Source organism: Crotalus tigris, unplaced genomic scaffold (assembly GCF_016545835.1).
Source record: "Crotalus tigris isolate CLP2741 ecotype Arizona unplaced genomic scaffold, ASM1654583v1 scf7180000017573.2180621, whole genome shotgun sequence".
Lineage (NCBI taxonomy): Eukaryota > Metazoa > Chordata > Lepidosauria > Squamata > Viperidae > Crotalus > Crotalus tigris.
Window position 1 is genome coordinate 606,078 of NW_024096483.1, and position 130,423 is coordinate 736,500.

At 37.0% G+C, this 130,423-nt stretch overlaps 3 protein-coding genes and 3 long non-coding RNA genes across 7 annotated transcripts; 3 read left to right on the top strand and 3 right to left on the bottom strand.

The window, feature by feature from the left end:
• Positions 1 to 9,150: 9,150 nt before the first annotated feature.
• Positions 9,151 to 13,298, bottom strand: AMER2 (APC membrane recruitment protein 2). 2 transcript variants are annotated; one of them, XM_039356356.1, is made up of 3 exons: positions 12,191 to 13,298; positions 11,174 to 12,016; positions 9,151 to 9,889 (listed from the first exon to the last, which is right to left on the bottom strand). In XM_039356356.1, the coding sequence occupies exons 1-3, from the start codon at positions 13,050 to 13,052 to the stop codon at positions 9,843 to 9,845; spliced, it is 1,752 nt and encodes a 583-aa protein (XP_039212290.1). In that variant the 5' UTR covers positions 13,053 to 13,298; the 3' UTR covers positions 9,151 to 9,842. The 2 variants fall into 2 exon arrangements, with proteins under 2 accessions (XP_039212290.1, XP_039212281.1); XM_039356347.1 differs by having other exon boundaries at positions 11,174 to 13,298.
• Positions 13,299 to 13,373: 75 nt separating this feature from the next.
• LOC120313917 lies at positions 13,374 to 56,513 on the top strand. Its single transcript, XR_005558293.1, has 3 exons — positions 13,374 to 13,565; positions 35,574 to 35,626; positions 56,479 to 56,513. It is a non-coding gene; the product is annotated as an uncharacterized LOC120313917 (long non-coding RNA).
• On the bottom strand, positions 15,428 to 25,582 carry LOC120313918. The gene is made up of 2 exons (XR_005558294.1): positions 20,629 to 25,582; positions 15,428 to 17,425 (listed from the first exon to the last, which is right to left on the bottom strand). It is a non-coding gene; the product is annotated as an uncharacterized LOC120313918 (long non-coding RNA).
• MTMR6 (myotubularin related protein 6) lies at positions 52,992 to 72,348 on the bottom strand. Its single transcript, XM_039356368.1, has 14 exons — positions 72,209 to 72,348; positions 70,038 to 70,154; positions 69,274 to 69,436; positions 68,993 to 69,150; positions 66,495 to 66,623; positions 65,345 to 65,479; positions 63,675 to 63,807; positions 62,300 to 62,409; positions 61,330 to 61,455; positions 60,210 to 60,259; positions 58,782 to 58,982; positions 57,703 to 57,837; positions 57,499 to 57,625; positions 52,992 to 56,418 (listed from the first exon to the last, which is right to left on the bottom strand). Exons 1-14 carry the CDS (start codon positions 72,230 to 72,232, stop codon positions 56,173 to 56,175), a joined length of 1,854 nt encoding a protein of 617 aa, XP_039212302.1. The 5' UTR covers positions 72,233 to 72,348; the 3' UTR covers positions 52,992 to 56,172.
• LOC120313916 lies at positions 69,330 to 74,458 on the top strand. The gene is made up of 3 exons (XR_005558292.1): positions 69,330 to 69,464; positions 73,518 to 73,622; positions 74,393 to 74,458. It is a non-coding gene; the product is annotated as an uncharacterized LOC120313916 (long non-coding RNA).
• An 8,061-nt stretch (positions 74,459 to 82,519) lies between these two features.
• Positions 82,520 to 110,602, top strand: NUP58 (nucleoporin 58). Its single transcript, XM_039356412.1, has 16 exons — positions 82,520 to 82,873; positions 85,194 to 85,330; positions 86,917 to 86,952; positions 87,527 to 87,676; positions 88,751 to 88,885; positions 89,398 to 89,508; positions 91,081 to 91,105; positions 91,719 to 91,784; positions 92,050 to 92,224; positions 93,631 to 93,710; positions 94,144 to 94,262; positions 96,124 to 96,206; positions 97,596 to 97,797; positions 102,909 to 103,007; positions 107,128 to 107,223; positions 108,470 to 110,602. The coding sequence occupies exons 1-16, from the start codon at positions 82,761 to 82,763 to the stop codon at positions 108,637 to 108,639; spliced, it is 1,797 nt and encodes a 598-aa protein (XP_039212346.1). The 5' UTR covers positions 82,520 to 82,760; the 3' UTR covers positions 108,640 to 110,602.
• Positions 110,603 to 130,423: the final 19,821 nt, after the last annotated feature.

Here is a 130,423-nt window from a genome sequence, read left to right on the forward strand (position 1 = left end):
GTGCAATAACCAAACTTCATTCATCACTTGGGTAGTCTCTGGAGAAATTAAGGATTTGGTAGAAACCCAGTTTTGTTTTCCAACTTTTATTAAACAAAAGTTTCCAGTGCTGCCTGGTGCCTAGAAAATTAGAAAAAAAGAAGCTGGAGGGAGAGAAAATGGAGGTGGAACACCTAAGAATGTATGAATAAGATTCTAAAGGACATCTTCTCCAGAAAGATACTCAATCCTAGGAACACTATTACTGGGTCCACATATCATTTTCCTCATTGTACAACATGTTTATTCTCCTCTATCAAGATGTTACAACTCCTATCTTCTCCTCAATGTTCCTGTATATTAGTTTATATGTTCACCGCGGTGCTCCGTTTATAGGTTGACGTGTGAAAGGGCTCTATTTTAAGCAATGAAGCATCTCTGTGTATATAATGCACACTTAAGTTCTACATAAATATCTATATCACTAAAATGTAAGTTACATTTACATTTTTAAATGAAACTTTCAAAGAAAGCATAACTGCAGATAGAATCTTCCAGAAACTTCTGTATCCCATTCAAATAGATGCACACTTCCTTCTATTGCTGTTTTACTCTTGCAAGTAAATTGTGCTCACAGTTTTACTTTTAACATGCATATATACATAGATGTCTTGGGACAAATGATAGAACGGACATGACACAAACCGTGATTCTGTAATTATATGCAAGATCAAAGATTGCACTGCACATTTTGTTATTTTTTTCATCAAAGTTTGTACAGGACACATACATATGTACCCAAAATAGCACGTATTGTATTAAATATTCCACATTAAATAAAAACCCTCATTAAAACAAAACTATGTCCAATTTTTAATGGCATCAAACAATTATACAAATAACCATGTGAAGCAACATAGTTTGTACAGCTGGTGTCTTATAGTTTTTATTATTCACATCACATAGCATATTTGATTTCTGAGCAAGGTGAAGTGAAAAAAGAATTTCTGGATTTACTTTTAATGCTACTGTACTGGTAACAAGCTGAACAGAAATAGCACAATAGGGAAAACTGTAGTTAAAAATGAACGTCAGTTGCAATATGCTGAGTGCAATTTACCAAATCAATATTTTATAACAATACAAATCTATCTCAGTCAGCTTGTATCAAGTCTGTTCTGGATTCTTCAAACATAAGTGTTGTATTTTCCTTCATGGTTGTTTAAAGAATTTGGAAAGAAACATCAGAAGCTCTTTTAAAATCCATTTAAATCCATGTTGTTCTCACAGACTAGCAAATTATCGCCTAGCTGTTCTTAGATTCACCTGAAGATACACAAGATTGAACTTGGAAATGGCTCTATCATTTTTATTGTCAATCAACTGAAATTATTGACAGGCATTTTGCATTGCACGTTATAAAAATCTCAGCAGCTGTAGAGGGTTGAAGTAACTCTTTGGACATATACTTACTGATATGCTGGAAGGTCCCAGAAACAATATATGGATCTTCTAGCTCACTGAGACTTACATGATGAATGCTACATCAGTATTCAGATTAACGGTTTCTATTTTATTATGGAAGCTAGAAACCATGGCCCCGATGCAGCAGTCATTGAAGACAAGTACATATACTGAATAATTACAATTTTATTCTTCAGTGCAAGTGCCCACAAACAAAAGGCTAATTCCAGACATGGATTTGCTTTGAATCAGGCAAAATATTTATGATACCAGACACACATTTGCATCCTAAATCTTCCTTTGTATTCCATGGCAACTACCTTCAGAATTCATGACTGCTCAGTCAACATCAATTCATATTAAATATCATAACTTTGGCTAGACTGCAATTGCAAATAGCATCAATATGTAATAAATCAAAAATTAAATAATTACCGAAAATTCTGTACTTACTTTACTTCTGTATGAAAAAAAATAGACTGAACTGTTTTAGATACTTCAATGACTTCTTTAATGAAGCACGGAAAATCATTATCATCATCCTTACAATCCCAAACCAGTTTTATCAACTTGCTAAAACAATTTTTTCTTTAAAAATTTAAATTAAAATAATAAAAGAAAAAAAGCATACATTAATTAACCACAAAATGAGGACAGGCAGATAGCACAGTAGACAGCACATTCAATTCACTGTACTTGAAAGGATTGATCTTTTTTCTACCATCACAAACTAAATTAAGTTTGGTATTAATTGTGTTAACTTTAAATTGCACAGGTCAAACACCAAGTGCTAATCCTGGACTGAACTGCTGGTAGCATATAGAATAAAACAGCAATATATGTAATTTGTATGTAGATGTCATGAGGAAGATCAGCAAAATATGGAAAACAATTAGATTTCCATCTGATAGTAAAATAAACCTTTAAAAAAATGAGGGCGCCTATTCAGGTATTTCATTGATCCAGCTTTTACCGACACATTATATAGACCTTTTTTTTTTTTACTTCAGTTGACTGATATTCAAAACCAAAGCTTTTCATTTTGCATGAAATGCTCTGGAATAAATATTCAGCTGTTGAGAAAGGTAGGAATTATCACAAAGTCTTTTAAATGATTTCTGCACAAAAATAAGGTGGTGACATATATTTTATTATTTCTCAACTATATTGATTCCATGCATAAAATGATTGAAACTTAAGGTGTAGTATCTGTATTAGATGGAAACATACACTTTTCTTTAAAACACTGACTGCATTAATTTTAGTCAGAATGATAGCTCATTGAAGGACAAATTATTTCTCTATACCTTGTACACTTTTAATTGTTGCATGCTGAGAGAAATGAAATAAACAACAACTCTCTATGATGAATGGTAATAATTTTTACAAAGCACACTGACACCTAATACAAAGCAAAATAGATTCTTTGAAATGATATTGTTGATCAGCAAACCCCACATTTATTCTTTTAAATGAGCTATATCATTTGTCAATTAAATTTTGTCTGCTTTGGAGAATGCAGTAACACAGTTCTGACAAGGTAGCAGAATGGAGTGGGCTGCTCATAAAAAATGCGCCAATGAAGATGTTCACAGAAATGTATGACTGATGCTATGTGACATGCTTATAAACAATGCATATGCACCCCGCAGTGTGCTTAGACTGCAGAAGGAAAACAGATATTTGGCAGGAAAAAGGAGAATTTGCCTGGAAAATGCACTTCTGGTTGAGTGAAAGAGGATGGGCATGGAGAAAGTATTGCTGGCAAAATTGAAACTGAATGGAAGATAACTAGGATATCATTATTGCTGGCATTAGGGAAAAATAAATAAGCATAGAATACCACAGCGTAAGCAGAAAGAAAATGCAGAATAGTAATGTAAAGAAGTCATGCTAGAAGTGATCTGATCAGGCTATGAAAAATGAGTAGAATAAAACTACACAAAGAGATATGCAGTATCAAAGCAGAGAGCACAACATCTAGAATACATTCCTAGTAGGAAGCAGGTTTGTGCCTATATATGAATGGAAGTGGAAAATAGATTTGCAATACATAATACAAATCTACTTTAAACAAGTGATACAAGCAATAACACTCACAGCCTATAATTGAGCAACACATCAGATGTGAAGGGATTTTCTATAAATGTACAGAATACATAGCTGCAGGGCCACTGGAATTTTGACAAGCTCTTGCGTAATGTTAGATTTTGTGTGCTTCATACAAATAGGTGATATTAATCAGGTCACTCCAAAATATGGGATATAAAAAAAGTAGTTTGATGCAAACTTTGGGATCATCTTAACTCATGGCTTTAAGAGAACTTAAATAGTATCAATGATGGAAGTGGGTTGCATTTTAATTAAGATTCCCAGATTTGTTTTAATTCTCTAAACTCAATAACAAATATGAATGAATGTTAATATATTATGGAATTCCGTATTTTCCCACCAATCTGCAGCTTTTCATTTTAACTGCTACATAGACATGGTTCCTAATAATATGCAGCCCCTGAGTTCAATATTTAAGAAATAACTTGCATTGTTTTATTTTATTCCTCTCAGTTTAGCTATACTAATTACTGATTCTATATCCATTAAAAAAATAATTATTACTGCTATTTTGCCTAAAGATTCAGCAGAGAATGTCATAGATGTCAAACAAAATCAGGAAATACAGCAAATAAAAGGATTAAAACATTTTAAAAGCACAAGGAAAAGATGTCTGCACATTCTGTTAAGTGCACTATTGCTTATGGGCAAAGAACTCAATTCTGTTGTGCCTGTAGCTTCACATTCATCTCATAGGTGAAATGTATGTTTTCATGTTTTATGTTATAATAAAATCAGATTTGTCACCAAATTCCTGTTAGACAAGGAGTCCCAGCCTTTGGTAATCTCTGGGTTTTTGAAACATGTAATAAATACATCAGACACATGTTGAACATGTCTGAAGTGACCAAATTGGATTTTCTGAAAGACTGGAAGCTCTGGCATCAGAGAAATGATGGGATTGGGCAGGGTGGAGTGGTGGTACCTTCCTCACATCTATTTGAGAATGCAAGTACCAGAACCAAACTTTATATGTCAGAGTTATGGTATCCCACATTTGTGAACTATTACTGTATATTTGTAAAATTTTGGGAATTTCAACTACAATATTTGATTCCCCCCCCCCTACAATTCAAATAGAGATGAACTGCAAAACGGCATACCAGATGAAAGTTAAATCCCCCATGTCCACATTCAGAATCATGATGTCCATAAATAGGTATTTTTTGCGACAAAATTGAAACTCCACACAATTTGCTCTCAACTTTTAGTGTCAAGTTTCATTGCATCCGCCATCTGGTTTCAAATCATATTTTTCCATTGTAACAGAATATATCCCTTAAATATTTTAAAGACCTTATGATTATGATCTTCCACTCAAAATGGGAACAGTGTGAATAAAATTACACATGAACACATCTGAGATGTCTGTTTACAAAAGGAGAAATGTGGAACATACTGTTGCTCTGTTTAGTGTATAAATATATCAATTTCTATTCTTCCATAGCCTTGATAAAGTATGTATTTTCTCTCCTAAAGACAAAAGCAATGTAACTTCCTATTAGTAATAATGCAGTTCCTCATACATCCCATTTTCTTACAAAACTTGGCTTCTGTACTATATTGTGGAATCTAACTTTTATTCATAAGCATTATCCAAAACACAACAAAAATTGTTTTTGAGACCCTGCTGTTTAACAGCATGAAAAGCTTCAGAGTGAGATCAGGTTCAGAATCAGACAGCTCCCTTGTATCTTGGCAATCCCATAAATTTCCAAACTAACTAGTAGTTTTGTTTCACCAGGCAAAACCATGGCAATTTGCTCCGATACAGAAGCATGCTGGAATTACCCTCAGAATCAGATATTTCAAAGACTTCGATGCAATATCATTTAAGTGTTAATAAATAATTCAGCAGAGGGCATGAAAAATTAACCAGAAATGGATTCTCCAAAGGGTAAATTTATAAATAAAAATACTACCATTTTGTGTGCTTTTTTTCATTGCTAAACTAGTCAGGATGTTTACAGGGTAATCAGTTTGCTTCTTCAGTAACACCAATCATGCATTTGCTCTGTAATGGCAGGGCCTGTTTTAAATCTATTCCATGTGCTTTATTCCCATGACTGCAGATGGCTACAATCCACATTCCATTTATCCTAGACTAAAGTCAATTGAATTGCTTTAGAATAAGTGGGTTGTGGATTTCTGCCAATAAGAGCAATGCATGTACACTGAAATGAGAATGAACTCTTTCTGTCAAATGGAGACCACATTTTCAGCACAAATTTTATATCTATGAGAGTAAACTAGGGGTGCACAAGGCAGTTCATGCTACTAAAAGAAAAGAGTACCTCCTTCTGAAAATAGTTTCCTAAAATATGTGATATAAAATATTAGAACTATACTATAGTATGCATTTTCTAAAAACATATAAAATGTACTAGGTGAACAGGAAGTGCAAAGAGATTACAATGCCTGCTCTAATATAGTCTTAAGTACAGGATAACAGCACAAGCATCATCCCAAATAGAAATTTAATAAAGTCTTCTTTAACAAATAAAAATAGTAACAATTATTAAAGGATACAGCATCTTTGGGACCTGAAAAATCAGTTAGCCAATTAAGGCTGCAGAAATACAGGAATCTCTGATTCACCTGCACAACTCTAAAGAATGGCTCCAAGATGATAATCTTTTGTTTCTTTCCTAAATTTCTAAGTTAACTTTGCCCCCCTCAAACATTAATCTATTAAGAGGAGTATATAGAGTACCAACAGAAGTTTGTTTAGCATGCTTTTCAGTGCACTGTCTTAGGTATTGTTTATTTTTCTAAAATACAAATATATATATATTTAAAAATAAAAGAAGCCTGGCAAAAATTAGTCGCATTTGCAAGTTTCAAAATTAAAAATTTGAAAATAATTAACTACTTAATATTATGCCTGGGAATAAGGCCACTGAGCAGCAGGAATTATTTTAGAGTAAATAGGAATAAACTGAATTGCATGAAATGATGGTTTGTCAATAATTAGGGACCACTTTTAAAGACACTGGTTGTAGCAGCATGTGGGTTGAGTGTAATTGCAGATAAGAGTCAAGATTTGATTACTTCTAATTCAAAGGCAGCACAAAAAAAATTAATTTTCATGTCACCAGAATAATATATTTCCCCATGCAATGTTCTGCAATAACTGAAGTTTTCCATTGCTTTTTTCCACACAAGTTTCACATTTTCTTGGTTCGATAAAGTGCCCTCGTCTTCAAATTCTGGCAATAGCTTGGCAAATTCACAAGTCTTATGTAATGACAGATATTTTTTAATTATAGTCTTCTAAGATCTGCAGGCACCTTATTACTATGGAAATAAGTAATAATCTGGCTATAATGTGGAATTCAAATATGGACTGCAAAAATTCAGATGACCACTAAACAGTTATAAGAGGCTGGTTATCTATATCTCCTTGCTATTAACCAGTGCTCTGGATTTGAACCAGTCAAGATCTGAACAGTACTTTATAGGGTCTTTTAAATAAATATTACTTTTAAGGTAACTATTCTTTGTCTTCAAAAGATAGAATCACTTTATGGCTTTTACATAATTTATAAAGATCTGTGTTATTATGGTAAGGAATACAAATACTTCAATTAATCTTTTTCAAGATATGATTGTCATCAACTTATAAATACTGCTAGCAGATAAATGACTTGCTACTGTACTGGGTCATATCAACTGATACAAGAAATGATTCCTTCTTAAATCCCTTATGGATTTTTTTTGCTAGATGCCAGTCATATGTTCACAGCCATATGTTAAGACAACAACCACCTTAATATTTTCCTTATTATCATCATGCATTTCCAACAGAATAAACAGAAAAATAATTACCTCATCTTGACACTTCAAAATGACTATCACTGATAGATTACCACTATGTTTATCAGAACCATGTGGTCCTCAACTTACAACTGTAACTGAGCCCACAATTTCAGTCATAAGTCATGATGTTCTTAAACAGGTCAGCACATGGCTGTGCCCAGTTTTACAACCTTTTTGTCAGCAGTCGTGAATGCCACAACCATTAAGTGATTGTTCGCTATGGAGCAATTTTTGCAGGAAATCAGAAGTAAATGTCAGTTTCAGGCAAAAATGTCATAAATCACAATCACCTGACCATGGGACACTGCAAAAGGCTGTAAAAGTGGGCTGGTTGCTGAGCATCCAAAATGTAGTCACATGACTGTGGAGGGTGATAAACAATAGAGCAGGGGTCCCCAACCCCCAATCCGTGGACCGGGACCAGTCCGCAGATGTCAGCAATACTTTAAACGGTGCACCATTGTTTTGTTCTGTAATTAACTCATCCCACAAATTACAACATTCTCTTTCCATTGCAACTTTCAGCTCCCTGAGCATTTATGTATGCATTATTTTTATAATAAAACAAGGAGCATGTTGATAGACTTGCTTAAACAGCATGCAAAAGGAAAGCATGCCCTTCACTGATATAAAACAGACTAAACATTTCTTATATATTACTACCATTAAAGTTCTGTGTCCTTTACATGTTTCCTTCCAAAATATTACAGTTATAGTACAAATAAAAATGGTTTCATCTGATGTAGTTGCAGAATTCCCAGTGAAAGGGCCTACATTAAAGTGAGCCACTCACTATCTTCACCCTATTTTTAAAGCAAAATCAGATTAAATACCAATCCCTTTCTCATGAAAAGGTGATTAACTGTCAAAATGATCTGAACAGAATTGTATATCCTTGATCTTATCCTTTGGAAAGTAATATACATGCCATTTAGCACTTTGCAGAAATGTGTGCATGTATGGTATGTGTATCCATAGGAATATACATGCATATATACATTAGGTTTGCATAAAGGAGTGCACCTGCAACAACCCACAAATATATTTTGAGACAATACCATATATAAAGTATTCCACCAGATAGTGCCTTCACATTCTATAAGCATGCATTTTACATGGGAGATCTCATTTATTATGACAAAACCTATTGCCAATATTTAAGCATGTTTAGAATGGATATTTCAGGCTTGAATATACAGCTACATAACAAATATAGAAAGGCTTTGATTTTTGCTTCTTTCACAAGATAATGGATGACACGACCCACCTCAAGTTTCTGACACATTATCTACAAACCATTAGAAACAGTTTTTTTTACTTTCTAGAACTTAATGGTTAAGGATCAGAACCTATATATGCAACATTACAATCAAGAAGCATTATTAGCTGAATCCAAAGATCATCCTTGCTTTAATCTCATATTTGTTTTGCTTAATTAGACATATTAGAAATTCCCTTTGAAAATTTCAATGGGAGCTGCTATTTGGGATAATAAGTCCACTTACAGCACAGAACATCCATACTTCAGAGCATGACCCATGAGTAGAAAAAACTGGCTAGGATCTCAAAAACATCCTTAAGTAGTTCCACATGCCTCATGCAGAAAGGAATAGACTGGGTTTGTTCCTCTATTTCTATTCTGCATAGCAAACTATTTATGAAAGTGAGCCCAAAAATGCTTTTTCAACTTTCTTGTTTTTCTCTGAAGATGTTTCACTTCTCATCCAAGAAGCTTCTTCAGCTCTGACTGGATGGTGGGGAATGGAAGTCAGAGCTGAAGAAACTTCTTGAATGAGAAGCGAAACGTCTTCAAAGTAAAACAAGATAGTCCAGTTGCCTTGTGAAAAGCATCTTTGGGACAACTATGACCCGGATAACTGAGAATCTCCACAGACATTTATGAAAGTGAAGTTACTTGAAAAAGTAGCTCGTAGCACCACTTTGACACACTATGGATTCAGTTGTTCACAGTAAGGGGGGGGGGAAAAAAAGGGGAAATCCCAAATGGCCCATTCTCAAGTATCTAAATTCACTTTCTGGAGCTGATCTTTACAAATAAACATACTGAATCTTGTTTCTTGCACTGCTATATATAGAGTACTTCAATATAATTTAATTAATATAAGCAATTAAACAATTGTTACTACATTCCAAACTTGTATTTTTAGCTTTCCTTTATTAGTATACAGCCTCTATGCTTTTGATGTGTATTTTGTATACCTAGCTTTATTTACTGTAAAAGCTAAAAAGGTTAAACAAATGCTTAATGAATAAAATGTTAGTCATGTGTAATTTGTTATTTTTAGTTAATACTCTATGTCATAGTTTTAAAAGCAAATTTTAATTATAAATGCATCAATTTCCAAATGGATTGACATACCACCCTATTGTTCCTATCTGTTTTGAAAATACGTCTTTAGGCACATGATACCTTACTGAAAAGATGTCAACACTGTGTAGTAGCTACTTCAGTAGTACTCATATATTCTGTGGTCCTCAACATGTCTATTGTTGCCTGAGATTAAAAGGAAAAAAAAAAGAACATTTGATGGACTAAGAGTTTGCCAGTTGTTTTATTTAATAACTATTTAGGGAAGCAACTATTTTAAATATACCCCAAATTAAATATGTCATCTTTGAAAATATTAACAAGTTGGCAGTGACAGCCTTAATAAGCTAAACATATTCTATCTTAGAAATTCCTAGGAATTAGCTTTGTAAAAAGAAAACACACTGGAATTTTGGCTCTGATGCATGCATCATGTTGCAGGATCATCACAATAGAGTTTTTATTCTGGGGTGCTACAGCCTATATAAAATTTTGTTCTAGTTTACAGTATTATAGGAAGGCTCACACATTTAGAACCATAAAACTACAGAGCTATAAAAACTAATTTTGCTTCAATTCTAGTAAATACAGAAAGACATTTTAATTATTAAAAATTGTATCACTAGGAGTAACATATGCACCTATTTATACACGAAGTACAATTTATTGTATAAATGTTGTATTTGCCTCTATCTTGACATATAGGGAAGTTCCCGGAACCTGATTATTTTACGCATTGGAAAAATATTGATGTAAACATCTGAAAGTTCACTAGATGTCTTCAACATCCATTTATATTAGTTCAGATCCAAAGCAGACAGAAAAGCAAGCAAAAATATATCTTCCCATTATAGAAACCCACCTAACTTGTTAATCAGCTACCTTTAATTAACTAAATCTGCTAACAGTAGACAGCGCTCTCTATATCTCAAATTAAATATCTGAACTTTTACTGTTACTACTATTTAATTATTTTTGACGCTTTCTCACAGCATTGGAGCAAGCATTTTCAATATGAGCCAAAAACATTTTTTAAAAAGCTTGTATATACTGAATAATTTCATTTGGTCCTCTTTCTCCCACAGCTCTTGTCTTCTTAATACAAGTTTGCATTATTAATTCTATCTGGAAAAGTGGCCTCCTAAGTATTTTAGTGAATTGGGAAAAACAGGTACAAGTGTTAAAAAAGTGCTCAAAAAGAAATTTATATATATATGTGTGTGTGCGCGTGTGTATACACACACACACATACACACATACATACACACACACACACAAACATACATTGTATTTGAAGATGGAATTGAGAAGCATTTGTCCCTTGCATTCATCATTCATAAAAAGTGGAAGTGTCTTCCTTTAGATGAGGTCAAGGCCAAACTGCTTATCACAAGGTTCCTGAAAAGACTGGGATGCCCATTATTATTTCCTTTTATTTTTTGGCACTTTCATGATATGCGGCTGTTTTACCTGTTGTCCCTGCTAAGCTTCTGTAACTGGCTCGGTGTACAAGCACTTTTGAAACAGGGATTTTTGTTCTAGGAATCTCACTTTTGGTAGCCTGGTGGTGTACAATGTGATGGCTATTACTGGAATCCTGGCCATGGCTACCATGTGGTGATGTAAAATGCTTGATACTGATGGGTATCTTTGAATCCTTGAGTGAAGTTGTATGGGTTTTGACTGGACAAGTAGTTGTTATTGGAGATAATGGCTTGCAACAAGTCACCGTGGTGATATTTTCTGCAGAAGTCACAGTTGCTGTGTTTTCATCTGGATCAGTATACAGATCATAGAGAGCATCCCCACTGCAGCTGTCCCTGGGAATGACCTCTTTCTGAATACTATTAGTATTGTCTTCTTCAGGTCCAGGTGTAGTAGAATCCCAATAGCCCTCATCACTGCTGGGGATGGCTTCCTGCTGCTCTTTTTCTCTATTTTTCTGGTCTTCTTTCTGGTGGTGAACTGGAATCTGGCTAAGACCAATCTGTTTTCCATTTGCTGACCCATCCTGAACTCTCCTGACAATCTTATCACCTTTGGAGGTCTCAGGGGATTCCATCCTTCCTGCTGTCCCCTGTGGTTTCTCTTCAGTGTGTGACAATAAATCCCAGAACTCCTGAGTACAAGTGTCTCCCACCTGTTCAGGGCTGGCCATCTCCTCTCCTCCTCCCTGGTAAGTCACCACGCTGGCAGGCTTCTTGGAGGGCCCAGCTTTGCCAATTCTAGGGGCACTCCTCTCATTTCCACCTCCACCACTGCCACCGCCGCTGCCCACGTCATCTTCCTGGTCAGCAATAATGTCCCCACAGCCTGTAAGAGAGTCAAAGCTTTTCAGTGAAGTCACGTCAGCAAACATCAAACAAATACGGTCAATAGATGGCTCAGAGGGTGGATCAAGAGAGGAAGGGTCAGGGGCTGCTGCTGCCTCTTGGCTGCGTTCATACTTGGGTTCAACAGGGGGGAAAGACTTGATGGGGAGGTCACCTGTTTTAGCCGAGTCCTCGATCTCTTGGCCATCACTACTGGTTGATTCAGGATGGACCTCTTTCTCCTGGGACAAAATCCTGGGAAGCTCCTCTCCTCCGGAGCCACATGGTGCCGGCTGCGGTGCCAGGTCTGTGGTGAGCATGACTTCAGTGGCAAGGGGACTCATTGGCTGTTCTCCATCCTTAGTGACCAGGGGTGTCCGGATGGGGTCAGTAGACGCTCCTGGTGGTACCTCCTCTTTGATGCACTCCAGGCTGGCCGTGAGGGAGCCTGTATTGAGGATGCTGGGACTGGCCTGGCCCTCGGAGCCCTCACCAGCGTCGTCGTCCTTCACCCCGCCGCCCGGCTTCTCCCGGCGGGGCCACCGCATGCTGCTGAAGAGCCCTTTAAGGCCCCCGCGCACTTTGGGTCTCTCACCTTTGCCGCCTTCGTCGGAGCGGCCGTTTTTGCGCAACAGCGAGAAGAAGCTGTGCGACTTGCCCACCGCCGCCGCCGCCGCCGAGGACGAGCAGGAAGAGGCGGCTTCCTTGGCGGCCACAGCGGCGGCCCCGCTACCCGCCACACGATCGCTCCTGCCAGTCTCTGGCCCCTCGTTCCTGCCGCTCTCCACCTCCAGCACCTCGGCCAGGCCATCGTGGGTCTTGCTCCTCACCATGCCCGTTCCCTGCCCGCCGCCGCCGCCGCCGCCTTCTCCGCTTTTGCTTTTGCCGCCGCTCCTTACACCGAAGATGCTTGGCATGGCGCCCCCGGATTTCCTTCGCTTAAACAATTTGAAGGCGGTTTTGTTCAGCTTGCCCGAGGGCGGCGGCGGCTGCTCGCCCAGCGCGGTGGGTTCGCCACCATCGCAGTGCGCGTCCATGGCGGCCGCGGCGGCGCTGCCTTCCCCTCCTGCAGCCCCCACGGACGCCTGCGCTTGATTTCCGCCGCTCGCTCGCTCGGCTGGCTCTCACTGACAGCCTCGACGCCGCCGCTCCTGCTCTGCCTGCCGCCCGTCACCATGGCAACCCAGGCAGGGCTGAGCAGCTTGCCTCCGCGTCGGGCCTGGGCCCGCGCCAGGCTCCGCCGTCCATGGCGGCCAACCTGAGCCACAGCAGCCCCCGTCCGAGCCACGAGAGGGGCGGGGGGGGAGGGAAGGGGGCGGCTCCTTTCTTCTCCGTCGCCCGAATGAGGAGGGGGAAGGCTGGTTTAACCTAATCCACTTGCGGCGGCTGGGACTGCGGCTGCTCATTCGCTCAGCCTCAGGGTCTGCGTGGCTAGGGGCGGGTGATTTGGAGTATATGAAGCTCTTGCTTACACTCTACCGAACCGGGAAAGATGGCCCCGGCTTCTCAGGCCCCTAGGAGCTCCTCTCTCCAGGACTTGATCGCCGAGGGTACGGTTTTCTACCGGCGGGGGTGATGGTGGGAAACGGACATAAACGAATCCCCTTCAATCTCTGCTTCGAAAGTCCCCCTAAGGGCAGCGACATTTGGAAAGAAGCTGAATCTCTTGTTCCCTATTCTAACCTTGAAGCTTGAATATCCATTCAAACCAAACAAAGCAGAGGTTGCAAGAGCCAGTTTGGTCTAGACATTAAGGCACCAAGCTACAAATCAGGAGGTAGTGAGTTCTAGTTCTGATTTAGGAATGAAAGCCAGTTAAGTTAATTAAGTTAATTCTCTCTCAGCCCAACTCACTTCATAAGGTGGTTGTTCTGAGGAAAATAGGAGGATTAGATATGTTTGCCACCTTAAACTATTTATAAAAGGAATAAAGGTGGGATAAAAAAAGAATGCACATGTTTTAAACTCACCATGGAATAAGCTGGATGGCAATAAACTTGGATAGAGTATGATGCTGTTCTTTGAAAGAAAAACATTTTACAGGTAATCCTCCATTTATGACCACAACTAAGACTAGAATTTCCTTTGCTAAGCAAGTAGTCATTGTGAGTCACACTGGATTTTATGACCTTTTTGCCACAATTGTTATGTAAATCACGGCAGATATTAAGTGAATTACATAGTCATTAAATGAATCCGGCTTCCCCCATTAACTTTGCTTTCTGGAAGCTGGCTGGGAAAGTTGCAAAATGGCAATGAGTCTGGGACGCTGCAACTGTGTAAATACATGACAGTTGCCAAGCTCCCAGATTTTGATCACTTGACTAGGGAAGCTGCAACGATCATAAAGCAGTCACTTTTTTCAGTGCCATTGTAACTTGGAACAGTTGCTAAATAAATATTGATAAGTCAAGACTACCTTATACTTCAAAATACAGCTGTAAACCCCCAGATGCATTTCATAACTGTTTAAGCAATTAATTAGAGGTTCTGAATTAGTTACAATAGGTTTTATAGCAAAAATGGCAAATTGATTGCATCAAGCTGATGCAAAATGCAAAAAAAATGGTTTTGACTCAGTCTAGTTCTTTTATTTCAAGAACAGCAGCTGGGTCATGTTTTTGTATCGGAACTATGTAAAAGAAAACAGAACTATGCTCACCCTGAGAATCCTTTGCTGCATTAAATTGAGATAGCTTTCCTCTGTCCTGGTGCTTTTAAGATAGAACAAAAGTCTCTGGAGATCCAATTAACATCTCCCATGTGTCAGACAAGACTTCTCATTGCCCCCAAATCCTTTTAAGAACAAGGTATGTTTTGCATTCATTTGCTGTAGTCATGGGTGATTCTGCTTTCCTGCAAATATTTTATCCATGTTACTTTTCATAAATTATTTTGAGATCTGCGATTAGACTTGTCACTATGATGCTATTTATATAACTCCAAAAATGCAAGTTCAGATAAATTATTATATGTACTTATATGTCAATCATAAACATGTTTAATACATGAGTTTTGTTTATGCCGGGCTATGGACAATTATGAATGTATTTTACATGTGCCGATGATATAAAAAGACTGCTTTCTAGTTGAATATTTTATTGATAAATGTTAAAATAACATCATAATAACCCCTAAGCATGTTATATTAAAGCTGGTAATTATTTATTTTTGATTTTAAAAAAAGCCTTTGGATGCTTACTTAATAGGCTCATCACTTTTAACAGGTTACATGCACTTACACTAATTCATCTTGGGCATAGGATAGTGAATTTGCCTTTTGGTTAAAGGCAAAATCTATTTAACTGGTCTGAACAATAGTTAGCAAATGTTTGAGGAATATAACAATAATAAAGGATAAGGCAATATACAACAATGGCTACCTGTAACATTTCCATTTTTTTTTTATACATTTTATGCTCCTTCCTGCTTCTTTGCTTATCCAGGTAAAGCAAACATGTTACGTAAGCAAATCAAACAGAACATACTGTACACAGCAAAATTATATTTGTTTTAGAAGCTGAATGCTGATAGACATTTAATACAATTACAGTATGCAATACACTGTAAGAGGAAAAAAGAGAAAGAAAATTGAATGAATTTTAATCCAATAAACCTCTATACCCAAGACTTAACTTGATTTGGTTTCTACAGTCCACCCAATGTTTTGATCAGCACAGCACTCTGGCTGTATATCAGTTTAAATCCACGCTTTTCAAATTTGGCAACTTTAAGATATGTGGAGTTCAACTCCCAAAATTCCCAACCAGTATGATGGTTTAAAAGGAGATTACTACAGGCAATTAATGCTAGTTTTCAAACTAGCTTCTTGAAAATTGCAAGCAATACATCTAAAAAACAGCTAGGGGTATCTAATATAGTTTTTCATGTGTGAGAGCTTGTTCACTCAGTTCACTCACAGAGCTATTTATGCTCATTTGTTCCAATTAAACTATTTAGAAAATGGAATAGTGGTAGGCTTGAAGCAGAAAATCTGACAGGTTTTGATCCCTATGACATGCTAGAAGTTTTGCTGACTGTTTTGCATCAAACATGCTTTGCCGGAAACAAAGCTTGGAACATTTTGCTTGTTTGGGTTTGGGCCAAAACAAAATTTCCAGATATGTCAGAGTCATTTTATGGGGCAGTTAGGGAAAAGCTGGTGCACATCTCTCCCTCTTTCCTCCGCCCCTGCATGCTCAGTGTGCTGGCACCCTTCCCCTTCTTTCTATTTTTTTTTCTTTTTCTCCCCTGCTTCCTCTCAGCAGCCATTCTTATATCAAACAGCCACATTTCATTTTGCATCCAGATCACGCCCTGTGCACATGTTTTGGTTTGGACCTGGACCCCTCAAAGCCAGCTTTGGCATAGAACCATTTATGCATGGAATATATTATATAATAAATGTTTGGTAAGGTTTTTTTTTTAATATGAGAAAGAAGGTAGCTATCTAATTTCTACAATGTGTTTCAGAGAGTGGATGCCACAACCGAAGGTATGCTACCATGGCAATTAGGATTTTTTTTAAAAAAACTTTTCATGTAAAGAAAAATTTATGATTGGAAAAAGGACCATATCTTGGTAGTAGAACAATATGTACAAAGTGCCAGATTGGAGCCCTAATATTTCCTGTAAAAAGGGTCAGATAGCAGGAAATGGAAAGAAAAACCTCTGCCTGATATGCTGAATTTGCTGTTTTGATCAGGCTGGAGAGAATACTGATTCAATTGGACAAATATTTGCAGTAAGTGTACATAAAGGAGTTATTAATAGAATATATCCTGTGCATGTGAACAGTCATAAGATCTTTTAACATAGATTGCTTTTGTTGACATAAAGTATTTTGAGAATGGAAGTCCTACTCCATGCTATTAGCTAAGGAGCACTACAGATGCAGTATTTAAAATCTGGGTCAGAGAGAAGGCTTTGTGAATATGTTAAAGGGGCTTGTTTTGTGTTTTTTCACTTTGGGGAAGAAAAGGCTTCTAATGTTTGGTCTAGAATCTAATATGTGATACTCTGTACCAACAACCTATCCACAGCTGCCACATTACATAAGGCAGATATTCAGACAAACTATTATTTCACAGTCGAGTAAACAGAAGCTTATGTTGAAGAAGCAAACAAAGAAAAACCCAATTAGGAATCTAGCTGGAAACCACTACAGTTTCCAAACAACAAAATGCTATGATACAGCTGGTAGAATTAAATGCCTTTGTAAAGGGATCATCTCCTTGAACTGTGTATCTCTTCATTTTGTTGAGCCATCCAGCAAGGTGTCCTTCAAAGCCTCCATTCTTTGTGTCTGTGCAGGTGAGCTTCTTTGTGGTAGTGGTGGCAATAGCAGCTCTGTTATGCAAAATATTTAACTTTCCACAGCATCTTCTCCATAATATTCCAACAAGATAGGCTAAGCAATTAAAATGAGAAGCAGATGAGAGGCAGCTTTATGGATGAGTCCTATCAGGCAAACAGGCTCTGACTAGTGCTATGGATGCCAGGGGTCAGCCTTTATAACATGGATCTAATTATTCTGTGTTATCCATAATGACACAAAACTGTACTGAACAATTTAGTTGCCAAGTGTTATTCTACTCTGCCAGAAGACGTTTGCAGTTGGCTGTGGTCCAGCTCTAGCAATAATTTAAAGGAACACAAATGTCAATATATCACAGAGAGAGAAAGAGAGTATACATACATATACATTACACAAAGCTTTTCTTTATTACCTTTTATCTCCTGTTTTGAATAGTTTAGTACAGAATGTTTTAAGACACAATTTGCACATCCTTGGATTAAAAAGAAAAACAAAGAAGGGATTGTTTTCAAGCTGACTGAGAAGACTTGATCTTGTCCCACTTCTGCCATAAGTGCTGAATGGTTCTATGGGTAAATTATCTCTTAGCCCTTCTTCATAAAATGCTATTGATGTATCATGACAAAAGGAGGGCTTAGAGTTGCATAATATTTATATTATGTGGGAATACAAATTTAGAAATGCATTGCTATGCTGTGAGTGGAAATAACACACCATATTACAAGAAGACTAATTGCAACCAGGAGAACCATATGCCTGTTCAGCTTTTGTGGATGGACAACTCCAGGATCCTCCTTTCCATTTTTAGGATTCTTTACATTAGAATTGGCTTATACAGCCCTGTAAATACAATAGTTTTAGGCTTGCAGCTATCAGTTTCCTATCAATATTGGCCAGAGAAGTAGGAATTCTGGGAACCGCAGACTCAATATATCTGGATGACACTATATTAGGAAGGCTTAGGAATATAAGGTGCCTTTCTCTATAATATAGGACACCTAATTGTTAAAAGATGGCAGTCAACCAGAAATCAAGTAGATTTTCCTGGAAACCAAGTTCATGAACTTATGTCACTATCTAAAAAGAAATAGTTCCAGATCCATAGCAGATTGTCTGTTTATTGCATGTATTTGTGTGTGTGTGCACATGCACCCATATGCTAGTCTTTTAAGTCTTAATTTTCAGATATAGAGTATAAATGGTATATGTGTAGAAGTAATTGGCAAAGTATCCTGGGCTCTTGGGGAAATGATGAAATATAACAAATAAATACTCCAGATAGAATAGAATAGGGTAGGGTAGGGTAGAGTAGAGTAGAGTAGGAGCTGGAAGGGACCTTGGAGGTTTTCTAGTCCAACCCCCTGCTCAAACAGGAGAACCTATACCATTTCAGACAAATGACTGCCCAGTCTCTTCTTAAAAATCTCCAGTGATGGAGCACCCACGATTTCTGAAGGCAAGTTGTTCCACTGGTTAATTGTTCTCACTGTTAGAAAGTTTCTCCTTAATTCCAGGTTGCTTCTCTCTTTGATCAATTTCCAACCATTGTTTCTTGTCCTGCCTTCTAGTTCTTTGGAGAATAGTTTGACCTCCAGTAGTGTCTTTACTTTTTGTCCTGACTTAAATTATTGCTACGTCAATAGGACAAAGTAGGAAGGTCTGTGGAATTCACAACTTAGCAGTGGTGACATAGATGGTCTTAAAATGGAATCTAGATTTAAAACATCATACAGTTTATCTCCACTGATGTATTATCAGATATATTAGTTTTTAATAAGATGATGGCAAAGTGACCTACATATTATCATTCTGAGAACTGAGCTCTGAAAGAACTAAAATGCCCAACCCCTTCACCTTTCTCAGCACAAAAGAATGAGAGCCATGGGATGAGATCAATGGGAATTCAACTTCAGCAGCCTTAAAGGTGCTTCTCCGCTGCAGGACAGCATCCAATCATCAATTCCCTCCTTCTTGCTGCATCAGCCTCTCCAATGGGATCATCTGGCTTTTGGCCTCACTCCAGCTGCAGGGGCTGCACTCTCTGCCAGCAGCCAACATCGCACCGAGGCCAGTGGCCAACTTTCCCTTCTTCTCCATCTCAATCTCTTCCCTGAGTCATTGTCGTCCTCCTAAAAGAGTTAGGTAGGCAACTGGGGCTCAGGACCCCAAGTTTTAAAATTTTAAGGAAACTTGGTTTAATGTCATGGTTCTGATAGATGAGACCAGTAAAAGCAGGACTCCAAGCCAAGAGGTTTCCTTAAAGAACATGTTTATTGGCTACAAAGTATCGGCATAGTTAAAAGTGTAACCAAGTCAGGAGTTCCCTCCCAAGTGTTACAATGTTATAAAGTTGAACTTCTCACCCCAGCATTATGTAATTATCCATGTTCCCCAATAAAATACTTTGGCGAGCTTTCTAACGTAAGGCTCAGTCCACCAAAAGCAGTGGTTCTCAACCTTTTTAATGCTGCGACCCCCAACCGGTCATTAAGTCGAGGACTACTCCACCGGTCGTAAGTCGAGGACTACTCAACTGGTGCAGCACCGTTTGCAGAATGGGACTTTGGGCGGGCTCAGCAGGGCAGAGACAGCCTGGACAGTTCCTATTGGCTTTTGAAAGCCAATAGAATTAGACTCTATTCAAGAGAGTCTATTCTATTGGCTTTCAAAAGCCAATAGAATAAAAGGGAGTGGCATAGCTAAGGAAAAGAGGGAAAAAATGGCGGACTGTGTTGTTTGGCGACACCCGTGAAATGGTCGTTCGACCCCAAATGGGGTCCCAACCCACAGGTTGAGAACCACTGACCAAAAGTCTGGCAGCTATGACCTTGGTTCCCATGGGACAAATTATTGTTTAGTCTAACCTTAAAACCACTCACCCCCCCCCTCCCAGTACTGTGGCAACCGAAAACGAAGAAAAAATGGCTTCAGCCAGGATTGTTGCAGTGTTGACAATGTGGCAAACAGTTATGACTGCAGGAATTCCTGAACATGTCAATGCCTGATAGTAAGATCTCAATAGAGAAACAGAAAAACCAAATGCAGTATTCACAAGGCATAATATTTCTCTTGATGTTGGTGCAATAACCAAAATCTGCCCTCGCTGTCATTGTAAAGCAATAGTAATACAATTCATGGAAATTTGATATTCATTCTGCTCACATCAGACTGTACTACCTTTCTCACAAAGAATGAACCAGTGGGACTGGTAATAGATAACATTATAATGATTACTTTTACTGCAAGTGGCCTTTATGTTTTATTTTATGCCATCTTTATGTAGAAATGTCACCTACTGTCCAGCCTTTCAATGCTTGCAACTTTTTCCTCTCATTCTTCACATCATCTCTGCTTCACGTATCTATGGAAATAGGTTCTAGATAAAGAAATATGTATTACATATTCTGTACTACTAGAGGTCATCACATTGAAACTGTTTGCCTTCAAAGGGAAGGAAAACAATTATTGTAAACAGAAAATAGGACAGTGGTGCCTTGTATTTCAGGAGGATGCAGTTGAGTTCCACAAGAAGAATTATACAGTTGTGGTAGTTGCTGATTCACTGCAGGGAGGAATAGAAATAAATGTCTAATGATCATACCCGTAAAGTCTGAAATATGCAGCCTGCCGGGAGTGAGATGGTTTAGAACAGTTTCATAGATATATTGAATCCATCAACAGTTTTCCCTTCTGGAAAATCTGGGGTGAACATCACTGCAAAGAAGAGCTATCACTAGACTGTTATGGATTTTAAAAATTTTAGACAAGAAACTCAAAATTTGCTCTCATATATTCTTCCAGTCTATGGAAAAGCACTGGAAAGAAAGTAAAATACAGCCAGATAATGATTTCACTGTGCAGATGGGAAGATTTATTTTTTTTGTTCATGGTCTGGGGTATCTGAATGATGGAAATGAGATGTGTTCTATGTCACAAGAACTAGTATCTTTTTGGACAAGGAATGATCAGCTAGCCCAGCAGGGTTTTAAAATGAATCCTAGGGTGATTAGAAAACATGCAAGCACACATCAGAAATAAGAGTCTTATTTAATGATTTCTTCATTATAAATGGATGTGGGAACTTTCCTACAATATATCAGCCCTTCGGAAGCAGACTTTGTAAGGATTACAGGAATATAATATATTGTTGAGTATACTAGCACAATTTGAAAATCTGCCAGAATATTCCTCTGTCCACTCTTATACCAAACAGAATTGAGACAGGATTATTTTGAGTGTTCTTCTCTTACCCTCTCCTTTTCCAGGACTGAGTTGTCATTTACTTTCTCATAACAATTCTAACAGTCCTTGCATGTTTTTTTCAGTCCTACAATTTATACTTTTCTCCATAAAAAGGCTTATTACACCACTTGGTGGAAAAAGACAGAGAAAAGGCTGGCTTTGCTGTCTATACCTAACTTCAGTGTATGGAAAATGGATAAATTTGATTTATTTATTTATTTATTTATTTATGAAACTTATATACCGCTTTAAGTGCAAGCACTCTCTAAGCGGTGTACACCAGTAAGCAATGTATATATATATATTACATTGCCCCCAACAATCTGAGTCCTCATTTTACCTACCCCGGAAGGATGGAAGGCTGAGTCAACCTTGAGCCGGTGAGATTTGAACCGCTGACCTGCTGAAAACAGTCAGCTAAATGAGATTTTGATAAATATGATTTAATTAGTGTAAAAGAAATCTAGTTGGGGTAATTTTTGTTATTGGGATATAAAAACTGAAGGCTACAGTTGAAAAGGAACAAAGGCACTAGAAGGGGAAAACAAGTTTTTAAAAGAATTCAGAAATCCAAATGAATGAATCTATTCAGTGTTCAAAGAATATATCAGCCAACATGAGTGAAAAAGCAAATAAATGCTCAGTGTCCACTATTGTCTTTTTGACCAAGAAGAAAATGTGGATGCTGCTGTTCAAAGAGACGGGAAGGGAATGGAAGATTTTCATTTCCCAATTTAGTTTGGAGACAAACTCTGTCAAGTGCAGACCTTCCAGAATATTCCTGACATGCCTTCCTTCTGGACAACTTTTTCCTTCAGAAGATACAAGAAGGAGTGCATGAAAGGATACAAATCAACAGAGAAGACTTGGTTGATAAAATGGAAGTAGCAGGAACATTTGTGGGGAAATTATCATGCAATTTTACAATTCTTGAGATCTTAAAGGAAGCAACACTAAGTATAGCCAAACACATATCTAGGACTTCAGAGGAAATGCATTTTCATATTTACAGAGCAATGATAGGTGGAATTCCAGAGCAGAAGAAGCTAATAAGAACAGGATCTCAGTATGGGTTAGAATTCCTATATATGTGAATATGTATTATATATTAATACAGTTTTTAAAAAATAGACTACAGAATAAGCCAAAGAAGATAATGCAAAAAATGTAAGAAAGTACTGAAAAAACTAAGACATAGGAAATCAAAAGATAGAGAATGCTAACAAAATTCAAAGCAGGATTTCTTCAAATATATTGAGACTAAAAGGAAAATAAATATGCTTGTTATGCTCAGTAAAGATGGCAATATATGAAATATATGCTTGTTATGCTCAGTAAAGATGGCAATATATGAAAAATAAAAATATATTTTTAACAAATAAAAAAAGAGTTACTTACCTTGCTAGAAACATGAGCTGAAAATATCTGTTACGGGGAATACATTTAAATATCTAGGTCCTAATGAATTGCAACCTAGGGTACTGAAAAATAATAACCTAATGCAGAGGTCCCCAACCTTTTGAGCACCAGGGACCGGTTCTGTGGAGAGAGGTTTTTCCACAGATCGGAGGGGGCGTGGTTTTGTGTGCCTGAATCCTGTGGTTGGGACTTGGCTTGTTTGTGCGGACCAGTTGCTGGCATGCTGCAGCCAAGTACTGGTCCAAGGACCAGGGGTTGGGGATCTCTGACCTAATGTATTATTTCTGAGAAATCCTGGGGGAAGTTTCAGATGATGACAAGAGGGAGAATGTCTCTTGAAAAAAGAAAAATCTGGGTAATTAGAGATTACTCATTCTGACATCAGTTTCTGGAAAGATTCTAGAGTAGGTCATTAAGGGACTGATGTACAAGCAATAATTACCAAAGATCAACATATGTCAAAGGAAAGTATTATTAGACCAAATGTAATGGTTTTTATTGTTTTTTTCCTGGTAAATTTCTCAGTGTAGATTAGGGGAATGCTGTAAATATAATGCACTATGATTTAACAAAGCATTTGATAAAATATTCTTCAACATTTTGATCAATGAACTAGTACCATATCAGCTATGTGACATAAAAATAAATGAATATATTAAGTTATTTGAAAATCATATTCAGAGATTGTTCATTAATAATTCCTTATACTAGAGTGAGAAACTGAGTGGAGTGCCATAAGATATGGGTGTTTAATATTTTTATGAATGACTTGGAAGAAAAAAGAGAAGAAATAATAATTTTGTAGATGATATAACAGTATGATAGGTAATAGATAAGAGCAGGAAATAACAAATAAAATTCAAAATGATATTGATAAATTGGAAAAATGAGTTGAAATAACAGTAAAGATTAATAGAGACGAATGCCAAGTTCTTCACTTGGAAATAGAAATAAAATGTAGATATATAGAAAGATAGATTATCTTGGAATAATAGTTAATTGCAGACTATATATGAATTATTAGTGCAATGCAAAATAGGCAAATGTATTTTCAGGTTGTATTAATTGAAATATAAATTTCCTATTGTGGAAAGTAGCAGCTCATTTTGTTATGGTCAGACCCCAACATGAATTTTGTGTTCAGATCTTGACAAGAATATCACTTGACAAGAATATCATCTCCATAATGAAAAATGAAAAAAAGTGGTTTGCCTAAGACAAAGTGTTTAGGGAAATATCTGTATTAAAGATGTCATGCTACTTCACTTTAATATACTTTAAATTAGAAAAAAATACAAGTAACTGAAGCATAGAAATTTGGCCTGAGGATCTAAACAGCGCAGCACATAACATAATTATTATTCCAACGCGACCTTAGATAAATTTGCTTTTGGTTGGTATACAAGTCCTTTTTAAAACCATTTCCTCTTGTATCATTCTTCCTTGCTTTCCCTTGTATCTTGAATCATTTAGTCATTGTTACTGAAGAGCTAAAATTTTATGTACATAGGAACCAGGACTAATGCAAGTAGAACTTCTGCAATATAAACACTGCTGTTATTGCAATAAAATAGCAGACAGCATCAACAAATTAATTGTAAAATTGTTTCTTCAAGCCAAAGCACTTCTGCTATAGGAAGCCATTACTAAAGAGTCTTTCCCCCAGGAATACTTAATGTAACCCAGACCTCAATATGTTAACTTGCTGGCATAATGATATGCCATCCTGACTCTTCTTGTGGCCCTAGCTGACTAATGAAATATATTGTCTGCATTTTCTCTCCTCTCTCTCTCTTTTGAAGGCATGTATAACAGGTATTTAAGCACCAGGCCAGAAACTAGGGGACTGTGAGTTCTAACCCCCATTTGTCATGAAAGCAAATGGGGTTTCCTTGGGCCAGTCACTCTCTCTCAGCCCAACCTTGTTGTTCTGGGGAAAATAGGATGAGGAAGTAGTATTAGGTATGTTCACCACCTTGTATTATTTATTTAAAAAAAAAAATAACAAAGGTGGATAAAAAAAATCTGTTAATAAAGTTACTTTTCTCCAGGCCAGCATAATCTGGACAAGGGTAGCTACCAATGTTGATTGGAGGTGGTCCAATACCTTGAAAACAAGGGGTATGTTATGTAGTTAAGTTTGTAGACCACGGCTTTGTTGCAATTTAAGAACACAAAAGAATGTGGTAAGATCATTTTAAATTTTAAATCGTGTTCTGAGACAGGTCAAATTTAGCATCATACACGTAGGGAGTAAAACTAGATTTGATAGCTCATTCAGATATTTCTGAACTTCAAATAAAAAAGAGCTTAAATGAATAAAAGTTATAACTTTGCAAGGGATAACATGTTCTAGGATGAAAAGTTGACCTCAGGAAAAGCCGCCTCTTACCTCTTCTTATTCAGCACAGGTAAGTAGGAGATGCAATTGGCTCCCAATGTCTGCCTCTCTCTTTGACAGTGAAGAGGGACAGAACTAAAACTGTTAATACTAGTGATGAGGCTATCAATTGTACTCAAATTAGTTTTTTCTTTGCTTAATTTTTGCAATTTTTAAGAAGGAGTAAAGTTTTTTTTTAAGATGGCTCCAAAGCGTCCAGTAATCTCTACAGCTTCTAAGGTGGCTTCTTCTTCGGTGTTATCATCAGGGCAACAACCTAAATTAATAGTTTCACCTTCTCCCCTGGTACAGTCAACAATGGTGAAGGACTTGCAAGATATGATGGGAGATGTTATACTTCAAATTAGGGGAGAAATGAAAGAGATTTTAGAGGAAAACAATAAGACTTTGAGGCAAGAGATAGTTTTGACTTTAAAAGGAGTTGCCTCTGTTCTTGAAAAGTTGAATTCTCGCATAGAAGAGGTAGTAGAAAAACTGGAATTGATGGAGGGAAAATTTGAAAGTATGGAAAAAGAGATGAAAAACTTTCAAGATGAGATTCTTATGCTTCAATATAAACAAATGGAATATGCCTTAAGAATCAGAGGTTTGCGTGAGTTTGTGCAAGGAGATTTGAAAGAAATGGTGGCAAAGGACTTTTCTGTGATTTTGAATAGAGAAGAAGAGGAAATACTTAGTGGAATTGATCAGGCATTTAGAGTTAACTTGGTGGTGGCAGAACAAAAGAATTTGCCAAGAGATGTGGTAATTTACTTTGGGAAAAGATCCCTGCGCAATGAAATTATACAAGCTTTTTATAAGAAGAGGTTTCAAATTGCTTCACAAGATGTTATAATTTTAAAGGAGATCCCACCAAAAATTTTAAGAAGAAGAAAGGAGTTTGCTTTTTTAGCAGACGAACTTAAAAAGAGACAAATTTTGTTTAGATGGGATGTTCCGACTGGAATGGTGGTGAGCTACCTGGGGATACGTTATAGTCTTAATACTGTTTCTAAAGCAAAAGATTTTTATACTTCGGTCCTGGGGGTGTGCTCATCGTCACTTACCACGTTTAAAGCTTTGGAAGAAAAAAAGGCAGAATTGCAGTCTGAAGTGCTTAGAATTATGAAAATTGGGAAACTTCAGTTTGAGGGGCCTCAACAAGTAGAGATGGAGGAGCAGAAGACAACCTGTGCAACATATAATTGTAAAGAAAAGGATCAACAGAAGAATCTCAAGGAAGTTCCACAAGTATTGGTTTCTGAATTTGCGGGAGAAGTAGGATTTATAAACTCTTTGGAGCAACCTTTAAGGGCAGAATTGCAGTCTGAAGAGCCTATATTAATTAAAAATGGGAAATTCCAGTTTGAGGGGTCTCAACAAGTCGAGATGAAAGACCAGAGGACAACTTGTGCAACACATAAACGTAAAGAAAAAGCAACATATAAACGTAAAGAGAAAGACCAACAGAAGAAGGAGGTTGAGGAAGCCTCACAGGTATTGGTTCCTGAGTTTGTGGGAGAATCAGGACTCACAAATTTTTTGGAGCGATCTTCAAGGGCAGATTTTAATGCATTTTTTTCGAAGTTTATGGACAAGAGGGGTTGATAAGGATTGCGTTTATAGTGGATGCAATTGGCTATTTGACAGAAGATTATGGAGACTGAATGAAAATTTTAGATAAGAAGTTTAAGTTTAAGTACTTTGTTTAAGTATTCAGAAGACTATTGAGACTGCGGGGGAAGTAAGACTTACAAAGTTTTGGGAAATATCTTTAAGAGGTGTATGGATAAGAGAAGGAATGTGTTTACTGTGGAGGAATTTGTTATTGGTAAAGATTTAAACAGGTATAAGGGAATTTTAATGTTTTAAGTATTGTTTAAATATGTGTTTTGGGATAATAATATAAGTATGATATGAAAAGGTTTAGAGTATATTATAAAACGATGGATAATAATATAAGTATGATATGAAAAGGTTCTAGAGTATACTATAGTTTGTTTAAAGATTGGTTTCTTTTTTCTCTCTATTATTATATGCTTATTTTTGTGTTCTAGAGTAAAGAAAGAGGGAGATTAGATTTTATATTGTAGGTATAGATATTTAAAGAAAGTAATGTTTAAATTTGTGTTTTGGCGATTCTTTATAGAATGATGGATAATAATATAAGTATAATATTAGAAAAGGTTTAGAGTATATTATAATGTGTGTTTAATGTTTGCAATTATTATCTTTTAGAGAAGATATTTGTTTAATTTAAGGTATTTAGATCTGTTTAGGATTTATATGTGTTTTTTTTACTTTTTATCTTTTTTGAAAAATTTTAATTAAGCCTGTACTCAGCTCTGGGAAGGTTGAGGGAGGGTATGGGAGGTTTGGGGATATGGGGGAGGGTATGGGAGGGTGGGGGGTTTGGGAAAGGGATTTGTTTTGTAAAATTCAAAAACTTTCAATAAAAAAAATTGTACTCAAATTAGGACCCTGGGAAAAATTATTCTCTCTCTCCAGCCAAATTTGCACAAGAAGTGGAATATCCTCTCCTCCACCTTGTCCATCCAATGAGAAATAAAACAATTGAGGTAGAAGTTGTAGGAAGTGTTTTTTTTTTTTTAAACTTGTTTTCAGGCCAAGATATTGGCCATTGAATGTGTCCTTTTAAGACCTCAGTTCACTTCCATTTCTTCACTGGAGGAAATGGATTTTGGTGCTGTCCATGGTGCTTCAACTGGGTGTGTATTTATCAGGAAATACTAGACAAATTCCTGAGGCAATGGCTGTGTTTGTATAACATGCTTACTTAGAAGAAGACATTTTTGTGGTCCTATTGCACTGGACAATAAAGATATAAGCTAGATTCTTACAGCATACAAGGCTAAAATGTGAGTTGGCTAGTTGGTAATTCAATGTGTCACAAGAACATAGCCAACAGTTCTGTTTTTTGTTTTTTTGTTTTTGTGCAAGCACATGTGCACATAAAACTCTTTTCTTCTTACTCCAGCTAGGGAGAGAATTCAAATGAATGCCTTTAAATAAGTTTAATTTTTTTCTTATCACTATAGATTTCACTGAGTGAATACACATTTATGGGCTTACTCTAGAGTAAATGTCTTATTCCTGGTTCCTTCTCTGTTCAGACTTCAATTTATTGCCCACTGTAGAGTTTTTTCAAAGCTCTGTGAGGAATTTCCCATTGTTTCAATATTACTATCCAGTGAAATCTTTATTTTAGTATTTTGATGGTTTGCAATAATAAATGTGGCGTTTATTTATTTACATTTACAGTAATTAAATTAAATGTTGGGTAATTTTTATAATATTTGAAAACAGTCTTAACAAAATTGACTATTGTTGTAAATGTTACTAAAAATGGTAAAAAGAATCATTTGGTTTGCAAAATCATATATTGCACCTAGAAATGTCCATGACAAATATATCGTGTATTTTTAGCTACATATAAATGACCTTTAGTGCCAACTATGGATTATCTTCATGGTTAATTCTAAATTAATTTCAAAAGAAAAATATTTAAATGAAATTGTATGACACAAAGAGTTACAATAAAATTCTCAAAGTGTTTATCACAGATCATCCCCCTAGACTTTCAAAAGAACCTTTCAAGTTTAATGGAAGAGATTTGTAAAACATTGAAGACATTATCTTGCTCTTATTAAGGAAATAGAATAAGAACATCCTTCAATTGTTGTTAATGGTCTTAATTGATGAAATCTGTACAGTTTTCAAAGAAATGATTGAATATGACTCAACTGAAACATAAGTGGAACTTGTGACTAATTTTTGGTAATATATATTCAGAGATAACAGTTTCTAATTCCACATTTCTTTTATTGCACAATTTTATCCTTATGCTTAAAAAATAATCATCAAGAAATGGGGAAAGAGGAAAAAAGTTGGGACCCAGTAATTCCTTGCTATTTTTTCAGCTTCTGATTAAGGTTAAAATATAGATTTGAAGTGTAAATATTAATTTCTTAATATCATGGAAAAATAGGTTGCCCTAATGGAGAGGGAACTCATTGCTAATTTAATAGGGACTCATTGAAAATTACTTGAGCTTTTTATAATATAATCAATTGAATGAAATGGAAGATATCAAACAAATATTTGAACATGCCTGCCTCATTCATGTATACATGAATTTACATGAAGAAGGGGGGAAACTATTTTAGAAGAAAATGTGCATAGCAGAAAAGAAGGATGGATATTCTCTTTCAGTTTCCTTCTGTATTGTCACCTTCTGCATTTTTCACCAGTTCAACATTGTTGTCAGAACTGAAATTGGGGCAACGAGCCTGAAGTCATGAGCATAGGGTAAGGGTGATATTCAGATCCTCTCACACATGTGTATATTTTGTTGTAGAAATCCAGCTCTTTCCATTCCCTTTTTAATGCAAAGAAATCCATTAACATCCTGTTAGCCTTTATAAATTGGTTGCACAGAAAATGCAGGAAAAGTCCAGGTGTACAGGTGCTCCTCAACTTACGACCATTATTGAGCCCAAAATGTCTGCTGCTAAGCAAGATAGTTAAGTGAGCTTTACCCCATTTTGCAACCTTTCTTGCCACCATTGTTAAGTGAATCACTGGAGTTGTTAAGTAAGTCACATGGTTTTAAGTGAATCTGGCTTTCCCATTGACTTTGCTTGTCAGAAAATCGCAACAGGTGATTGAATGACCCTGAGAAACAGCAACCGTCATAAATATGAGCCAGTTGCCAAGAGTTTGAATTTTGATTGTGTGACCACGGAGATGCAACGGTTATAAGTTTGTCATAAGTCATTTTTTTTCATTGCCATTATAACTTCAAATGGTCACTAAACAAATGGTTGTAAGTTGAAAACTAACTCTATTTCATGTGAAAAAAACAGGGTAGAAATATAAACAAAAGAAAAAAAACTAGAAAAAAGTGTGTTATGAAAAAAAACATTTTGTTGTGGGAAATCAATGTCTTTTTCAATTTCATTTAAATTTGACATTGATTTATCTGACTCTAGGAAGTGTCATATGTAATTTGATTTGATTTGATTTAAATTAATTTGATTTAATTTAATAATTTGTTTTAGGGGCTACCCAACACCAGAGAATTAAGATACTTTGAACTGGTTACTTGTTTAGTTTGAATTTTGTATTTAGTACAACTTTTGTCATCTTGATGTAATAACTAAGCATAGCATGAATTCATTATTCATTATCACTGGCATCCACCTCATCCCTAAAAAGACAAGTTCTTCTAGTTATTTCATTCTTACATTTTAAGGTTTATGCTTTTATAAAATAGATTTTTAAGTATTAAGTAGACATTCATCTACATTATGAATAAATATATTGTTAGGCTGTCACTTGAAAACAATACCATGGACTGACACACAGGCAACTACAGTCATGTTGTAGTGATTTGTTATAGAAGGATACAATAAAAAATGGGAAAAATAGACAAAAAAGTGGCCTATCTTTCCTTACTGCCTCTTAAAAGATCTTAAAAACATCCTAAATAAAAAGATGCATATTTCATTGAGAACAGATTACTACTAAGCACTCTTCTGAAGTCTTTATCTGTACAAATTCAATTTGGGATTTCCCTAAAGAGACTAATACAGCTGAGCAGTTTAATCCTTGTTCGCCTTATTTGTTTTTCAGAACCTCTGAATAATTTTACTGGTAACCCATATTTTAGCACATGCATATTACTGACCTATTAACCTAATTACTTGAAATAAGGATTTGTGGGGTGGTTTGCTTCAGCCATATATAATATTTTTTAATTTAGGCGTTTTTTCCCCAAGCTAATATGTTGGAAATCTTTTTTTTTCTTAGATATATTAGTATACAGTATTGTGTTCTAGACATATGTAATAATAATTGTAGAAAAATGGGATGCATTCATTTGTAGTACTATATATAAAAATATTGATGCTGATCCAGAGATAATTGTATACCTTGTGATAAATTATTAGTTATAAATAAAAAAATAGTGTGTAGTGGTGCCAGTTGCTGAAAAGTTGTGTACTCTAATTTATAGACGAATGCATGTAGATACAGGTTTCCAACTGTAACTGGATATTAGAAATGTCACTCAAAGCATAAACACAAGCTACTTCCTCCTAGTTTATATTCAGGATAGAGAATGGAATGAAGAAGAAGTGATTTGAGGAAGACAGATTTGAGGGAAATCTAGAATCCTAGACTACTTATTTATCTGAGGAATAGGTTTATGAGGATATGCAATATTTAATGTTGGGGAAGCCTGATACCCTATAAATAATTTGTAATAAAAGAGGCTGTTTCTAACCCATTTTAAGCTATTAAAGCAATGTTCATTTGATTCTTTTTTTTTTTAATTACAACAGTGTCTGTGCGGATCTGTGCTGGTCATATATCTTATCCATGTGCCACCTAGTTACATTACCTCAGATATATTGTATAAAGAAAGGGGGGAAAAATCCCGATCAGGAAAATATGTGGAATGACAGCCGAATCAATAGCCTTCAAAGATGTCTTGAGTTAATGAAGCTAGATTTTATTGAAAGGAGAAAGAAAAATGTTTTGATGTTTTTACTTGATTCATATGGCTGCCCATTTACTCTGGGTGGTGCACAGGGATAAAAGCAACAACTGCTACAAATAGTCTTTGACACCCAGGTGAACAATCCATTCCAGATATGAATAACCAATCGGCAGCAGAGCTAATGTGCTCAAATGCCTGGAGAAATAGCCAGGTCTTCAGAGTTTTGCAAAAGACTACTAGGGTCAAGACCATCCCGATCTCCAGAGGATATATAGCAGCAATTCATGTTCTAGGTGCTGTGAAAAGATCTTAAATCAGCATTCTTTCTAAGTTTGTTAACCTACAGCAGTGCTTTTCAACCGTTGGTATGCATACCACCTGTGGTACATTGGCAAGTGATAGGTGGTACGTGGCCTTGCCCAGCCCAGCCAAGTGTTAGTGGGGGGAGGGAATGAGCCAAAGCAGCACAGCACAGGCCTTGCCCTGAGAGAGTCTTCAGGAGCTGCAGGGCTGCTGGGGCAAGGCAAAGGCCCCAGGATTGGCATTTCCAGAAGACAAATGAGGAGGAGGGGGCAAAGACAGGAAGGGATATAAAAGGAGGTAGTTTAGGCGGGAGAGGGAGAGAAAAAAAAAGATGCAACCTTGGGAGGAGGAGGAAGAGTCATCTGGAGCTGCACCAAAGAGAAAAGGAGGAGGAGGGGCGAGAGAGGAGAGGACAAAAAACAGACTGGGTGCGCATGCAGGTGGCACGACAAACAGGTAAGAAACGCAGCTGGTGGCTGTGTGGCTGATGGCCATGGCTTGAAAGACCACTGTAAATTGCTGGACAAGAGCCGCATAGCGTTAAGAGCAGACTGGCAGGAAGATATTTGTAATGAGGGAGGGAGAAAACAGGCATCCCCTGAAGGAGATCAGCAAATGGCCCTCGCCCATTTCACACACCCGTGGACTCCGGGGGAGGGGACTCCGCGAGCAGCATGAGAGTCCACGTTACCTGCACTATGCCACCCAGACCCCAGCCTGGTTTCGGCAGGCAGCAGTGCACTCTCATCGCGCGGAGCAGCTAAGTCAGGTGAGGTGAACTAGTGACATGCCGAACCTGCCTGGGTGCGCGCAGAGGCGGTGACGAGCGCCTGGTGCCTGGTGTCCTGTTTTGCCATGCAGGCTGTGACTGTTTTGCCATGCAGGGAAAAAGCACTTCTGAGTGCTTCCCTTTCATCCATTGTACCACTTTTAGGATATGGCAATATCTGAGTACCACCAGTTGCCTAGCAAGGTGTCAAAAACTTGGTGACCAAAAAAAAAAAAAGGAAAAAAGTGATAAAGTACAGGTAGTCCTTGACTTACAACAATTTGCTTAGTGAAATTACAACAGCACTGAAAAAAGTGACTTCTGACCATTTTTCACACTTATGATTGTTGCAGTATCCCCAGGGTAATGTGATTTACATTTGGATGCTTGGCAACTGATTCATACTTATGACGGTCACAGTGTCCCAGGGTCATGTGATCATCTTTTGCAACTTTTCGACAAGCAAAGTCAATGGCCAGGGGGGGCATGGCCAGCTCAACATCACTCAGGTCGCAGGGTGCCTGTGGGGGGTGCGGGCGGGGCTGTGGGGGGATCTGTGGGTCTCTGGTGGAGAGGGATGAGACTGGGATGGGTGCCTTCCCTTCCTCCCTCCCTCCATCTCTTCCTTTCTTCCTTCCCTCCCTCTTTGTCCCTTCCTTCCTTCCTTCCTTCCCTCCCTCCCTCCATCCCATTGTCCCTTCCTTCCTTCCTTCCTTCCTTCCTTCCTTCCTTCCTTCCTTCCTTCCTTCCTTCCTTTCCTCTTTGTCCCTTCCTTCCCTCCCTCCCATTGTCCCTTCCTTCCTTCCTCCCTCCCTCCCTCCCTCCCTCCACACCCAGGAAGGGACAAGGGGAGGGGGACAGGCTGTGGCTGGTGGCTGTGCTGCCAATGGCCACGGCTTGAAAGGCCACTGTAAATTGCTGGAGCCGCACAGCGTTAAGAGCAGAGTGGGGTTGAAAAGCCCTGACCTATAGCTCCTGTAATCCCTTTCCACCCTATTTGTGCTTTGGGAACATGGGGCATGGGAGGCAAAATTCCACACATTAAATTATATCTCTCTCCCAGATATATAAAAGTGCATTTTGTTGACAAATGTTAAAAAGAACTATGTCAGTTTTTTAAAAAATATATATATTTGTCAGTAAAAGGCAATTTTATGTATATAGAAGAGTCTTTTCCAACCTGGTCAAGATACCTGTATGCTAATTTGTCACTCAATTCAAAATGAAACATATCCTTGTCAAGATTTTTTTTTTTTTTTTGCAATAGAAGCACTATATTACCACCTTTCAGCCAAGTTTTCAGAGAGAAAATACTCATAAAATCTTTTGGCTGGTTTAGGATTTGTGTCTTCAGAAGGATGTAGTATTTTCTGTTTGAGAGGTCCACAACCAATAAGAATCACAGTGACGGGCCTGTGTGTCAGAAAAACGTCCTTATTCAGATGCTATCTACGTTGTAATGCAAAGCTTTATGCCGCCCTCATCAATATTTCATCTTACAAGCTAAGGAATGTAGCAAATATAAATGAATAACTCAATATAATACAATGTGTGTATTTATTATAGTATTTCTATCATAATATCTACCTTTTGAGTTTATTAATTTTTATCTGCTGAACATTCTCTAATTATTGATGGTGTGAATTACCTAACTAGATGAATGCCTTTATTAAAAAGATCAACATCTTCTATATTCTTTTATGTAAGACTGTGTCTGGTCTTGTACTGTTCCATGATATCTCTAGGATCATAATTTCAAATACTCCACCTTGAGAAAAAAAACCCTCTTTTCTTTCATTCTTTTGCTCAAAAATAAAAAGAGTGACTAATGTATTTTTGTTCAAGGACTAAGTTTTGCTTTATGGTTTACACTTTATGGTTTACACACATACACAGACATACTGTCTTGAAACACATGAGAGATACATAAAAAATAATGACTCCAATGTTATTACTTGTCAACAGATGGCAGTATTGATGCACCCGAAACTCTTACGTGTTCCTTAGCATCTGTGTTTTGACTTCATTAGGTGGGACATTGCTGTGAATGTGTGCTATTGCTCATGAAATGGAAGCCTGCAGTAAATATTCATTGGGGCCATTTAAGCAGTGCATTGTTTTTGAATGTTGAATAAGTTCCTTCAATTGAAATTTACTGCTGAATGCAGGTGGTTTATAGTGATGACTAGGGAAAATCTCATAGCTATGGTTTCTTATTCCATCTCCCATATATAGTAAGTCAAATTTAGCATCATGCAATTTCCTCTTTTTCCCAAAATGAAGGAATATTTTTGTAGGCTTTTGTTTTACTCAAGTGAAGAGGTGGAAAAGTCTGTCCACCCATGGCTGAAGAGACACAGTGTGGAGTTCTTTCATGACCGTTTTAAGAAGATTGTCGAATGTGGGCACAAGTGAATAGCGATTATATCAGTAAATAAAGACAGGTAACAAAAGAGCTCATTTCAAGGATTATTTTTATGTTTGTTTATTTTAAAAAATCCTTATTTAAAGTAAAGATATGGATATTGAGACATTACATTCAACTATCATAATTCAAATTCCCAAAGCTAATTATACTTTTCTCTCCAAATGTTTTGAACAACAGCTGTCAGAATTGTTGGAGTTGACAGAATTGTCTGGGAATCAATAAAGTTTAAGGTACAGTAACTAAATATTGAACTAGTTTATTCATTACAAAATTCATTATTTTCTCACAACTGCTGCAGTCTTGTCACAAAATCTCTTATGCAAACTCTATGGGTAAAAATGAATAATAATGACTTAAGACAGGTATAGCAGAACCTACAAACATCTGAATGGTCCTTAAAGCATCAAGGGTTAGAATTCTTTGTAGCTCTTCACTAGGCTTTTGTATCTTTCTCCCTTCTGACTCTTGAACTGCTGTTACCATCAGTCTTGCTGATGAGATTTTATGCTGTAAGTGCCCTTGATTCTTCTTCATTTTCTGATGATTGGATTTCTCCAGAGTCTATAATGAAGACAGGAATTCTCTTTAAATATCTCTATTGTATTTTTCCTTCTCTGAAAGTCTTTTCTATTTGAAAAAAGAATGGCATAATATCTCTGGTACTTAGAAGAAGCACAGCACTGCCTGGACATGAACAAGAGTTGCTCTCTACTAGCTACATGAAAAACACTCTGAAACAGAGTTTAGTATCCATTGATCTATTTATACTTACAGCAGGCTTTACCTGCCTAAAACAGTTCTTGAAGAAATAGCTCCTCTTATACATACTTTATTTCTCCTTTTCAATTTCTTTCTCACTATTCTTCTATTGAAAAATGCTGGCCAGTGAGAGCTAACAAGAAAATAAATCATTCAAATACAGGTAGACTTTGACTTATGAGCCTAAAATTTCTGTTATTAAGTGAGATGTTTGTTAAATGAATTTTGGCTCATTTTACAACCTTTCTTGCCTCAGCTGTTAAGTGAATTGCTGCAGTTGTTAAATTAGTGACACAGTTGTTAAATGAATCTGGCTTTCCCATTGACTTTGCTTGTCAGAAGATTGCAAAAGGTGATCACATGACCTCAGGACACTGCAACCGTCATAAATATGAACCAGTTGTCAATGTCCAAATTTTGATCACATGACCTCAGGGACACTACAAAGTGTGCAAAACAATCATAAGTCACTTTTTTAATGCTGTTGTAACTTTGAACAGTCATTAAATGAACTGTTGTAAATCGAGGATTACCTGTAATACAACTGATAGATAAATTTCCCAACTATCCTTGTTCACCTTCCATCTGGATAGACTTCTTCAAACATATGCTTTTGTTTCAAACCCTTCATTTGTACAACAACATGTGCACGACTGCTCTGTTCCAGACTTCCAGCTTCCTGTTCCAGCTATTAATTTTAACATGCTTTATCTGGATGCTTTGATGTAGAATCTACCAGTTGTGAAACAAAGCTTGAACAGTATTTAAAGTCAAGGGTAAAAACAAACTGTGGGCACAGCAGTTCTGTGTGACAGTTCATGGAAGCTATGCTGAAGTCCTCCATCAAATGATTACCATGGGGGGTAGATATTCAAAGAAAAGAGGGAAAACATGTGCTCATCACTTTTGTAAGGGCAGAAACATTTTAGACTGTAAAAGGTGATCTAGGTCCCCAAAGTATCCAACTAGTTTTAGAGTCTGAATTTTGAATCATAGTCCCTCCTCCATACCATATGGCAAATCTCTTCTGAAACCAAAGGGAGTTCAATAAGCAGCTTTTTGTAGAATAGGAGAGACTGTTGTTCAAAGGAAAAATGTCAAAAATTCCCCTGGGCATGGCAAAGGCTGAGGATGAATCTAACATTGCCCACTGGATTCTGGCCAGTGAAACTAATTATATTAGTAAAGCAAATAGGATTAGGTCTTTGCAGTTATAATGGCTTTCAATGCATAATCCCTTGTATTTTTCTGGAGTACAATCCTTTTTGGAAATTGGACTTGATATGAAATATTTTAGGCTCATTTGAAATAAGATAAATGACTATTCCACCATAGAAGGACTGTTAGTTTTATATGGCCAGTTCTTTGAAATACTGGCTTATTTAGGGGGTTGCTAAAAGTAATTATTAGGAACATTTTCTTGTGACATTCTGATATACACATAGAATCAACTTGTCCCTAAGTCCAAATGTTAGATGCCTTTTTCAATAGCAAAATCAAAACTATCTCTGGTTTTTAAGATATAAATTTTAATAATGCTACAAAGAAGATGCCAAGTAACCCTATTACCCTGGAATGAACTACAATGAAAGCTATCTATTTATTTGACACTTCTCTTTCCATGTATGGCTTTACTTTGCAAAATCTGAAGCAAAATTTTGCTTGTGTAAGAAATTAGTGATCATTTCCATATTTTCCTCTGTATCCTTTCTCCAGCACAAAATATACACCAATCTTTTTTCAATGTGTAGGCATAGGTGTCCAATCCATTGCTAATCATAATAATGGAAAAAATGACCAAATATATGTTGTGATACAAGGAAGTAAATCATAGGGTTTCCACTATGACAGCATGACGCATGTATAATCACTTCATCCCTTCACCCTGAACACATGAACGCTTTGCTTGCAGGACCCTTAGTTTTGTTTCATATTTGCTGAAGTGAAGTTGTTAGCCTTTTGAACAGCCCAGTTGAACAGCTAGCTTTGAACAGTTCAGTAGGCATTTTGTCTGCACCTAGTGCTTTTTTATTTAATATTTGGTTTATTGCCTTTCTACTGGATTTTTTTTTCCCCTGAAACTTCAACTGATTCAAAATTTAGTATACTGGTGAGAAGTGACGTATCAGTGCAATACCAATACTGGATGTGCTGCATTTCTAGATACAAATTAGAGTTTTGGTTATTACCTATGTAAAACAAAATCCTTCATTTGAAATGTGGTTTGTCATGCGGCATAAAGACTAGGTTCAATTTTTCTGTAAGTATCCTACCGGGAAAGGATTTACAATTTAATCAAATTTAAATCAGCAAATTTAGATAAATGTTTGCGTTTAAGCTTATTTAGCATTACAGAATAAATCCCTATTCTTGATCTCTCAACAAAGAGATCAAAAAAAGAAAAGAAAATTTGATTCCAGATGTCTGCTATTTCATCCCTTTTCTCTACTTCAGTCTCGAAGTTACAGAAGTGTGGGAGACCTATGCCCCTTTACCAGATCCTTGAGAAAGTTTGGCTTCAGTTGCCAGCTTCTCCAGTCTTTCTTTCTCATTGCTTCTGAGGCATGAAAGAATTATACATTTGTGTAATAGTTACTTATTGTGTGTGTGTGTGTGTGTGTGTGTGTGTGTGTGTGTGTGTTCAAATCAGGTTTTCTTCTTAACTCCAGTGACTGCCTGGACAAGTCCCTGTAGTTTTTTTGGGAAGTGGTTTGCTGCTGCCTCCTTCGTAGGCTGAGAGAGCTCTGGTGGATAGCCCAAGCTCATCCAACTGGCTTTGTGACTAACGCTGGACTAGAATTCATAGTCTTGCAATTTCTAGCCTGATGCCTTAACCACAATACCAAATTGGTTCCAGCTGCTGGTTTAGAAGCTATAATTCCCAAATGTCTTTTTTTTTTTAACATAATGTTTATTGTAATCATTCAAGCTAGCTTCTGAGCATTTGAAAACAGCATTAAATCTGGTGGAATATTACTATTTATTGTACCTGTTATTGAAACCTGGGACAGATCTTCCTAGAGAAAATCAATCTATATGGTTGACTTGATACCATATTGTCTGTCTGTCTGTCTATCACTTATTTAAATACCCATAAATTTTCCAGTGGTGAGGTTAGTCAAAAAAACCTATCCCTATCCTTCTCACCTTGCTACTCTTAGAAAAGGAAGAGTTTGTGGGGTTGTACTGTTTTCCTATGCTAAATTAAAATTGTATCCCTTGCCACTGGCCATTTCTGAATTCAGTACAAGCTCATTTGAGATGATTGCAAGATTTCATCAACCGCTTCAAGTATTACTAGCAATTGTTATACTGATCTGCAGATGTTCACTCCAGCTTCCTTGAAGAATTTTCAGCCTCACTCAATATTTTAGTTGTCTCTGGTTAGCTGTGGATTTCAGTATCTGCCCTGATAATTATGTTTTTTCCCCAGCAGCTTTTAAATTTTTGGCAACTTTAGCTATCTGCAAACCCTCTGCAGAGAAGGAACACTTCACTTAATTATAGAATTTTAGATCAAATATTTTATTATGTATTTCATATTGATAGGTCTGCTCATTATCCAGTATACTTTTCATTGGTATTTCTTCTTCAGTTACTTAAACTAGAGACCATTCAGTCTATCTGAAACTAGTTTTTGCTAGCACATCCCCAGCAAGTCAGTAAATTTGCTGAAGTATATGTTGAAGCCACAGGATCTTGGCCCTATTAAAAATCTATGTTATTAAACCAAGTCTTCTTCATCCTTTGCATACTGTAACTCTTCATTCACAATACTCACTGGCCTGGTGCCTAGAGAGGTATTAGTGGAAAACCCAGAATTTCACACAGCTTAAAGAGTTTACAGCAGCCCTGGCTTCTTAGTAGCACCGAATTTACATAAGCAAAATTATTATCAACAAGTAATTTTGGCACAGGCTACTTGCCAGCTTTGCAGACATTTTAATCACTCCTAATGGGTAACCATGCTGCCTTCTCTGATGAAGCTCCAGCAGATGCCTCAGATAATTTCTTTATATCTAAGATTCATGTCCTTCCTTGAGATTGTTCCTCCTCCCCTCACAAGAGTTTACTTTTACCTCAGTTGTTTTGGTCAGCCATTTGAGGTAGACCAGACAGAAATTCAAAGCCATGACTACTAATACTTCCTTTATTGTAAGGTTACAATAATAGAAACTTCTCATTTTCAAAAATAAAAAATAATAAAAAAGCTAAAAAAGAAACAAAACACCATCTCTCCAACAACCAACACTCAGATTAAAAAAAAATCAGGCAGAAAACAATACCTTAATTAAGGAAGTACTGAGAACACCCTCCCCCATACACACACACACACAAATAATCCAGCAGCAAGACTGCTAAATATAAACAGACAGTAAATCCCATACTCACTCAGAGTGATGATGTTACCTAGTCAGATAATGAGAAACCTGCAAACAACCAAGCTCAGAGAAGAATCTATAGTTAGATCTATCTATGATTCAAGACAGTTTCCTCTGGGTATCTTGAATATGTATTGTTGCATTTGAACTCTCTTGCATGGATGAGGTTACATAGTTGGGTAATGAAAAGTCTGCTAGCAAGCAGCTAAACTTACAGTAGATACCACCAAGAACTCCACAGTTTAACACTGAGCAACAGATTTTCTCTTTTACTGGGATATCTGACACAGCATACAACACATAATTTGATTGGTAGATTTCCCATTAGAACCCTTATGTTTGAAAAGAAATTCTGAAAACATATGCCTATCAACATATTTTGGAACTGAGTTTCTGAACTTCCACATTAGATAGAACTATTTTTTGTTGGGTAATATTTTTTGCTATCAATTTAGACTACAAGTCTCAGTTTCTGAAAAAATGTGTATCAAATTATACAAGATGATGTTCTTTGCATTTTACAGATCAGTCCCTACTGAGTAATTTGTTAAACTGCCCTAGCCATCATTATTGTGGCTGCTGTTATAATTATTATAGCTTTATATGCCATGCAATCCTGCCAATAGATATATACATCACAAAAAAGAAAAATAGCATTAAAACAATACAAGCAACATAGAGGTTTACTTGACTTTTTCCAAACTGGGTCAAAGCAAGCCATGGAAGCAATTAACCTTGTGCTTGATTAACAAGTAAATTAAATTCTGTGCATATTGAAGAGTTGGTGAATGTAAAATTCTGTCCATAGAGCAGAGTTAGAGGGCATGAGTCAATTCTCCAATGCTTGCCAAAAGAGTTAATTTATTTTATGCACCAGTTAGTAAGTTAGTGAAGAAAAAAAATCAATATTTGTGGCACCTTTCATAAACTGAAAAATATTTCAGACTTGTCACGTTTGATAGATAAAGCAGTGGAAACTGCAAAGTGCATGTTGGAAGCACAATTGCTCTTTAAATCTTGATAGATGATGTCACTGGGGATTTATGGAATAGCAGCATTTGGAACATATTGTTCAGAATACAAAATGTGTTTGAAGAAAGAATTCTTTTCAGTGTGTTGACCTTACTCTGAAATTGGGCAATGAAACTCCATTTTTGTCACTTGTAGTATCCTAAATGGGTTGAAATTTTCACTGTGTTGCTTGTTGTTTATTGGCCTTTTTTTGTTCTGGAAACTATTGAAGTAAGGAGCACAATTTTGAGGAGAAATTGTGAGCTCTTTATACAACTACCATTGGGTGCTTGTTTTACAAGAAAGAGCAACACCAAACAATAGAAAAGGAAACATTTTTATAACATTTTTATAAAATTTGAGGGCTACAAGCAGTGAAATCCTAGAGAACTGATTGGGGAAGCTGGGCAAATCCTTGGTGGTGAATCTGAGTTTAATTGTTAGGCAAAAAGGGCCTTTTTGGAGAGCAGCAAAGCTATGGAAGTTCTTTATTAGGGACTATGGAATGTGGGAATATGGAATGTCATCAGGCTGACCTTGGAATGTTGGGGTTTCTCTAGGTTCAATTCCCTTGTAAAGGCTGCCATTGGACTGTACCAGTTACTGGTGAAGAAGCATCTATGCTTTGGTTTAGATGGGATTGTAAGGGACTTTGTTGTGGGGGAACAGAAAGGTCAATTTGAATCTACTAGAATCAGGCAAAGAGATGAACTGGGTTTGACCCTACTCTTGTTCAAATGCTTGGGGGGGGGGGATTTTGCAGCCTCCATTTGATTTATGAAATTTATTTTCTCCACCTGTTTTTCCCAGCAATTTATTTATTGATTTATTGCATGTATGTATGTAATAACTTTAAAAAACCTTACATCACTGAATAGCCTCCTTAGCAGAAAAACATCAATCCAATAGCCAAGGCTTTCCAGGCCAATGTAAACAAGTTTTCATTGACTCAGATCAACGTCTAGTAGAATTTTCTTCTCCTCAGCCATGCCAGCTGTAAAAACAGGCAAGTATTTAATAGAGCAAATAATTCCTCTAGCGAGTTGGAATGACCATACTATTGAATTGCTTACATAAGGCTTCTGTTGGCTTTCAACAGTTGCAGGGACATCTTTCTACACACACAGTGTGCCGTATATCCTGAATGTTATAGTCCTGGTCTGCATGAACAACTGCTAGCATGGGAGCTGTGAATTATTTTGTAACAGCACCGTGAAAGATATGAGTTTCCTATCCCTATTCAATTATTTTAAAAGGTGAGGACTTCTGCCAACAGGGCTCCTAGGGAGCTATCCAAGGTCCTATTTTTAATTGCTCTTTCCATCCAAAACTTCTGCCTGATTTGCTTCATCTTGCTTGTTCAGATTTTTCCTATCTTGTTTGATACCACCAACTCACTTCCAAATCTCAGGCATGCTTAGAAATGTGTATATTCAAGTTCAGTAGTATTGCAGCAGATTTAGTGTCATAATAAAATTTCAGCCATGATATACTTGGATGCTGGATGATCATTTAGCCAATGTGGGCAGTCTCTGGATCTGAAATCTGGAAAGGCAAATATAGACTCTAGCGTTAGTCAGTAAGTGAGGCTATAAGTCAGTCTTATACTTACCATCTTATACTTGACAGTAAGTGTCATTGAGGTCAAGATGACCTATTTCTGAATAGGCAGGAATATGATTGCAGATAATTCAAGATGATGGATGCAGCCAAATAACAGGCTCAAATATTATTCAGAACATGTAAAATTAAAACAATTTAGTATTTTTCTGTAAAAAATTATCCCATCAGACTAATTTGTTTTTGACTTTTACATCAAATAACTTGGAGAACCCTAGGCCTATATATTTATGATATTTGCATTGAAAGTAGTTTATATGCACCTATCATATATGCATGGGTAGTAAATTCATTTCATTTCTTCAGTTGGTTAAATCATTGTTTTCTTGTAATTCCAGATCATTTATTGACAAATTAAATAAACCCCACAACAATTAAAACAAGGGACCCTACTTTGAACATCATTCCATATTTCTACACACTAATTCCTTTTTTTTAAAAAAAACTTTATTGTTTTTTAAAATATAAATCACATAATAGGTGATTAACAGTGTGTTTGCCTGGCTTACATTTACAAAAGAAAATCGTCAACAATTAATATCTATAATCCATAATTCATTTATTCACACAAATGTTTCTTTTTTTCTTTTTTTCCATAGATATTCTCTCTTGATAGTTCCCGTCATCAATATTCTTAATTTTCACTTTAATATTTAAATATTTTCCCTTTAATCAGTATCATGCCTGATAATGTGTTTCGCTGAATCGGAGCGTTTTTCCCTCTATTTTCCCCCAATCAATCATACAATTTGTTCCAGATTTCGTAGTAATCTGTTTCACTCTTATCCTTAAGTTCTAACGTCAACCTATCCATTTCAGCACAGGATAAAATCTTATTTATTACCTCTTCTTCTGAGGGTGTCTCACTTCTTTCCATCTCTGTGCAAAGACTAATCTTGCTGCTGTTAGCATGTGTAATAATAGGTATAAAGATTCTTTATTGAATCTAACTTTAGTGATACCCAGCAAAAAGAGTTCTGGTTTTAGCTCAATGTTCTGCATTAGTATTTCTTCTAATTGTTTTATTAAATGCCAAAAATTTTGTGCTTTTGAACATTCCCGCCACATATGGTAATAGGTCCCTAGCGATTCTTTACATTTCCAACATTTTGGTGAAGTCTTTTTGTCCATTTTGGCTAATCTCACAGGAGGAAGGTACCACCTATAAAACATCTTGTATAAATTTTCTTTGTACGCAGTAGCTAGTGTGAGCTTCCTAATTCCTGTTGGAGTCATACTGAGTATGTTCCAGTCCTAAGGAAAAAGTGCCTTCTTAAAGAAAGCTACATACTTCTTATCAGAAACGCAGAAAATTTACTTTTTAGTTTTAAATAATTCTTGGTTGATACTAGGATTGTTTATAGGTCAGCCTTACAATTTCTTATCTTATTAGCACTGTTGGTGTCTGTCCATTCAATTCGCCTCTTAAAAAAGTCTGAGGATCCTTAGATCCTCATCAGTGAAAACAGATGCATATTCATTTAGTTTATTTATAATTAATGTATCCTCTTTTCACTAATTTTACATCCCTTCATCCAATCAGCCAATAGCCTTCTGGAATAATTTCCTATTTCAAACATATTTAAATAATATTTGTTGCTTGTCTTAAATGTTCTTTATTATATGTTCCTCAAAACTTTTCTGCAACTTTTATTGATTGCCTGCATATTTTTTATTTTTTGGTCAAATTTTATGTTCCTTTTTATTCTTGATTGAGCAAGAGTTCCATTTTTTAAAAAATATTTCTTGTGCCTTTAGATCAGTGGTTCTCAACCTGTGGGTTGGGACCCCATTTGGGGTCGAACGACCATTTCACGGGGGTCGTCAAACAACGCAGTCCGCCATTTTCCCCCCTTTTTCTTAGCTGTGCTACTCCCTTTTATTCTATTGGCTTTTGAAAGCCAATAGAATAGACTCTCTTGAATAGAGTCTAATTCTATTGGCTTTCAAAAGCCAATAGGAATTGTCCAGGCTGTCTCTGCCCTGCTGAGCCCGCCAAAAGTCCCATTCTGCAAACAGTGCTGCACCAGTTGAGTAGTCCTCAACTTACAACCAGTTGAGTAGTCCTCGACTTACGACCGGTTGGGGGTCGCGGCATTAAAAAGGTTGAGAACCACTGCTTTAGATTATCTAACCCTGTTCATTAGTAACAACAAGCTATGCATTCCTATTGAGCATCTTATTATTGTAGTTTTAAATAATCTTCAAGATTTCTAGAGAGACCCTTTTTCTTAATTAATACCCTTATTTTGACTATCATCCACTGTCTTACCAAGCATATGACAACATTAGGAACATGGTTGCAAGTTAGACTAGTAATTTTTATATGATGTATTAGATGCTGGGCACTTTTCAGGATGGATTTGGGGCTATATCCATCCTTCTGGGCACTAAATGAACTGTCCTGAAGCAAAATCATTTAGTATTATTAAAAAGATGATCTCTATGACTCATGCAGAACATACGTTTTCCCAGTCTATGTGAATAGAAAGGAAAATTACTTACAGTATACTGCTTTGTTTGCAGACATTTAGTTTTCTACCAACTTCTTTAACATTTAAGGAAACATTGTTCCTAATGTTCCTTTCATATAAAACTTCCCATGGGTATCTGTAGGACTAAACTGAGCCTGAAGGGAAGGTCAAAAGCATCATCAATCATAAGTCCCTGCACACCCACAAGAGATCTAAGTCCAACCCACCTTGAATTCCTTTCTTTTCTTAACTCCTGCTAATTTCCCTTGACCGTTAGTAGTTCAGATTCTTGTAGAGAGCTTAAGCTTGCAATTAATCTCTATACTCATTTGAACTGCATGAATCCCCTGATTTCCCCGTTGCTTGACATATCTGTATCGTGTTAATAATAATAATAATAAAGTTGGAAGGGACCTTGGAGGTCATCGAGTCCAACCTCCTGCTCAGGCAGGAACCCTACACCATTTCAGACAAATGGCTGCCCAGTCTCTTCTTAAAAACTTCCAGTGTTGGAGCATTCACCGCTTCTGGAGGCAGGTTGTTCCATTGGTTAATTGTTCTAACTGTCAGGAAGTTTCTCCTTAGTTCTAGGAGTGTTGGTAGAATATAGAGAATATAGGAAAGTGTGAGATGGGTTATACTATCATTAGATGGATATAGAGTTGGTTGAACAAGTGTGCCCCCAACTATATATCAAAGTTGCCACATCAAACTGAAAAAGTGAATAGGCAGGGCATTTGATCTACCTTGCCATTCAACATATTTATAAATTATCTGAATTAAAGGATGGAAAATATGATTATATTAGCAGGCAACAGAATATAGGGTGATAGCAACACCTTGGAGAACAGTATTAAGATTCAAACAGATCTTGATGAACTGGAACAATGAGCAGGAACCAACACAATTTATTTCAAAAAAAACATGTGCAAAATCCTTTATTTGGATAGAAAAAATTAAATGGATGTGTAGGATGGTGTGAAGGGAGAACAATACTAGATAGCAGTGCATGCAGAAAGAAGCTGTGTGTCTTGACAGAGCATAAACCAATAGTGTGATATAGCTGTCAAAAACAGCATATACAGTATTTCACTCATGCCTACAGTTTCACATAGATGAGAGTACAAATCACTGCACAATTATAATTAAGTTGCCCAAATCACTACACAATTATGATTCTTTTTTTTACAAACCATGATTCTAAAAAGCTGAATTTGTACATAATTGGCACCAAAGTACAGTTGCATGTGATAATAGGTTAATGTGTGACCCACTATTTTCCTACTGTTCTATCTAAATGTCAATTTCTTTTCATCCAAAGGATTGTTGATTTCTTGCTAACACACATTCCATGAGGGTCTCTGCCTATTTTGAGATGCAAAGCAATGAAAAGCACTGAGACAAGCAATGCTATTGAAGCTCACTAGCTCATGAAAATGCCTTGAGAAGTATAAAAGGGGCCCACCAAATCATGGTCTTAAAGGAAACAGGCTCCTAAGTGGAACTTACAATTAGGCTGAAACGCTTTGTAAAAACAACTGCCAACACAAAGCACCTTTCTGAATGCAAATGCTATTGAAGCATTCTCTCTCCTAAGTAATACACCTTGGATTATATTCTCTGGTGTGTGTCTATGTGCATGTGTCTTCATGCATGTGTATGTAAGGCAGGAGGAAAGATAAATGCACTCCAACCTATTTGGCAACTATTCCTGCAAATTCTGCATTACTTTAAGAGCTATGTGGTGAAACAAATGTCTCGCATCAATGATGACAAAGGCTTCCTTTTGGTTAGCAATCCAGAAAGCTGCTGTTTTGTGGATTGTTGTTTTAAATTACTATATCTCTAATAAGAAAAATATTTAAAAATAACTTTTAGAAAGTAACAAATATGTAAGATGGGAAAAAGATATACAGAATACTGTAAAGAAAACCTAGATTATTAAGAATAAAAGGCACAGCAAGTAATTGCAGATGCCCTTGAAATAACCTAGCTTGGTTTTTTGTGGAAAGGAAGGGCAAACCATTGTAAAGAGTAAAGCTGGAGCAGAAGACGAACAGGCCAACTCAGGCACTGAATAGATACCATCAGACAAGAACATGTAGTACATTTCTATCTGTTTGGGAACCTGATTTAACTACAACACAAAACATTTTATCATCAGATCTTCCTAACCTCTTTCCTTGCCTCTCAAGTCTTTTACAGCCATAAACCTGAGTGCAAGACACATTGGAAGGCATGAAAGATCGGATTAGGGACAAACTGTTGAGGAGAAAATCTATGCCATTGATAATAGTTGATACTGATTTGATGGCATAAAATCAATCGTGTCCTTGTTAAGGCGCAAGTAAAAAATATTGAAGGCCATTATCAATATGGCAGCTAAATTATTAAACTAGGATCAGAAAGATCCAGATTGAAGTCATTCTCAATCAACCTTAGTAACTCATAGTGTAATTATCTCTTAAGCCATCTTATCTCACAGAGTTGCCGAAACATTGGAGGCTGAAACACTATAAACATGACCTCGAATTCCTGAAGGAAAGATGGACATAATTTTAAAGAATGATGAATAAACTCTTGGGAAGGTTCATGAAAAGGAGAAATCATATGGTTTAAAAAACCATTTTAATATTTCTTTGGGGTTTTTAGTTCACTGCTTCTTTTATTCAAATTACGTTTGCCTTCTGCTATATGAACTTTGGTAATTCATGATATTCTATACCAGGGGTAGGCAACCTTGGCTCTTTTATGACTCGTGGACTTCAAATCCCAGAATTCCTGAACCAGCCATGCTGAGGGGAAAGGGAGAGTTTCCAAGCTGAGCCATGGTGGCTCAAGAATTCTGGGAGTTGAAGTCCACGAGTCATAAAAGAGCCAAGGTTGCCTACCCCTGGTCTATACCATTTATAGGTGGTATGGCCATTCAGAACACTAGGATGTGAACAACTAATTTTAATTTGTGCCCTAGATCACAGACATAAGACCCATGCTTAAATAATCTAAATACAGATATCGCTACCAAGCACTATTTGAACTGAGACCTTACAGTACCCAGAAGCATCTTGCTCAATGCTATTGGCTCTCTGTGGAGTCAGATAGAACTAGAGGTTTTAAAAGAGGAGACTAGACAGCCATTTGTTTGGAATGGTATCACCTGCTTGAGCAGAGGGTTGGACTAGAAGATCTCCAAGGTCCCTTCTAACCCTGTTATTCTATGTTCTGTGAGTCACTATTTGAATGTGGGGCTTTTAGCACAAAACAAATGCACTACTACTAACCTAACAGTCCTTCTTTTGGTAATAATATCTGAAATAGTTACTGTAGACCAGGGGTTCTCAACCTTGGCAACTTTAAGACTTGTGGACTTCAACTCCCAGAATTCCTCAGCCAGCAAAGCTGAGGAATTCTGGGAATTGAAGTCCACAAGTCTTAAAGTTGCCAAGGTTGAGAACCCCTGCTGTAGACAAATGCTACTGTTGCAGATTAAACCACAGAGCTTGTAGGGATGTAGATTCATGAAGGAGATTTTCCTATTGCCACAAATTCATCCTGACTTAAAACCATCCCCCAAGCTATATAGAATATTGGGAAGTGCTTTATGGGCATTCTTGAAAATTAGGCTGAGGTGTGTTCCATAGATATAGTATTTTTTTTCCTGTATGGATCAACATGTTGAAGGCATTATTTTTTCATTTCTTTTCTATTCTCTCTAGATCAGGGGTGTCAAACTGCCGGCCCATGAGCCAGTTTCATCATACCCAAGCCATGCCCACCCCATTGCCAGCTATGCAAAGAGTCACGATACATCATGACACGTCACGTGATGTGGCGAGTTTGTGATACCCATGCTGTAGATTGTAGCCTTTCCAGGTAGAACTAGTGTGAGCAATTGGGAAAAGCCTGGATTTATGCAGCAGAGAATTTTCTAACAAGATAGCAACATCTAAAAGACTGCATGTTATTTGATTATTATTGATTCTTTTAATTAGTTACTGAAACGTTTAAAATACAGGGCCTATGTGTTTATTGGATAAACTTTGTTCAAAGTCTGTACTCTTAAAAATACATTTTTGTCCTATGTGATCATTGGACTGATCTCAGGTATGTTTAGGGAAACCTAAGTGGGGGAGGAAACAGAGACAGAGAAAGGGAAGTGCACATAGTGGAAAGTTATCTCCTTTCTAAACAGAACTTCTAAAAAGATATAACACAGGAAGGAGTGAATTTTATTCAGTTATTTTACTGTCTTTTACATTTTTGTTTTTACATTTTATGTTTTTCAAATGTGAATTTCCAGGGCTCATTTTGGAGTTCCGTGCTATAAAACTACAACAAACAGAAATTTCCCAGAGCAACTACCATTAGTAGAAAAAAACACAAGGCTAATTGATTGATTTTCCTGATATAATAATAAATGCATTATTTTATAAACAAGTTTTCCTGACCACCACCCAACCTTAATTTCAAGGATCTGATTTGTTACCAGAAAAATAAAATCTTCATTTAACAATATGGTGGGAAACTAGGAGAAAAATAACTAAAGCAGGCATGTCAAACTGCTGGCCTGCGGGCCAGACACATCACGACAAAACCGCGCCTACCCCATTGCCAGCAATGGGAAAAAAGTCCCGATATGTCGCACAACGTCATGTGACATCGCGAATTTGACATGCCTGAACTAAAGGAAACACAGCCTATTCGCAAAGTGACGATGATTGTAGTGGAGAAGGAAAATAAATGACAACAATCATAATATCCTGTCACAGAGTATGTAAAAAAGGAAGCAGTTAGGTTTGGCCAGCTGGGCTTTGTGTTTGGTTTCTCTCTTGATAAAGCGACTGTGAGAGCTTTTGTAAGGAAAAAGAATGAATGGAAATGGGATTATTTTGTTTAATGCTATAGAGTGATGCTTTCCAGATGTGATACATTACTGTTATTTTATGTTATCTATTTTACCCTGGAATTAGATTGTGTATTTTACTTTTATTTTCTTTGATATAACCACCAGACTAATCAATACTACTTTACCGTGAAGAGTCTAATAAAAGGGACTTTGGGAAGAAAAATAAAAAATAATAATAATGGAGCAGTGGAAAATACAGAAGAGTATTTCCTGGGAGGACTTTCTGTCATGTTCAGGGAGAACTGAAATTTCTCTATGTCAGCCTACTTCTGAAGCTCATAAAGTGATAATGGCTTTTAATTTGAAACAGTAGAGGGGGAAGGGATGAGACAAAGCCCCTGTTGTAGAGATGATTCTATTCCCTTTTGTGAAAAAATGCTTTTAAATTGCCACACTCCTAGATTCAGGTCACTAGAAATTGGATATGGAGGGAAAATGCACAGACTCAGCAGAGCCCTGCTGTACTTCCTCATATGCCCATTTGGCAGCTGTTCTACAAAACTGAATGGTTGAGAATTTAAAGCTCCAATTAAACAAAAAAGGCTAGCACACAATTCTCAATTATAAGCATCTTTAATGACTATATGCAGCTGAGGGATCACATAAATTTTGCATGAGATTTTCATAGTGAGATGTTACTTTCGTGTTTTTTAAAATCAGGCATCTCAGTAAGACACAGTCTGATTCTGACATGAATCTGACCAGATTAAATTCCATCTGAAGATCAGCTCTGATGCTGCATTTCAGTTTGAAAGCACATCCTTCACCTAGTATTGGTGTACAACTTAAAACATATTTCCAACATAAAATTAAGAGTCTGTTGGAATAGTACTGTAAACAAAGAAAAAAAATCTCTGCTTAGATAAATGTAAAGGAAATACTCTAATTTGAACATAAATCTAAAATGTTTCAGAGCATATGAGATCCCAGACTCATTAACTAAGTTTTCTCATGATAGTAATGTGTTTGGAGAGCTGTAATTATGTCACCAAGAAACAGGGTTGGCAATCTAAAATCCTTGATACTTTTGTGAAGTTACATCTATACAGGAATACAGATTTAAGTATTTTTTTTTCTTACTGAAATGTAATACTTACAAGAAATACTGCTTTAAGAAACATTAAGTTTTTAAGGTCTGGATTTTTACAGCTGAAGGAAATTGCCACATGAAAGAAATCTTGGAAAAGTTACAGGTTCTTTGCAAACATAACTGGATACCTCACCAATGATTTAAAAATATTAAAATATAGTTATCATATTTTTTTAACTGAAAAGCCCTCAAGGTTATCTATCCATCCTGTGATTTGGGGTTCAGGCTTTGACTTTTACAGACAGGTGACATGGTCTTATATAGCTTTTGATCCTCTCAAGCATTTGGCCCAGTAGATCAGATTACTATACCTCATAGACTTTTGGCCTGATCCAACAGGTATCCTGAGATTTTAATGAGGAATATGGAGCCCAGTGGCTCATGTGGTTAGGATGCTGAGTTGGAGGTTAACAACCCGTGTTTGAGACCCAAGTGCTGCTGCATGGTGGGGTGAGCTCCCATCATTTGCTCCAGGTCCCTGATGGGCCCCTGCCCCAGCATCCCCTGGGCAACAGTGATGTCACTAATTCTTTCAACCAGAAGCACCTTAAATGGTGCCTCTGACAAGAATAGGATGGGAATATGAGCAATGTAAACTTGGAAATTATTAATTAAATATTAATTAAGGAGTAATTTAGTAAAAACAGCTTGTTAGAATACCCATCATGAAACAGTTAAAAGTAGATAAAATGGAATACTGAAGTTACCAAACCCGTATCAACCTAAGACATACATAAGCTAACCAAATATCTTATTACTTGAGCACATTTTAAAGACTAATTCACATAAAAAATGTTGCTACATGTAGCACCTGAGGTTGCGCTCTTTAAAAATTATGTTATGCCTTCTTAAATCTGGCATTTTTCAGATGTGTTGAAGCAGCAACTAGCTAAATTTTCTACTAGCAGAGCCTTTTATGACTGACCTTGAAATTGGATGGAAGGCAGCAGTTCATTAGCAACGATCAGGACCCACGAGCAGCTATGTGATGAAAGGGGTATTGTCCAACAAAATAGCACAGCAAGAATGAGTTAAAAATCTCCCTCCTTCTCATATGCCACATGCTGACAAATTGTCCTAATGATGGCTATTAATGTGCACGTGGGCAAATGCACATGCACCCAGCAGATTTGTTTAAGGGCTTTACAATGTTGGCAGTTTTATTTTCAACCCTTTTTTAATGATCCCCAGAATAGAATTGGTTTGTTTTTTTTCACAATTACCACCTTCAGGATTCTGAGATCTTCTTATATCATATCAATTCATATAGTGAAGTTAAGAATATTTTGCCCAAAGGGGCAAACTTTACACTCATTTAAACTGAACCACACTTGCAATTTGGTTGACCACTCATCCAATTTAAACAGATTTTTTATTCACCACCATCATAAACAAAGTTATCCATATTTGACATATTTACTACTTAGTATAAGTCAAGATCATTTATGAATAAGTTAAAAAGCATTTGTTTCAATACAGATCAGATTCTTACATCCATGAACAATATTTATTTCCACTCTCCATTTTCTCCTTTTTAGCCAATTAGCAGCCTGCCACTAACTCTTCTTTAGAGTTTTAGCTAGGGAACCTTGTTAGACTTGTGAAAATCCAAGCACACAATTGATGTAATTACTGCCATCTATACTGATTTTCTCTCAGTAAAGCTGTGGGATGAGTTAGTCATTGTTTAATAATCATTTCTATAATTTGTCAAGAACAAACATGCCGCTGAGCAGCCTATAATTTCCTGGTTCTCTTTTTAAAAACTGTCACATAGCTACGTTCCAGTCATCCAGCGCTGAACAAGATCAAATGTATAAGTTATACCTTTTGTTAGATCAGTCATTCCACATTTACATTCATTAAGAACCCTCAGGAGGACAAGCATTCTGTTATAATGTGTCTCTCAAGTATCCTAGCGTATGCTGTTTTGTGACCTACATTTGCTGTTCTGATTCCTTCCAAGATTTCTGTTGCATTCTATATCCTCAGCAGTAGTAGTGGTAGTAGTAGTAGTACTAACAGTGGTGTGTGTGTGTGTGTGTGTGTGTGTGTGTGTGTGTGTGTGTGTATGAGAGAGAGAGAGAGACAGAGACAGAGACAGAGACACAGAATGTAGATTTGGGTAATTCTAATCCTCATCTATCAAAGGTCACTGGGTGATTTTGGTTGTCACTCTTTCTCAACCCAACCTATTTTGTTGTTGTGGAGAAAATAGAGAGCACTAAGCTTACCATCTTCAGCTCCTGATAGAAAAGTGGAATATAAAATAAATACCTGTAGAGGCAGATAATCCAAAGACTTGCATTTCTACTATTGAAACTGATTCAAGAAGCTACTTTTATAACAGTTCAGCAAGATTAATGCAGCTATACATAGGTATTTTTTTAATCAGAAGACAATTGCAAGAAATAATTTGTAATACAATGGTCTTATACTTTCAATATATCTGGTAACAAGCAATTATTAATCTGTAGGAAAAAACTAGAGGTCCATATTTCTCTGCCCTAATATTTTTCAAAATTACTGTGCAAAATCTGCACAATGCCTAAACAGGCAAAATACATGACAATACACCATTTCTTGGGTAAATGATAGATCCCTTTTTTCTCTTTTAACCATTTTTTGTAGTTAAATAGGTCCATCATCAACAATATCAAAAAGCACAATTTTTGCCACATTCCTTCTTCATACATTATAATGTGACCCTTGAAGTGTTCCAGGTAAGATTTTTCTCACCTGTTATGTGACTGAATCCCAATTGTTGTGACTGAATCCCAATTAAGTAGCCTGATGGCGGTACTGTTCACACAGCCTTCAGTGATTACTGCAAAGCTAAACTAATTTTCACTGTCTGTGTAATAAGCATTTGGTCCCTCAGGTACAAATTACCTACTATACCACCTGGGATGTTTGATATCCCCAAGGCATGCATGTTTACCATCTCAGCTTTCAATACTCATTTCCTTTTCTTCATTTGAACAATAAAAACAAATTGGGAGAAAGCAAACAGAGACAGGGTCCCACTAAAGCAAATCCATTCTTTTTTCTGGTGAAGTAAAAACAAAGATATTGGGAAAAACACTGACTCACCTACACAAATACACAGCATACCTTTTACCTAAGTATTCTGCTTAAACTGGAGATCTGTTTCCTGTGACTTTGGATACTGTCCTGGATAGTAAATGTGAACATTAATATATTTTCAAAACATCAAAGATTCTGCGGTCATTTTGACTTGTAAACCTAAATGTTAGTTTGTTCTTAGCCTTTACCCAAGAGTGGCTACTTGATTAGTAATTCACGTTTATTCAACTAATACATTAATGTGGTAATACTACTGATTGAATAACAAGCTTTTTATTTCAAATTAAGCTGCACCTTTTAAAGCAGATTTACAAAACAGATTAAAATCCTGCAGGAAACCGCAAATATATCCAATCAAAAACAAGGTATGGTCCTATACTTTCTATTTCATTGGATGCTCAAGTTATTTCATACATAATTGCAAGAAGCCTAAAAATATGACCTCTCTGAAATACAGCCTATTCTTGGAATTGGGTACTCCAATCCTTGAAATACATGTGGTACTCCTAGTTTACCTAAACTGTACCTCCAATAGTTGGACAGAAGTATATGGAAGATACACAGTTTTAGGGATGCAATTTTAACTCATTAACCAGGTTAAGAAACCTTCTTTTCCCCTTTTCTTTATAACTAGAGCTTCATCATAAAGTAAAGAGAGTGAGAGAGAGAGAGAGAGATTTCTTACTTTTATAATGAGTTAAAACTGAATACAAGAAATTTATATTCCATAATTACTGATGTGAATCTCATGGTACTGTTTTGAAAGAGAATAATTTAAAGAAGTCATTAAGCATATTTTAGATATTCTAAATGAGCTGCTCTCAAAACATAAGCAGAACCAATATATATGAATATCGTTCTTAATACCTTGATACTAATTAATGATGTAGATTTCACTGAAAATACTGTAACAGTCAATAGATTAAACAGGAACACATACACACTTTACATTTATATACAGATGTTCACTGATCCCAGTAAATTGTCTGTATCCTAAAAGCAAACAGTCAAATATCATTTACTATTTGGCAATAATCACACTGGGTGAATTAGAAGTAGTCATATGTTAGTCGATTCACTGAAATCTTGGCTTGTTTAAATCTCACTAATTTCAATGGGTTTACTTTGACTATGACTCCATCGGGACCAAAACTGGTGAACATTTGGAATGAGCTAGTGTAGCTGCAATTTATTATGGCATTCAACTTCATTTCCCAATTCCCCACAAAAGATTTCTTAAGTTTTTCATATCCTTTTCAACATTGTTAAATTCAATTACCTCTTACAAGAGTGACATTTTCAAAACTAAATATGCACTCTAGTCTACATTAATGAAGCTTTCCATTGCACACATTAGTTTTTGGTTACATTCCAAGAGATCAGACTCACAAATGCCCTGTCTTGAACTTCAATCTTTTCAGAAAAGCAGAACTGCTTTGTGTGACATTTAACAGGTCATTTTTGCCACTCCGTATTCCAGGCTGACAACACTAGGCTCTGTTTTGGAGAACTCTTCCATGTACTCGCTGTATCGATTGTCTGCTGTGTTGGAGCCCTCTATTGTCCGAATACAGTCATTCTCATGTAAAAGAGGCTGCTCCTTCTTTAAGCAGAGCGATGAGGGACAGACAGACTGCAATGGTTCCTTCCCAAAGACTGCATCCAAATCCTTGTGTAAATGGTGGCCCAATTTCTAATATTAAAAAAAAAATGATTCAGAATTAATAGTTTTTATCTCTTTTCTTTCCTGAAGGCAGGACAAGAAGCAGTGGATGGAAACTAATCAAGGAGAGAAGCAACCTAGAACTAAGGAGAAACTTCCTGACAGTTAGAACAATTAACCAGTGGAACAACCTGCCTCCAGAAGCTGTGGATGCTCCAACACTGGAAGTTTTTAAGAAGAGACTGGATAGCCATTTGTCCGAAATGGTGTAGGGTTTCCTGCCTGAGCAGGGGGTTGGACTAGATGACCTCCAAGGTCCCTTCCAACTTTATTAGGGTTGGACTCGATGACCTCCAAGGTCCCTTCCAACATTATTATTATTATTATTATTAACAGTACTTATTCTAGTTTCCAATCTTCTGGGTAGGAAACTGCTTTGTACCTAAGTCTAGTCAATGGTTTATGTAGTCCCGTATTGTCTCCTCTGACAAGTAATGGCCTCCCTAACCTCAACTGGAGGCACTTCCCAGTTATGCTAACCTAACACCTTCTACTTGAAGATATAAGGGACTAAATATGGGTTTTTCTCCAGTTTCACCCATTGCTTCCCCATAATATTGATTGTTCATCCATCCGTCCTCCTGTTCCTGATAAGCGATAACTCTAGACCAGACATGTCAACTTCGTGATGTCATGTGACATCGCGCAACATATCAGGACAGTTTTGCCATTGCCAGCAATGGGGTGGGCGCGGCTTCTGGATGATGCGTCCGGCCCGCGGGCCGGCAGTTTGACACCCCTGCTCTAGACTGAAGTGATTTTACGGATTTACTATTACAATCCGCTACCCATTGTAAAGTACTAAAAATGCTGGTACTGGAGACTGTGGTACAAGAAATCAAAAGAGGCAACTGGATATCAAGTTAGTGGAATCTTAATTTCTATACCCAATTGCAGAAAACAAAAACAACCCTCCTCAAGCTACAGATACAATGCAAAACAATGAATGGAGATTAAAACCACTTCTAATTTTGGAATAAAGAAATGATTTTTGAGGGGAAAAGCGGTCCTATTTTAGAGTCAGGAGTGAAATTAGTTGCCAATACTCACATTTTCCAGTTCTTTAATATCTTTCTCCAGTTGTTTATTTTGCTCACTCATGCTCATCACATGGCTGAGTACAGATTGCCGTGGATGCATTGTGTGATCAAACTGATGATACATGTTTCTCCAAAACCTGTATGTATCAACACAATGCTATGTTAATGCACCCATTCAGGTCCTGGGACATAAAACGCATTAACTGAAACTTACTTAAGATTAAAGGCGGCTGTATCTGGCTCCAGAACTGTAAGTGACTGTGAAAAATGTTCATTGTAGATTGGATTTAGGTATTTCCTGTGGTCATCCAAAAGAAAAGGCCACAAGGAAAAAGTCTTCTGTTTCAATCTTAAGATAAGAAGAGCCTAGAGTTAAGCACTTGTCAGTGGTTGAGGAATATCAATACTGTATCAAGGTACACAAAATGTGGGATATTTATAAGCAGAAAGCAGGCGTAAAGAGCAGAGTTTAATTACAACTATGAACTACAAAGAAAGTGTTGGAACACTGCCTTCCTGCCCATCCCTACCCCATTAACATTCACTAATTTAAAGAGCACAAAAAAGAGAATACAACACAGATATCTAGTCCATTCCAAAGCTCCTACCCAATAAACTGACTAGAAGGAATTTCAGGATGTTAAATGGTCATCAAAGGGGAGGAAAAGAAAACATATTGAAGGAAGACTTATGTTCATGTGGTTTTCTTCTATATCAAAGGAATATATTACTCTCAAGAAGATTTTGCACATATTAAAATCCAAACAAGCAGATTCCCCCCCCCCAAACATATATATTGGGCGTTTCCTCCATTTGAAAACGGATTCTAAGCCTCAGCACTCAAAAGAGCTTCACCTCACTGTTCAGCCTAGCAAAGCTTGATTTCCATCACTGATTTTATCAGATAGTTTAATATTTAATAGCCCTAAGAGGAAACTCTTGGACTACTATTGGCAGTAAAGTGCAGCTGTTCCATTAGGCTGTAGCAGAAAGAAAGACTAAGTACAGGAACTCTTTTGCTACAACATTCCCCTCCCCTCTCCGCTCCTTTCTTTCCCTTTCCTTTTTTTTCTTTTGAAAATTTATTTTATTTTTAAACTCCCACAATTTAGACAGTGATTTTTCAGGCTATAAGTCTGAAGACAGGGACTTCCTTTCTATATTGATCTGTAAGTACAGTGGGAAGCTTTCTAATTGTAGCATAAAAATGGGGGAAGAAAAAACACAAGGGAGGAGGGAGGAATAAACTGAGAAGTTCAGTTTTGTGTTAATGTATCGTTCTAAGAGTCTTACTTGAGTTCTTCTCGTTCTTTTTGGCAGTTTCCAATGAAGTTTCCAAACTGGCATGAATGGATGTGCTCATGGATCTGAAGGAGAAAAGCTTCATTGTACTCAAAGGCCTGTGGAAACTGCTCTGTCAGGTGCCAGACGCATTCTAAAAATTGGGCAAACACTGGGGATATTTCCTTTGGGTCACCATCCAGTTGTCCACATCTATAAAATATAACATTCCGTGTCAATTAATGAGAGATAAAAATGATGCATTTCCCATAGTAGATGAGGAACTTTCACTAAGCAGTCTATGGATACACATAAAGACTGGTTAAAAAAATGGTTGAAACTTCCTTTTTTTTAAACCTTGTTTTGTGTTACACTTTATGTAACACAGTTGACAGGGCAATTATTATTCAGGCACAAAAGAACTTCTAGGCACGTTCACTGGGCTGCAGCAAAAGAATATAGCACTCCATATCAAACTGCTTTTTGAAGACCCTGACTTGTTTCATAAGCAGTCCATCATAGAGTTTGGGGTGGCTGATATCTTATGACTCCCAGGACCCTCCAGACTGGTCAAAGCTAAATATTTGCATTTGATTTGGGGGAGGAGGTGGACTGCATGGGTTTAAGGGACAAAATGATTGCCTTAAGCCTTCCAGAGACTTGGGTATCCACAACACTTAAAGTAAAACCCCAAATCCTCCTAAAGAATCAAAGTCACCCAATTCCAAAGAAATCTTTAAAAATGTCAGCAATACCCACTCTGGCAAAATTAGTGTGTCTGCTCTATTTCCTATCCTATTCAAGACTGCTAGCAGGGCATACAGAAGTGGTTTGCTCCTTATCCATGGCATGGAATAGAAAGCTGTCTGAAATACACCACAATATTGACATCAGAGGGAGGAAACTGTGTGCCGCATTTAGACCTTAGTGATTCAAATATAAAATGTTAATCTTAACTTCAGTTAGAAACACAACACAAAATAGAATGGGAAAAAAACTAAGCTTGTGCAGCATCTATGCAAGTAATAATGGGAAAGGTACTTATTGTTAATGATCTATATCGTTTCGCCAAATACTCTTTGCAATAAGGACAGCTCTTCCAGCAAGAGAAAAATAGTGTGAGAGTGTGCAGCCATTTGAACATAACTTGCAACCTGCTAAAAACTAGGAAGGGGCTGTACAGCCCCCCAAAAAATCTGATCAGTTAAGAGTTTTAAGTCAGTTAATTAAATTGGAAATAAGGCTGCTCGGGTTTATTTTTTCAATCTTTATAAAATCTTAATAGTATATAAAGCAATTGATTGTTCTAAAATAAATGTTTTCCACCTTAAATTCGTTTGAACAAAATCAAAATATGCAGGCTTATACGCTGCATATTAATTTAACATAATGAGACACATAACATAAAGAATACAAGTGTATTACAGTTAAAAACATTACCTATCTGAAAATTTGTGTCCAAAAGCAATCCAGTCTTTTTCCACCAAAACCTAGAAGAAATCACGTATCAGTTTTTAAACCAGTACTATGCTTTATGTTTTAGTTTAAAAAATATTTCCCATGTTGCCATTTTCATTCTGGATTTCTTAGCTCAATCGAGAAAGCAAAACAGGTTTTCCAAGGCTGGACAATGAGGACTACAAGCAGCCCTTGCTTACCAATCGCTCGTTCACTGACCATTCAAAATTACACTGTTGCTAAAACAGGAGATGTGTGACAGGTCCTCGACATTGTGGCTATCACGGTGTCCCCATAGTCACATGTTCACAACCAGTGTATATTTACAGCATCCTGGAGTCACAATTGCCATTTGCGACCTTCACAGCCAGCTTCTAATAAGCAAAACCAATGGCGAAGCTGGAAGGAAGTTGCAAGTTGTGGTCACATGACATTGCACTTAATGACTGCATGTGATTAACGATCACAGCCCGAACTGAAAGGAATTGATGTGATCACATGACATCATACTTAATAACTGTACTGCTTAGCAATGGAGATACCAATCCCAACCGTGGTCAGTAAGTGAAGATTACCTATATTGTACATATATCTTTGCTCTTCCACAGAAATGCCACAAGTAAAAAAACAAAAACAAAAAAATGCAGATTTTAAATGATACTGTAAAGTTCATTAATTACAGAATTTAGAAAACAAGGCACAGATCTTTAAAATATCTAGTCCAAGTTACCAAATATAACAGAGTCAACTTGCATGTTTACAACTTAAAATTAGCACCAGAAACACATCAATAGCTTGTAATCTTCTTTCCATTTATTGAGAAAATATAAATATATCTGTTTGAAACATTTTTGAAATTACTTATTTTAAAACACTTATGTATTTAATATCTGAATCTTACTGATTCAAGAATTATTTGAATCAAGATCCACTGATTTAATTTAATTACTCTTGAATAGTAATGCACAGTATTATGTTCAAAAGCCCCACTATTCAGTAGATGAGCAAATCTCAAACACAAAATTATTGAACTGCAAATTTAATAAAGTTGGTCAGCTGTAGCATTGGGCGAATATGACTTAAGCTCGCTTTGCATACTTACCATGAATCCTTGAATTGTTCTATAAAAAGGATCCAATAACAGAGAACCCAAGGAACAGACCTGAGATGTCCGGTCCCAGCCATCAGAGCAATGTACCAATACACTTGCACTCTCAAAAGCTATGGCCTGTAAAAAGAACAAAACTTACTGATGTGTATATAACAAAGAAAATGAATTCAACTATTTAATATTTAATTCACTCCAGCCTTTCAAAAACTCCAAATGTGCTAGAAATGGAACTCCCAGAAGTTCTAATCTAGCCAACATTAATGCAGAACCAAACCATCTATAAACTATGTCACAATGGAAAGGAATTCTGGGAATACACTCTCAACATATTTATAGGCCAGTGTTCTCAACTTGGGCAACTTTAAGATTTTTGGACTTCAATTCCCAGAATTTCCCATAATCACCCTGAGATAGCTAAACATATTTATGCCTGGATCCCACCTAACTGTTCAACATTTATTTACAGCAGATTGCTTGAGGAAAAGAGTAAAAGAATTACTCAACTCACAGATCCTTATTTGCCTTATTGACAAAATATGATTATCACAGCTTAAGCTGACAGTTTTGTCTCTTTTACTTTAGGAACATTAACAGATTGCCTTATGGCAGGTTTGAATGCTTACCAACTAAATATTATTTAGTTAATATATGCAACATGAACAGTATATACATTTAATAAATAATAATAGCTGACTTAAACTATTTAGGAAGTTAAGCAGTGGCCAGTCTTGATACCATGATATATACTTCTTTTAAAAAAGGCAAATTCCCAAACAGAATGTGGTATTTCTGTTTAAACATACATGTTCTGCTACTAATCTATGGATCCTTGAAGATTTGAAGACTTTAGAAATGAAATTTCCAAATTCCCTTCATCTGATGGTGCTTACTGAAGGCCATCTATATTCTCAAATGGATAATACAAATATCAACTTTTGACAAATTACTAAATGCAAATTACTTTAGCTAAGAAGATAGCAGCATCCAACACTGCTTTGATGTGTCGCAGCCATCCAGAGCTCTCCAAGCCAGACAGAAAATCATTGACTGATAAGCCTCTTGTTCCACAAACTAAAATAAAATGAAACACAGATCAATTCAAATGCAGTAGTAGCATCTCTCTGTGCAAGAATCAAAAGTGGATTTTAGCAACTATAAGAAGAAATCTGAATTTCTGAACTTGTTAAGCATATGAAGTATTTTCCCTATCCTGGTTTCTTTTATATATCCTGTTTATGCCCCAATCCGTCTAGACTCTGGTTTCTTGTATTGTTACTTATGCAGAAGCAATCTAGTATAAACAGTTCTTTTATACTATAAAAATAACATAATTATCTTCTTCATTTATTTATTTATTTATTTATTTATTTATTTATTTATTTATGACTTATATAACGCTTTAAGTGCAAGCACTCTCTAAGCGGTGTACACCAGTAAGCAATGTATATATATATTTACATTGCCCCCAACAATCTGGGTCCTCATTTTACCTACCCCGGAAGGATGGAAGGCTGAGTCAACCTTGAGCCGGTGAGATTTGAACCGCTGACCTGCTGAACACAGTCAGCTAAAGTGGCCTGCAGTACTGCACTCTAACTGCTGCGCCACCTCGGCTCATAATTCTACTTTAAAAGATTGCATCCATCATATTGCTAGCTTTGAATCTTCAATGTTCCTCTTGTTTAGAATGAATGTATGTCTTTTATAATTTAAATATTTACTATAAGGAATTATCAATGCAGCCATGCACTTGTTTGACATGTTGTGACTCCTCAGTCTCCTCAGATGGGCAGATATTGTAAATAATGCTAACAGCTGCTAAACTCGAAGGAAATCATGAAGGAATAACTTCATGAGATTCCAATTAGGTAGCTTCCCACAATTAAGTATTTAAATGACATATTAATTATATCATATAAATAAATAATAATTACATAATTTATGCATGTTAAATATTTATGTAATTTATACATTCATATACATATTTAATAAAATCTCCATTACTAGGAAGGCAAGCTTTAACAATTTCTGAAATAATCCATACATAAATGAAACCATAAATGATTAAATGCATATACTGCATGACTACCAATGATTCTGCCTTGCTTATATTAATTGAATTGAAATATGTTCAACAGAGGAAATAATTAAGAGGATAGTCTCTCCACAATATTAGAAAGTTGAATTTCACATTAGTAATATATATAGCATGAGAAATATACTATTTCAATAAATCCTTTGATATGAGCTAGATTCATGCGAAATCATCTTTCTGCTAGAGTAAATTTTATACTCAAGAAATGTTTAATGTTAGTGAAGGGCACATATATTCATACCTTCCAGAAGCTTTTGCAGGCTTGATCTCATTACATGGATGTTTTCAATGCCAACAAATTGGAATCTAATGTTGGAATAATTATCTTCATTTTCATACCCTTTACCTGCTGCTCTATTGGCCATTGCATTCAGCTTGGAGAAAAAGAAGGTACAGTCATGTATAGGAAACAAAGTAATATACAACTGTTATAATAATTTGTATAATATATTCTAAGCCAGGGCTTTTCAACCTTGTCACCCACTGTGCCAGGATATGGCAACATCCGAGTATCACCAGTCGCCTAGTAAGATGTCAAAAACTTGATGACCCCCCCCCCCCAAAAGGAAAAAAGTGATAAAGTACAGGTAGTCCTCCTTATAACAGTTTGCTTAGTGACTGTTCAAAGTTACAATAGCACTGAAAAAAGTGCCCTCCAAGCCAAAGCCGAGCAGGACACCTGCCTGCCCACCCGGTGGTGCTCTTCCTACTGTCCAAGGTTTTCATTGTTGTGAGCATTTCTGTTGAGGATTGGCAGCGGGGGTGGGGTGGGGGTGTTTGGTTTTTATTCCCCCTCGTCTGCTGGGTAGTTGCAGCAGGTTTTGGTCACTTCACATAACCCTGGGACACTGTGATCGTCATAAATATGAATCAGTTGTCAAGCATCTGAATGTAAATCACAAGACCCTGGAGATGCTGCAACATTCCAGCTGATCGGCGCTTCTTCTGGGCTCAGCAGAAGTGCCAGGATCAACGCCGAGCTCCAGCTGGAACCTGGCGCTGATCCTGATGCTTCCACTGAGCCCTGACAGTCCCGAAGTACTGATCCTGGCGCGTCCACTGAGCCCTGATAGCCCTGCAGCTCCAGTCATCTCTCACTCAGGCTTGTGCCACCGGTTCAGCTCGTTCCCCTCCCCCACTACCACTTTCTGGGATGGCCGCGTACCATCTGCCAGGTGCCAACGTACCACAGATGGTACCCGTACCACTGGTTGAAAAGCCCTGTTCTAAGCCATGTGTACTTGAAACAGAAGAAAATTATATTTTTATGATTTGGCTTCTCAGACTTAGGTCTACTGTGATTTTGCATGATTTTTTTTTAACTCAAATGATTAGCCATGCTGACTCCCAACCCGGTACCCTCAGATATCTTAGTTTCCTGTAAGTCATTCAGATCCTTTGGAAATTAGAGTGGCATTTAAAGAAAACAAATAAATAAAATAAAATAAACATGATTGTTTTCACAAGTAGAACAATATCGAATTGAGAAAGTCATCCTATTCCACTGTTCACTGCTCAATTATTTTTATCATAAGTAGGGCACCTATCCCCAATTCCAAAGGAATCAAATCTTTTCTGGAACTGTGCAGTTGTCATATAAGGAAAAGACATGGCTGCATTAAAGTATTCCGGACAGCGCTGCCGTTGCAATCCCACACATTTCAAAACACTTTTTTTTCAAACGGAATGTGAACTATTGCATGATCCTATTGTTAAAGGACTGAAAATCAATAAGTAGAAAGGAAATAACAAGAACAATTTATGAAGTGTATATGCTGCTTGATACCCAGCGAATCTGAGCAGTCAAACATCAAAAACAGAAAAACCATAACAAGTGATAAAAATGAAGAGTAAAGACTGCAAGAATGCCAAACGGAATGGGAGAAAAAGAAAAACAACCTACAAATATACCTTTGGTCTGGTGTCCATGACATACATATAGTGGTTAGTGGGATTAGCTTTACTTATTGCTTGCAACATGTGTTCATCCTCCAGACATCTGGCACTGAATCCTGAGAGAGGCTGACTACATCTGCAAATGGTGGCCTGGTGAGAAAGAAGAGGGGTAAATATAAAGAAAAGGTTGCATTTACACGAATGAAAGCTGGAACAGTAAGTCAGTCTGTAGCTATCTTACAATGTAACAAAAAAAAGGGGGGGGGGGAAAGCAAGGCTTCAGGGTTTCAAAGCTGTACCTGCAAGACGTTATTGGGGAGGAAGGGAATATGCTCAGATTTTCTATAACGATAGATTTAAAACATAAATACAGCTTGCATTTGCTGCAGAAGTATATTTGCAAATATAGTTGATTTGCATCAGTGTCACTGAGATTGTTATTGACCAGTATGTCCCTTGCTTCTTGTGATCGTGCATGCTAGTTTAGTTGTAGGCTATTGATTCCACACAGAAAGGATTGCCAATCTGTGAGTTTTCTAATCGTAGATAATTACTACATTACTGCTTACAGAAAACTAAGGAAACTAATACTATATTTCTTTATGTTTGAGAAATTATTATAGTCATAAATACCCAGTCTTATTATTATTGCAGGTTGTCCTTGACTTACACCTGCTCATTTAACAACAGTTCAAAGTTATAACAACCTTGGAGAAAGCGACTTATGATTCGTCCTCAAAGTTATGACCACCCTCATGGTCATGTGATATCAATTTGAGTGCTTGGCAGCTGGCTCACATTTATGACCACTGCAGTTTCTTGTGGTCATGGGATCGCGATTTGCAATCTTCCCAGCCAGCTTCCTAAGGCAAAGTCAGTTGGGGAAGCCAGATTCACTTAACAATCATGATGATTCACTTAACAATAGCAGTAAAAATGGTTTGCAAAACCAAGTGATGACTCGTTTAATGACCACACTGTTTAGCGACTGAAATCCCAGTCCAAACTGTGGTCATAAGTCAAGGACTACTTGCATTAGTAGCATCCACTTTCATTGCACTAGAATAGATCTAGGGACCTAGATTACTGTACTTACCCACTTTGTCTTTTCCTGTACTGGAAAATAGCCTTTAGATACTTGCGTTGAAAAGAAATCAGACTATACCTCATTATCTTTATGATAATATGAGAGCACAGGGAACCTTCCTTTGCTTCGGAATTTAGAACTGCCAACAATTATGGGCTTGCTTGCACTCCTGGGAACATAAAGGTCTCTAGGATATGTCTCGCAAATCTGTGAAAGTTTTAAAAAAAAGAAATTGCAAACAAAATTCATATTGGGTATGTTGTATATCCAATTTCCATTTTCTGTCAGAAATATCTACATTGGGATATCTAAAAGTTCTCAATATCAGAAAAATGGATTGAAGTGGAAAGGAATGAGAGAATAGAATACAGCTTCAAATGCAATAATGTCCAGTCTTATCTATCTCTTCTGGCTGAGTGTAATGATCAAGAATGGGACCATGGCAATTGACCACATATTTACAGGAGGCAGTACAATTCCCCAACATGTGATAAAAGCCAGAGCTAAGATGAGCTGTTTAGATTAAAATTCTCCATTCAAATTTCCAGGGTTCTTCAAAACTAAAAACAAAGTATTACTAAAACATTAAAGTCTGACTATCTTTAAAAAAATAGTAAGTGAAAATATGGGCAATTAATTGTGTGATAAAAATATATGCTGATGAATGTTTCTACCAGTAATTCTAACACATTACTAGTTTGTGGATTTATGTATTTCCCTTCTACAAGATGTCTATTTGGTAAACATTTTAAATACAAATGTAACATAGTTACAAAGAAAAAGTTCACAGAGTACAGCTCACTAGTTGCAATGAACATTGACATGAGAAACCTAAAACAGGAACCATTTTTAAAATGAAAATATCAGTAAAAATATCCAAGAACAAAAGAGGAAAAGAGAAATTATGCAAGACACATGAAAAACCATAAACATTTGCCTGAGGCAGGGGTGAGGAACCTTGGCTCATTTTATGACTTGTGGACTTCAACTCCCAGAATTCCTGAGCCAGCATGGCTGGCTCAGGAATTCTGGGAGTTGAAATCCACAGGTCATAAATAAGCTAGGGTTCTTGGCCTGAGGCATACAATCTTGGGGGGAAATCTCCAGACCAAAGTATAAGAAAGATATATCACAAAAGGAAAGCTGACCAAGCTTGTATATAACACTATGTAATGTAATTGTGACAAAGGTTTTTATTACAAGTAGTCCTTCGGTTGTGATGGTAATTGGGATCAGAATTTCATCAGTAGGCAATGCAGTTGTAAACCACAATATGACTGCATCACTTAGCAACAGCAATCCTGGCACTTCCTGTTACTATCATTAGCCAAACTCTACCAGTAGTTAGGTGAGGACTCATTCTGATCCAAGGCATTTCTGGCTTGGTCCCTCCCAGCCCTGAGTTTTAGTTAAGAGTAAGGGGCTGTCTCCTCTTCAAACCCCCCACCCGCCCATCTCTTCCCTATCTCTGTCCTTCTGGCTATGCTGTTTTGCAAGATGAGGCAGAGGAGACAGGTATATGGAGGACATCGAAGTTTGCCTGCAGTTATTACATGTGGGCAGACTCCAAATTTTGATCACAGGACCCATAACTCTGGGGACTGGGCATATCTACCATTTGTTCAGCACTACCACCATAATGTTAAAAGGGAAAAGATTAACAAAACTACTGATTGGAAGAAAATTAAAAGAGCCTCCCTCTTCCTCTGCCTGCCAGACTAAAATGAACTCTATGCCAACCTGCTCCATTGCTCTAGGACAGGGGTAGGCAACCTTGGCTCTTTTATGACTCGTGGACTTCAAGTCCCAGAATTCCTCAGCCAGCATGGCTAAGCATGGAAACCTCTCCCTTTCCCCTCAGCATGGCTGGCTCAGGAATTCTGGGAGTTGAAGTCCACGAGTCATAAAAGAGCCAAGGTTGCCTACCCCTGCTCTAGGACAAGAAGTCTCCAATTATTTTTCCCTGAAAATAAAACTACATGTTATTCGACAGATGAGTAACTCTTTTTGTTTATATAACATATTTTTAATTTCACAAAGATTCTTCAAAGAATCATCAGAGTCATTATCAAAGCTAATACTGTATTATGGAAATCAGTTCAACCAGGTCCTAAGAAACGCTTTTTTAAGAAATATATTGTTGCTGAAAATAGGGTTAAAATATTGCCAATTACAGGTTTTAAATGAGAATTATAGCATCTTGTTTAACAATCTCCAATCAAGTCTTGATCTCTGTTAGCAGGGAAAGAAAAAAAACACAGGTCTAAACAGAGATATTCCAAATTGTTTTTCAACTTGTATGTGTACCACCTAAATAGTTCTTGCAGATCATCCAACCACCCAGTTAAGGACAAGTTACATTAACCCTGACTCAAAGAAATTATTAAAAAGTTGTATGAATCAAGAGAGTGCTTTTGAAACACAATTCTGAAAAGAGAAGAGAATAAATCAATAACTGTTCTTCCCCTGACATGAAAGCAACCATTCTGGTATTTAAAAATCCATTCGATCTTTGTAAAATATGAGAGGACTAGAAAATTAACAGATACATCATAAATACACAAGTAACCTATTACCTTATAATCGTGGTTTGCATCTGATAATTGCCATTCAGAGTTAGGCACACCCATCCGATTGTATTCTTCTGTGAGGTCAATGATTTGCCAGCCTCGCACCCTCTCTTCCTCGTTTTGTTTTGGATTATATGAAAAGGCATATAATTCATCGTATCTTGCTAAAACAGGAGGAGGGAAAAAAGAAAAAAAATGAGTCTGATCTTTGTTGTCTAGTTCTTTAAAATATAAGCAAAACAACCCTCTGTACTAAACATATTGAAATGAAAAAAGCTGTCCCCTACCTGGTTTTGACAGCTGAAGCAAAGAATTATAAATATCATGGCAGTCTCTTTCTCTAGGAACAATGAAGTGAACTATTCTGAAGTTCTTGCACTGAATTACTAAGGGGCAGCCAGAAGTAGTCAAAGCAAGTTTCTCCACTGCAGCAATATGATGGTGTAATATCTACAGCATACAGGAAACCATAAAAACTGTAAGTTAAACAATACAGAGAATGCTCTTTTAACTATTTTAGTTTCCACTGAGGGTGCATAAAATCTGTATCAGTATTTCCCATTTCAGCTATCTCCAGATGTACTGATGCTACATCTCTCAGGATTGGCTATGCTTGTGGGTATTCTGAAAGCTGCAGTACCAATACATATAGTCAGTATCAGGTTCACACAAGATGACATACATATTCACTATAATGACCGTAATATTACGTCAGAGTTGCTTGTTGCTCTTTTTCTGTTTGAAAAGTAGCTTTAAGCATATTCAATGGAGATTTCTCATTTTGTTTAGGTGCAAATATACCCTTTTTTTTTCAAATACTGAAATATAGATGCAGTGAAGCTCAGAAAAATATTATATTCTTTTTAAGAAAAACTTTATAAAGATGTGCAGCTAAACAGTTACTACACACTCAACTTCCATGTTTAGGACTGCCTTTAGAGTTGTAATACAAATGTCACACGTCTGTAAATGTGTGTGTGTGTGTGTGTGTGTGTGTGTGTGTGTGTGTGTGTGTATAAAAGAATGCAGCATAAAATCTTAGTCTCCTTACCCATGTCTCTTTCTCGCTGGAATCTATAAATAACAAGTGAGTTGCTGTAAGGTAAAGAGTTCCCATTTGTGACTTGATGTTTGTACTGAATCGGTCTAGTAATTTTACCTGTTCAACCTGCATAAAAAAAAAAAAACAGTGTATCTCATGAAACTAAATAAATAACCAACAATAGCTCAGCATAACTGAAACCAAACTATTTATTGCGCAGAAAGTTGTCCTGTATGGTATAGTTTGCTCACAAGTTGCACTAAACTCCATAGCAATATAGTTATTTCTTGACTATCTGCATGGATTGTTTTCTAAATATCAAAAGTACTGAAAGAATTGAAGAGGATGCTCTTATGCTTTGTTTGGAGCCAGACCACAATGAATGTCCTCTGGATTCCACTGTGAAATACTTTGAGCCTGGGGTAGGCCAAGATGAAACATCTGCTCTAGACTATAATCCACTGAAATTAGGGCATGAATGTCTCTAATTATGAAAGGGGGGGTCCTGTTCATGCCCAACTCTTCATACCTTAAGCTGCAATATTAGATGTGCTAAATTTAAAAGTATGCTGTAAGAACACAACAAGATCTGGTTCACACATACTGTTTCAGCACTACTGGACAGAGATACAGACCTACAAATTTACAATGACAGGGAAATCTCAGGTTAAGAATACTGGTAATTATTGATATGCAAAAAAAGATCAAGCAAAAGCTATTGACAGATAGCTATTGTCAGTTACTTACAAGAACGGAAGGAAAGCAAATCAATATTACATTAATCCATGTCTATGCTCAAACCATGAATACAGAAGAAACAGAAGCTAAATAATGCTACAGTAATGTACAACACATTGTTGACACAACACCATTAAAAAAAGCATCATTTCACTTGCTAAATTAATTTGCTAAATTTGAAAGTAAAACAGCATATGGAATAATGAGGAAACATTAAACAGTGTATAAAAAAGGAGGCAAACCTAGAAAATGATAAAATACCAGCAGATTTATTGCAAGATTATACAGCTGAATTGCTACTTGCAATTGATAAATACAGAAAAAACAGCAGCAGCCAAGCAATTAGGAAAAAAAGTTATTTCAATAGCAAAAATGACAGTGCTGAAAAATGCTCAGACTTCTGAATTATTACATTTATCTCTTACTAATGCTCAAGATTTTGTAGTCCAGAATTCAACAGTACATGGTATGAGAATAAAATACAAGCTGAATTTGGAAGAAGTAAGGATTTCCAAAATCACATTGCTAATTTCCAATAATGGAAACAGCAACACAGGTGTTTTGTTTTTTTTTAAAGAAGAGCATTGATCTTTGCTTACTGTGTGCCCTTTGAAGTTTTTTTAAACATGGTACTGGCATTTTACCCTATGCAGTGCCCTTGGGCGGCACACAATTTACACAGTGGATTCAGTGATGTTGATCACAACTAACTGTGGAGAGTCCTTAGGATCCTGGTGCCTGGAAAAATCTAAGGCAATGACAAAGTGGCTGATAAGCCTGCTAGTTAGGTTTCATTAACATATGCTTCCAGGAATTGAAAGAATCTGATAGACAAATCTGTCAAAATGATGTTCAGTGGATCAAGAAGAGACTGAAACTACTCAGTAACAACACTTGCAAGATGTCTCACAGGCCGCACAATTCCAATTCTATCTATCCTTAGTTGGAAATAACCGAAATGTAACGCATTTTATTATTTTAAGCCTCTCCAGATAGGAAGAATGCATACACCCTGAAAAGGTGACGACTCCTTTGAAACATCCAAGTACTTCGCAGAAAGCAGTCTGCCTTGTCCAAAAAAAAAAAAAAAAAAAACGCTCAACAAAATACCAGGCACCAGCCAGGGCAATGTCACCTCCAATACTGCATCCCCAAAATGTGTTGGAACTACAGTTCCCGGAAATCGCAGGCGACCAGCTCTTAATTCTGGGGACTGTGGATTCTAAACATCTGGAGGGCAGCACGCTGGGAAAGAGCGCCTTTCAGAGAGCGTATCCTGGTCATCTCAAGAGAGGCCCGCACTCGGTGGGATGCCTGCTGCCACGGAGAAGAACCGGAGAGAAGCCTGGGCAACCGGAGTAATTAGCGATGCCACAAATTAAGGGTCTGCTCCCAGTTAACCGACTGCCAAACGAGCCGGTGCGGAGGGAGAACATTATTACCTTCGTGGTGCGGATGTGCTCCATGATGCCACCACGCCCAGATCAGTCCAACAGCCACCGGAACCACCAACAACAACCACCGCCTGTTTCTAACTGGAAGCAAACCCGGCGTCTCCAGCAGACACTTCCTGATAACCGAACTGAGAGGACGGGCGGGGGGGGGGGAGGGAAAAAGGAAGGGCAGCTAGAAGGCCGATGCCTCCCACAGCGACCCCTACAGCCCCAGAAGACCCAGTTTTTTTGTTTGTTTAATGAAATCACTAAATCCATATGTCGCCCATCTCACTATCAAAGCGAATTTGGGCTGCTTACAGTGTAATAAAATAGAAATGTAAAAACAATTATCAATATAAGAACATTTAAAATTATAAAGATTAAATATCGACGCTTCATAAAAGAGATAAAGCACATACCTGCATCCTTGTATTCACATTGGTACACCAAAGAAAAATTATGGATTAATGAAAAAGAAAAGTGATGATAATTGACATATCACATTAACTTAATCACATCCTTAAAGGGTTTTACATTATTGTATTTGATGGAGTTAAAATTCAATAAATTCAGGAAACTGGCAGGGCAAACTACTGTACATAAACGGAGAACAATTTCCAATTCACTAGCATTAATGATGTTACCTAGCAGATAATGAAACATCTACAATCAAAAAACTAAGCTAGAGAGCACCATCGACTCTGATGACTCCAAAAATTCAGAAAATTCGGCTAGCATCTTTAAGATTTTGTCCTGATTTTACTTATAGCAAATGAAGGAATAATATGTATGTGCAAATCTGCCTGTGTTTCTTGAACTTTGTGATTGTTTGCTTCTTCAGCATTCAGGTCTCTATCATTCTCTTTAGCCTAGCCTATCTTAGAAAGCAAGCAAAACTGCAAGAAGAAAATGTGTTCTCATAAGTCCTGATCAGGATATTTCTCTCACATTAAATGTTCAGTTAGGCTTACTGGTAATTGCTAAATACTGGCTGATACATGGTACATATACTACATATGTAGCTCTCTATGAAAATATAATAGACCTATTCTGCTCCTTTATATATTTTGATACAAATTTTAATATTTTGATCTGAAGGCAGTGGGTTATAGATCAAAAGAAGTTAATGGCACAACAAATAAGTCAATGTTGAAAATGCCACAAAGACACTGATTGGTAAACTGGAATTTTTGTGACATCATCCTCCTGGCCAATCAAATAGAAAACTTCCAACCACCAAGGAATGTGTGGAACACATTGGCGTGTTAATTTTCAGGGAAAGAGTTAAGTTAATGGTTTCTTTCAATTTTTACAGATGATGGGAAAGATTCAAGTTAACAACAGTAATGTCAAGGAAGAAAGACTTTTCAAACCTGGGCCTTCTCTGGCGAGGGGGTCCCAAGGCCAATAATGAAGTCAGGTAAAAAAGAGTATTCAGGACAGGTTATTTAAAGGTTAAATCATCCAAAAAGGTCCTTTGGTGGTACTTTAATATTACTATCGGGTGCTGTTATTGCTACTTCTAATTACTATGAATTCAGTTAGTAGATTGCAAATATTGAGAGAGCTGAAACTATGAATAGCCTTAGGACATCTCAAGGACTATAATACTGATTGTGGTATGTGTCCTGAGATGGGTTAAGAATTATCTTGAAAAAATATTCTTTTTCTGGATTGTGTTTTTAATTATCTATTAAATAAATTAAAAATGAGAAAGAGTATTATGTACCGTGTTGAGTCCTTGGCGAAAAGCAGACACGAGAAGTAGTTGTAGTTCTCAGGTTTTCTTTTATTCTGTGTTCAGCTTACAGGTGAAGGCTTCAGCAACGCCCAAAAGCTCCCAGCCTCTTATATAGGCAATTCCCGGGTCAATGTGTTACTTTTCCCGCGCCAGCACCCGCGCATGCGCACAGGCGCTGGCGACAGCCTGTCTGGTCCCGGGCAGCTTGCACCTGCCCGGGACTGCCTGCAAATGCCCCGAGCCCGTTTGCAAGGCTCGGGACATAACATACTGTATGCATATATATTGGGTGTAAGATGAAGGAATGGTAAATGAGAAAGTGAAAACTGCCCATAAGTATCATTTTTAACACAACCATAGTTGGCTGTGACATTCTTGAGCCTCTTTAACACCTACATAGAACAGGGACTTTTAGCAGGTGATAAACTTTTTTTTTTTTTTTGCACCAGGAGTGGACCATCTATGGCCCTGGATCAGATTCAAACCTCCCTGCAAGAGACAAGTTCAGACATTTGGTAAGAGCCATTTCTCCTTGTTTCAGAACTGGGCAATGTCAAAGGAGGAAAAAAAATGTCAGAAAGGTGTCCCACACCTTGCTTGTTATGTGTCCTCCAATAATCTCTAAAATATTATTGCTATTATTTCCCTTTGTATATATGTATATTTGGTCAGCGTAAGACAGCAAACATACCTAACACTCCTGCCTATTTTCCCTGGGCAGTTTTGATTTTAACATAGTTTTGCACTAGTTTAACATGTCTCTTAAAGGTTCCTTTACATGGGACCACATAGACCAGTGTTTCTCCACTTCAGCCACTTTAAGATGTGTGAACTTCAGCTCCCAGAATTTGAAGTCCACGATCTTAGTGACTGGCTATTCTAGACTTTATTTCTATTTGAATTAGCATTGCCAGAATTGCTTTTCCTCCAAAATATCAAACAAATCCAAATTCTTCGGTTCCATGCAAAGTAAACCTACTTAACCAAGAGCTGAATAGCACTTTTGTGCAGCTAGAATACAGTGCAATGCACATCTGCTATTAGGGGAATGAAAGGATTTTATTGTGCTTATGATTTTAGTATGTTTAAGTTTGACATTAGCATTTATTTTACATATAGTAACCATTTTATATTGATACATATAGTGTTATCATGTAATCATTGTTTTGTTATTTTGTAATCATTATTTTGTAGTTAATTGCTTGATCAGATGCTATATATATATATATATATATATATATATATATATATATATATATATATATATATAGGTCTTTGGTTGTTCGGGTTTTCTCCCGCGTAAAATTGGAAGTGTCTTGGCGACGTTTCGACGAAGTCCCATTCGTCATCTTCAGGCTGGTGCTTTCAGCCACACCGATGATGAGGCACGACCACAAACCAGAAGCCAGACCAGAGCTGCATCATTAGCCACTTTAAAGCCCTCCAATCCATACATGAAGCAAACTGACACCCTCCATGAAAATGAGGCACGACCACAAACGCGAAGCCAAAAAATAGCAAGGCAGCCCAAATCTTAAACCCCTCTGCAACTCAGACTAACCTGAGCACAACCAAACAGAACACTCCCCCAGCCAATCAGAGCACAGCCAACCCCCAGCCAATCAGAGCCAGCCAGCCACAGAGCACAGCCAAGCCCCTAACCAATCAGAACACACCTCCACCCAATCAGAACACAGCCAAGCTCCCACCCAATCAGTTCATACCCCCACTGGCAGTTAAAAGGAAGAAACAGCTAAGACCACACATTGCTGCTCGAAGCACGAAGCTGAAAACACCAGCCTGAATATGACGAATGGGACTTCGTCGAAACGTCGCCAAGACACTTCCAATTTTACGCGGGAGAAAACCCGAACAACCAAAGACCTACATACAAACACCCGTGAAAACCTCAGAAAACAAATATTGAACCTCTACGGGGAGGAAATCCACCATCTGACCAGGACCTATGAAAAACTTGAAGTCCAAAGAGCTTCCATTTTATGTGACCTCGCATTCCTACGTAACTGCCGAGATCAAAATCTAATCCCCACATGTTTCCAACTGAAATTCCACTCCAACTCTGCAGCCACCAAACGGATCCTGAAAAGAACAGAATTGGCCCTAATCAGAAATGAACTTCACACAAAAAGATTCCTCCTAGACCGAATTAACAAAGATCTCCTCACACTCCACCTCAAACTCAGCAACAAGATCCACCCCGCACTTTGGGACAAATCCAAACAACTCGCCGTCTGGAGAGCCGAAACACAGACCACCCTCAAGACAGATACACACACCAACAAACTCCGAAGACTACAAGAACGCCAGAAACAAACCCCTCCTCCCTCACAGCCACACATGAAACAAACAGTGCATAACATCTCAGATAGGATCCTCACCAAAGCCGAAACCAATGTCCTTTCCAAAGGATTCAACTTTGCAGTCGCTCCCAAACACATCCCCACTGAAACCATTATATGTGAGTTGAAACCAGCCTGACCAAAATCAACCCCGACGATGCTAACAAAATCAGACTCAAAATCACCAACATCCTCTGCACCAGCAAGCCACCCAAAAGCAACTTACCCAAAGAGGAACAGACAGCACTACGTAACCTGAAAGAAGACACCAGCATAATAATCCTACCAGCAGACAAGGGCAACGCCACGGTGGTTATGAACACATCTGACTACCAAACCAAATTAACCAACCTACTCCAAGACTCCACATACAAACCCCTAAATACAGATCCCACCACCTACCTGGAAAAAACCACCAGATCCAAAATAAAAGCCTCCCCCATTAGCGAAGAGATCCAGCAAAGAATCATTCCCAGAGAGAAATCATCCAGATGCCCCAAACTCTATGGTCTCCCCAAGATACACAAAGAAGGAACCCCACTCAGACCTATAGTCAGCTCCATAGGCTCACCTCTACAAAACCTAGCCAAATTTCTCGCCAAACAACTACAGCCCTATGCAGAATCCATCATCCTCACACGTAAAAAACTCATTCCAGTTTATAGAGATCATAAAGAAACAAAACTTACAGCCCAGCGACCTACTAGTGAGCTTCGATGTCATATCCCTCTTCACCCAAGTGCCTATCAAAGAAGCCTTGACAGCTATTCAAAACAAATATAACCCCCCCAAACACATCTTAGATCTGACCAACCACTGCCTATCCAACACATACTTCATCTATAATGGACAAAAATACAAACAAACAGAAGGAGCACCCATGGGATCACCCCTCTCACCTGTCATTGCCAACCTCTACATGGAACACTTTGAAACCCAAGCTCTAGAAAAATCGGATTACAAACCCAAACTCTGGCTCAGATACGTAGACGACACCTTCATAATCTGGCCACATGGGAAAGAAAAACTGGACAACTTCCTCACACACCTCAACAGCCTACACCCCAAAATACAGTTCACCATGGAAACAGAAGCTAACAACCAACTTCCCTTCCTGGATGTCTTAGTCTACAAGAAATCCAATGGCTCCCTAGGACACACCATCTACCAGAAGAAAACACACACAAACCGCTATCTGCACGCTCTCTCACACCACCACCCAGCACAGATCAACTCTGTAGCCAAGACACTCATCTCCAGAACAAAACGCTTAGCTGACGAACAACACCTAAAACCCGAACTACACACTCTCACCAATGTACTAACATCCAATGGATTCCATAGAAATAAGATTACAAACCTAATCCAAAAAGAAACCCCCACTAAAATCCAAGACAAAGAACAAGAAAACGGCAAAGCCCTCCTCCCATACATAAAAGGCACCACAGACAGAATCAGTAAGATCCTCCATAAACACAACATCAAAACAGCATTCTGCACAAACAGAAAAATATCCACCATCCTTAGAAACCCCAAAGATAAAATTGAATTAGAAAATCAAGGAGTATACGAAATCCCATGCACCACTTGTCCCACCACATACATCGGACAAACCAACAGAAGAATAAGTGCACGCATTGAAGAACATAAGAACTCAGTCAAAAAAGAGGAACCAACATCTTCCCTGGTCCAACACCTTAAAGCCACAGGACATGAAATTGACTTTAAAAATACCAGAACCATTGCCAAAAGTGAACATTTTAATAACAGAATAATCAGAGAAGCCATCGAGATAGAAAAACGCCCACACAGCATGAACAAGCGAGATGATACCTCCCGCCTACCAGCCATTTGGAAACCCGCCCTTATTGACAAACGACTCCCTAACACAAAAAATGATACCAGACCCACACTCACAAAAACCACACAGGATGTCACCACCACACATCCACGCAAAAAGCAAACCCAAAGCCACACCGATGATGAGGCACGACCACAAACCAGAAGCCAGACCAGAGCTGCATCATTAGCCACTTTAAAGCCCTCCAATCCATACACGAAGCAAACTGACACCCTCCATGAAAATGAGGCACGACCACAACGCGAAGCCAAAAAATAGCAAGGCAGCCCAAAATCTTAAACCCCTCTGCAACTCAGACTAACCTGAGCACAACCAAACAGAACACTCCCCCAGCCAATCAGAGCACAGCCAACCCCCAGCCAATCAGAGCACAGCCAACCCCCCAGCCAATCAGAGCACAGCCAAGCCCCTAACCAATCAGAACACACCTCCACCCAATCAGAACACAGCCAAGCTCCCACCCAATCAGTTCATACCCCCACTGGCAGTTAAAAGGAAGAAACAGCTAAGACCACACATTGCTGCTCAAAGCACGAAGCTGAAAACACCAGCCTGAAGATGACGAATGGGACTTCGTCGAAACGTCGCCAAGACACTTCCAATTTTACGCGGGAGAAAACCCGAACAACCAAAGACCTACATACAAACACCCGTGAAAACCTCAGAAAACAAATATTGAACCTCTACGGGGAGGAAATCCACCATCTGACCAGGACCTATGAAAAACTTGAAGTCCAAGAGCTTCCATTTTATGCGACCTCACATTCCTACGCAACTGCCGAGATCAAAATCTAATCCCCACATGTTTCCAACTGAAATTCCACTCCAACTCTGCAGCCACCAAACGGATCCTGAAAAGAACAGAATTGGCCCTAATCAGAAATGAACTTCACACAAAAAGATTCCTCCTAGACCGAATTAACAAAGATCTCCTCACACTCCACCTCAAACTCAGCAACAAGATCCACCCCGCACTTTGGGACAAATCCAAACAACTCGCCGTCTGGAGAGCCGAAACACAGACCACCCTCAAGACAGATACACACACCAACAAACTCCGAAGACTACAAGAACGCCAGAAACAAACCCCTCCTCCCTCACAGCCACACATGAAACAAACAGTGCATAACATCTCAGATAGGATCCTCACCAAAGCCGAAACCAATGTCCTTTCCAAAGGATTCAACTTTGCAGTCACTCCCAAACACATCCCCACTGAAACCATTATATGTGGAGTTGAAACCAGCCTGACCAAAATCAACCCCGACGATGCTAACAGAATCAGACTCGAAATCACCAACATCCTCTGTACCAGCAAGCCACCCAAAAGCAACTTACCCAAAGAGGAACAGACAGCACTACGTAACCTGAAAGAAGACACCAGCATAATAATCCTACCAGCAGACAAGGGCAACGCCACGGTGGTTATGAACACATCTGACTACCAAACCAAATTAACCAACCTACTCCAAGACTCCACATACAAACCCCTAAATACAGATCCCACCACCTACCTGGAAAAAACCACCAGATCCAAAATAAAAGCCTCCCCCATTAGCGAAGAGATCCAGCAAAGAATCATTCCCAGAGAGAAATCATCCAGATGCCCCAAACTCTATGGTCTCCCCAAGATACACAAGGAAGGAACCCCACTCAGACCTATAGTCAGCTCCATAGGCTCACCTCTACAAAACCTAGCCAAATTTCTCGCCAAACAACTACAGCCCTATGCAGAATCCATCACCTCACACGTAAAAAACTCATTCCACTTTATAGAGATCATAAAGAAACAAAACTTACAGCCCAGCGACCTACTTGTGAGCTTTGATGTCATATCCCTCTTCACCCAAGTGCCTATCAAAGAAGCCTTGACAGCTATCCAAAACAAATATAACCCCCCCAAACACATCTTAGATCTGACCAACCACTGCCTATCCAACACATACTTCATCTATAATGGACAAAAATACAAACAAACAGAAGGAGCACCCATGGGATCACCCCTCTCACCTGTCATTGCAACCTCTACATGGAACACTTTGAAACCCAAGCTCTAGAAAAATCGGATCACAAACCCAAACTCTGGCTCAGATACGTAGACGACACCTTCATAATCTGGCCACATGGGAAAGAAAAACTGGACAACTTCCTCACACACCTCAACAGCCTACACCCCAAAATACAGTTCACCATGGAAACAGAAGCTAACAACCAACTTCCCTTCCTGGATGTCTTAGTCTACAAGAAATCCAATGGCTCCCTAGGACACACCATCTACCAGAAGAAAACACACACAAACCGCTATCTGCACGCTCTCTCACACCACCACCCAGCACAGATCAACTCTGTAGCCAAGACACTCATCTCCAGAACAAAACGCTTAGCTGACGAACAACACCTAAAAACCGAACTACACACTCTCACCAATGTACTAACATCCAATGGATTCCAAAGAAATAAGATTACAAACCTAATCCAAAAAGAAACCCCCACTAAAATCCAAGACAAAGAACAAGAAAACGGCAAAGCCCTCCTCCCATACATAAAAGGCACCACAGACAGAATCAGTAAGATCCTCCATAAACACAACATCAAAACAGCATTCTGCACAAACAGAAAAATATCCACCATCCTTAGAAACCCCAAAGATAAAATTGAATTAGAAAATCAAGGAGTATACGAAATCCCATGCACCACTTGTCCCACCACATACATCGGACAAACCAACAGAAGAATAAGTGCACGCATTGAAGAACATAAGAACTCAGTCAAAAAAGAGGAACCAACATCTTCCCTGGTCCAACACCTTAAAGCCACAGGACATGAAATTGACTTTAAAAATACCAGAACCATTGCCAAAAGTGAACATTTTAATAACAGAATAATCAGAGAAGCCATCGAGATAGAAAAACGCCCACACAGCATGAACAAGCGAGATGATACCTCCCGCCTACCAGCCATTTGGAAACCCGCCCTTATTGACAAACGACTCCCTAACCCCAAAATCTTAAACCCCTCTGCAACTCAGACTAACCTGAGCACAACCAAACAGAACACTCCCCCAGCCAATCAGAGCACAGCCAAGCCCCTAACCATTCAGAACACACCTCCACCCAATCAGAACACAGCCAAGCTCCCATCCAATCAGTTCATACCCTCACTGGCAGTTAAAAGGAAGAAACAGCTAAAACCACACATTGCTGCTCAAAGCAAGAAGCTAAAAACACCAGCCTGAAGATGACGAATGTGACTTCGTCGAAACGTCGCCAAGACACTTCCAATTTTACGCGGGAGAAAACCCGAACAACCAAAGACACATATATATATATATATATATATATATATATATATATATATATATATATATATATATATATATATGAAAGTAAGGGCTTCATGCTTTAGGTATAGGTGATTGCTTATATGAAAAGAGCACAGTAAGGGGAGGGGGAAAAGGAGTTACAGATGGAGCCTGGGTTGCTGTGTATGAGTCAACATCTAGGAATTGGTTTTTTTGTGCCATCTTATGCCTGATACCAAGACCTGATCTCTTTGTTCTGAAAAGGTATAAAAGATGGAAGACATCTTTTCTGTTGTTGCCTTCATCTCTCTACCAGCCATGAAGAGAGATGGGGTCACCCAACTCTGTTTTGATCAAAATAAAAGTTGTTTGCACAGGAAGCTTCTCCTTCCATGAGGAAGGAGCAAAATTGCTCCCCATGAGGTTTTCCAAATTAAAACACTGTACAGGTAATCCTCAACTTATGACAACTGAGCCCCAAATTTTTGCTACTGAGACATTTAAATGAATTTTGCCCCATTTTAGGACTTTCTTGCCACAATTGTTAAATGAATCACTGCAGCTGATATGTAACACGATTGTTAAGTGAATCTGGTTTCCCCATTGATTTGCTTGTTAAAAGGTTGCAAAAGGTGACACGTCCCCAGGACACTGCAATGGTCTTAAGTATGAACCAGTTGCCAAATATCTGAATTTTGATCACATTATCATGGGGATGCTACAAAGGTCGCAAGTGTGAAAAACGGTTATAAGTTATTTTTTTCAGTGCCACTGTAACTTTGACCGATGATTAAATGAACTTTTAAGTGGAGGACTACCTGTACTATAGGAATCGATCTGTTCAGTCTCATTATCCACCTTGTTATCTTCTTTACTCTCCCTTTATTATTCTGCCGCTTTCCATGTACACCGAGAGCTTTTATACCGGAGACAAATTCCTCGTGTGCCCGATCACACTTGCCTAAATAAACTACTCAATTCAATTCAATTCCTATCGCGCTAATTTATGCGGAAGGGGAGGGGACTGCCGACCAGCAGTCTCAGTGCGCGCATGCGCAGCGGCGTGTTGTGCGCCGTCGTTTATCCGCGCGCGTTTGACTGCGCTTCTCGCGCAACCCGAGCGTTCTCTTTGAAGTTGCCGCGCGGGGCTAGCAGGGCTGCCGGCATCCCTGCCGCGCGGGGGCTGAAGCCCCGGCTGTGGGGAGAGCCCTCCGGGCCTGCTCCTTCGGCCAAGCGCCTCCCGCTAAACCGCAAGACCCTGCGGGTGAGGTCTTTCCGCCGCTGCCGCCGCCATTATGTCGGCGGGCTTCTCCTTCGGAGCCGGCACGTTGGCTTCCGCTACGGCAGCTGCTGCGGGCACCGGCGGGGGAGGCGGCGGCGGAGGTTTTTCTTTTGGAGGCACCCCGAGGTAAGTTAAAGGGCCGTCCCGGAGGCTTTCCTCAGGGCACTTGGCGCTGCACGTGTACCTGATTTTTCCTTATTTTACGACGGTTGAAGGCCGTGGGGTTGTCCCAAAAGATGGGGAAAGCTGCTCTACCTCCCTGGCGTCTCTAAAAAAGGAGAGTCCTAACTAGAAATTGGTAACAAAAGCGTTAGCAACAGGAATCGCAGCCTTTCCAAGCTGGAGAGAGCGTCGAACAAGGCCCCAAAAGAGCCCTGGCCAATATTTCGTATAATTTCAGAGTACTGAGAGTCCTTGACTTTAAATAAATGTATATGACTGCCAACTCATATAAGTGACTCTAGACGGCTAAATATTTAAAATGAAAACAGTAGAAGCCTATCAAAAATTAAAAAATAACCTAAGATGAAGTAGATATATGGCCTGGTTATATGGCTTTTCCAAGAGAGTTTACATAGTTGCTGATTGATTGGGAATTTCATGTCGCTTTAAGCAGAAAACAAGCATTACAGAGTTTTACTCTTTATGGGGACATATGCACAAGTTTTTTTCTCATTCTAAATTTTGAAAAGACTAAAACATTTTTACAAGTTTCATCACCCATTCCTGCAGTTGGTTGAAATTGGATAGTAAACATCCTTCTCACTCATTTTCTTTATGTTCAAGTTATAGGGCAGCTGTAATAGGTATCTATTTTATAACATGTTATACATGTATACCAGGGGTTTTCAAACTTGGCCTTTTTATGACTTGTGGACTTCAACTCCCAGAATTCCTCAGCCAGGCATGCTGGCTGAGGAATTCTGGGAGTTGAAGTCCACAAGTCATAAAAGGGCCAAGTTTGAAGACCCCTGATGTATACGTTTATGGGGAGGGGATGTGACCCATTTAAAATTTGTTTCCATACACAGCATTAAGTGCTTGATTGCAATCTTCCCTAATTCACTTGCCCTGAAGTTTATCAATGATTGGAGGTGACGTGAGTTGTTTCAGAATTCTGGAAGGTATCAAATTAGGCAAATTGGGCATACTTTCCATGTCCCCTTTCAGTACCACATTCTCCACAGTCAGCTAGCATTTCATGCCGAGTATGCTCTGTCATATTTGGAGCATTTTGACTGATTTTATGCCTCTTTAGATTTTTGTATATTGGCAGTTTTTGTCAAATCTGCTGATGCCTACCTCTTCTATCAGTTAATTGATAAAAATTTGATTTTGCAATCATTATGTATCAAAGTGTGAGCTTAATTTTATTTTTTTACAGTTGAAATACATGAGATAATTCATTGTACTTTGGTGTGTGTGTGTTTATTAACAGTATACCAGGGCAATAGCAGTAATTACAAGGATGTGCTATAATAAAGCAGCAACATCTGAGAAGAACTTGTGCTGGCATATTTTTGTGGAATAGATATGTGAGAAAATTATTGATATCTAGCAGTCTTTTTGTTATTTTAATAATGGTTCTTTTTGGAATTTTAGGTTGAAAGTTCAGTTTTAACTTAATTCTGTAAATATTAATGCTAGCTTGTAGACAAAAGTTAACCCGATCTTTGGAATATCAAGATTTACAGGCAGTGAAAAAAAACATGATTCCTTAGGACTTTCTCCAAATTAAAAATTTTGTTTGGGAAGCAGTATTAAATTTTCCTATCCCCCTCAAAATAGGGAATATACCTATAACAGTCTTCCATAACTCTTGAAACACATTGGAACAGGCATGTCAAACTCGCGACATAGCTTGACTTTTTCCCCATTGCCGGCCATGGAGTGGGCGCGGTTTCAGCATGATGCATCCGGCCCACGGGCCAGCAGTTTGACATGCCTGCATTAGAAGGAACAGCAAGTTAATAAAAACTTCTATTAAGGCAGGATTCACACATAGCGCTATGTTTGATTTATGGATCAGCATCATATATGAGCCTATTCTTGGACAGCTATTTCTCAACAGTATGAGACTGTAGTTTGTTTTAACTGTGGCTTATATCTGAACACAGAAATTTTATTTGGTTATGTGCTCTGTCCCTTTTTCTTGATACCGGTAGAATAAATTAGCTGAACAAATCATTAATTTGCATTGTACAAAGTTGGGGTTCAGGACATCATGGTTTAAACAAATTGAGTATAACATACAAATATAGCAGCATTGATATTGTTAATGTTAAATACGTTAAACGATTTTAGCTGTTACAAACTCTCACTTGGTTGAAAATGAAATATTTGTTAATTGCATTTAAATTAAAGCATGCTATTATGTAAAATTAGCAGTGAAGAAATAAAATGAACAATGAACATGTGCTTAATAATTTTTTACTTTATAATTTAGCTCATCTGGAGGCCTTAACTTTGGAACATTGGGTTCAACAGCTACTGCTACTACAACTACTCCTTCTGTGGGTTTTGGCACTGGACTTTTTAGCTCAAAGCCTACCACAGGTTTTACCTTAGGAGGGACTAATACAGGTAAAACATATTTCAGTTATTCCTATCAAAATGTGTATTGATTAGCTTGAATTAATTATTGAATTGAATTAATTACACCCTTCCACTTGAAATTTGGCAGGCCTCTACCCTCCTAGCCTTCCAAAAAGGACTGGGTTTTTCACTCTGGGGTAGGGTGAGGTGAATGAGAGGATTTAACAAGGGACTGTATGTTGAAGTTTGATATTAAGACTAGATTTTTAATGTTCATGGTTTTAATAGACATGCATTGTGCTGTTTTTACTGATGTTTTAATTGTTGATTGGAGCCACCCTTAGATCAGTATAAGATGGGCAACTATATAAATTTTATATAAATAAAAATTAAAAGGGGCTTTTTTTTAATTTATATGTATCCCACCTTTGTTTTTACAAAGGCAGTGGACCTATCCAACATTCATTCCTCTTATTTTCCTCACAACAACCACCTTGTGAGGTGCTTTGGGCTGAAAAAGATTAATGGCCCAAGGTCACCCAGCTGAGTTTCATGACTAAGGCCAAATTAGAACTCATAGTCTCAGTTTCTAGCCTGATGACTTAACCATTAGAACAAACTGACTTAATGGCAGAATGGGCAAATAAAAACATGAAATCAGTTATGATAATTTCTCGCAAATGAATGCAAATATATATGTCCCAGGATAATGCTGCAGGATCCAATTTGGGTTGGTCACCGGAACCAAAGGTTTTGTCTTCTGAGCTTTCATACTTATGCTGGAGCCCATCTTCAGAGAACTTCTCTCTAGCAGAGTGTGTGTTATTCTGTGTGTGGTATTTATATGTTACCTGTTGTATGTGGCTTTTTAGATGCTCATTGGAATGTTTTGATGTCTGGGTTTTAAGTTGTTGGCTGTTGTTTGCTTGTGGTGCCCAATCCTTGCCTTCCAAGTACTTGATATGCTGGTGGTAAATCAGCACTCCTGTTGATTGAAGCCTGCTTCCTAGGCTTCAATCACTTCCCTGGCTGTTTTTGTGCCTGCTCATCCAACAATCTTAGTAGCTACAAAGTTGAATGTGTGTCCTTGTTCATTGCAGTGTGAGGCTACCAATGAGTTCGGGTCTCCTTGTCTGACTGCTCACTTGTGTTCTTGGTGGTTTGCTTCCTCCCCATCTGTCCTACATAGTCACAGGGGCAAGGAGACCTGTGAATTGTTAATTTGATGTGAGGTTATAGCTACAAGGCATGGAAAGGGTTTGACCAGAATAATATGGTTATACTAGTGTATATAAATTAGACATATTTAAAGGCTAAACATACTGTATAATACAATTAAACAATAGTGTTCGATCTGAATTTGAATGTTTGTTCCCAACATAGGTCATTATCCTTTTCAAAGTAACTGTTAGAAGGCAGCTGCTGCCTTCTGGCTCTTTTGGAGGCAAATTCCAATCCTTATTGGGCAGTGTGGCCAGCAGTTAGAGATTATGAGAATTGTTAGAGATTATGAGAATTGTCCAGAATACCTGGATGTATGAAGTAGCTTGCTTCTATGCTGAAGATTTTGAATTTGTACCTTTCCATATTCTTCAATAATGGCATACATTTGTTTATTTTGTATTCCTACACAGGAACAGCTACAACTATTGCGGCAGGATTAACATTAGGTAAGTATTATATAATCATTAACATTCCCTTTTCCCTACCTGAGAAGTGATAGCTGGAAATGCCAAAGGAAAAACATTGGACTTCAATGATGTGAGGCTTAAAAGTATAATTTAGCTATTTCTTCTTGTAAAGTATTGGTAAACATGGCAAAGTGGACATTGCTAGATGAAAAAGTATATTCATACATTTAGATAACTTTGTAATGGTTTTATTGGGTATAATTATAAATGTTATGGCCTTATTTGGTTCTGGTTATTGTTTGTGAAGCAAAGACTATTTTGAACCATTTGAATTTCAGATTAGCTTCTCTTTATGATAGTGATTGGAATTCTTAAATGGTAATTGTTAAATATATTTTCTTTACTTATTTTTTCCTCAATATAAAGGAGCATGAGTAGATGCTGAGAGCCATACTGATGGAATCAGTGTTGGACTGAAACCGGGAGACTATCACAGTGTGCCTTGCATGGCTGTTGTGAAGATTAAATGTGTGTGTTGGGGGTATACTTCCTAAGAATAGAAACCACATAAGAGTGTATTTGTATAAATAAATGAAACAAACTGTTTTTATAGGCACACCTGTTTCTACTACTACTACTACTACGGGCCTTAGTTTGGGTTTCAGTAAACCTGCTGGATCAGCCACCCCATTTGCTCTAGCTTTCACTCCCACTTCTTCTGGACTTCCATTATCTTCTGCCCTTACTTCTGCTCCAGCAGCAGGTAAGCTTGCAATAGTTCTGTCTTCAAGTTTTCTTCTCATTCTCTTACTGCCTAAATTTTCTAGTTATAATTGTTACAAAAACTAGTTATTCTTTAGGCACATTATTAAAGGATTCTGCCTAATTTGGTGATAGGAATCCTAAAACTTATTAAGCTGAAATATTTGCTGAAGGAATGTAATAAAGTTATCTTTGAGTTGAGCTCAACTCCTGAAAACTTCATTACACATCTATGTCATTTTCTTGGCAACAGAGCAAAAATGTTTTGCCATTGCCACTTTCTGAGATATTTTTAACTATCCAGTTTAACCTAAAGTCCTGAGATTTCTTGGTTGAATTCCATTCAGGTGCTAATCTTGTCTGACACTTTATCTTTTCAGTATCAGTTGAGGCTGATTAAATATCTCAGTGTCTCTTTACAGTGTTAATAACTGTAGCTAAGCTAAAACAAGCTTCTGACTTTCTGACAGTCACAGAAAACTCTGCCTTGCTTGTTAAATTTGTATAACCACCCATCTCACCAAAAATTACTTTGGGGTCACACAACAACTCAATACTTTTAAGTAATAAAAAAACCAAGGCTACAGGATTTGAATCCACTTGCTATGCTGAGAGAATATTGGTCTCAATAATGTCAAGTCTATGTCTAAAACGACTTTTAAGTTCTTTGTATATACTTAAAAAGATTAAAAAACGACTCATTTGAAAGAACTTGATTTCAATAGTGACCCAGATTGAGTAGTGAGTCCAAGTACCTTTCTAAAATTTTTGTGGATTTCTTGGAACTCTTGCATTTGGAATTTTGAACATCATGAAGGAATTGATAAAAATTTACCAATGGATGACTTCAGCAAATGAAAGGGTTCTAGAACATTCCTCAAGGAGTCCTCAAGTTTCAACAAATGTATAACTTTTTGGTTTAAATAATGAACACTAAAATGGATGTTATGTCTGTAATCTTTATAACTGCATTAAAATAGCATGCACTGAGATAGTTGTTGGGATAAAAAAAATCAAGATGTATCATTTTCTTAAAAGTTCAGGATCTGAATTGCATTTTCTACTTAAAATTCAGGCTCTTCTGGTTTTACATTAAATTTGGGAGGCACCACAGCTCCAACCACAACTGTATCTACAGGACTTTCTCTGGGGGGAGCCTTGACTGGTTTAGGAGGAACACTGTTCCCAAATGCAAGTACAGCGACAACAGGTGATATTGCTCATATTTATTATTTAAAATGTTCAGATTGTGGATCTTAATCATAGATTTAATTTCATAATTTAAAGGATTATCAATCCTTCTAATCCTTTAAACTGAAACAAGTAGTAATTAATCTGATTTAAAAGCAATATTTGAATTTGTAGTTACAGCTTCAGCTTATTGTATTCCTTTTTGAAATTGCAAATAATTTTAAGCTCAACACAATATGAACAAGATTCAGCTTTGATTTGAAAGTTATTTCAGTTCTGTATCCTACTGTATACAATCTTTGAACATTGGTGTCTTCAGAAAACCTTTGTGTTATTGTTGATGTTGGAAAAGCAGGCTTGCTGGTAAGAACAAATTCTAATTAGAGATTCCTGTTTTACCCATCAGCTTATAGTTTCACAGTTACTGCTAATGACGTTAGATGAAAATTCTTTCAGTCTTCATGGATGATACATCTTACTTTACAAAATCCTGAATCTGTTCTTACCTCAAAATGTTTGTATTATTTTCAGGGCTTGGACAAAATGCTTTTGGTTTGACCCTTGGGACAGCTGCAGCACCTGCTACCACAGTTAATGAAGGTCTTGGTGGCATAGATTTCAATAGTTCTTCAGATAAAAAGAGTATGTTTTTTAAAAATACAATTTTGTAGTTATTTGAACCTACAAATCAGGAATATTTTGGAATTAGTGGCAGAAATTTTAGAGCCAATTGCCATCATAATCCAAGGATTCCCTGTAACTAATAGATGGTATCCAATGGATATTAGTTTTTAAAAAGTGAACCAAGTATTTCAAAGTAATTGAAAATGAAGTCTGCATCTTAGTGCATACATTAATAAACAGAATACGATAATGCAAATTAACTAATATACATAAATGTACTTGGATCAGTTGAAATTAAATAATAATGTTTTTACTGACATATAATTTGTGGCTTTTAGAACAAAAAGGAAATATATTTCCAGATTTATTTTCTATATTGAACTTAAGTACATTTTAAACTAATTTCCTAGTTGCTGAATTGAGAGATTTATTTCATAAATTGTATTCATAATTTTCAGATTAGAAAATATTAATTGGTGGAAGAATTTTTCTGCTAATGTATTCTCCAACTTAAGTTACAGTTTTATAAGGATTTCACTTGGGTGGGATGGTTTTATTTCATTATTTTAATCTTTAATTTAATCTTCCTAAACAACTATGTGAAATAGTTAGCATTATTCCTGTAGTATTAGCTAAGAGAGAGTGGTTTAAGTCCAACTAGAAAATGCTCCTGAATATTTTTCAATGTCATGTTATCACCTAAACAGCAATCGAGTTAATTTTCAGATAAATTTAGAGGGATTCGTTCAAAATTCTGAAGACTGCTTTTTTTCTGAGGCACCCTGGATAGGACTAGTATCTTTGCTATTGAGGTGTTTTGGGCTGTATGGCATAAAATATTGCCACACACATTTCAAATAGACTTTTTTAAATTATTAAAGCTGTTCTAGAATGTACATTCCCTGAATAAGTTACTTTGGTGCTAATAGAATGTTTCTCCTCTGTTTGTTCTAAGAAGTTTTATAGAAAGTGACCTGAGAATTGTTTAAACGTTTCATTAAACTAATGATTATGTTGGTATCCTTTTTATTTTTTACAGTGTTTTTATTAAAAATTACAGTTATAAAGTCAAAAAATATATAAACTAAAAAGAATAAAAAATAGGGGAGAAAAGAAAAAATAGAAAAATAAAAAAACTTTTCTAGAGACTGCTGTTTTGTGATCTCCTCACAAGGAGCAACTGTATGAAACATTTGTGAACAATCTCAAAATTCTCCCCTTGTCCAAAGAGTAATTTACAAAGAGCCGGTGTATTTGCTGACTCTTCATTCTGCCATAGTCATCAGGTCCGCTTTTAGCGGAGCTGTCTTCAGTTTACCATTTCTTCCCTGAATGTCCGTTTATAATATATCCTTTTAAAAAGTATACATTAGATATTGTTGGTAAAATTCTATTTGATCGGGGGTCTTCAAACTTGGCCCTTTTATGACTTGTGGACTTCAACTCCCAGAATTCCTCAGCCAGCATGCCTGGCTGAGGAATTCTGGGAGTTGGTCCACAAGTCATAAAAGGGCCAAGTTTGACGACTCCTGTATTTGATAATGTCATAAACCTAAGAAGGGCTTTCTAACTTGTAATGTTTGTTACTAGGTGACAAAACAGGAACAAGACCAGAGTAAGTAAATCAAATATTATAATTACAAAAGTAACTGACTTGCATGTCTATAAACATAATTATATACTTAATAGTCTGGGTCAGGGGTAGGCAACCTTGGCTCCTTTATAACTCATGGACTTCAACTCCCAGAATTCCTGAGCCAGTCATGCCTACCCCTGGTCTAGGTTAATTTAATTTAAATGGAAAGGCTAAAATAGTGAAGTTGGTCATAAAACATCTGACACTATTTCAAGCGGGATGATATAGCTTGGAATGCTTTGTTCATTTTTGACATTTAACTATGAACAGCTTATCTGTGTTGGCTGAGCTGAAAGAAATGTGAAGTAGCATATGCCTGATTTTCCCTACTTAAGATTAGGATATTCAGTGTATGTGATTTATATGGAATTGAAAGCTGAATAATGAAGTTCTTCATCTCTAGATTGTTTTACTTTTTAAAAATCTTTAAGAAAAATACAAAATATAAGTAAAATGCCAAGATACACTAAAAAATTGAATGAAATAATCCTCAAACTTAACAGAAAAGATAAAAAAACTCAGATGAACGTCTTTTATTTCTACAATGTGATATAAAAAATTCTTGCTGATAATAGAACACATCTGTTGACAGGGATAGCAAAGCACTAAAAGATGAAAATTTACCTCCAGTAATTTGCCAAGATGTAGAAAATCTCCAGTAAGTAATTTCTCTATCCTTGCAATTCTTCATAGCTGTATATGTTTTTAAAATACTGAATTCCTTTAAAATTCAGTTTGATAACTAGTTGTGTTTGCATTTTTAAAATATTGAATGATAAACTATAAAGAGTCTGTATACATTTTCTCATATGCCATTGAGCTGCTGCTGTCATTTGCTACTTCTATTCTTCACCACTCATTTTGGATGGTTATTTTGGCAGGGGGGTTCCTTTTTCTGATTTCCCCCTTCTTTTTTTACCTAGGAAGTTTGTGAAAGAACAAAAACAGGTTCAGGAAGAAATCAGCCGAATGTCTTCTAAAGCGATGCTTAAAGTGCAAGAGGATATAAAAGCTTTGAAGCAATTATTATCAGTGGCTGCAAGTGGATTACAGAGAAATACTCTTAATATTGATAAACTAAAACTGGAGACTGCTCAGGTATAGTTCCAAAGAAGTTAATTTATTCTAATTTTAATTTTAATAAAATTAACTGTGCCTATTTTTTTGGGAAAATAGTTCTGGTTTGTGTTTATTCTGTTGAAACATTTGTCTATCTCACAACTGTGTTCTAATTTTTAGAATGTCATTCCTGGGAAACTGATCATTTGGTAGCTGGCAGTTTTAATCTTTTTACTCCTTGAACTCATCTGTAGACTTCTGTATTTCTAACCTTTTCCCAATATGTGAGTGGAATTATGTTGGCATATGAAGTTTAGCATGATCAGTATATTCATGGTATTTGTATATCTGTTTACTCTTTTCATTGTCTTCATATTTGCAGTCAGTTTTAAGTTTGGTTTCTCTACCAGTTATTAATTTGGTCTTTATAATGAGTCTATGGTTAAATATAAAGAAGCCAATACTAATGACAGATACTGGAGTTTGTCTTAGAATTGGCAGTGACAGTCTTGAAGTGGTAGGTAGCTTCTGCCTTTTAGAATCAACTGTCAACAATAAAGGAATCAGCATCAAGACAAATGGGATAGCAACAATGCTTTAGAAAAGATATATGCCATGATACGCTATATTTACAAAGTTAGAATCAAGCGGGCAATCATTTTCCAATAGATAGTGAAAGTTGGAATTGTAAGAAACCAAATAGAAAGAGTGATGATGCTTTTGAACATCGTTGACGAAGGCTCTTAGGAATTCCATGAAAAGCTGAGAATTGATTCAGAGATCTCACTTGAGAAACAAATGGCCAGGCTCAGATGATCACATTTTGGAAATACTGTGCAAAGATCGATCTTCCTTGAGAAGTCCACGAAAACTGCCAGCTACCAAATGGAAGATGACAACAAGCAGTGAAATGCATTCGATTATAGCAGCAGTGTCTGAACTATTAGGATGTGGTCAGGGAGTGATCCTTGTGGAAAGTCTGTCTTTGCAGCTGCTTATTGGTAGCACATAATAATAAATTGACCTTCTCGTTCAGAACTTTGCAGTGATTGGGGTAAATAGATACAGGGGAGCGAAATGGCCACAGCAAAATAATGCTGTAAAAACTTGGGGATGGAAAAGCAATATTTGTGATTTAATCTTTTCTAGTGATTTAATTCTACATTTATAGTTTGAGGTTGTTATAATGAGTATGTTTTTGTTAAGCTCCTTTTAGGAAGATGATACAATATAGTTGGTACCTGGAGATCTACTTACTAATTGTGCAAATAGTAACTTGGCTTTTACCTGGCTGTCTTTCCATTGACCTCAATGATTTCAATAATGCAAAAATTTACTGTTGAATATTGACTAATTATCAGGAAAAATAGTTCACTAAAACATTTACTTAAAATTTTTACTCTTTGGACTTTCAACTTTTGATTTTCCATTTCCTCCTTCTGCAGGAACTTAAAAATGCTGAGATAGCACTAAGGACACAAAAAACACCTCCTGGTCTTCAGCATGAAAATACAGCACCAGCAGAGTAAGTAGAAAATTAAAAAGTGTGTTCTTAATAGAGATGTGCCAAAAACACTGTTTTTGCATCAGAGAGCCAATTTCCTTAATAGTTCATCGTGCAAAAAATACACTGCCTTTGGTTTGAGTGTTTCCATAGATTCTTAGCAGGAATTTATGCATTAGGAATAACCACATCTAATGCTTGGAAGTGATTACAACTGTTGTTTTTTTTTAATGTTTTCATCATGTTTTTCTCTAAGTGCTAATAGTGACTTATATAAGACAAATCACAAACCAGTGATTTGTTGGATGCGTTATTTTATTTGATATGTTACAAATAAAAAATATGAGGAAAATCAAACTTAATAATTGTAGTCTTGATCTTCAAAATAATTACATTTTTCTTTAGAGTGATACTTAATCCCATCCATCACTATTTTGAAATATACTTGATCTAGCTACTTCAGGATTTTGATTGAGCAGTTTGAAGTACAACTGCAGCAGTACAGACAGCAGATTGAAGAACTGGAAAATCATCTTGCTACCCAAGCCAACAATTCACACATAACGCCACAAGGTACAAATACATGTTTTAATATCTTTGTTAATTACATTATGCAGTACCCTTAGTATGTGGTAAGCAAACAGCAATCTCTATGCAGATAAATACTTTATAAGACTGCTAATTTGGCATTACTATGATTCGCTTGTTGCTAAATTATGGGAGTATTTATCATCATAAGCCCTTTAAAGGATGAAATAGTTGCTTAATATAAGAATAGTATAAGTATATTGCCTGTGACTATAAATTAAGGAGTTATAAAAAAGCTTCTCATTTTTATTTTATATTTATTTCTTTTCACACAGATGTTCTTCCATAAATCCCTAGCATTTATTATTTTAGAAAAATTTTCCAAATCAGCCAAAACAAAGCACAGTACTAAGGAAAACCTTTAGAAATGAACAAACCAGCATGGCATAATTAAAGTCTGCTCACAACAATTCAGCATTTACCTTAAGATATTCAGCACACTCAAAACATTACATAAGAAAAAAAAAATCCTAGAGAAATAATGTCTCTAAATGTTTTATCTTTCCTGTGCAAAAAACTAGCCTTCCATCCTTCTGAGCTCAGTAAAATGACCCAGATTATTGGGAGCAATATGTTGACTTTGTAAACTGCTTAGAGAGGGCTGTAAAGCACTGTGAAGTGGCATATAAATCTAAGTCCTATTGCTATTCCTCTCTCCCTCCTCCATAATTTAGTAATCCTATATATATCCTAAAAGGAAAGATTTGATTTTGAGGAGGTTCCACAGGACATTATGAATGACAAGCTGTTAAAATATGGTTTGGATGACATAATGTGGGTCCACCGCTGGCTGGTAACTATACTCAGAAAGCATTAATTACTATACGTTAAGTTGGAGAGCAGTAATGAATGAGCTTCCATAGGAAATAGTCAACAATTTTAGAAATGGCCTGGATTGATGGGATTGATAGGCTGCTTATCAGATTTGAGGATCAGGTGAAATTAAGGTCTGGCAAACACCAAGGATAACTTAAGTGTGATTATATTTGGGAACAATTTGTGTGAAGTCATTGATGGCAAACTAAGCCAAACCTGAGTCAACAGTGCTAGAAGAGCTAAAACAGTTTTGGCCTGCATTAATAGAAGTATTGCATTAAAACCTGTGAAAACATCATCCCTTTCTACTCAGCAGTAATGAGGTTACATGCAGAGTGCTGTGTACAGTTCTGGGTATTCTATTTCCAGAATAATATTGTTAGGTTGGAGAGGATTCAGAAGAGTGCAACAAAAATGATATAGGGACTTGTGGACCAAAAAAAAAAAAAAAAAAAAGGAGTTGTAAAGTTCAGTTTGAAGAAGCATAATAGCCATTTTCAGATACATCCAGAGAAATAAGGGGAAGATGGTCATGAACCATTTTCCACGGCCCCAGAAACTAGGACCAGATATATAAAATAAGCTTTGGTTATCTACATCAGGGGTCCCCAACCCCCCAGATCCTGGCCCACAAGCACAAGCAGCAGGCAAGCATGCATGCACTCCACACAAATGGAGCTGTGTGCACCTGCCAGTCACAAAGAACCATTCCCCCCCCCCCCCCCGCCGGCCACTGATCTTTATTGGGGACCACTGATCTATATTTAATTTATATAAGAAAAAATTCTGTAACAGTAGAGCAGCCTACCCATGGAGGTTATGGATTTGCTTTCTCTGGACGTTTTTAAGAAGAGGCTACCTCATTGTGAAGTCTGGTGGGACTAAATTATCCTTGTATTCCATTTCATCACTGTAAATCTATGATTATACATTTCATGACAATTGATGAAAAGTGTGTTCCGTTGACAGCAATAAGAATTATGATTTTATATTGCAACAAGACTTTATTTGTCAATTTCTCATATCACAGATTTATCCATGGCTATGCAGAAAATTTATCAAACATTTGTAGCTCTAGCTGCACAGCTTCAATCAATACATGAAAATGTCAAGGTAAAATCTATTTCCAGTTGTATTCATATATTGTATAACATGTATAGCTATGAATATCTTGTATTCCTGAATGACTCCCATTTTAGCTTTTTCAGTTGTGTTTTTTATTTGTTTGGAAGAAGAAAATGATACTATCATCTTGGGTGCTCACTGAGTGTATAATAATACATCTCCTTCTTTTTCTTTTAACAAGGAATAGGGAACTGATAAATTTTTTGAGGTGTTTTAAATGAAGAGTATATGAAATTTAGTAACCTTTTCATGGTTCCTGTGTGAATGTGGTAAGGGTTAGGAGTAGACAAATTAATAAAGCTTCCATAGAGAACAGTGGTCAGATGTTCTCTATCTGCCTGCTAATGTATAACAAGTTCTTGAAATTGATCTGATGAAAATTGATTCATTGTTTTAATCAGACTATATGAAAAATTGAGTAAAGTCATCCTTAAAGCAGAGCAATTGTGTGCAACTAGTCCTCATTATGACCTAACAAATAATATTGGAATAGCTATACATTCAATTAGGATAAGACTGAATCAGATCTAGTTCTATTTTTGGTAATTCTTCATATTTTATCAATATGCAACCACATGCTTGGCCCCTGTGCTGATTGAAGTATTCTCAGTGAACATAACAACAGCAATTTTAAAAAATGGAAGAAAATATAGTACAACTAAAACCACAAACTAAAATAAGAAACCATCAAATAAATGCCATTATAGATCACAGAAAATCTAAACAGGGTAAATTTTGTCCCCAAAATGGTAAATAGTAACTCAATGCATAATGCATGCCTTAAGACAATATTGGAAATGAATCTGGAAAAGAAGTTCAAAAAAGTATCCTAATTAACAAATAACACGAGAAAAGAAAATCTGAGCTTTTTTAAAAGGACTTGAACATTGAACGAACTAAAGGTTATGAAAAAACATACCATATTACTGTTTTAAACTAATTATCGAACTTAGGGGTTGCATTAGCAATAATAGCCCCTGTAACAGGTTGCAAAATTTGGGAACAAGTCTTGAGTAAAGCGAGTATGATTTTCTGCAACATGGAAGTAAAATAACCAATGCAATATGTGCATTAAAACCTCTGATATCCTTATCACAATTTTATTGAAAATATACACAAATGAAAACTCTATCCCAAGGACATAGCATTGCCACACTTATTGTGGCCCTAGTGTCCAAAAATGATTACATAATGATAGTTCCTGCTTTTAAAAAGAGTGTAATTCGAAATTATTAGTAACAGAAATCTTACATTATGGTACCATATAATTTTAATAAAATATAACACTTTAATTAGAGGAATAGTAGTTTTTTTTTCAAAATAGGAAAATTCTGTAAGGTGGATGCAGTGTAAAATAGTTTTCTTGTTTTTGTTCAGATGCTCAAAGACCAGTATCTTGGATACAGAAAAACCTTTTTAGGAGATGCTGTGGATGTGTTTGAGGCAAGGCGAGTAGAAGCAAAGAAATGGCAGACTGCCCCACGAATTACAACTGGACCTACTCCTTTCAGCAACATACCAAACGCAGCGGCCATTGCCATGGCTGCAACACTTACACAGCAGCAACAGCCTGCTACAGGTCTGAGTGCATTCAAGTTATAGCTTTTAGTGTTACAACAATAATAAGCTGGTGTGATGTTTTATATAAGATCTTCCTTTTGTTTTGGAAATCTAAAAATTGTGAATAGCAGTACATCAAAATATTGGTAATGGAAAATGCAGGCTAGACTTAGCAATAATTACACATTCGGTATTTAATCTTGTGATTTTCCTTGTAACAGTTTTATTTACTGTATTACTCAGCCCTTTCAAATGTGAGTCTGTCACCTCTGAATATGCATAGGATAACACCCTTCAAAAATTAGGATGCATTGTATGAACTTTTATAATGTTTTGAATATTCTCCTTTACTGATAATTTGTTTTGAAGTCTAATTTAGAATGGTTTTTCTCATGGAAGATTACAGGGGCTTTTCTATTATTTGTTTTTACATAGCACTTTGTTATTGGAATAAGAATCACAAAAGAACATAAAGGCCATTTTTATAGATCCAGTAGGAAGATGCTAAGTTTTGAAATTATGTATAGAAAAAAATATTTTTAAAATTACAACCATTGGGAATAAGCATGAATAGAAATTAAGGAGAGAGGTGTGGATTTCCTCTTTAAAATATAGTCTATTGGCCATCCAATGCAGTCTGTGCTTGAAAAATAGTGAATGATTGCTTAAGAGTTCTGGATTTACAGGTTGCCACTCAGACTACTTTAATACCTAAGTACGAGGCAGAACTCAATAGGGACCTAGTTTATACTGCAGTAGTCTCTTCTAGACATACTTAAGAATATGCTTAGGTTTTTCTTCTGTACTTGACAAATAATAGTGTAGTATACGCATGCATACTTTACTATGTAGAGAGTCTTTAACTGAGGTACAACTGTTAAATAATGGGATCTACAGGGTATTTCCAGCATTGACATAATAGGTGTTGACAGCTGGAGGAATCAAATGATGCTTGGTGAGAGTGACATGGTTTGTACATCCTTCTATTTTTACTGTAGCTACATATTTAATTTGTTATAGTTTAAACCTTCTGTTCCAAGTGTATTCATATATGTGATAACCTTATAGTGCGTTTTAGTTTCATGCAGAGGGGAGAAATATTTAGTCTATCCAAGTACGAAAATGTTTTCCCCCTTACGTTACTGGTAATGCTGCAGAAACTGCTGTTACAATCCTAAATAACTTTATTTAGAAAGAAAATCCATTAATTTCATAGTTCCACATACTTTGCTCCCAAAGTTTACTCCAGCAATCTTCTGGAGAAGATTCAGAAGGGATTCTAGGTATGAGAAGTAATTTCTGTGAACCCAGGTGGGTGGCTGAAAGAATTACATTAGAAAGAAAGGTTCATTAAGTGCATCTCATGAGTGAAGTAGGCATTGTCACTGGGTTTTTCTGCTATAGAAAAAAACGTAATTCTTTAGCTGTGGTTGTGCAATATAAATAATGTTGGGTTTAATTTAAATTTCTCACACACTTTTGTTCAGAATATAGAACGGTTCTATGCGTAGATGCCTGCATATGGCAAAAGGCACTTAATTTTCATCAAATATTTTGTATTTAACTTAAATTAATGTTTTGATTTATGCTTTCAGTTCCAAATTTATTAGGCTATGAAAATAGGAAATTGCAGATTCTAGGCTTGCACTACAATAATATTGTTTAGTTGTGAATAACTGTGAATAAATGTGTCAACAACATTTGGAAGGGTGACAGTGAACTAAGCAAACCACTCAATCACTGGCCAGATGGACCAGTGAGTGTTTTGCACTGCTATGCTGAGACCTTCAACCCATATTTAAACTTTGTTATGCCCATTAAAGAACAGTAAACAAATAATATTTAGTAGGCTTTCAGTTTGTGTTTAAATAAAATGTGGTAGGTTGATATTAGTGAGATTAGATGTATGTGAAAATGTCTGTCTTTATATAGTGTATTATAGAGACTTCTATAATAAATAAATAAGTTTCTTTGAAAGGCCATTAAAATAATTGATTAATCACATTTGAAATATTAAAAGAGTTTGCATTTTTAAAGTCCAAAAGCATTTTTGTAATTACAAGCCAATGTCTAGGGAAAGGTTACGTGTTTGTAGGAAATTTTGTTTGCTCTACTTTAAAGCATTATTTGCAATTAAACTTTTTGCCAGCTCCAGCTTTGGCTATTTAGAAATTAAATTAATAATTTATTGATTCCTTTTTAAAATCTTATTCCTTTTTTTTAACCATCAAAGACTTTTCAGGCAAAGATGGTTTAGTATAGATAGTTAGACATGATCGTGTTTTTCCATCTTGAGCAATTAAAGAATTGGCTATTTTACCCCAGGGTTGGGGAAACTGTCACCCTGCAAATGTTACTGAATTGCAAGTTCTGGCAGTCCTAGCCAGAGGACTTGGAATCTTTGAAGTTGTAGTTCAGCAAGTCTCAAGGTTGCTTCCCTCTGGTTGTGTAGTCTTAATACCTTTCAGCATTGAAAGCTTTACTTTGTAATTTGATCTTGCTGAGAATACAGTTTAACACACTTCTTGGAATGAATACCTATTCAGCATGAATACTAAATTAGACCTTCTGTTTCAACAAATGTTGAATAAAATCCAAGGTTTTACTACAGTATTGAGATTAAATTAAGATAAATTGTCTTTAATAAGAAATGTAATAATCAGATTCTTGGCTAGATGTATAGAATTTGTGCTTTACACCTTTATTTTTTGATATCAAACAGTTTGGACAATGGTATTTGGCAAGCCTAATACAGAATATTTATTTTGTTGGGGCTGTTAGGCTGCAATCCCAAACATAAATCATTAAGGAAAGTCGCATTGAAAATAGTGATACTAAATACTGAAAAGCACAAATAAATTGCTATAGTAGTAGTAAGCTTTATTTATTAAACTTAAATTGCTCTTTAGGGTAGTAAATTTTAAATAGCTTGCAGCAAATAACTTATATTTTAAATAACTCATTATATGTTATCCAAAGGTGGCAAAATTTATTTTGGCATGAATAATCTGTAGTGTTGTTTAAATCACGTGTGGATAACTAACTTGAATGAGGTTATTTGATTTTTCTCATACAGAATTATGCCAATTCAAAATTGCTATTGAGTTGAAAGGTTTTGTCAGCTTGACTTATGAAATTTATACTTATGAAGTTTAAATATAAAGTCGTCTTGAACTACTTTAAAAAATCTGAAAAAAACATACTCAGATGCAAGATTGGCTTGGAGGACTATAGTATTATTATTTTTCAAGGTCTTCCACCGATGGTGCCTCCTCCTGAGATGGAAAACTGAAACACTTCTTCAAAAGGGAAACACTGGATGCTTTTTGTTTTTAGAACCTAACTAATTCTCAGACTGAGAATTTTTTAAAGAACTTCTAATTACTAACATATATCAGTTTGTTTACATCTAGTTTCATTTCTAAATGTAAAACGTCTTTTAAAATATTGGATTCAGAATTTAACTCCTTGCAATCAATGTTTTTTCTTATTCTCATTAATTTAAAATAAAAACCAAGTTCAACTGACCCAAAGTCTTCAGATAATGTGTGTAACTAACTTATGTTTAAAGTATAAATGAAACCTCAGCTGGCCAAAATAAGTGTTTAATTTCAAATTCACAACACTACTTGCTCTTTAACTTATGCTACCATGAATATTCCAGCTTCTTTTTTGCATTCGGTCATCTAGAACAAGACGTTCCTTGGCAAAAGATTTTTTAAAAGTGCCTTTTGCTTAATATACAATTATTTCTCTAAGTAATGGTTGTGAGAACTTGAAGTTCAAGTATTTATAACTTTACAAAACCAGAAATGGACCATGCATATTGTGTGACCTGTACATCAAAGTCTACAATTGTCATCAGTATTTTCGCAATGTTATTTTAAATTGCAATCATGGTAGATGAATGTATTATAATGCAATAATGAGGTAAAATTTGGGTGGGGTGGGGTGATATTTTAAATAGAGAATATAAATATTCAGGAAAAAAATGAAATGTAAAAATCTTGGCATGTTTTAAGGAAAACATTTGCTGACAAACACTATCATACTGATTAAACCTTCCACTTTGATGATTGCGCCATTGGATTTATAAGTAACAATAGGACATTCATTATTAGAAGGGAATCCAGCAAGTGCTGTTCTGCATTGTGTTAGAACAGTATTTTCTAGATTTTACTGTTGGCCTTCAGCATGATACAATGAACAGATATAAAAAGGCAGGCACAGTATTTGAACTTGACAAATTCATCAAGTTTAATTAATGCACTAATTGCTGAACTTAAACAGTGTACTGTGAATACTGTCAAGTAGCTTGTATAAATTAGTAGAAAAAAACCTAGAACTTCTGTTTCATTATTTATACCTGGGGCTAATAAGGAGATTATCACCTCCTACCCTGGACTGATTATAGACATTTTAACAATGATATAAAGCCTATTTTGACAGTTTGTTTATGTAGGAAAACCACTGTCTCCAAACTTCTGAATCTGAAATTTTTTTGAATGTATTGGGTAAGGTGCACAATTGTGCCTTTTCTGTAAATGTTTAAATAAACAGGCAAAAATTGTTGTAAATGTAGCAAAGTTCTAACAACTCAGTAACTATCATTTTTTGTGTGAACCAGCTTGAATTGTCATGTTACTGTGTAATTGACTTGGTCAAAAATGAAAAATAAATTCAATAAAATAAAATTATTGTGTTGTGTTTTATCCACTTGTTTTGTTTGTCTTTTAAAAAAAACTGGATAAAATACTCAGCTGAGTATTTTAATACCAGACATTGGTAACATGATGATTTTATTTGTGTTAATATATAAACCTTGATTTTAAAAGAAGCGCTGCTCCCATATACTCCCATCAAGGAGCTGACAGTTTAATTTAAAATGACATGCTGAGTTGTCCATAAAACCGTGGTCTCATGCTTTGGCATAACATAAAAGTTTTACCAGTAGCTTCCTTTTGTATTGCATTCCAAATCTAAAATTTAGCCATTGAAGACACTAAGAAAGCTTGGGTGCTCTAAAAAGCATTTGTTAAGCTATGATTTAGTTTTAATGAAGGGTATGCATCGTTGGATCTCTGTTGTGAAACAGTAAGGCAAGCTTTGTTTTCATTTTTTTCATACCAGGGCCACAGCCGACTCTGGGAATTAGTTTTGGAACGCCCTTCGGTTCAGGTATTGGCACTGGCTTGCAGTCAAGTGGCTTAGGCTCTTCAAGCCTCGGAGGTACCCTTCTTTAATATTTTTTTCCTAATGTTTCACTGAATTACTCTACAGCACTTCCTGAATTGACTTAGTAGCACACTTCACTGGTGTTAGTAATCTTTACATGTGTTATGTCCACACTGTTGGACTCCTTATTAATGTATATGAAATATCCACAAGCCTCTGATTAATCTCAGTGCAGCTCACGTCCAAAAGGCCAGTGCAGCTAAAAGCATTTCTTGAGAGAGTGGGAAAAGGGTAACCTTAGTGCCCCTTGGATTTCTTTTATAGTTCACAGACACGATGCTTTATTTGCACTGTTATTTTTGTTAAATATTATTCCTGATTATTTCATTATGATCTCTGTTGGGAAAACAGTTTTGGTAATAAGGAGTTACCTTTTTTCTCCTGGAATTTATTTAGGTTTTTAAACTTTTTTTTTTTTTACATAAATGGACATTTTGGGAGACAAAAATTATTTCCTAAAATGTTACTGAATTGCATGTTTGCATAAATTGTATTAAATACATTTATAGTTTGCTATGTGCCTTAATTTTATGGAATAAGATGCATATAAACTGCACTTTATTTTTTTTATTTTAAAAATTCCCAAAATATGTTAATATATTAGTGTACCAACTTTCTTTGTGGTGATATTTCAGTGGGAAGTGTTCGGGTAACCATTAGTCCTTTGTTAATACACAGATCCAGAAATTCTAATTAACCCCACTTCAAGAGATGTATTAATTTTCTTAAGATTGTGAACAAGCCTGGAGATCTTTCTTTTCGCAAAGCCAAATAAATTAAAAATGATGCAAAATGCAACCACAGCAATAGTGTAATTACATTATTATGTAATCAAGGATAAATGGAAGTATAGGAATTAACTTGCAAATCTGAACATCAAAGAAATATTAAAAGATTAACTCCTTTCAGACTTCACAAATAATCATCTTGTTATTTGTATTACATTGCAGTCATATTTCACTTTCAGAGGACTAGTTTCTTAAATCAAAAAGCAAATAGCTTAAAACTTCAAATCTCTTTCCCATTTAGTTACCAGAAATTAAGCACAAAGACAATTTTTTCTTAATATTTAAATTGTTCCGCAAGCTATCACATCAATGTAGAGGATGTAATGTATTACAAAACCTACCTAGAGTCTTTTTTCAGATTCAGTATTTGGCATTACCAGCAATGGCAGTGAATAGCAGAAGGATCTATCTATTTATTGTCACAAATCTTTCCAGTACTGCTGGCGGAAAAGACAAAACTGTGTCTTCAAGGGACTATAAGTGGGCTAATGATGCAATGTACTTAAAAGTATGACTACTTGAAAAGACAGGATTTTTTTAAAAAATTAAACTTTTTGCTATATCTGAAGTAAATTTTTACTTCCTAAGCCAATTTTACTTATTTATTTAAGATAGTCATACAACCATCCATCTTATAATCAACTCTCAATTGTCTACAAATTTATAACATGGAAGAAATCTGGTTCTTACAGTTTTCAATTATTATATGAATAATTTGGGATTTAATTAGGAAGTACAATTAGTTTATACATCTGTCTATAGTATCTAAATTTAACCTGAAATTTATGAGACAAAAATTCACAATAATAAAGTTACTCACTAATTCTAATAAGATTTCCTTTGAAGAGCTGATAAAACATTTTCAGAGCACCTAAAGAACACACAAGTTTCAGCAGATCTTTTTATAGTATGCTTAGGAAACACTTTAAAAACCTATAATAGTTGAAGTTTGGTCAGAAATTCCACAATAGGTTCTGCCCTGCTTGAAATAAGAAAAATATTTCCTTTATAGCATGTGCCTTCAAAGTGTTCTCTGAAGCATGTGTAGCAATGTGGGCTGAAACTGACTTGTCCAAACAGATTCTTCCTTGGTTGTACATAAAAAGTACAAAGGGGATCTGATTAGCAAGTAGGACTAAATCTGGATTCACTGAAAAGTTTCTGAGATTATAAATGATTATGAGGGGATTTCTGCCTCTGCCACATTCACTATTAAAGATTTTCTGTGTAAAGGTGTTATTTATTTCCAACATGCAACTTTTATTATACTATATATATATATATATATATATATATATATATATATATATATATATATATATATATGTCTTTGGTTTGTTCGGGGGTTTTCTCCCGCGTAAAATTGGAAGTGTCTTGGCAACGTTTCGACGAAGTCACATTCGTCATCTTCAGGCTGGTGTTTTTAGCTTCTTGCTTTGAGCAGCAATGTGTGGTTTTAGCTGTTTCTTCCTTTTAACTGCCAGTGAGGGTATGAACTGATTGGATGGGAGCTTGGCTGTGTTCTGATTGGGTGGAGGTGTGTTCTGAATGGTTAGGGGCTTGGCTGTGCTCTGATTGGCTGGGGGAGTGTTCTGTTTGGTTGTGCTCAGGTTAGTCTGAGTTGCAGAGGGGTTTAAGATTTTGGGGTTAGGGAGTCGTTTGTCAATAAGGGCAGGTTTCCAAATGGCTGGTAGGCGGGAGGTATCATCTCGCTTGTTCATGCTGTGTGGGCGTTTTTCTATCTCGATGGCTTCTCTGATTATTCTGTTATTAAAATGTTCACTTTTGGCAATGGTTCTGGTATTTTTAAAGTCAATTTCATGTCCTGTGGCTTTAAGGTGTTGGACCAGGGAAGATGTTGGTTCCTCTTTTTTGACTGAGTTCTTATGTTCTTCAATGCGTGCACTTATTCTTCTGTTGGTTTGTCCGATGTATGTGGTGGGACAAGTGGTGCATGGGATTTCGTATACTCCTTGATTTTCTAATTCAATTTTATCTTTGGGGTTTCTAAGGATGGTGGATATTTTTCTGTTTGTGCAGAATGCTGTTTTGATGTTGTGTTTATGGAGGATCTTACTGATTCTGTCTGTGGTGCCTTTTATGTATGGGAGGAGGGCTTTGCCGTTTTCTTGTTCTTTGTCTTGGATTTTAGTGGGGGTTTCTTTTTGGATTAGGTTTGTAATCTTATTTCTATGGAATCCATTGGATGTTAGTACATTGGTGAGAGTGTGTAGTTCGGGTTTTAGGTGTTGTTCGTCAGCTAAGCGTTTTGTTCTGGAGATGAGTGTCTTGGCTACAGAGTTGATCTGTGCTGGGTGGTGGTGTGAGAGAGCGTGCAGATAGCGGTTTGTGTGTGTTTTCTTCTGGTAGATGGTGTGTCCTAGGGAGCCATTGGATTTCTTGTAGACTAAGACATCCAGGAAGGGAAGTTGGTTGTTAGCTTCTGTTTCCATGGTGAACTGTATTTTGGGGTGTAGGCTGTTGAGGTGTGTGAGGAAGTTGTCCAGTTTTTCTTTCCCATGTGGCCAGATTATGAAGGTGTCGTCTACATATCAGTTCATACCCTCACTGGCAGTTAAAAGGAAGAAACAGCTAAAACCACACATTGCTGCTCAAAGCAAGAAGCTAAAAACACCAGCCTGAAGATGACGAATGTGACTTCGTCGAAACGTTGCCAAGACACTTCCAATTTTACGCGGGAGAAAACCCGAACAACCAAAGACCTATATACAAATACCCGCGAAAACCTCAGAAAACATATATATATATATATATATATATATATATATATATATATATATATATATATATATATATATATATAGTTGATAACACTACACACACACACATACATACACACACACACATACATACACACACACACACCTACCAAAGATCTTGCATCTAGTGAAAAATCTTTGCTCTAGTATATTTAGTATATTTTATAGCTCTTAGGGTCATTAGTCATGGACAATTCAATTTTATCTATTAGTTTATAAGCTGATGCCTTATATGGGAATATTCAGGATATTTTCTTATTCATAAAGAAGAATAAAAGATGTGAAGTCTAGGATTAAAATCACAATATGTGATTAATACAAACTAACATGGCTGACCACTGTCAGATTTGCAAAAGTATATGCAATGAATCAGTGGGTTCTTAATACCGATATATGCAAAGGGATGTTGATTTCAGTTTAGTTAGATTCTAGAGCCTAACTCATAAAATATTGTGTGATAAACTTCACTCAACATGTTATGATTAAAAGCAATTTGACCTGCGCACCTTAACTTGTGTTTCCTATCTTTATTGCTGTTTGTCATAGGATTTGCAGGTAGTGCTGGTTTTGGAAGCAGTGCTCCAGGTGCACCGTCATTTGGATTTGGAGCAACAAATAAGCCTTCGGGAAGCCTTAGTGCAGGTTTGTTCTGTTCTGAATGTTTTGTGGGGCATTTAAGTTCTCTGTACAAAGTAGTTTGGTCACACAACACTTTCAGTTACTGATATTTTCTATTTAGGAATTTAGAATCATTCTTATAAATAGAGTCTTATGAAATATTTTGAGAGTGAAATTTTTTGACCCTAAAATATATCAGAAACATTCAGATACTCATCCAGATGTTGATGTGTTCCAGTCTCAGAATGGAAAAGGGGATGTTTTGGTCTTAGAACATTTGTCCTTGTACTTTTCTGCATTAAGGAAAAAATAATCTTACTGGGTTTTCCCACTATACACCTAAATAGAACTGCTTCTTTTCCTTGTGCTTGAACAATTTCTCCCTGAGTAAAAAGGCCTTTAAATATATTCAGCATGACTATAATAATAATACTTATTCTGTGCACACTTTGAAAATGATTCAAAAGAAGTGCTTTAGATCGCTCATGTGCTTTTTGTCTTTTCGTTAATTTAGTCTGATTTTTTTTTCAAGATTCCATGTGGTCCAGTTTTAATGAATGTTTTCAAAATACTGGATTTCATTTCTGTCTTTAATGTTAATGTGAGTCTTAAAACCAATAGTACCTTTTCAGATTTGCATAAAAGGTTAAAAATAGTTGGGCAGTTTTATTGATGGGAAGAGAGCTGCCTGCTCAATGCTTGAAGCATTTTTTTCCAAATCACTGTCTAAAAGTTCCACCCACACTTAGTAATTTTCTTGGTACTTTTTGGGTGCATTAGCATTACAATTCCCAAAGTTTTTTATTAGTTATGCTCATTGGAAATTCAAGGAGCTGTAATTCCAGCCTATATAGAGGCCTTTAAGTAGCAAAGATTGACTCTGTATTATTTTACTTTGTGATAAGATTATAAGCTTCTGAGGGTTACATTGCTTTTGAGCTAAAGATTAATGTTAATTTGAAAAGTTTAACGCGTCTCTTTAAAGTAAAAATTCAAATCCTATAAACCTATGTTCTCTCGTGTTGAGATTGAATAGACATAATACTAGCTTCTTTCAGCCTCCCAATAATATTGTCCATATTATATAGATTACATTTTATTAAGCATTATTTTTAGTGTTAGAGCTTCCCATGCTATGTAGCGTATGTGGCAGCAAGGGATTTCCCCAGCATTTTCAGATTGCACTTCATGCTTAAAAAAATTTGAAAGTCCTTTGTCCTTAATGTGATCACACCTTTTCACTTTGAAATGTTTTCCCCTCCTTTATAAGGCTTTGGCAATTCGAGCACATCTGGGTTTAACTTCAGCAATCCTGGCATCACAGCATCTGCTGGCCTGACATTTGGGGTGTCCAATCCAGCCTCTGCAAGTTTTGGTACAGGAGGACAACTTCTCCAGCTGAAGAAACCCCCAGCTGGAAACAAAAGGGGAAAAAGATAAATATGAAAAAAGGATAGGTGGGATAGGGTCAGGTGAAAAAAAGGACAATGCATTCATTTAGTTCATCCTGAAAATATATATTTTTTTAAATTGATATAGTAGGTGCTCTGTGTCCTTGGAGATTTATAACATTTTGCTACTTCTTCCCATTCTGGGCTAAAAACTGTACTTGTTACAAATGCTATCTATTTTTTGTGAATCAAAGCTTCTTTGTCTTCTCTATATGTAATTATTAAGGAAACTTATAAAACCATCTATTTAAAGTAATGTTAGTAACAAACTATTTTTGTTGATATGATTTACACCATACATAGATACGCATATTGGGTTTCTTTTTAAAGCGAAAGTATATTCTAAGATTCAGAAACTTAAATCCATATCTTCTGTTGTGTGATATGGCCTTTTAAAAACATCGGGGTGGTTTTGTGTATATGTATGTAAATATATACAGTATAAATGAATATTCATGTATATGAATTATATATAATGCATTTCAAACCATGTGGGTTATTTCTAAGTGCGATTTGGGGTATTCTATCATGTCCTGAAATACTGTTAGCATATGCAAGAGCAGTTGTAATATCTACTGCATGTAAGATATTGTGGCCTGTTTGGATTCTCTTTTTTCATTTCATTTTTCCTTTCATTCAACGCATTAACTGAATTAGGTGTTCACTGTAAGCATTCTATATGGATTTGTTTCTCAACAATTGTGATCTGTCTTTAGAGAGAAAGGCTTCAGAAGGGTTTTTGAGAATTTTGGAATGGCCTCAGTTTGGAAAAAAAAAGTTCATACAAATGATTGGTGGGTGCCCTCAATTGTGACAATTTATCAGGAGAGTAAAGCTGCATAAAATTCCATGTAAATCTAAGTTGCAGCATTTCCCATGGACTTTGTTTTCTTATATTGTACAGTTCATCCAAGTAGAGATTATCTAGGCTATGCTATGGCTGTTGTAAACCAGATTTACTCAATTTATGCTGAGGGATTTTTCTACCATCATGAGAAAGACCCAACTGACCTTAACTGCACCATTCTGAACAGATGCATAAAATCTCTAATCTGGAGTTGATGCTTATCTGTCCTAAGTAAGATAGCAGGTTTCTTGTTAGCTTACAAATCATAGATGAACGATATTTTGCTAACTGATAATTTGTTTCAGACAAATTCAGCAGAACAAGTCTTACTCTGAAGTTGAGTTTATACTATTGTCGCACATTGAGCTGTATTCCTAACTAAGTGAATGTTTAAAGAGAAGCAACAGGAATATTTATTGCCTTAAATGATGGGTTAGAATCCCAGTCCTTGAACTGTGTTGCTAGCGCTGACCCCATTTAATTCTACAGGGTTTGTGTTAGGGCCTTTTTTTAAAAGGGTCAGATTGTAAATCTCTACAGCACGTGTGTACAGAATTTTGGTGAAGTCTAACCTTTTTACACAGAGAATATTTTGTATGTAACTCAAATGTTCGCAATTTGACTGAGGCACCTTTCAGAAACAAACAGGTGTATGTATATATCCTGGTTATGAAGTTGGCTGCTTTCAGTTCAGTACTATTTTTCTAAGTTCTAAATGTTTTATGTCATACAAGAGAAGTTGTCTGACAAATGTGAGTTTTGAATGCAATAGATTCAGAGTCTATTTAGCACAAGACTTTTTATATTGGTTGTGAATAGCACCAAAGTTTGAAGGTTTTTATTTTCTTTTTTCTTTGTGGAAGGAGGAAGTTTTTAATTTTTGTTCAATTAAGGAGGGCTAAGTGAATTTTGTTTTAAATTTGTGTTGTGTTGTACTTCAGTTAAAGTTGGTAGACCTGATGTATGTATGTTGTTTTTTACACAATTAAAATATTAAACCACTGAGTTCTTTATTGTATATTATTTGTGAAGCTATTTTTTAACAGTGCTGCTGTCTTTGTGTGTGCAACTTTTTGTTCTCAAATAATAAAATTGTTTGAAGGGAGTATGCCATTCACAATTGCCTTAATATCTTGACTTTCTTGTTTTCTGTAAAGCATAACATCAGTTCCATGGTTTCTTTGAACACTAACTTTTTAGCCTCGTTTATTAGAATATGTGTGTGTGTGTGTATTGATGTTTCAAAATAATTGGCATACTATTAGTTCTAATAATACTGTGTTTCCCTGAAAATAAGTCCCGGTCTTATATATTTTTTTTGCTCCAAAAGAGGCACCAGGTCTTATTTTCGGGGGATGTCTTACCCACTTACCTTAGGACCACTGCAGCCAGAAAGGCCTCTGATGGTGAAAGGGAAACCAAGGGGTCAATCCAGAGCTCATTTCTCAGCTGAAGAGGCCTTTCCAGAAGGCCTCTGATGGCAAAATGAGGTTGGGGGCGATGTGCATGGGTGGTGGCGAGTGGCCGCAGAAGAAGTGGGCTGGCAAGGCAGGTGTCGGGGCATGGGAGGCCTGGCTGCAACTGTCCTAAAGTAAGTGGGTGCGGGGCGCATGGGGCAGCTCCACCCCCCCATCCCTGCCCTAACTTGATTTTTACCCATGCGCCTCACCCCATCTCGTGCAACCAGGTGCGATGGAGCAGGCAGGGTCTTAAATAGGGCTTATTTTGGGGGTAGGGCTTATATTGAGCACATGTGTAAAAATCAAGCTAGGGCTTATTTTTCAGCTTTTGGGGGGAAACACAGTATGCCAATCCAGCCTATTTAAAAATTGACATTTTGCTGTATGGATGGGATGTGTCACTTAATAGATCTTTCAGAGCTCTTGCTTTTCATGAAATTCATTTTGTGTTTCTTACAGATGACATTATCTATATGACATGATAATAAAAAATAATGAATTTTCTCCTTTGCTATATAGTCAGATTCAGTAGGGTTGAAATGATGTGTACATGTTATTTTTAATTTGTGGTTAGATTTTAAAAATGAGCTATTTGTGTTCTGTTTCAATGGAGTTCATCCAGAAAATGCATCGCTTCTTCAACTGCCTACTTCAATGGAATTGGCACAGAACAAGTTCTCATTACTGAATTCCCCAGATTAGTTATTTTCTGAGAAACGGATGCCCTGGAATGCATGAAGCATTTTGAAGATTCTGAAGATTTCTTGATTGTGTAAATTATTTTGAAATCCCATGTAACTTTTCCAGGATTGTTGAGTGAGCTAAAAAAAAAAAAAATAGCCTGTTAGTATATAGTTTATATAGCGATGCAGTTCATATCTTCAAGGAAGACATTATATATGTGGATATTTGTGTGTCCGATTAAGAAATCCAAATTTAATCTTGGCAACTACAGCTAAAAACATGAAATAGCTAGTCTTAGGAAATCATCTAAACCCAAACTTGAAAAATCACTGTAGATAAAGGAGAAAAGTATTAGTATATACAATTAGAATTTTAGTACTGGGAGATAATCTTAGAGATTGCTTAGGCCAACTCAGTTTAGCAACCTTGAAACTAAAATACCATAATAGATTTGTCTAGCTTTTACATACATCTCCTAGAAAGGAATCCTCCGTTCCAGTTCAAGAATATAAATTATTGTCCCTGTTCCATTAAATATGTAAAGTCTAGCTTTTTAAATACTTGCATAACATCTCCCTAGGCTCTGCTCCCGAGATTGGAGCAACATTTTAAACCAATGTTTCTCAACCTGGGTGACTTTTAATACATGTGGATTTCAACTCCCAGAATTTTCCAGTCAGCTGAGAGTTAAAGTGCACACATCTTAAAGTTGCCAAGGCTGAGAAATACTAGCATTATGTGGGGAACTGGGAAAAAAATAGGTTGTCAGAAGGAAGAAAGGAAGTGAGGAGGCTGATTTCAAAAGTCTGATCTATCAAGCTCATTGAATTAAACATTCTTCGTCTAATCTAATAGGGTGATTTTAAAGCCAAAATGACATCTAAAAATTATCAGCTTTATGGATGAAATGATAAGGGCTTTTTTCCATTCTGAGCATGTGAAAATATTGTCATGTTATAAAAGAAGTTTAATATTTTGTCACTTTACTGAATTCAACCCCCTCCCTCATTGTAATGGTGCAAAAAGAGGATTTTTGGCATATTAGTGGTGCTAGTAATTCAAAGTCTGGTAGAAGACAAACAACTTGGTATTGGGAGAAGGAAGGAAGTTGAACAGTTGAGTGACTAAGGATAGAATTTGTAGATATGAGATATTTGGAAGAATGGAGTTTATTATGGTCAGCATACAGTTTGTTGGCACCCTCAATCTCTATAAGAGCAGGGGTTCAGTTTGTCTGCCTGAAAGCCCTATGCGTCCTGTTTGTTTCCATCTGGGCTTTAAGATTTTCACAATAATTTAGAGGATCAGTCTACATTCATCTAGTCAATTTCTGGAACCTCAAGAGGAAAAGGGTGTGTTCTGTGATTGTTCCAAGTGGCTTCTCCAGTCTTCTGAACACTGAGGTGCAGAATGAAGGGGCTGGCTTAGGGGATAGGAAATAAATGTAGAGCTGACCTTTGGATAGGGAAGGAATGAGTGAGCTACCAAGAGGGACTTGCAGAAAAAGTTACACAGTCAGTCCTAAAAAGAAAAAAATGTGAGGAAAAAGCAACCCCATCTTGATTTTGTTTAGTACAAGATGGAGAGTTCTGGATAGGTTTTCAGGATTCTGCCTTTACCTTATTACTGTACAATAAAAAGTATTTCTGGAATCTTTGCCTCACCTATTTCTTGACCTGGTCTTCTTCAAATTCCTAGCAAAATGAAATGAACAGCAATCTTGGTAATGTGAGCGCTGTCACCTACATGCTGGATCAGTGCCCCTTCTTGCCCTTTTGCTAGCCAAAGGAGGGGTGGTTTATTGGATCAAAGTGATTAATGCTTTCTTTGAGGAAGCATATAGTCTCTGTTGCTACGATAAGAGATGATGATAGTAGTAGTAGTAATAATAATAGTAATAATAATAATAATAATAAATAGCTGGGAAAGCAGATAATAACAAGACCTGGCAATGGCTAAGAGCAGGAAAATAGCTGGGAAAGCAGATAATAGCAAGACCTGGCAATGGCTAAGAGCAGGAAAATTGAAGAAAGAGACCGAGGGACTAATTCTGGCTGCACAAGACCAAACCTTAAGGACAAATGCATATAAAGTCAAAATTGAGAAGACAGCAACAGATAGTAAGTGCCGCCTATGCAAAGAAGCTGAAGAAACAGTGGACCACCTGGTAAGCTGTTGCAAGAAGATTGCACAGACTGACTACAAGCAGCGGCATGACAAAGTAGCAACAATGGTGCATTGGAAGATCTGCAAAAAATATCATTTGCCTGTAAGCAAAAACTGGTGGGATCATAAAACAGAGAAAGTCATAGAAAATGATAAAATTAAACTGCTCTGGGACTTCAGAATTCAAACAGACAAGCACCTGCAACATAACACCCCAGACTTAACAATTGTCGATAAGAAAGACAAAAAAGTCTGGATAGTGGACGTGGCAGTGCCTGGAGACAGCAGAATAGACGAGAAAGAACTGGAGAAGATAACAAAATACAAAGACCTACAAATAGAAATAGAAAGACTGTGGCAAAAGCAAGCAAGGGTAGTACCAATAGTCATAGGCTCCTTGGGTGCAATCCCAAAACAACTGGAGCACCACTTGAACACCATTGGCATTGACAAATTCGCTATTAGTCAATTGCAAAAGGCGGCCTTACTAGGAACTGCTTCCATCCTGCGACGATATCTGTAATACCATCAAACATCTACATCTGCCTATCCCAGGTTCTGGGTAAGGACTCGATAGGAAACAAAATGCCAAATCCAGTCTGAACATCTGGCTGACTGTGCGATGATCGATAATAATAATAATAATGTTGGAAGGTACCTTGGAGGTCATCAAGTCGAACACCCTGCTCAGGCAGGAAACCTTATACCATTTCTGACAAATGGCTGTCCAGTTTCTTCTTAAAAACATCCAGTGTTGGAGCATTCACCGCTTCTGGAGGCAGGTTGTTCCACTGATTAATTGTTCTAACTGTCAGGAAGCTTCTCCTTAGTTCTACCTTGCTTTTCTCCTTGATTAGTTTCCATCCGTTGCTTCTTGTCCTGCCCTCAGGTGCCTTGGAGAATAGCTTGACTCCCTCTTCTTTGTGGCAGCCCCTGAGATATTGGAACACTGCTATCATGTCCCCCCTCGTCATTTTCTTCATTAAACTAGACATACCCAATGATGCACTTTTTCTTGAATAAGCCATCTATTAATCCAGCCATATTGGACAACTTCCACCCAGGGTCTAATCTCCACTGGTTGACGATGGTTTCACTTATTCCTGAGTGAAAGGTTTCAGCTAGTGTTTATCAATATTTGCATTTCTTATATGTTTACATTTAAGTGTAATATAAAGCCTATTCTTCCAACAACAATCTGATGATATAAATTGGACTAAGAGACAGTGACTGGACCAGTTTCTCCATGAGCTTCTATGTCTAAAACTGGCCATGAACCTGGCTCTCCTTTATTCTAGTACAAGTAATCCTTTACATAACAGCCATAACTGAGCTCCAAATCTGTTGCTAAGTGAAACATTTGTTAAGTGAGTTTGCTGTATTTTACGACTTTTCTTGCCACAGTTGTTAAGGGAATCACTGTAGTTGTCAAGTTAGTAACATGGTTAAGTGAATCTGCCTTCCCTATTGACTTTGTTTGTCAGAAGGTCACAAAAGGTGATCACATGACCCCGGGACACTGCAACAGTCATAAATAAGAATCAGTTCCCAAATGTCTGAATTTTGATCATGTGACTGGGGAGGCTGTAATTGTCATAAGTGAAAAGTCATTTTTTTTCAGTGTTGTAGCTTTGAACAGTCACTAAATGAACAGTTGTTAAGCTGAGGACTACCTGTACTAAGTTCAAACCTTTGGCCGTTTTTTTTCTATCATTTTACAGGCTTTTACTTAGTTTCCCCATGATCAAGATATATAAGAAACTGCTGGGAAAGATCAGTCATCAATATATAGATGATACCCAGTAATATATATCTAGGCCAGATTGAGCAGAAAATGCTGTGGATGCTTTTACCTAGTGTAGCAGACTGGACTGGACTGAACGCAGACAAGAGGGAGTTACTGTTCAAAAATCAACAGCCCACCATGAATGGGCTTGTGTTTTCTCCTGCAGGAGCAAATCCATGACTTGCGAGTTCTAGAGCAGGCATGTCATACTGCCGGCCTGCAGGCCAGATGCATCATACTGAAACCGTGCCCAACCCATTGCCAGCAATGGGGAAAAAGTCACAATACGTCTGAATTTGACATGCCTGTCATAGAGTCACAACTTCTGACTCTCCAAAACTGCAGTTGACTCAGAGTGTGGAGGAGACTGGTTGTTGATAAGCAAGCAGTGCTACAGAACAATAACATTTCTGTTGCAATGGCTTCTACTGTATTTGCAATTACAGTTCATAATGCTGATTATGAACTATAAAATCTGGTATTAGACTTTTGTTAAATATGGGACATTTCTTAAATTCAGTTTGCCTGTCCTGTGAGTTCAAAGTAAGAACTGGGTCATCAAATGGATCTGAACATACTGCTTTGTTCAAGAGCCAACTTGAAATTTATCTTAATTTTGCCAGTGGGTTTTCTTTATAACCAGTAATTTTATGTCCCTAAATTAGACATATTTCTACATTATTCAATACTTTCATCCCAACACTTACAGACATGAGAAAAGTGTTCCAACCTTACTTCTTTACTACAGGCAGGAATTCTCATCCATTAAATCTAACAGTTCTAATCTAGCCAGTATCATTAAAAGTTCAAGTTTGTTATCAAATGTATATTTGGAAGAAATATCCAAAGTCTTGGATGGCCTCAAGGAAATGAAGTCCCAGCTGTCATAGCAGTCTAAAATAATAGGAATATATTAATTCTAAGCAAAAAGGACAACAAAACTAATCAACCTAAGATTTTACTAAAACGTTGGTATATTAAGTAAAATACTGTTTGAAGAAATTAATTTTCTTTGAAGCACAAGCTTTACAATATAGCTGGGTACTACCATTTACCTACATTTCCACTAGGTGGCAATGGTTACCAGGTTATTTATTTCCCTGTTGATAATAGAAATGCATAAAAGCAGATGTACTTGCTTGTCATAAATCAAAATGCTGAATGGCTACTATAGTACCTCAGATTTTATGCTTTCCAATTCCACACAAAGCTCTACATTACTATAAGTGGCTGCTGTATATTTCTGTTGGCTACACTAAAATTCTTATTCATCTTGAACACGTGCTAAAACATTGGACTGCTGTCTTGGGGCAAAATTGTCCTTTATGTATATGAATATATGTCAGTCCAAGAGAGCAAAGTGTTTCTTTCACACTGCCAAAGCATTCATCTCTAATTCAAGAAATCCCCTTTTCTGCTTTTAAACAAGAGATGGCCAACCTATCATTTTTACCATGGTCCATGATGAATAGTACTAGGAATTGTAGTTCAACAACATCACAGGCCATGTTCAAAGATCAAAGGTGAATCCAAACCAGGCTAGAGACCTACTGTGTAACATGTAGTCTGCTTCTATGAAGAGCTAGCTCTATAACTTCAGATCAGCATTCCCTAATCTGTTTTGGCTACTATACTTTTAACATTTATTTTATTTTTAGTTATTAGAAGCACTTTTGGGGGGGAAGGCAAAGTATACATTCAGTCAATAAATAAGAAATGTGTTTATGGTTTAATGTTTTGGAAATTAGGAGAAGGTTTTAATGGTAACAGCTGTTTGACAGGGATAATGGTTACTAAGGTTGAGAGGTTCAGGGCCTAACCAAGCTATCATAGTTTCTTCTCATCTATCAAATGGCTAACAGGATGATAGTTTTTTCCCATTGGTCTGCCCTGCCGTTTAGAGGCAAAAGAATTCTAGCACAAAACAGAATGACTAGACCTCAGTGTAAATATATGGATATAATGTATATTGGAGTGTCTTGCAGTCATTAAAGACAAAAAAAAAAAAAAAAAAATCCTAGCACAAAACAGATTCATTAATGTAATATGTACTGTACTTTGATCTATCTAAACTGTTTTTATTTTCTGTTTGGTAGGCATTAGTAAGAGACGGTCACCTACACAGGTAAGGCTCAACACTATCCTAGAAAACAGTGAAATACCATCCAAATTCCACTTTTGACTAATTACTGTATGGTTCCAATGCTTCAGCTCCTCTTCAGGAAAAGCTCTTGTTCCTAGACTCAGTAAAAAAATACTGCATGTTTCCACCAAAATCAGTTTTTGTATTTATTCATTTTCAGTCTCTTTTCATATGTGGGTTGGGATCATTGTACTTAACTTTAAATAATGTTAGCAAATGGTTCTGGAAAAGGGCAAAAGCACCACATTTACCCCTTCTATGCTTTTAATAACAGCTTGATCATCAAGAATTGATTAGGAAATTAATGTATGTATGAATACACACCCACATGTATAGTATGTATACAAACACAATCATATGTATCCTTCCTGGTTTCTGCTGACAGGAGTAAGGGGGAACCTGTGGCTCAAGAAGGTAATATAGCTGCCTAACATGCCCAGGTTCGAATCCCTGAAGGGTGTGACTAGCTGATGAGGGCTAATAAGCCTGAAATAGCTATACTAGTCTCCCACTAATTCTTTGTCAGCCACAAAATTTTGAATTCATAGTGTTCACAGTATGTGAGGTCTGCCTGCAAAACGTGCTCCTAGATTGGAGTGAAAGGCAGAACAGACTGATTTGTATTTGGTACACCGGGTGCCTCACCCAACAGATAAGATCTCTCTCTCTCTCTCTCTCTCTCTCTCTCTCTCTCTCTCTCTCTTCTCTCTCTCTCTCTCTCTCTCTCTCTCTCTCTCTCTCTCTCTCTCTCTCTCTCTCTCTCTCTCTCTCTCTCTCTGTCTCTCTCTCTCTCTCTCCCTCCCTCCCTCCCTCCCTCTCTCTCTCTCTCATAATAGGTACTGTTTCTTATTCATTTATCTTTTATCAGAGTGCAAGCCTAACATGTTCATTGATTAGAGTGCAAATGAACAATGTCTCCAGAAGCATCTGTGATAGAGAGTTCAACCACACCCATAGAAAACTATGGGCAGCATGCTCTAAGTAAGGTTACAGCAAGTGGTAGAGTAAAAAAAAAATAGGTTCTAGGAAATAGCTTTGGAGCCAAAACTAATTATTTCAGGAAGCCTAAAGACTAAGCCTGTTAACCGGGCAGCCACCAAGCAGGGGATTAGATTTAATGATCTAATTGCCCTTTCCAGCTTTATGATTCTATCAGCTATGTAGGTTCTGTTTCCCATAATTGGTTTGCCTTCTTTGAAGGTCTGCTTCAAACTACTACTTGCATCCTTTGGAGACCACGAAAAAAAATCAGAAAGATAGCCATATTTGCCTGTCTTTAGCACAGGCTACTAAACATCTGGAAGACCATAGGCTTCTGAATTCTTATCCCAAGAAAACCAAGGCATTTTCCTTTCCAGAGCCAAATCAGAAGAAACTAGTCAAGGTTTTATGGACACTACTACTGGGTTAATTTGATTTTATTAGTTATATTGTTACCAAAGCTCCTGATGGTTCTTACATGTCTCAGAAGGGACTCTGCCACTACTTTATTTCTTTGTTACTTGTCTTTTCCTTTGCAGATCTAAATATGCAAGCTTATCAATAATTTTTTGCAAAGATAAGCAAAGGACAAACATATGATTGAATGGTTATATTTTTCCAAGGGTCCTGAACTTATCTGCAGGGCCAGGAAATAAGTTAAATTAGTTACATCCATTTAAATTGTGAAGAAGGTTTAGACAAATAGAAGGAAACAGAAATAAAATATGCTTTGTTGTTAAAGAGCCAAACACTGATTCTTAAAAAGTCTTTATTTTTTAGTCATTTTGCTACAGAGCCTTCCTTCAGATGTGTCTCTTGACTGGAATGAATCAGGTTGTTACATCTGATTTGTTTCATCTGAAGCTTTTGTGTGTCTTAAGAAATGCTTTAATAACAGCAACAGACACAAAGTATTAAAATTAATTATGATAGAATATATCACTTTGGTATTAATTACAAATGTTAAGATATTGTTGATACTCATTTTAAATTGCAGTTGGATTTATGTTAGTTTAGCTAATGGCCCATCCTTCGTCTGTTTTATGGGGAAACAGATCTTTCCAAGCTCCTTCCATCTTACACTTTTCATAAGCTCTGAGGCTATTTAATAAAGACAAAATTACATCTTCCTATTCCCCTCCCGAGCATACACATCCAAATTCATTTTCTATTGGAAAAGAGTAGAGTACTTGCTCAGCTACTCATATAACAGGTTGAAATTCAGCTAATGCCACTATATATCAAGTCTACAGCAGGAAAATACTTTCTTTAGCAGAATTCAAATATCACAAAATAGTAATTTTTTTCAATATTACAGTGATCATGTTTAATGGTGGGAATATTAAAAATACTGAAGTTGGAAGACATCTTTTAAAAGTTATTTAATAGCCCATCTGCAGTTATAGTTTCTAATTAATGACATAAATATTTTGTAGCATTTCTGACATGCAGAATTCTGTCAGTCCTGATAATTTCACTGAGTATATCTTTATAGAATGCTTTTAATTAACTCACTTATAGCTGGGGATGTTACTGAATGACAAATCCCAGCATCTTTTCCCAGGGGTAAAAGGGAATGGTTAATAAAATTTAGAAGAGCCCAGATTCCCCACCTCTGAATTAATTGACTATTAGTAAAAAGGTTTTTAGTGTTAACATTACCGTATTTTTGGTAATAAATAATAAACCAGTATGAATAATAGAATCAAACTAATGGAAACTGAAAATATGAAGAAAAACCAAGGAGAAACTGTATCATAACCAAATCATCATCTTATATTTAATTATACTACTAATAACATAATAATATTGTTTGGGGCTTGCTATTCTCCCATCTAGCAGATAACAAGTAGCATCCAGTATGCTTTGTCAGTTGCCAGCATCAGTTGCCCTCAATCTACAATCTGAGAATGCTATTAGATTATTAATTTGATTGAATATAGCAGAAATTGCACATAATTCAATAGGAAGTGTGATAATTATCACAGTTAGAGAAAAGGGTAGATCATAGCAATTTCATAGTGCAACCCTGACCAGTTTAATTTATAATTTATTCCATTGTGTTCAGCTGGCTATTTTGCAGGTAAATGTTTTAGGATCCCTATCCCTATCTAAAGAGAACAGTAAGAGATTAAAGCTGGGGAAAGAATATGCGTTTACTGAGATGCATGTAAATTACTTAAAAAGAAAAAAAAGACTTTGCTGTCTAATTGCATCTGTTTGTAATCACTGCTAATTAGATGATGAGTGGGGAATAGAATAATTAGAACAGACATGTCAAACACAAGGCCTGGGAGCCGGATGTGGCCCATGAAGTGGTTTCATGTGGCCCGCAAAACCATCCTGGAAACAGTGAGGGAACGGCCCCTTCTGCTTTGGCCCTGGCCCAGGCCAGCTGGGAGCCAATGTACAATTTTATGGTGGCCATCTATGCTGAAACACGTTCAGTCTTAGCTCCATAAGCCCCCCCCCCTGCATGGCCTGAGAGGAACAGTGAGGCTCCTCCAGTGGACCATGCCTTGGCACTTGCCCTGGTCCCACTCCCTTCTGCCAGAGACCCTCAGATCTATCCCACTCCTGCCCAGGCCCCCACAGGCACCCTTGATGTGAACAATGTGGAGCGGACCCCGCCCACCCAATAGGCCACACCCACTCCATCCATGCCCACCCAGTAGGCTACACCCACCCTGGCCACACCCACCTGGCCCCCTGAGGTCAACTGCAATGCTGATGTGGCCCTCAATGAAATTGAGTTTGACACCCCTGAATTAGAACATAAATATTTTATATTTATTCATTTTCATTCCTAAAGCTGCCAAGCCTACCCCTTTAAAAATGTATCAAATATTTTGCCCTTTCTGTATTGGGTCTTTTATTCACAAAAGCATTGGGCTGAAAACTGTTGCTTTCCTGAATTATAGTAGATTTGAAAAACTGATCCTCAAATCCCTTCAGCATTTCTGAAGACCCATGAGCACAACTTCTGAAAACAAATAACACACTTCCTTGCCATTTTAATATAGGAAGAGATGAAATCCAGAACAATAACAACAAAATCACCACCCCAAACTCCTCCCACAAAACACAGGTAAATCCTCCTTCCACAAAGCCCATATACTATATATAACATGATGTTCGTGTTGCACCACTCCTCTGCTCCTGCTGACCTTGGACCTCTTAAATCTATTAAGTCCCACTTGACTGCACCCGTGATAGTATAGGAGGAGCACCCTTTCTTTAACTGAATGTTAATCCCTAAGTCAACTTTTCCTAATCAGAATCTTGATTTGTTTACCGTCATTCAGCTTATTATTCAACAAGGAACATTTGGGTGCATTATCTGCCCCTTGGTAAAAAATGGCAGAAAGCAGCAGCAATTTGTTTCCTCAGAATATTGACATCATATGTTACTAGAAATAATGTATCTATTTTCACCTTGTTCAACCAACTTTAAATTCCTTCCTTTTAACAATCTTGATCTTTAATTCCTGCAAATGATGTCCTAGAGCAGGGATGTCAAACTGTTGGCCTGTGGGCCGGTTGCATCATGCAGAGGCCACACCCACCCCAGCTCCGGCAATGCAAAAAAATTTGTGATACATCGCAACACATCACGTGACGTGGCGAGTTTGACACCTGTGTCCTAGAGGTTGAATTCTTTTTTGTTTTTTCTTGGTGTTTTCTCATAAAATTCTTCAAAGCTTTAACAAGCCTCTTTTATAAATTCAATATAGAAAAATTATCCTGGTCACTCTCTTGGTTTCTTATTTGTATATTCCTTTTAATTATTAGGTCACCAGCCAGCTTCTTTTTTTTTATCCAGTTAGCATGTTTTTCTAAATCATTTTTGTAGCTTGTCATTTTTAAATTCATTTTCAGATCAGTCTCAATCTTGTCAGATATAATTTGTTCCTCTTTCATACTATCTTTAAGCACTATCTTAAAATTAACTTCTGGGTCCATTATTCAAAAGTATCCTTCGATACATCTCATGTTAAAATATTTTCCTTCATTCTGTAATTTGTAAATCAAGTTTAAGCTTTAAATGTCCTTCTCCTTTAATTGTAATCTTTAGTTCTTTTTGATTCCGCTAAACTTCAAACTCTCATCCTATCATTTTTTTAAAAAAGAGAATTAAAAAGAAAAACATTTTCTCATGGGAAAGATTCTTACATTTAATTAAAAAATCTTACTTCAAATTCATCTAATCCTTAAACTTGTATTTAAAAATTGTTTTGTTAAGGATTGAAGGAAACTCAGTGCTGTAAAACATATTAATGCAAAGATTAATAGCTAAAACGCAAAGGCTAATAGCTAAAAAGCCGTTAACAAGCAATTTCCAAGAGTGAAAAGGAAATATGTGAATCCAGTGTCCTTTTGAAGGTTGTTGACCATGATTTGAGGAAAAAAGATGGCTATTCCCTCATCTCCCAGAGCTCTAAATCTACCTGAGACCCACTGCCTTGCAAGAAGCAACTGTATGGAGCACTTGTGGGAAATCTTAAGTCTTCTCTTTGTCCCAAGAGGAATTACAAAGAACTGGTTTACTTGCTGACTCTCTATTTTGCTATAGTCATATGCTTTGTTTTTAATGGAGCTGTCTTTAGCTTTCCATTTCTTCCCCAGAAGTGCCTGCTTGCTTATTTATGAAGTGATGGATTTCTGTTCTCTGCACCTCAAGAAGTTCAAGATACCGCATGTAGAATTCTTTTTCAATCCCAGAAATAACAGTAATGATATAATGTAAGTTAGGTTGAGAGATAATACTTTAACACAAAGTTGATCTGTGAAGTTTTACATAGATGACATAGACTTGAACTTGAGACAGTCCACTTGTGTTGTATTATGAAAAAGAGACCCTATGATTCCAATAATCCACAGTTTTAATTCTATGCACTGGATTTTTTTTAAAACATAAATGTAGTATGAAGAACTCTAATTACACTGATTTCTTAAGTTATATTTTTTCATATAAAATTAATTTTAAAAAAGCAAGTATTGCCATGAATTATATAACAAAAATCCATTTGCTGATTGTGAAAATCCAAGTGTAGCTTCTCTTGAAATCAGTTCATTTCATACATACATGCATGCACATATTCTGCTCCTATCTCAAAGGCTTCTGATCTTGGCTGAAAAATTATATGTCCTCCCCACATGTCAGAGTTCTTTTCATCAATGAATCAAGATTCTACAGTGAGGCACATATCTGTGTTGTTTATTGATCAGGTCTACAAATACACTACCTCCATGAGAATGTGCACAGCCATATCTCAAGCTTTTTCCAGTGCTGGGTTCACTGTAAAAGGGCTTTTAGTTTTAACTTCACACATTTTTTTAAGTGTAAATTGCATGTCTGGTGCATTTCACACAAGTGCTGAATCTAGCAGGATGTCCATCATTGGAACAACTGTGAAACACACTGTATTATTCAAATGTTACTCTTGCACATTTCAAGTACTACTGATTACTATTGTATATTAATAATCCTTATATTGAGTACTTGAAATGATTTGGGGAAGCTGGGATACTTCTTGTTTTTGTATGTAGTATTTCTTCATAATTCTCTCTCTCTCTCGTGTGTGTGTGTGTGTGTGTGTGTGTGTGTGTGTGTGTGTATAAAAACACTTATTTCCTAACAGCATTATATTTGGTGATTTTATTCTTTGATTCAAGGACAAATACAATAAAAGTATCCCAAGTGAAAGCATAGTATTTTATCTTGTACTACTCCATTTTATTGTGCCAGAGCTAGGGCAAGCTCTTTTGCAGCACTATTACTTATCTATATTAAGTGGATTAGTTTAGCCACAGGTCACTGCATCAGTTTCACAAAATGCATGATAACAATTCCTTCATATTTCCTCCAGGAAAACCAAAATAATCACCAGATTAAGTGGGAGAATTCCTAAAGCCTTAGTAAGGCCACATCTGGAATACTTCATCCAGTTTTGGTCACCACATTACAAAAAAGATGTTGAGACTTTGGAAAAGGTGCAAAGAAGAGCAACTAAGATGATTAAAGACCTGGAGACAAAATATATGAAGAATGGTTGCAGGATTTGGGTTTGGCCAGTCTAGAGAAAAGAAGGACTGGGGGGATATGATAGAAATATTCCAGTATTTGAGAGGCTACCACAAGGAGGAGGGGGTCAATTTATTCTCCAAAGCATCAGAAGGCAAGACAGGAAACAATGGATGGAAACTAATCAAAGAGAGAAACAACCTGGAACTAAGGAAATACCGTACTTCCTAACAGTGAGAACAATTAACCAGTAGAACAGCTGTCCACCAGAAGATATGGGTGCTCCATCACTGGAGGCTTTTAAAAGACTAGACAACCACTTGCCTTAAATGGTATGGGGACTCCTGCTTGAGCAAGAGGTTGGACTAGATGGGAGCTATTAAAATAATGAAACGGGTCCAAATAGCCTAAACATCTCCTCATCTCTTTATGATATGAACTGTGTTTATCTTTATCTAATAGGCACTGACAGCCAACAATCTCTGTGTTATGCACTCATTCCTGGACCAACGGGCCCTTCTCACAATCAGCTACACTTCCATCACCTCCAATTGGGTTACTCTAATGGGGCTGCCCTTATCCAAAAGCGTCAGTTGGTCCAAAATGCAGCATCCCACATAGTTCTGTGCAAACCCAGAACTCTCTGTGGGAGCTGTATTGGTTGCCAATTTGCTTCTACGTGCAATTCAAAGTGCTGGTTTTAAAGTCCTGCATGGCTTTAAAAGACCACCTGTTCTCATTACATCTATCCAGCCCACCAGGTGGGAAGGTAAGGTATGTTGCAGGTCCCACATCTATTAAAAAAGGATACCTCATGGAACCTAGAAAAAGGGTCTTCCCTGTAGTGGTTCCTTCCTTTTGGAACATCATTTTCTTGGAAATAAGTTTGGCCCCCTCCTTGTTACTTTTCCAGAAGGCCCTGAAGTCATGGTTCTTCCAGCGGGCTTGGAGACCCTGTGTTGATTTCAGAGCTGATCAAGTGTCTGTTTGTGGGGGATGGGGGTTCCTGGGGTTTTTATATATTTGATTTTTAATGCTGTACCCCACGAGGAGTCATCGTGTCTGAGTTGCGCAGCCAAATAAATATATTCAATAAATAAATAATCTGATTAGACTTTGCCAAATTTGATCAGCAGTTATAACATTTGCTGGTGTCCAGTCTAATCATTAAAGTTCATGATGACTTTATTTTACTAAAAGATTCCTGGTTGGGCAGGATCATGCATGAATTCTAATCAGCCAGCTAGGAAGAAAATGATTGTTGAGTAACAGGAATCAGGGACAACAATGATATCACAGAGGGTTTGGGCAGTGGGTGTAATAGGCGAACACCTGCATAAATAAGACCCATTTGTTCTTATTTTGTTCCAAATATAAGAGTCTTTGTTCTTATACCCCAAGAATTTTGTAGTTTAGTAATTCTCAAACTTTTTCCTTCATAACCAATATCAAAAAGTTTTTTAAAACTGCTTATGAGAAAGTTCTTACACTTTCTTAAATTTCTTAACTATTTCTGTTGCCATTGGGTACTACATTTATTTAAAAGAAACATGACTTTCACCCAATATTAAGTAATTTACCCAACTTTGTGAAGCATTGGTTTAGATCCTTGCCCATCCTAACCCACAAACTCAATGCCATCCATCTTTCTATCGGCTTGCACTTGGAATGTATTTTAAGTGTTGAAGAGTCATTGTGTCAATTCCTGAAGTGTAAATGTATGACATTTGAACAATTTTCATTTGCTTCAATTTTATATCCTTTTCTGACTTGTACACAAACCACAGCACAAACATAAAGGCAGTGTGATGGCTGTGATTTTACATTCTTTTAACTATGGATGGTTCTCTGGCACCATCAAAAACTTTCTAGATGTGTAGAAAATACTGGAAATTCAAAGTTCACTGCTCTTTGAAGGACATTAGGTTGGGGAAGGGAGAGACTTCAACCTATTGGCCAGAAGTAACCTGTGCTGCCTCTAATGCAGTGTTTCTCAACTTTAAACTGTAAGATGTATGGACTTCAGCATGGCTAGCTGGAGAATTCTGGGAGTGAAGTCCAAAGCTCCATTCCTTTTCTTCCTATTCTCTTCCCAGCTATGTAGCAATTAGACCTGAAAAGTAAGGCTAACGGCAGCCTTTTTTCAAATGTAAATTGCAGTATGAGGAAAAAGGATTGGGTGATGCAATGTGGCAGCAGAGCTGCCCAAGGAATGTTTAGTCTTCCTTTTCCCAAATGTTTCCTCTGATCAGCTACAATTAGGCTTAGGAAAAAGCTTACTGTTGAATTCTGTAATTGAAGTATGTGGAGGAATGTGTGAGTGCATGAACCTGTGTAATATATGGAATAGAAGTGTGCTAACTCTATGTGGTTAAAAGCATGTTTAGTATTATGTGTGCATAATTTGCTATGTGAGAAAACTGGGTTCTGCCTTATTCGGATGTGCATGAATAGTGTGTGTGTATGTGTGTGTGTGTGCTTATGTGTGAAAGATTTTTCACAAGTGGAAACTTCCTGAAAAGTCTTCTAAATCTTGGCCCCAAAGAAGAGAAGCTCACACCCTTGTTTTACATGGAACTCCCTTGTACTTTCTTTGCAACATAAGAGTGTTGCTGTATCCTTCCAAACGAATATTCCCACCATGGTTAAAACTGTACAATACTCCTCTTCAACATCAACCCCGTGCACATCACGAATGCATGTGTGGCTGTTTCACTATGTACACAGGGCAGGAATCAAGACAATTTGACCGAAATGAACATATGTGAATCTTGCCATTCTTTTTGCTTTCTAAATAATCCTACCTTTTTGGCAAGTTTACATCTTATTTTTATACAGCTGATCTGTGCCCCTTCACTCAACTATTTAAAAGCAAGATATGAATACCAAATAGAAGAATGGAAGATCATACCGGGCAGTTGATTAAAGCTGCTTATTATTCAATGGCAGCTATCACTAACCCCTGGAAAGGATGAATGGGCATCATCTTTGGAGAGCACTGGGTTGGGGAGAGATATCTTAAAATGCCTATGCGCTTCAAGATATTGCAGCCTTTACCTAGCAACTTTTCATTGCTTTTCATTCTGCTCCAAACAGTGTCCTCTATTTCAGCGTCTTATTCCATCTGAACACATCTATTTCCATAAAATAAGAGTACCAAACCATAAACATACTCCAGAAGCATACCTTATTAATGAGGACTTATAGTATACCACAATACACACCAACCAAATTTTGCAAAGAAAACAACACTGCATGTACTGCATTATATCTCCACAGTACGTAATTTCAAACTTACTATATAGTAGTTAAGTACCCTTCAAATGCCTGATGAGTTCATAGACATATCCATGTAGTTTTCTTGACCAATGAGTTGGCCATTGTTTCTGCCAGGAAGGTTTCCCCCCCCCCATGTAGCTTACTGCCATTTAATTTCCTGAAGAGTTCCCGTTCAAATAATAACCAACTTTCATTCTTCTTAGGATTTTGAGATCAGCTAAATTATTGATGACATGGTGTCATCAAGGTGGGCCTAGAATCAGGGGTAGGCAACTTTGGCTCTTTTATGGGTCATGGACTTCAACTCCATGCTGGCTCAGGAATTCTGGGAGTTGAAGTCCACGAGTCATAAAAGAGCCAAGGTTGCCTACCCCTGGCCTAGAGACTGCAGAACTAGAATTATTTAGCTGGTGGCAGGATTGAGTCCAAGCAACAATCCCCAATCAAAAGTCAAAATTTAATAGGCAGGTGTGATCATTTCACCCAACTTTGCTTGTAGTAGTAACAAATGTATAGTAGATAATGTTTTTATTGTCCACATTCATCCCACAATGAACTGGAGTCATTGAATTCAATAAATATTATGGATCAGTCCCATTTCTCAGTCTATCCTGTATTATGCTCAGTTACAATGGTGATGAGTGCACCTTTAGGAGAGTTTATTTATTTATTTATGAGACTTATATACCGCTTTAAGTGCGAGCACTCTCTAAGCGGTGTACACCAGTAAGCAATGTCCCATTCGTCATCTTCAGGCTGGTGTTTTCAGCTTCGTGCTTCGAGCAGCAATGTGTGGTCTTAGCTGTTTCTTCCTTCTCTGGAGGACAAATGGAATGTGATTAAAGTAACAAAATAATTTTAAAAAGCAAGGTCTATGTAAAAGAATTTCTTAAGTGGTTTTCACTTTCAGCAAAGGTTTTAAGCATACAGTACATGCTGATGCTGAAAAAAATCAGGATATCTGATTTACTAATGAATAGGCCATTTTGGTTGTAGCTAAAGTGGCAAAAGGAGCCCTGGGTTTGACAAAAGAATCATAATGATTCATAATGGCTATGGACATTGCCTGAATAAGCAGTTAACCCAGGGGAAAAGGGCATCATCAGCCTGGCAGATTGTGTATGAAGCTTTTGGAAGAGAAGAAAGGGGAGGGGAACAGAGTCCTTGACCTGTTGAATATGAAACATTTTGAGATATTACAAGCCCCTCCCGCCCCCTGAATCAATGGAGGGCAAAGTAGGGATGGACAGGATCTCTTTTCTGTTTTATGAATCACTGGATTTACGTGTCAGAAACATCCTGACACCTAAAGAATTTGTTGCCTCTCAGAGCTGAACATAGGAACTTATTCTAAGCACTGTATTTACTTTCTTAAATACAAAAATCATTTTAGTAATTCCTAATACTGCAACCATTCTACCAGCTCTAAACTACTTTTGTGTCCCAACCTTGGAGCAGGAAGTCCTGTTTTACAAGAATACCTTTTGTTATTTGTTTTTTGTTATCTGTTTTGTTATTTACAAAATAGATTCTAAATAAAGCAAATTCTAATAGAAGAGAATAGTTGAAGTTCAGGATTGAACTATGGGTGCTTTGGTACTGCCTGAACAAAAAATCAAGCATGCTCAGAGAGTACCAAGGACCTCAAAGCAACTACTGTCAATTTGCAATATATTTCCTGCGCTTTTCCATTAAAGCAAATTTTGGCAAGGCTGTTCCAGAAACCACAGATAATTGTATTGATTGTAAAAAAAAAAAAAAAAAAAAAGCAACTCATGTTATCTTTCTCATTTAATAGGTTTGCACATCTTTGGGACATGGATGTATACACAGAGTTAAACCACATAAAACACTATGCACAGAGTAATCCTGCTTAACACACTCTTGTTTATTTTGAAGCTACTTAGCAGCTGTTACTGCTGAGAAGCAATCAAGTAGTAAACATTAGCTGCAGTATCTCTCTTTTCATGCTTTACTGCTAGATTAGAAAAATGTGAGGGGTGCCCCAACCAGGAATTTGTCATTTCTGGCAACTTCATCTGTCTTTTGGGGGCAAGTAGGTAGGAGAGAAAGCAACATAAGGTGGATAGATCAGTTCCATGATGTGCTTCAAACTGCCTCACATTCAACCTATTTCTGAATCAGTAGCCACTAGAGAAGCCATCATGTTCAGAGCCCAAAACTGAATCTAATGAGCCTAATTCTTCCCAATATTTCACCCACTTTGATGTGATCCCAGCACCTCCCTTGGTTCCTTTTGTTTATTCTTTCAAACAGGCACTCTGGACTGGTGTTCTTTTCACAAGGAGCCTCCTTGGCCTCTTCTTTCACCTGCTCCTCTGGATGACACTGGACAGCAGGGTTGTGGTTTGCTGGGTCGACTCCCTACGACTGGACCACTG

Bases quoted from the DNA above. Each gene is read 5' to 3' on its own strand.
- NUP58 (XM_039356412.1), top strand. From the start codon at position 82,761: ATGTCGGCGGGCTTCTCCTTCGGAGCCGGCACGTTGGCTTCCGCTACG. The intron at 85,331-86,916 runs GTAAAACATATT...ATTCCTACACAG, and splicing joins CTTAGGAGGGACTAATACAG to GAACAGCTACAACTATTGCG. The intron at 96,207-97,595 runs GTAAAATCTATT...GTTTTTGTTCAG, and splicing joins CAATACATGAAAATGTCAAG to ATGCTCAAAGACCAGTATCT.
- MTMR6 (XM_039356368.1), bottom strand. From the start codon at position 72,232: ATGGAGCACATCCGCACCACGAAG. The intron at 60,260-61,329 runs GTAAGTATGCAA...GATTTCTTCTAG, and splicing joins GAACAATTCAAGGATTCATG to GTTTTGGTGGAAAAAGACTG. The intron at 56,419-57,498 runs GTGAGTATTGGC...TTTTAATATTAG, and splicing joins ATATTAAAGAACTGGAAAAT to AAATTGGGCCACCATTTACA.
- AMER2 (XM_039356347.1), bottom strand. From the start codon at position 13,052: ATGGACGCGCACTGCGATGGTGGCGAACCCACCGCGCTGGGCGAGCAG. The intron at 9,890-11,173 runs GTAAAACAGCCG...TTTTAATCTCAG, and splicing joins AAGCTTAGCAGGGACAACAG to GCAACAATAGACATGTTGAG.